This window comes from Carya illinoinensis, chromosome 15 (genome assembly GCF_018687715.1).
Source record: "Carya illinoinensis cultivar Pawnee chromosome 15, C.illinoinensisPawnee_v1, whole genome shotgun sequence".
NCBI lineage: Eukaryota > Viridiplantae > Streptophyta > Magnoliopsida > Fagales > Juglandaceae > Carya > Carya illinoinensis.
This window is the reverse complement of record NC_056766.1, coordinates 32553-176731: the sequence shown is the minus strand read 5'-3', so window position 1 is coordinate 176731 and position 144179 is coordinate 32553. Positions and strand designations below refer to the sequence as shown.

General features: G+C 38.2%; 5 protein-coding genes across 19 annotated transcripts; 4 read left to right on the top strand and 1 right to left on the bottom strand.

Moving 5' to 3' along the window:
- The first annotated feature begins 27792 nt into the window (after positions 1 to 27792).
- LOC122296186 (pyruvate kinase, cytosolic isozyme) lies at positions 27793 to 32722 on the top strand. 2 transcript variants are annotated; one of them, XM_043105663.1, is made up of 4 exons: positions 27793 to 27970; positions 28184 to 28463; positions 30697 to 31158; positions 31648 to 32722. In XM_043105663.1, the coding sequence occupies exons 2-4, from the start codon at positions 28206 to 28208 to the stop codon at positions 32458 to 32460; spliced, it is 1533 nt and encodes a 510-aa protein (XP_042961597.1). In that variant the 5' UTR covers positions 27793 to 27970; positions 28184 to 28205; the 3' UTR covers positions 32461 to 32722. The 2 variants fall into 2 exon arrangements, with proteins under 2 accessions (XP_042961597.1, XP_042961598.1); XM_043105664.1 differs by lacking the exon at positions 27793 to 27970 and having other exon boundaries at positions 27977 to 28463.
- Positions 32723 to 39834: 7112 nt separating this feature from the next.
- LOC122296470 (alpha-galactosidase 1) lies at positions 39835 to 67718 on the top strand. Of its 3 annotated transcripts, XM_043106217.1 has the most exons (15): positions 39839 to 40177; positions 40631 to 40689; positions 41176 to 41232; positions 41600 to 41634; positions 41744 to 41847; positions 41967 to 42042; positions 54124 to 54182; positions 54302 to 54367; positions 54475 to 54558; positions 65995 to 66059; positions 66175 to 66257; positions 66357 to 66447; positions 67056 to 67105; positions 67196 to 67336; positions 67415 to 67718. In XM_043106217.1, the coding sequence occupies exons 1-15, from the start codon at positions 39960 to 39962 to the stop codon at positions 67505 to 67507; spliced, it is 1281 nt and encodes a 426-aa protein (XP_042962151.1). In that variant the 5' UTR covers positions 39839 to 39959; the 3' UTR covers positions 67508 to 67718. The 3 variants fall into 3 exon arrangements, with proteins under 3 accessions (XP_042962153.1, XP_042962152.1, XP_042962151.1); XM_043106218.1 differs by lacking the exons at positions 41744 to 41847; positions 41967 to 42042 and having other exon boundaries at positions 39837 to 40177; XM_043106219.1 differs by lacking the exons at positions 41600 to 41634; positions 41744 to 41847; positions 54124 to 54182 and having other exon boundaries at positions 39835 to 40177.
- An 851-nt stretch (positions 67719 to 68569) lies between these two features.
- Positions 68570 to 73210, top strand: LOC122296469. 4 transcript variants are annotated; one of them, XM_043106212.1, is made up of 8 exons: positions 68573 to 69226; positions 69345 to 69432; positions 70172 to 70257; positions 71058 to 71136; positions 71319 to 71378; positions 72538 to 72665; positions 72766 to 72837; positions 72981 to 73210. In XM_043106212.1, exons 1-8 carry the CDS (start codon positions 68868 to 68870, stop codon positions 73081 to 73083), a joined length of 975 nt encoding a protein of 324 aa, XP_042962146.1. In that variant the 5' UTR covers positions 68573 to 68867; the 3' UTR covers positions 73084 to 73210. The 4 variants fall into 4 exon arrangements, with proteins under 4 accessions (XP_042962149.1, XP_042962146.1, XP_042962150.1 ...); XM_043106214.1 differs by having other exon boundaries at positions 68575 to 69226; positions 72538 to 72659; XM_043106215.1 differs by lacking the exon at positions 71319 to 71378 and having other exon boundaries at positions 68570 to 69226.
- A 2044-nt stretch (positions 73211 to 75254) lies between these two features.
- LOC122296377 (katanin p80 WD40 repeat-containing subunit B1 homolog KTN80.4-like) lies at positions 75255 to 92708 on the bottom strand. Of its 4 annotated transcripts, none has more exons than XM_043106003.1 (20): positions 92505 to 92708; positions 92272 to 92367; positions 91917 to 92122; positions 91492 to 91622; positions 89366 to 89483; positions 88987 to 89213; positions 88110 to 88212; positions 87210 to 87280; positions 87018 to 87092; positions 86786 to 86929; positions 86430 to 86661; positions 85725 to 86255; positions 85000 to 85059; positions 84795 to 84916; positions 83467 to 83601; positions 77866 to 77940; positions 77664 to 77776; positions 76103 to 76210; positions 75947 to 76015; positions 75255 to 75834 (listed from the first exon to the last, which is right to left on the bottom strand). In XM_043106003.1, exons 3-20 carry the CDS (start codon positions 91942 to 91944, stop codon positions 75762 to 75764), a joined length of 2415 nt encoding a protein of 804 aa, XP_042961937.1. In that variant the 5' UTR covers positions 91945 to 92122; positions 92272 to 92367; positions 92505 to 92708; the 3' UTR covers positions 75255 to 75761. The 4 variants fall into 4 exon arrangements, with proteins under 4 accessions (XP_042961937.1, XP_042961935.1, XP_042961934.1 ...); XM_043106001.1 differs by having other exon boundaries at positions 76103 to 76219; positions 91917 to 92132; positions 92505 to 92707; XM_043106000.1 differs by having other exon boundaries at positions 76103 to 76219; positions 92505 to 92707.
- A 31996-nt stretch (positions 92709 to 124704) lies between these two features.
- Positions 124705 to 131294, top strand: LOC122297178 (zinc finger CCCH domain-containing protein 16). 6 transcript variants are annotated; one of them, XR_006238677.1, is made up of 11 exons: positions 124707 to 124992; positions 126328 to 126568; positions 126774 to 126865; positions 126967 to 127062; positions 127761 to 127854; positions 129308 to 129525; positions 129692 to 129798; positions 129878 to 130091; positions 130197 to 130303; positions 130596 to 130668; positions 131002 to 131294. XR_006238677.1 is itself a non-coding variant. In XM_043107135.1 (10 exons), the coding sequence occupies exons 1-10, from the start codon at positions 124949 to 124951 to the stop codon at positions 131035 to 131037; spliced, it is 1158 nt and encodes a 385-aa protein (XP_042963069.1). In that variant the 5' UTR covers positions 124705 to 124948; the 3' UTR covers positions 131038 to 131294. The 6 variants fall into 6 exon arrangements, 4 of the variants coding, with proteins under 4 accessions (XP_042963069.1, XP_042963070.1, XP_042963072.1 ...); XR_006238678.1 differs by having other exon boundaries at positions 130190 to 130303; XM_043107135.1 differs by lacking the exon at positions 130197 to 130303 and having other exon boundaries at positions 124705 to 124992; positions 129749 to 129798.
- The last annotated feature ends 12885 nt before the right edge of the window (positions 131295 to 144179 follow it).

The window sequence follows — 144179 nt, the reverse complement described above, 5'->3', positions numbered from 1 at the left end:
CTGTCTAGCTTATCACCATTTGTATAACAAGTCAATAGGTAGGAAAGGTCAGGGACCACCTAACCTCCCAGTTATCCAAATAGGTAGGCAGGTACGCACTCTATGCAGTCGAGTCCACCTCCCGCCTAACTCAAGCAACCTGTTAGACTTCTCAGCTGCATGACAACTTGTCCCTCCCTTAGGGAGACCAATGAGGAAGGATTAGCCCAAGGCATCCCAGCCTTTCTCCCCACGGAATATGGGCCTAGTCTCTCCATGATGCGGCTTAACTCCTTAAAAGCTCCACCAGATCAAGATTACTCGACTATGTTAAATGGTCAATTTTGCTTACGAATTGTCCATAGTGCAAATGACGTCGTCCCTCACCCCATATACTCCCCCAAAGCACGCAAAAAATATAAATCCATAGTACAGACAAAGAAAGTGAAGGAGGCCAACTCAAAAAATGAGGAGAAAACCAAAGTATATCATTAATATTATAGAGTATAAGCAAAGGAGACGAACTCAAAAAAGAAGAAAAAAATGAATTATATCATTAATGTTTCAGACTACAAGCAAAGGAAAGCCAAAAATATACATAAGTACGAGGAGAATGTTTAGCTGGCGGGGTTGGAGCTGGCAGGGTTATTTGAGAGTGCGCTCGGGATCAGCTCTTTCCTTATCAAGGCACCTCGCTTCAATGCCACTGGGTCAAGAGGGAGATATTGTATTTTTAGTACCCTCAGATTACTCTAGGAGTTCGGGAGCACATAATCCCTCATCCTTTCCAAACCCTTCAGGTAGCTGTAATTCCAAGTGTCGTCAGACCAAACAAACGTGTGATAACTCCTAGTGCAACTGGGCTAGGCGGCTTCAGCACTATCGAGGCAAGAGCATAGATCCCGGATGGCCACCTCATGGGCAGCTATCACACAGTCGACCTCGATCTTCTCAAGCTCTAAGTCCTTTACTCTCTTAGATTGCTTCTCGAGAGAATCCTTCTTTTCCCAGAAAGACTTGGAGGCCCCCTCGAACTTCCCCTCGATCCACTTGTATGATCGACTATCGAAGTCGTGATACTTATTCAACCACAAGTTCTCAGCCTGTAACTTTTGTAGCTCCTTTTGCTAGCAATTGAAGGACTCCTAAAGGTTGTCTCTAGCCTCTGCGAAAAGTGCCACCTTAAGGCGATGTGAATCTACCTCTCTTGGAAACTCGCCAAATCAGCCTTGAGTAAGGCCTTGCGTCAGTGAAGGCAGAGTGTCCTCTTCTACCTCCACTTTCGACTAAATTGCACCCTGACGAGGGTTTCCTTCAGCTCCTCCTTTCTCTCCCTCTCTTCTTTGGTGCAACAAAGGGTCTACCGTGCCAAACACTAGACTGCTCGGTTCTTGCCTTCCAGGTCCTCTTGGCCATACATAATGAGTGCTGCCAACCACTCCATGCTCTGCCATTAAAAATCTAAGTTAGCAGAAGGAGAAAACATGCAAAGAAAGCTTGAAAGGAAATAGAAGATAATGGATAGCTGACCCCCGAGAAGAGCAGCCTTAGCTTTTGAGCCATCTCTTGGACTTGGTCTGGGCAGGTCTTGTCTATGGCCGGCCGTGGAGCGACACCGCTCCTCTCCTCAGAAATGCTCCTGGTCATAGCTCCATCGCCCCCCGAGACCTCGAAAACTGCCACAAACTCCACCAAGGATGGGCCTCCCTTGCCATTGCCTTCCACTGCATGTTCGGGAATCTCCCTAACCCTTAGGCCTACAAAAACTATTGGCGCTTGGACAACTGCCAAGGTGTCTGTAACAAGGCTGAGGGAGACTTCCTCAGATTCCCCTACAGCTCTTGTTCTCACCCCTGCTTCAGCACCAGCCCCATTCGCCAAGTGGTCAGAGCCTCACCGCCCTCACCAACTTCGACTCCAGCTCCATTCTCTACCGAAGCCAAGGCTGGGATGGTGTGAGTAGAGGGCAGTGGACCCCCAGCATTAGCTGCAGTAGCTAAAACTTCATTGACCTCCACCAACACCACTGTGACCTCAATCTTGGGTGCATCTGTTAGGACCTCCTCGATCCATGACATGGCCCATGCTATCTCCCTCCCGACCCCAACATCATCCCCCTCCAAACTTGGCTTAGTCGACACAACCTTAACTTGTGGTGAGTAAGGAATGGGAGAATCCAGGATGGACACCTGGTCAAGGAAGTCTTTGCCCTTAGCAGGACGCTTTTCTAGTGAAGAGGAAGGGACCCTTTCGAGGTCAATATATGGTGACGAGGGCACAACCTGTGACTCCCAAAAGGGGCAATCCAGAATAACTCCATAGAACTGCAAGAACAACAACTTCTCACCGGGGGAAAGTTCTAGGACCACGTTGTTGCTCGGGTAGGTTGGGAGGGAACCTCTAAAGCAATAAAGAGTGTTCCCCCAAGCTAATCTAGACCAACCATAGGAGGGTCGGCACGAACTTCTTGAAGGGGGGCTACATCACCCTAGTCAAAGGAAGGAATGGAAGAAGGCGCAGCTCGGGGAGGTAGTACAAACACCACCACCTTCTTTGGTGAGGACGGCTTAGGCCGCTAAATGAGCAACCCTACAGAAGTTTGCCTCAAATTGGGGATGGATGCTTCATCATAGTCGATCTTGCATGAGACTCCCTCATAGGTTTCTTCCCCTTACCATCCACATTTGGACTAGGGGAACTCTTGCAGACCTGAGGAGCAGCCAACCGCATCGAGATGCCCCAGTCTGTGAAATGTGAGTTGGCCAGGGAAGGTAGGTACCGCTGTAAGTTGTCGTCATCCAGCAAAGCCTTTGAGAGAACATCATCCGGATGGGCCTTCACTTAGGCCTGAACAACCTCGATACGATGGTTTCTTCAGGAGTCGATGTGGGCCTAACAGTTTATTGTCCTTCAAGACCCCCCAAATGGCTTGAACGGGGTATTCACTTTGATTGACCTGTCCGACTGGGAACTCCTACCCTCTGCCAATTACAAAAAAGAAGTGTCAGCTCCATCCTTTCACCCTGTTGTACTGCGACTCTAAATGAGCCAGCGCCTGGATGAAGCAGAAACTGAAGGTGTTCCCGCTTTGCCTCAGAAGGTTGTGGGTAAGGAGGAACTCGTGGGCAATGTGGTCGGGTTGATCGGAACCAACCTCCTTCAGAGCATACCGCAATATGACGCAACAGTACACCAGGATCCTCCATGCATTTGGGTGGAGTTGGGTAAAAGCCAAGCTCAAAAAGTCCATCACATCATGGACTGGACGGCAAAAAGGTAGCCTGAGGCCGACAGAGAACATGCTGGGGTACAGAGCCACCTTCGACATGTACCTTTCAGAATTCACGACGCATTCATCAGGGGAAGGCACCTCCAATTCAACGATACCCGGTACCTTAAACTTCGTCTTTAGCGACTCCAACTCATTGGAAGTCACCAGTGATAGCCACGAGAAGCCGTCAAACCTCTGTGCTTTGGTACAGACCTCATGAGGGTCCAAGTCCTCGATGAAGGTTAGACTTATTATATTATATTATTTTATTTGTTTATTTTATTGGAAATAGTTAAACTTATTTAGACTATGACACTTAATGTCATTAATTATTAAGCTTGAAGGTTAATAGAAACAAGCCCATTAGTGATTCTATTAAGGCCCTTAGAACTTTAGGACATTAATGGGCCTAGCCTTAGAAGCCTTAAACCAAGCCTTATTAGAATACAAGTCTAGGTAGGATAGCCTTGGTAAGGGTTGGCCCAAGTTTGAGGAAGACATAAGGTCTTTTGGGCCTAACTTGATGTAGACATGCCCCATGGCCCAATTATGTCAAGGTAAGTCTTTCAAGCTCTATCTTTGTGGATTTTGAGGCCTCTCTTAATCCCTCAAATCTAGAAACAAGGCTCCCATCCACTCACACCCAAAGCCCATAAACCCTTCACTCACACTCATAACCTTTTTAAGCCCAACAAGGCCCAAAACCTTGTTTTGCTTCTATTCATTCTTCAAATTGAAGCTCAATATACCATACCATGAGTTTCCTCAAACTCATATTATACCCTAAGTGATTCTTAGTACTCAAATTAGGTTTTGAAATTGGGTGAAGACCATTAATCAACTTATCCATGATTAGTGATATTTAAACCATGTTTTGGAGCTTAATTTTCTTTCTTAATCTTTTTAGCCTTTTTTATCTAAAATTTTTTTGTTTCTTATTCAATTACATCATTCTTAGATCATATTACAATCCTAGATAAACCTCCACACGTCATTAAGAGAAATGACATATCAAAACCTCAAAACTACACCAATTGACACTCATATGTGTCTTTGTGTGCAATGGACTAAACAACCCCTACCCAAAGAAGGCACTATGGTCTTTAAACACCTCATATGATTCCTTTAGAACTAGACAAAGCCTCGGATGAAATTGGTTTCAAGAACCAAACCAAAACTCCAAACCAATTGCACCCTAAGCACTAGTTGGCTGGAAACCGAGTTGGTTGAGTTTCAACCTCACTTATGCCCATGGCTGAGCCACCACCAGATGCCACCTCCATCACCATCCAATTCCCAAGAGGCCTTCATGGTCATCATGAGCATTTGACCAGTTTTTCCCACCCAAAGAAGGCACCAAGCTACCCTCAATTTGGAAACCCACTTCCCTTCACCCCTCTCTTTTGAGCTACCATTTCATGATCACTTAGTAGCCAACCAAGCACCAGTCCCTCACCTGAAAAGCCTTTTAAGAATGGCTTATGACATGCACAAAACATCCAAGAAGAGAGGACAAGAGGATGAGTCAAGGCCATGATCAAAAATGTAAAAAATAAAAATAAAATAATAATAATAATAATAAAGAAAATAAGAAGCCATCCTTGAACCCATCAGCTTCATGTTTAGTTTTTGTTTATTTTTCTCTTCTTCCTTCTGCACTACGACCTGACCAAAACCCTTAGGATCATTGTAGCACCTAACTTGAAGAAATCATGATAGTTTTAGGGCACTATTCACTCTGCACAATTGACACATAGTGATGCATGCAACCTGAAATTTTAACTCCTTACACCACTGCCCACTTCATCCAATCCCTTTGAGCTTGGGCCAACATCCCCTCCCCCATTGTTGCCTATAAAAAGCCCCCCCCCCCCCCCCCCCCCCAACTCCTCATTTCCTACACACCTTATCTCCAAGCTCCTCCTGAGCATTTGAGAGGCTTCTTCCTCTAAAGTTTTGAGAGAAATCGAAAGGGTGTAAGTGTTTGAGTGTTCTTGGTGTTCTTGTGTTGGAAGCTTGGGTGGGCCATGAAAATTATAAGTTTTTTGCCTTAGATATTAGTTTACATGTCAAGTCTTGTTTCCAAGTGTTGGAGTGAATTATGGTTGAATTTAGAAAAGGTTATCATGTTTGATTCAAAACCGAGTTCATTAAGAATCGTTTAAGTGTTTGGTTCGATTTAAGTGGAGATTATAGCTATGACATACTTTAGCATATTTTGATATGATTTATTAATGTCTTAGAATGATAATTGAAGGTTGATTTTGAGATTAGAAGCATGACATGATAAGTTTTAATTCTACCTAGTGTTGATCATCAAGCATGCATGATTTTTAATTAAGTTATGATTAAGACATAAAGTTTTGATTTATTTCGCCTATGGTTGATCGATGAGCATTTAAAAAGCCTTGTGGTTGGGATAAGAATGAGAATACATGTTTTGGATGAATTTTGAAAGCATGCCTTTATGATTTAGGCTAAGAGCATAATGCTTGATTGAAGAATGATTGATGAAGATTAAGGTTTTTAACCATGATTAAGTGTTGTGATGAACTTGCTCACCCAATAATTTGCTATTATCATGTCATCAGGGACTATAGTGATTATTTGTGACTTAAAAAAATTGCATAAGCATGCATTCGTAGGGATCAATAGTTGAAAATACACTTAAGCATCAACTAGGTTGCATGCCACATGTTGTGAATGTTTGAGCTAGTTCCACTTTGCATTTTTCAATTTTAAGTATATAGATGGTTTTAGAATATGAAAAATATGCGGTCCATAAAGTTTGGTTAAATTTGAGATTTATTTACAAATAGTAAAAAATTTAGGACCTTAGTGGCAATTTTTTAGAGTTCAGGGGTACTTTTGTAAATATTTATTTTAAAACCTTTTGATTATGAACATCTTCTCGTAGTAGTATAAACTCTAACTTGGTATGAATTTGATTTCAGCCGCTAAGACCTTTCAAACTCGGAAAGTTTGTGAATTGGTCTCTAACTTACACCTCTATAAGTTATTTATGATTTATTGATAAATGCCACATTTGTTATGATTATTGTTTTGAGTATAAAATGTCATGTTATATGATACATTGAGTACATACATATATGACATGTGATATTTTTACAATTTTTAGCATATTGTATATGAATGTCATTTTCACATGAAAGTTTGCTATGCATATGTCATGAATTACAATTTTCAAGTATAGAATGAAAATAATTTTTGTTACGACCCCAAAGGTTAGGATGGGGAATTATCCTAGTATAACTCCTCTGTCCATTCTGGTTTGTGTAAGAATGGAGTGGTAACCATTGAGTTGACGAAGAACACTCAACCGGCTTCGAATGGGTTCTTTTTAAAGAACACTGGAGCGAAATCAAATGTTATAATACCTAAGGCTGGTGGGTGTACATGTTATGATATTATGTTATGTTACCAATACATTGAGAATGAGTTTATAGGCAACGTAGTTTCAACGTGAGTTGTACTATGGTCTCCAATAGGTACTCATAGTGCATATGAGGAACTGTGACGATACCATATGTTATAATGTTACGATTAAGTATGAATTACTAATAATGATGAAATGTTATAATATTTTTTCCAGTAGAATTGAAAAATGTTCTCTGTAAGAAAATGTATATTAGTTTTTCTAAAAATGTTGAGGAATCTAGATGGGAGATATACACTGATTTTTCTGTATTATATACATTTCATATTTATCATTCATCATGCATAATTTATTTTTGTGCCTGCTGTTTGTTTAACTTATTAAGATTTCAATTAAATCTCAACCCTTGTGGATCTACTATTATTCCACTCGAAATGACAGAAGTTATGTCAGAACTTGTCGAAGATGGACTGGATGGATCGATGGATCCAACTAATTGAGGAGGAGCCAGACCTCAAGAAAAGATTGGATCTCATCTTAATGTTTATAGCACTAACCCCTCATGCTCTATAACGCATGAAGCAATTGATCTAACTTTAAAAACTTTTTATGATGATTAGCTGTACTAAAATTATGCTACTATTTGGGTTGAACTTATAATGGTTATTAATGAATTGAGATGTTTTAAATTATTATGGCATAAGTTTTATTTTGTCTCCCTTAATCCATTGCGAATATTACATTTTGCTGGTTGCACTTATAGGATGTATTTGCATGTTAACTGTCATGTACAAGGGTATGTAATCTTGTGTTACATGTTTCGACACTCTAAATATCCATTCCATCCCAAACAAAGGTTGGAGGCATCACAATGGATACCCTTTACTCACCCTGAGGTGTGACTACTTTTGCTCTGTTAGGTTCAAGAACTTTTTGCTCACCTTGGGAATAAGCACTTTTCGAGCTATAAGTAATTTTCCCTTACCCTGGAGTGTGAACATTCCTCTAGTGCTGTCACATCTGAGAAAAATGCTTGCCCCCACGTGATTCGGGGTCAAATCCAAGAAACTTGATCAGGGGTTATGTACATACTCGGAAGTTGATGTTTCTCGTGATTTGATTTAGTTCATCGGAGATTGGATCTTGTACTTGGGAGCTTGGCTCCCACATAATCCAATCACTTTGATTAGATTGGATACTTATGGAGATTGGGTATACTTTACATGATTTGGAGCTAAGCTCCCACATGATCCAATTAGGCCTGTAAGGATTTTAGTCTGTATGGGAAAAATTGATCGGATTGAATGGTTCCAATCGGTCTGGACTAGACCAATAGGAAGACCGGTTGGTTTCGATCTTCCCTTTACAAGATTTTTGGTTCTCAATCCAGTCTCAAGGTGGTTTTTCCACCCCAAGCCGGAAAGACCAAATAAAAATATACATATTTTAAAATATTTATATATATTATTTTATATAATAATTGTATAATTAATTATTTAATTTTCATATAACCTATAACCATTGACAATATATAATGTTAAATATGCAAGTACTAATATGCTATTAATTAACTGATATATTATATCAATTAACTAACCTATCACTATTAACTAATCAGTTCTTCTACATACAGTCGAGGCGTGCAATTGGTGGGGAGTCGGTTGATGTGACATTATGCCACGTCAGTTGTTATATTTCATAAAATAAAATAAAAAATCATTGAATCAAGACCCTCATCTTCTACAAGGTCATCGGAGGCTCTGTTTTTCATCTAGGTTTTATTATTTTTGGGCGCCAATCTCCAGTAGCTGGGTTCAAAGTCGCCAATCTCCAACAACTACATTGAGATCTACCTCTATTTTAAGATCTGTATTTGACAGACCCTCGTAAGAAGTTGGTTTCCAAGGCGACAATCTCCAGCAGCTGGCTTGGACCATATCAATGATCCCCAACAGCTTTACTTGGAGACTTGGGCTCGAACCAGATTGAGATTCCAAAACCAAAAATACAAAAATTAAGAAGAAAAAACGTAGGGAAGAAGAAAGAAAAGCATATGATAGGCCCCAGGTGAGTTCACGCTTGTAACCGAGCTACTGCAAGCGGACATCATTGGAAGCAATGGAGTCAAAGTCTGGAATAGGGTGAAAGCAAAAGCCTCCATCTTCATTAATTCCATTGCTACTTTCCATTTTTTCCTTTCAAGTTCCAATTAAAGAAAGATCGTATCTTTTCTGGGCACTCAAGTTGATTTTAATTTATATATAAGTGATTCTAAAGTAAAAGTTTGTTGGAGGCAACATAAGTCAAATCTAACGGTCAAAATTCATACTTCAAAAGAAAAAGAAATGAAAGATATAAAAATGAGTGCATGGACTCAGGGAGAGAGGTTTTGACAAGTTAATTTTGATGGTGAATGCCGAAAATTAAAGGTTGGCCTCCAACTTCTGTATTGAATGAGTGAGAGAGGTGAGATGTACGGGTTGTCGTGTGGGGAAGAAGAGGGGGAGGCAAAGCCGTACAGGTCATCGATTTCGTGGGGAAGACGAAGGGAGGGAGATTGGAGAGTTGGTTCGAAGAAGTGACTCAATTTCGTTGGGTCGTTGGGGAAGATGAAGGGAGGGAGGGCAAATGTGAAACACATCATTTTGTCTTTTCATTTTCCACGTTGGCAGCTGACTCCCCAGCGATTACGCTGGGCGACTGCATTAAGCATTTGTCTTAACTAATTACTAATATCTACATCTAATTAAAGTTATTAGATAGATTTTTCTTTTTAAATACCTAAGTTGTAAGTAATATAAAGCATGTATGGTCAATGAAAATTATTCATTAATCATATCCAAAATATTAAAATTTTAATATAGCCCATTATGCATTAACTATCATAATACATTTACATACTCTAAGTTAGTGACAAATTAGCAATTAACATCATAAATATAATTACAAGATTTTGTTTTTTAATGAGTTAATTACATAATTCACATTAAATAGTTTATTTAATTTTAATTTTACTAATTTAAATAATTAATTTTATTAATTTCTTTTTCTCTATTCTTTTTAATTTTATTAGTATGATTAATAACCTTTTTGGATGGATATGGATAATTTTTATTTTTATTTCTCCTTTTTTATATATTTTTCTTTTATTTAAAGTTTGGACCTTATTGGGATACTAAGTCTTTTTCATGTTTTTTTTTTAATTTTTTGTATGTGAATAATAATTTAGGTTGAAAATGGGATAAAAGTAAGGACTTGGGTAGAAATTTGACTAGCAATGTCAGGTGGGTTGAATGTCAAAAAACTAGCTTATCTAGTATAGGGTTGGACCGACCAGACCGAATGGTTCCAATCCTGTTAAGGGTGGAAAAATCCTAGACAAAAGGGTTTCGGTTTAGTCCCAAAAACCTCCTATGGACTAACTGGATAAGATCAAATTTACTCCTAGATCAAATCAGTTTGGTTGGTGGTTGGATCACATGCTTAGGAGTATAGCTCCAGTTTGATCCAACCAATTTGTGCTATGCTTTACATGCTTGGGTGCTCCCAAGTGATCCGACCTATTTGATTGCAGGTCAGATTATATGCTCAGGATCTGAGCTCCCATGTGATCTAACCAATTTGCACTATCAAAGTAGTTCACTAAACCCTCCTCGTACAAATTTAGTAATGATTGACATGGTGGACAAGCATTTACCTTTTAAAATATTTTCGAAACATCATTTTTTTTTTTCAAATTTGAAATAGTGTATAAGAAGAACCGAGTATGTGCCTTGCATGTGCCCCCTACTAGTATCTTGCAAATGTTGGCATCCTTGGCATAATACCTTAGTTTTCCTTCCCTTCCACTATTCCATCCTTTGCTTTTCTTTTCTTTTCTAATCAACCTTTTGCTTTATGTCATTTAAAGCATCTATTTTTTAGGGGTGGGCAGTAGGACCCCGGAACCTGCTACCCCACCCTCGCAATGGCGGGGAGTGGGGCCCCTGCCCGTATGGTGGCATCCCAGCAGAGGCGGGGGACGGAAACGGCCTCCCCCCAGTTCGTTTTTCCCCCGCCCCGCCCCGGTTATTATATATATAATATATAATATATATTATATTATATATATATATAGTATATATATTATATATAATATATAATATATATATTATATTATATATATATATAATATATAATATATATTATATTATATATATATATATAGATTAATAAGTCTTCTTATATGAAACGACGCTGTTTTGTACTTGACAAAACGGCGCCGTTTCATTTAGTGGGTTAATCCTAAGTGTAAACCCCCTCCCCCCCCCCTCTCGAGTCCCTTCGCACATCTGAAACCCAATCTTCTCGAAAGCTCTCTCTCCCTTTCGTCGCCCCCGTATTCCCTCCTCCCTCTTGCAACCAGTCAGTCCGCCGCACGCCGTGTTCCCTTCTCCCTCTCTCTCGCACGACGCACGATGCCGGACGAACGCCGCACGTCGCATAGTACACGGTAAGTTAGCTTGTTCTCTCCTCTCTCTCCTTTCTCCATTGATTTTTATTTTTTTATTTTTTTTTGAGTTTTGACCGGAGATTGGAGGAATGATGGGTTGAATCGAAGATGAAGGATGGGATTTGTGAATTGTGTGCTGTGGATTCGTGACTTGTGTGATTGTTTCGGATTTCAATTTTTTTGGATTCATTGGATTGATTTTTTTTTTTTTTTTTTAATTTCATTGAAACCTCTAAATCAATTTAGGGGTTAGGGTTTCGGATTGGGACCCTAAATTAAATTAGGGTCCCAATCCGAAACCCTAATTTTTTTAGGGGTTTCATTGATTGAAACCCCAATTTTAAATTGGGGTTCCAATCCGAAACCCTAATTTTTTCTTTGGGTTTCAATCCATGAAACTCCTAAATTGATTTAGGGTTTTGGATTGGAATCCCAATTATTTTTTTGATGTATGCAGTTTTGTATGCAGTTTTTGATGATTGTGTTGGATTGCACTTTGAATTTTTTTTTGAAGAATCAGGAATGTCTTTGGATTTCAGTGATAGTTCACCTTCCCCAGCCAACACCCCTACCCCAGAACCTAACCCTACTCCTACTCCTATAAAGAGTACACCTTGCCATGCCTCGAAGCCCACACAGGGCAAGAAACCTGTATCTATAGTTTGACAACACTTTACCAAACTAGAGGTTGGTGACCCTAACAACCCACAAGCTAAATGTAATTACTGTGAAAAAATGTATGGATGTGACTATAGAAAACATGGTACATCCCAGCTGAAGGTCCATCTAGAGGAACAATGCAAGAAGAGTCCAATTTTAAAATCCTTAGTAGAGAATGGTCAATCTAAACTAGATTTTAAAATGGCGGATGGGAGTAGTGGGGCCAGGGGACCAACATTAAAGGGGTATACGAAGTATAACCCTGATGAGTGTAGAAGGAAGTAAGCTCGTATGATTGTCATGGACGAGCTACCTTTTCAGTTTGTGGAGGGTAAAGGGTTCCAAGAATTTGTCCAAGAGTTGGAACTGAGATTTGTACTTCCTTTTCGTCACACTGTGGCAAAGGATATTAAGAAGATGTACATCCATGATAAAGATGTTTTGAGGGGCCAATTGACGGTTTTGGTAGTTTGCCTCACTACTGATACTTGGACTTCTATCCAAAATATGAATTACATGTCGTTGACTGTGCATTTTGTTTATGCTGATTGGGTTTTACACAAAAAAAATTATTAAATTTTGTCAAATAACTGAGCATAAGAGTGAGACGATTGGGAAGGCCTTAGAAACCGCAATAAAGGAGTGGGGGTTGGAAAAGGTTTTATCTGTGTCAGTTGATAATGCATCGTCTAATGATGTCGCCTTGGGATATCTAAAGAATTATCTTAAAGATGCAAATAAGACATTCTTGGGTGGTGAATACTTGCATGTTAGATGTGCTGCACATATTTTGAATTTAATTGTGACTGAGGGGTTGAAAGATGTTGATGACTCGGTTGCACGAGTTAGAATGGCTGTGAAATGAGTGAAGTCTTCTCCTTCTAGATTGGAGAAATTCAAAGTTGTTGCAAAGGCTGCAGGCATAACATCGAAGAATGGTCTTTGTATTGATGTTCCTACCAAATGGAACTCAACTTTCTTGATGTTGGAGGCGGCCCAAGAATATAAGGCAGCCTTTCAATTATTGAGTGATGAAGACATCCAATATCTCAAATACTTTGATGAGCACGGGGGATCACGAAAGCCTAATGATGATGATTGGGTGGTAGTTTTTACTTTCGTTGATTTTCTTGGATTATTTCATGATATCTTATTGAATATATCTGGTTCTTTGTACCCTACATCCCATGGGTTTTATCAACAAATATGTAGGGTAAAAGAAGAATTAGAAGATATGCGTAGGGGTTCTAATGAAATGATGAGGGAAATTGCAGTGACCATGATGCTAAAATATGATAACTATTGGGGAGATTTGACTAGAATGAATATTTTCTTATATGTGGCTGTTATTCTTGATCCCCGTCTGAAAGTTTCAGGCTTGTTATATGGGTTGGGACTTGTTCACGATTAGGTATGGACTGAACTTATTGGTGAATTGGCCTAAGATACCCTGAAAAAATTATATGATGAGTTTAATGCAATTAAGGGTGGTGAATTGGCCTAAGACCCTCGCACAAAATCCCACACTAGTCCATCAATCTACGGAGGTCATTTCTAAGTTAGACAACTATTTGTCAGCGGATATGGTCCAAGATGATGATGATCATTTCAATATATTAGGATGGTGGAAGGATGCCTCAAACAAATATCTCATCATTTTTTAGATTGCCTGTTGTATTTTGGCCATCCCTATTAGCACCGTTGCCTCAAAGTCAGCCTTTAGTACCGGAGGTCGTATATTGGATCTTTTCCGAAATTCATTAATATGCACATAGAGTTGGACGATAGGAAAGGATATTCATGTTCCGGATATTTTAAATTTTAAGGAGACTGATGAGGGTGGTGATCAGTCTGGATTTGAACCACCTGGTAATTGTTTTTTATTTTATTATTTTAATTTATTTATATTCATTTCCATTTCATCGTTATTAATTTTAATATTAATTTTTATAGTAACACATGAGACGTCTAGCACCTCTGGAATATAAAAATGTGCTCAACCCGGGCCGCCCCAACTGTCACACCCCCTGACTCAAAGACAAGTCACAGCTGACAAGCCTCTTTAAAATATTCAATTTTTAATTATTTGTTCAAATTTTGTATTCAATGATTTGTAATGTTGATGCAATGTCCCTTGGACATTTTTATGTTTATAATTTTGTAATTGTTTAGCCTTTGAATTTTGTAACAGCTTAGTTATTATTATTAGTTTATTACGTATTAGACTCTTAGACTAGTAACTTTTATTAGCCGTAAAATCAATTACCATTCATAACACTTTTTTTTTAATCTGGTTTTTAAATTTTTTTTTTCCTTTTTACTTATAATTTTATGGGCTGAAAAATGAAAATGACCTACAAGCTTTTTTTGGGCCAAAAATACAACATTGTGGGCCATTTTTAGCCCATTGCTGAGGTTTCTGGGCCAAATTGCCCAGAAATTGCTTATGAGCCATTTTCGGTCTAGAAAATGCTTTTGGGCCAGAAGGGGGTGCAGGGGGTCGGACGGATTGCCCCCCCACACCGTACCCTGTCATGCGGACGGGGAAACATTTCCCCATCCGCCCCATGTGGGGGTGGGGGGGGGGTCTACCCAGCACCATATGGTGCGGGTAGCACCCCTACTATTTTTGAGCTACAAAGAGTGAAGGACCTTAGTTTAACTACCTAAGAGCTCCAAGTGTGCATGTGATTGAAACTTAAGGCAATAATCTATGGTGACGATAATTCACATTTCATAGATAGAACAGATGTTCATAAGTCTCCATTCTCCTTCTAGAAAATAGAAAAATAGAGCCTCAAGTAAAAATACGAGCTAAAACACATTGGCAAAAAAAGAATATGCTAATTAAAAAGTACATAAGCAATAATAGCATCCTATCACACAACATAACAATAAAGAATCAGGACTATGTGGAAAACTTCATGGAATGAGAACGTTAGCTGAAAAAATAACGGGGTAGCAATTGGCAAACTAATACTCTACGCACAATTTTCAGCCAAGCACAAGAGAGATTCATCTGCAAATAGCCCACATGTTCAGGGCCCTTAGTACTTCACTCTTACCATCATGTCTCTAGTCTTCAATTATTTTACATGCAATGCATGCAAAATAGCTCCTCATGATCATAGGAATTATCCAGACCTTCTCATCTGGTTGATCTGTGTTTCAGTGAAGAACTTCACCTCTCTCATGTTACAAATGGTTGGAAATGAGAGTTAATAAAAAACATATTGTTTCCCGCAATAAGCATGCCTTACATCTAGTCATTATATAGAAAATATCCTATCTATGCTCGTACAAGGAGGTTATGGAATGGTACCATTTACAAGCCCAATCTTATTCTTGGCAAGCAGTGCTTGGAGGGGCAAATTCATCCCCAATGGGCTGGGACTAATCCACCTCACAAACACCCGAGAGGCCCAACAAGAACAATTTTGGGCCCACAATGCAGACGCATATGAGGTCTAGATCAGCATAAGAGGATGAGATCAATGTTTTGAATACCGTATCGAATGTCGTATCGGTCAAGGCACTGAAATGAAATATTTTGGTACCAGTACCGTTTCGGGATAATCGATATATAAATAAATTATATATAGAAAAATTATATTTCAAAATAATAGTCTATATATGAATAAATTATACATAAATACATATATATATATATATATATATATAAATTATAAATAGTATGATTTGAATTGTGGGTCAAAAAATGATATTACAATTTGAAAAAAATGAAAAAAAAATGGTAAAGGCTGAAATACCGGCCAGTATTTCAGCTGATATGAAACATGTACCATACTTGTACCGAACCAATGGCCGGTACCTACAGATACGATACGGTATTAAAAACAGTGGATAAGATAGCATAGCCACGCCAATTAAATTACCCAATATGAGGTCGTACATAGGATCTCAATGGAAGATTATGTCCCTGATAGGAGCAACTGAATTAAATGCAACGGAACACCTGAGAGAGAGGCTGCATGTCACCACCTACCAAGGGAGACATGACCTGAGGTATTGACAAGAGCAGCCAAATTAAATGCAATGACATGGCACCAAGAACAGGAGACAAACACTCTAGGCATAGTTGACATGAAGGCCCAACCGTGAGAAGGGAATATATAAAGACTAAATACAGGTAAAACTCATACTTAAGGTTTTACTCAATAATCTCCCTAAGAGATATTCTGAATTAATTATCAGAGGTGTTACCAACATATCAAAGGGCACAACATGGAAGTCCACGTGGATGACTTGCTCGTTAACAAAGAACTAAAACAACACAATAGTGACTTAAGGGAAGCCTTCACGGTCCTCTAGAAGTACAAAATGAAGCTCAACCCTGCACAATGTGCATTTTGAGTAGAGTTAGGGAAATTCCTCAGTTTTATGGTCTTAGAAAGAGGTGTTGAGTTCAATCCAGAAAAGATCCAAGCTATTATCAACATAAAATGTTTCACGACCCTCAATGAGGTATAGAGATTGGCGGGAAGGATTGCAGCACTCAATTGATTTGTTTCCAAGTCGATGGACAAGTGTCTACCATGTTTTCGAGTACTATGGAAAGTCCACGAGTGGAACGAAAAGTGTGTAAAAGCGTTCACTTGGCTCAAGGAATACTTGTCTAACCCTTACCTTCTCAGCAAACAGTGCGAGAAAAAGTCTTTTACCTGTACCTATCGATCATGACAGAAGTTGTGTAAGCAGCATTAGTGCAAGAAGAGGACAGGACACAAAGGCCAGTTTACTACACCAGTCGAGCATTAAGAGGAGCCAAAACTAGATATCTACTTATGGAACTACTTGCGTTCGCATTGGAAGTAGTAGCCCGTCGATTGAGACCCTATTTACATGCATACCCGATAAAAGTCCTGATAGAAGCCCCACTCAAGAAGGTTCTACTTTTGAACATATCTGAATGCCTAATGAATTATTCAATCAAACTTAGTGAGTTTGACATTGACTACATCCCTCCAATTTCCATCAAAGGACAAGCATTGATAGACTTCATTTTCAAGCTAACAAATTCGCTTGAGTCACTCACGAGTGTATGTCAACCTCTCATCCTACTGATCAAGTGGGGTGTATGGATACACATAATATCAAACTCTGGCAAAGAGAACTATTACTCAATAAGGCTCGAGTTCAAGACCATAAACAATAAAACAGAATATTAGGCCTTATTGGCAGGACTAACCATAGCGAAGGCACTAGGCATGACAGAAGTAAAAGTGAAGGTGGATTTTGAAGTGTTAGTGAATCAAGTCAAATGGCAGTATGTGGCAGAAAGTGAAAAACTCCTGCTCTATCTATGATGAGTATGGGAATAATGTAACTGTTTCTAGAATTCCACCATCAGGAAAATTCATCGAAAGGACAAATGGAAGGCAGCCAATTAGCACGAGCTGCATTTGGCATGGACGATGTGACACTACCATGGGCTATGGTCACCAAAACATTATAGACTCCCACCGTTTGGCTTAAAGTCTCAAAAGTGGCGAAGGGAGTACCCGAATAGGCACATGAGATAACCCGATTCTTAACCACTGTGGAGATACCAAGTGAAAAAGAAGAGGCAAGGAAGGTGAAGAATAAAGAGGCTCGATTCATCCTCCTAGATGGAAAATTGTACAAAGTAGGATTCTCTTCTCCCTCCTTGAGGTGTATCTCTCAAGAAGAAGCCTAGTATGTAATGACAGAGATACATAAAGGAATATGTGGGAATCACTTGGGTGGAAGGACCTTGGCGAGAAAAGTAATGAGGGTTGGTTATTATTGGCCCCAAGCCTTCAAAGATGCAGTATGATTCGTTAGGAAATATGCATAGTGCTAAATGCATGCACTGATTCCATATTGTCTGCCCAAGCAACTAACATCGATTACTTCTTCATGAACCTTTGCGCAATGGAGACTGGGCTTTGTAGGACCTATGCCCTAGAGAAAATGAGGTGTTAAGTTTATCATAGTAGCAGTGGACTACTTCATGAGGTGGGTGAAAGCAAAGCCTTTCATGACGATAATGGCTACCAACGTTACCAGATTTTTGTGGAAGGCCATAGTATGCCAGTTCGGCATACCTCAGATCATCATTGGGAATAATGGGCAACAGTTTCACTCCGACCACTACCGAGATTGGTGTGCAGAGTAGACCTTTTTCAAATGACCATGTTCCTAGGCAAACAAATTCATAGAAAACTACTTGTCTTCCAAGACGACCCCCCACATGGTCTGGATAGGAAACTATTGTCAGGCGGCCTTGCTGGAAATTTCCAATTGCAGCCTAACACAAAGAAGAATCTTTTGAACCAATCCTTAACATGGAAAAAACGAGTTTCTAGGTGGACTACCCGGTAGTTGGTGCAGCAATGGAAGCTACACAAATTGCCATCATGGCACTGTATCCCGCGCGTGAAGAAAAACTTCCTAGTAGTTAGGTCAGGGTAATCTTCATTCTCGGCTCCTAAGATCAGGCACCATTTGACATAACATGATAGAAGAACCCTCCATGCATTAGAATGAAATTGTGACGGAGCCAATGTGATGTAGTCCAAGACATCCTAAACTGGACGGCAGAAAGACCCTAGAGGCAAATTCATCCCCAAATTGGTTGGGCCTGAGCCACCTCACAAAGACCCTAGAGGCCCAATAGGAACAATTTTGGGCTGACAATGTGAAAGCATCTTAGGTTTAGATCAACATAGGAGGATGAGATAGCATACCTATGTAACAGAAGCCACGCTGCATAAAATGACCCCATATGGGATTGAAGGCAGGCTATCCCGGCCTAAGATTTTGTCCTTGATAGGAGTAGCTAAATTAAATGCGAAGAAACACCTTAGAGAGAGGTCGCACCTCACCACCTGCCATGGGAGACATGACCCTAGGTACTAAAAGGAGTAGCCAAATTAGATGTGATGGCATGACACCTAGAACAAGAGACAAACACCCTAGGCATAGATGAGACAAAGGCCCAAGATCTATAGGGGAATATATAAAGCCTAAATACAGGTAAAACTCAGACTCAAGGTTTTACTCTAAAATCTCCTAAAGAGACATGCTAACTTAATCATTAGAGATATTACCCACCTGCCGAGCCATCATATTTCTTATTCTGTAGGTTGATTGAGTTTGCTGGCAGAGTCGTGAAACACGTCTTTAACAAGGTTATTTGCATCGATCTATGTTATATGCAATAGAAGTCTCTAGTAAGAATTTGAGTAACAATGATTGTACCAAGTGAATCTCTACTCTGTAAGAATAATGGCTGGTAGAGTCTTCGAATCTTAACAATGGAGGAGGAGGATGCCATATGGAGATAAATCCATTAGGAGAAAAATACCCGTAATAAAGACTTTATTACATAAGAGCATGATTCCTTTGCGAACTTGTGTTGGTTGTTACACTCACTTACACGAGGAGGCATGTTCCAACGTACATCTTCAGATTCCGTTCATGCAATCGAAAAGTCTTGTACAAAAACTAGAGTTGGGGTGGTAAATTGAAGAGGAATAATATATATAACTTTTAAACACATTACAAAATAGATTTAAGGCTGACATCTGAAGTTTTTTTATTTAAAAATAAAAATTTTATGTGTAGTTATTTTTATATAATTTTTGTACATTTTATTAATGTGTTTGGTTACATATTAAAAAAATTGACGCAACCAATTACATTAATAAAATTCATAAAAAATATATAAAAGTGATTATATATAGCAAAATTTCTTTTATGTATTTTTTTATATATTTTATTAATGCGATTAGCTGCATATTAAAAAAATTAATACAATTAATCACATTAATAAAATATATAAAAATAACTATATGCATTAGTCAATTATTATTTTTATTTTTATTTTGAAGAAAAACTCTTATGCCATTCCATTATAACAGAGATAAGATACAAGGAATGGATTCCTCTATGATTACAATTGAATCTGAAATGGTAAGAGCATCTTTTGCAAGTAAGTGGGCTATAAAATTGCCATTTTTCCTAACATGAAAAACATCCACTCTGCAAAAAAATTAAGACATGACCTTGTTTCACTCATAAACTTACTTGAGCAATTTCCTTATCTTCACATAGGGCCTTTGTCACTTCCAGTGAGTCACCTTCTATAATAACTTGATGCATACCAAGTTCCAACCCAGTTTCACAGCCTATAGTGCTCCATGTGCTTTAGCTAACAAAGGATCAGGGAAACATTGTTTTCTTTGCCTCATTGTGGCAATAATCTAGCCATCACAATCCCTAATAACAACTCCTATTCCAATCTATCCTTTGGCTTTATCCACTGCCCCATCCCAATTGATTTTAAACTAGGGTGATGGAGGGGCCTTCCAAACGACCTCTGAAGAATAGCCTTGACAGGCTCTGCTGTTACTTTGAGGATTAGGTTCCCCCTCAGACATCATGTCTAAAAGAATTATGGCCTCTCTAACTATGGAGTTAGGATGAGTAAACTCCTTGTTAAAAACAAAGGTGTTCCTTCTCCATCACAATTTTCTTGCTACCACCACAAACTCATGCATATCTTCTGAGTTTAACACTTTAGATAATGACTCGAAAACCAGTAGCATAGGGGCCTGAGGTAGAGCACATTTTTGAAGCCTTTTGGAGCATTGGCTCCATAAATCCATGGTTGCCTCACAACTCCAAAGTGCATGAGTGACACTTTCAACTTCTCTGCAGCAAATGGGGCATAGTGGGTCATTCACCACCTTCTTTTTGAAAAGGTTGGATTGAGTAGGGAGGGCCTCTAGGCAGGCTCTCCAAATAAAAACTTTATCCCCAGGTGTGACACTAAGTTGCCATATTTTGTTCCAAACCTTTTTAAAATCATTGCTGGAAGAGGCTTGTCCTTGAGCTACCACCTCTCTCGATTTCTCCATGTGGTATGCACTCCTTACTGAGAAGGAGCCATTGGTGGTTCCATGCCATATGATTCTGTCCATAGTATTCATAGTGCTGATAGGAGTTTTGGGGATTAAATTTGCTTCCCCTTCCTCAAAAATATCTTGTACCAAGTTTGTCTTCCACATTTTAGTCTCAAGATTAATCAATTCTGCAAAGTTGCAGTGCCTTCTAGAGCTTTGATTGGTCTTGTGACTCTACTGGGATTTGAAGGGTTTAACCATTTGTCTTTCCAGATTAGAATGTTGGAGCCAATACCCACCATCTAGAAAGAATCAGCCTCTACTACATGTCTGGCTACAAGGAGGCTTCTCCAGACATATGAGGGTTTGGAACCCAATTTAGCTACCTGAAATGTTGAGTTAGGGAAATATTTGGCCTTTAAAATCTTAGTAGCAAGAGAGTTAGGGTCTTGAATTAATCTCCAACATTGCTTGGATAGCATTGCCTTGTTGAAGCATTCAAGGTCCCTAAAGCCCAAACTTCCAATTAACTTGGCTTGCCCCATTCTTTTCTAAGGTATCCAGTGGATCTTATGCTCATTTTCTTATTGACCCCGCCAAAAATTCTGGATGGCTCTGTTTATAGAATGTAATAGAGTGACAGGCAGCTTGAAGACACTCATTGTATAGGTTGGGATGGCTTGGATCACTGCTTTTAGGTAGATTTCTTTTCCTGCCTGAGATAGAGTTTTAACTCTATGATTATTGAGCCTCATCCTTATATTATCCAAAATGCCTTTGAAAGATTTGAACATGTCTCACCCCACCACAGAAGGCAATCCTAGGTACTTTTCATAGGGCATGGATGTCCTTATACCAGCAATAGACAGGATGTAATTGTGAGTGGGTCTCGCAGTGTTTTGCTGAAAATAATTGAGGTCTTTTCAAGATTAAGTCTCTGGCCTGATGCCAACTCATAGGTGCTTAAAAGACTTATCAATCTTCCTCACTCCACTGCTGTTGCCTTGCAAAACAAAAGGCTATCATCTACAAAAAAGAGATGAGAGACCCTTAATTGACCTCTTGCCACTGGAATGCCATGAAGTAGTCTACCTTCCTCAGCTTTGTATAGTAAGTTGCTTACAGCTTCTGAACACGACATGAAGAGGTAAGGTGACAAATGGTCACCTTATTTGATGCCTCGAGAAGGGATAAATTTTTTTTGAGGTTCAACATTCACAAGGAGAGCATATGAAACAGTTTCAATGCATTTCATCGCTAGTTCCACCCATTGACTACAAAATCCCAATTGTAAAGGACAGCTCTTAGGAAACTCCATTCCACTCTGTCATAGGCCTTACTTATTTCTAATTTTAAGGCCATGTAACCTTCTTTTCCTGCCAATTTACATTTCATAGTATGTAAAGCCTCAAAGGCAACAATTATATTATCAGAGACTAGTTTATTGGGGACAAAAGCTGATTGAGAGGATGAGATAATACAAGGGAGCACCCTCTTTAGTCTATTAGCTATCACTTTAGAAATAAGCTTATGAAGTACATTGCAAAGGGAAATGGGTCTGAAATTTGTCACCTTAGTAGGAGCTTTCTTCTTTGGGATGAGTGCAATGAAAGTGCTGTTTATGTCCCCCAAACTACCATTTGAGTTAAAAACATTCAGCACTGCCTCACACGCTTGGGTTCCCACAATTGTCCAGTGCTTTTGATAAAATGTTGCAGGAAAACCATCTGGTCCTGGTGCACTTAGGCCATTCATGTGAAAAAGAGCTTCTTCTACCTCTTGTTTTGAGTAAGGTTTAGTTAGCATTTCATTATCATTTCCAGTCACACATGCCTCCAAGGATGCTATACATTCTGAGGGGTTGGAGGGATTCGAGGTAGTGAACAAATCCTCAAAGTGAACCTGGAAAAGACTACTAATCCCCTCTCTCGAGCTTATTTCTTGTCCATGTCTATCAATTAATTTTTTTAATGGCATTGGTTTTCCTCCTTTGAGAGGGACACTGGTGAAAGTATTTTGTATTCCTGTCCCCCTCACTCAACCATCTCTGCTTAGCCCTTTGCTTCCACTTGGTATTCTCAGCTTCAAGAAGTCTATCAACCCCTCTCTGCACTTGCTTCATCTCCTCAGTTAAAAGGCCTGTATTTCTTTCCTACAAGTTAGATAGTTGGGCCATTTGTTTATTGATTTCTTTTTTTGAGCTACTGAAAGTCTTCTTGCTCTATTGTTGTAGCTTTTTTTTTTTTTTTTTTTGCAGTTTTTAAGCCCCTCATAAATGCACTGCATTTTATTTCCAACCAACCTGGGAATCCTCCAGGCTTGTTATATTGTTTTAAAGTATTCATCCCTTAGTGCCCAATTGGCCTCAAACTTGAAAGGCTTTGGGAGACTGTTTGCAACAGATTGCTACTATTCCATGGCAATCCATATTGGATTGTGGTCTAATGTAAGAGCAGGGAGAGCAAAAACTTTCAAGTCAATGTACTTGTCTAGCCAGACAGTGTTATAGAAGGCCTTGTCCAACCTTTCTTTAGTAAAAGCTCCCCCTTGCCTACCATTGGACTGGGTGAATTTGCTTCCATAGTAACCCATGTCATTAAGACCACATCTGTTTACAGCATCTCTAAAGACCTCCACTTGGTTATAGGGTCTCAAAGGTCCACCACACTTCTCTCCATAGTTTAATATTTCATTAAAATCACCTACACACAACCATCCCATTGATGCTACAGGTGTCAAAGCTTGTAGTAGCTTCCAACTTTCATACATTTTTGCTGTGTTTGGGTTGCCATAAAACCATGTTAAGTGCCAGGAGAGGTTCTCCCTCATATCTTTAACCAACAGGGAGATATGAGAATGAGTTAAAGACACAATCTCTGCCTCTATTTCTGCTTTCCACAAGAAAGCTAGGCCTCTACTAGAACCTTTCGAATCAACAACAAAATTGTGCTCAAAGTTCAATCTTCTTTTAATTGATTCCACTTTTAGTCTTTTGCACTTTGTTTCCATCAAAAAAACAAAGGTTGGGGACTTGTTTTGCACCATAAGGTGAAAATTATTCATTGTACAAGGGTTCCCAAGCCCTCGGCAGTTCCAGCTCAAGCAACTCATTGCTTAGGGTGGGGCTGTACACTAGCCACCACCACATTATTTCTGTTTGAAGTTTCCTCTATCACCCCTTTAATTTTTATTTTTTTAGTGATCTGTGTTTCTGCCTCATCTTTTGTCTGCTCAACAACTCTTTTAGTGCCCCTTAAATGGCTTACCTTACCTTCCCTTAAGGCAGCTGAGAGATTGGTACTGCCTCTTCCAACTAGCTTTCTTCTTGATTTACTCCAGGGCTTGGACCTGGTTTGACATAAAGTGGGCCAAGGATGGGGCTTTGGCCCTCAGGTCATGGCTGTTTCCAAGGCCTAGTGACTCTTGGTCATTACCTTTACAGGCTATGACAGGTACCAAATTGGGGCAATCTGACTTTGTGGCATTCTGCATGAGACATGCACCTACTGCAGTAAAGGGGGCCTCAAACTTACCCAAGAGGGGCTCACTCACACTTTCCTTAAAAGGACTCTGGGTTGCCTCTACAGGGTGCATGGGATAAGGCATGTTGTTTGATTTCCTCTTAGGTTATGCAATGTCAACTTCAGTTTGATTCATATCTTGACAATCCATCTTTGACTCAGGGCTTTGGTTTGGAACTTCATCCCTGTCCTCCTTTCCCTTCCTCCATGATTGTTCCTCTACATGGTTGTTACACAGTCATTCATCGTATTTCTTCCTTGTATTATCACTCTCCCTGGTTGTTGGTGCTCGCATCCACACCCCATATTGCATCTTGTTGTTGCCTGAAGGTCCAACAACACATCTTTGCTGAGCATGCTTAATCACTCCACATTTAAAACACATGTTAGGCAGCCTTTCATACTTGAGAGGAACCCAAGTTTTCTTGCCTTCAAGAGCTAAAAACACACCTCTGAGTAGAGCTTCTGAGATGTCCACTTCCACTCTTATCCTTAGGAACTTCTCTCATCCTATCCCCCTCTTGTCTGCTTGGACTGTGATTACTCTCTCTAGGCTTTCACCAATCTGAAACCCCACCTTTTGTGTCATACTTGCTAGGGGCATGTTATAAGCTTGCATCCAGAATTCTTTTTTATTGAAGAGAACTTCATTAATGGAACAGTTACCTTCAAAAACCTGTAGACACAGCAGCCATCTATCAAAAGACCATGGCATGCCACTAATGACATGCTGAAGGTCCTTTTCTTGGTTAAACTCGATGAGACATTTGTTGGTTCCAACTTTAGAGAATTGAAACCAACTCTCATATCTCCATACTTTGGACATAGTAGTTTTGAAAGCTTCTTGATTAACTGGTCTCTTAGCTATGAGCATGACCAATAAGCAGAACTTTCCATGCTGCCTAGCTTTAGTAGTTGAGTTGGATGGCAAGATCATTACTCATTTTTCCTTCCCAATGAGACTAAGGCCTTCCCATTGCTTTGCTAAATCTTCCTCCATTGAAACCACTTCAAACCAATTGAGCTAATCTAAGGGACCCAACTCTTCTAAGAGAGAAAACACCTCACCCAACAGGAGAGGACTTTGACAAAGGATATCATGAAAACTTAAATGCTTCGTGATTATTATTGTTATTATTATGATAAAAGCTGGAAGCAAAGGTAATTCCCAAACCTTCTTGCAATTTCATAAATAAATGAAAAAAATCTATTTGCAAGTTATATCAATTTAATGTGATTAGTTAAAAAATAATTTTTATTAAAAATAATATTAATTTAAATTTTAAATATAAAAAATTAATATTAATACATAAATTAGTATGCAACTTTATTTATACGTAATAAAACTCTAAATTAATAATTCGGTCGCTGCTTCTGCCTTTCAATTCCTACATTCTCAATAATAACCTTCCCCGTTCTCCTTCCCCGTTCTCTCTCAAAAAAAAAACCTAACCTTCAGAGCATTCGACGGGGGTGGGGAGCTTCGGCTCCCCCCCCCTTTCTCTTCCCCTTCCCTTTCCCCTTCCCCTTCCCCCCTCCTTTTCTCTTTATTCTCTGTTTTCTTGTTTTAGTTTTTCTTTCGTCAGGTTTTTTGTGTTCTCAGGCAAATAAAGGAGAGTTACTGACGGAGTCGTTTCCAGCCGCCGACCGCCAAAACGAGCCCCACCCAGACGTTGGCCAGCCGCCGATCTTCAAGACCATCGAACGCGGCGCCAAACGGAGGGGAGCGTAGCCTGCACACGCGAGATGGAGTCTCGGCCTGAACAGAGTGTGGGGGTCACGCGCCACCGACGAGCCACCTGCCGACTCAAAACCTGGATTTTCCGAGACCTTAGACTCTGGGAGATTATCGACTGGCCGTCGGTTCTCCCCTAAGAGTGATTTGCTCAGCGAGCACCACTTTTTGTGTTTTTTTTTTTTTTTTTTTTTTTTTTTTTTTTTTTTTTTTCTGTCGGTTTTCAGTGTTTTTTCAGTAGTTTTCACTATTTTTATTTCATTTTTCTAGTTTTTTGTTCTGTATTCCATGTTCAAACCGAGTGGGGTTACGAGCTTTTTGTTCGGACATAGCTTTGGGCTGGTGCCAGTGGAGTATGGCAGTCGACGTTATGGTCGGTAGACGTATGGCCGACCTTTGCAGTGGAGGTAGTGTGGTCCGTACGCTAGCTAGGTACTCGTGCTGTTTTGTGGCTCTTAGTGCTGACGCCTGGGGTGGGTGTGCCACCGGGGCTCACGCCGGTGCTTAGTTTACGTGATTTTGTTATTTTGTTCTTTGTTTTGCAGTATAGTTTATGTAGATTATTAGTATTTTTAAGTATACTGTTTTGAACTTAGTGTACAAAGCAGTAATGTCCCTTATTCCACCTCTCTAGGAAGATGGAGGGGCTGATCATTCTATTTTATACAAAGTGCTTTCTATTTTTAAAGAGATTAAAAATTAAGATAAAATCTGTCACTTTATATGTGAAAATGCTTCAATACTAACACATAGTTTAACTTATAGTTTGAATTTTCCTATATTTATAAGTCATATTTATAACTTTGTTACGATAAAGACTGAATTCACAGTTTCAAAAATTCCTGCATTCTCACTTTCGGGTCTACTTCTGCGTGCGCCTCGTTTTTTTGTGGTCCACAGATTAAATTCTGCTGTCTGCAACATACTTCATTAAAACAAAAAGAAAAAAAGTTCCAGCCTCGTTTTTATGCCTCGTGTGTCAGGCTCCTTCTTCCTCCCCACGTGCCAGAAGTTGGATTTACGGTATTACCAGTCTCTTATCAATTTTTCTTTTCATGTTTTTTCCCCTAAAAGAAGTAGTCTGATTTCTAAATCAATTATGTTTTATATAATTATTTTTATGTATTTTTTATATATTTTATTAATATGATTAATTACATCAATTTTTTTAATATGTAATTATATTAATAAAATATATAAAAATAACTACACAAAAAAATTTTATAATAATTTTTATCCACAATAGAGAAAAAAAAAAGTTGAAATAAAGAATATAATTGGTAAAATTTCGTAAGAAGCGGTCACCTTTTCGATTACACCACACTTGTTTAAAGCTTAATAATGTTATTTGGCCGTTTCAAATATATCCCTCAAATGATTTTATTTTTTATTTTTAATGTGAGACTATTCCGTGTTGCGCATAATTTATTAAAACATTAAAAATATAAATATAAAAAGAGTAAAAGAAATTTTAGAATTTAATTTTCTTTATTTTTAAAATAATTTTTAATTTAACTATTCTTTTATTTTTTATTTTTTATTTTAATAAATTACTTAGCACTATATCATTTAAATTGTAAATTTCAAGTGGCTCGTGCTCGTTCAGATTTAGATTCCGTTTGATTATACAAATGTAATAAAATAAAATAAGATATTTTAAATAATAATAAATAAAATATTATTATAATATAATTTTTAAATATTAATTTTATATTAAAATTTAAAAAAATTATAATGATAAATTAAAATAAAATTTTTAATTTTGGTTAACCTAGTTACTTTCGGCTATCCCTACAGGCTACGCCCGCAGTTTTTATTGAATCCCATCGACTCCGCACCATACGCGGCACATAAAAACAAAAGTCGAAAGTCGAAACTTCGAAAGACCCCAGAAGCCACACGCGAGAGCGATAGAGAGAGAGGTAGGTGGCGGCTGAGCCTGGGCGAGAAGAAGGATAGGCGTGGTCTTGCATTTGCTAGCTGATTACGCACGCACCCACCCACGAGTTCCGTTGGGGTTAACCGTAAGTCAGATTAATCCCTCCTCCCACAGCACAAACCCGCACCCACTCAACCCCAACTTCCATAAAACAACCACTTTTAACATCCACCCCACTCCTCTGGTTTCTGATCTGACTTTAAGATCGCTTTGTCTTCCTTTGATTTTTCTACTTCTACTCTTCCCTGATTCACCTCTTATTTATTTTCTTTTCTGTCTTGTTTTATCTGAAAAAAAGTGAATACTTTGATTAACAAAAAATGGCGAACATCGACATTGAGGGAATACTCAAGGAGCTCCCGAACGATGGTCGTGTCCCCAAGACCAAGATCGTGTGCACTCTCGGTCCCGCATCTCGGTCGGTGCCCATGCTGGAGAAGCTTCTCAGGGCCGGTATGAACGTCGCCCGCTTCAATTTCTCCCACGGAACTCACGAGTACCATCAGGAGACCCTCGACAATCTCAGGATTGCCATGCACAACACTCAGATTCTCTCAGCCGTCATGCTCGATACCAAGGTTCGCCCTTTTTCAACTTTCTTGATTGATCCTCTTCATTTATTTATTTATTATTATTTTGAGAATCGAGTTGCTAAATTTTCATCGATTCCTATCTGGTTTTCCTGATGGTACTATTGAGCTTCATGGGATCTCTGACAAGAATGCTCAAATTGCTGTTTTACGTTCATGTTGAAAGAAAGAAAAATACTCGAGGAAATATATACATTTGATCTGAACTTAATAAAATATTAGAAGACGATGAATTATTAATAAAAAGTAAATCCGAAACCATGGTTTTAAATCAGGATAATTATATCAAGATTTTACGAAGTGGTTTTTTTTTAATTTATAATTACTTTGAGAAAGATTTCTGCTTCGGATTTCTAATTTCCGGCCAGCAGATTCAAGGGAAATACATAAGACAAGTTAGACAATATATAAGCATACGGAGTAGAAGGAATAACTAAAGAATATGATGTGCGTTGAATTTCTTGATGCCAATAGACATTATGAGTCATTCCGGGGCAAAAAATGTATTTTCCTTTTCGATGAATACACATATATGTTGATTCCCTTGGTTATCAGATGTATTCGTTCAACATAATCTAAAGTTTTGTGTCACCTTACAACAAAGGGTTTGTGTAACCTCAAAATACATGAGCGCCAAATAGCTGACATAATTCTTCCTTTTCATTCTATAATGAATGTTACTTTGATATATACACACATAGATACACACACGCATACGTATATGTTGCATGGGCTCAGATATGTTTTAAGTCTTGGATTCTTTTGATTTCTTAATATTTCTTCCCATCTCCTCTTTTAGGACCCCGACTGGAGTGGTACCGAGTACCAGCTCTAGGCAATGGCATTCTATTATGTGCAATTTCTCTTGAAGTTTAACCTACTAGAAAGGTTGTGGATAAGCATTTAACTAGACATTTGGAATTGGAGTATTACATTCTGCCTGTAATAAAATCATAAGTTTTTCTAACAAGATGTGAAACTTGGGGGGGTTTTTTCATTTATTTATTTATTTTCTGTTGGTGGATCAATAATTTTAAACTATAAACGCCTAAATTCCAGATTTTTTTTTATTCCAGGCAAAACCCTCATTTCTAAAGTAAAAACTGGTTTTCCAAGAGGTAAAAGCAAAACCACCTTAATATGGTGCAGCTGTAGATTAGTAGAAACGAGAACTACTATAGTAGTAACCTTGTTCAACACCTTTCATGACTGTTTGAAAGAAATATTTTGATGCAAAGCGAAATTAATCGCCTTCTATACTCTCGATTCTTCACTGCTGCGTTATACACATCTCTAGTTGATATAGTTTCGTGACCTCACTCTCCACTCAGTTCTTATGTGGGAAGGAGGCTCCAATTGACCTACAACTCAGTGGCAACTCCACACTGCCTACTGTAACAACCGAATAACCCACTTAGTGTATAGTTTATAAAAGCAATCATGGGTGTTAAGTCCATATTTGCTACTTACTAGGTGATGTTGGACTTAATAATTTATTTGAGGGAAGTTTTAACTTGATTAGTAGCACATATGTGTCTAGCGCTTTCCTTGAGTTGTTTCAAATGGTATTAGAATCACCTAAATTCCTAATATGTTAGTCACGTAATACTAAAGTACGACATGACGTGATCCCGATGAGGACGTCAGAAATTTAAGAGATGCAGTTTGTATCACCCTCACATGAGAATGTGAATATAACTCACTGAGTGATAGACTATAAAGGTAGTAATGGATATTAAGTCCCGAACTGGCTACTTACTTGGTGAAACTGGGCTTTATAAGTGATTCTAAGGAAGTTTTTTCCCCCTGAATTTCCTTGGAGAGAACTCTGTATTTGTTCTAAAAATCATTGATGTCAAAGTATGTTTTGATCAGTCGAGTGGATCGCATGTTACATGGAAACAAAGGAAAGAGAGGATATTCAATTTAAATTTTGAAAATTTGTGTTGGTCCCTTTAGTCATTCTAAGTCAATCTATGCATTGAATGCTTGATACATCATGTTTTGCAATCCCCAGGCCAAAATTCTCATATTATTCCTTTTTCGGCACCGAGTTTAATTTTGGATCCAGTAAAAATTGCTTAAATTTGTCTACACTAACTTCTCAATTTGTTTGCTACCTCTAAATGTGTCTTACTTCTCCATTTACAAATTTAACTTGCTGAAAGTCCTGATCACTGGCTGATCTGCCTCGTATTTATGTTTCACTTTTTCCTTGCAGGGACCTGAGATTCGAACTGGTTTTCTTAAGGATTCAAAACCTATTCAACTTAAAGAAGGTCAGGAAATCACTGTCACAACCGATTACAGCATCAAGGGGGATGAGGGGATGATCTCCATGAGCTACAAAAAGCTGGCCGAGGACTTAAAGCCTGGGAATACCATCTTGTGTGCAGATGGTACCATCACCCTCACGGTCTTGTCTTGCAATCTAGATGCTGGGACTGTGCGTTGTCGTTGTGAGAATACTGCCATGCTGGGCGAGAGAAAAAATGTCAATCTTCCTGGTATTGTGGTGGATCTCCCCACTCTGACAGAGAAAGATAAGGAAGACATTCTGGAATGGGGTGTCCCCAATAAAATTGATATGATTGCTCTTTCATTTGTACGCAAGGGCTCAGATCTTGTTAATGTCCGTAAGGTTCTTGGGCCTCATGCCAAAAATATACAATTGATGTCGAAGGTGTGTTCTTTCCTTTCTATGTCAACTTTTCAAGTCGTTCATATGAAGATATTTAACCTGATTAAATTTAACCCCCGTTTCTTGTAGTTATTACCTTTATCTTATATATGATTAATCTACAAAACCTGATTTCTCACCTTCTGAGCATGAGTTACTTCTCTATCAGCAAAAATATAACGAGTGTGCGGGGGAAACTTCAAAATAAAATGCTTGCTTTGACTTTTGAAAGAAGCAAGCTATTGTATTATTATGTGGCATCTCATCTGGAAGCTTGTGTGCGCCAAAAACTATTCTCTCAATCTACATGTGTCTTTATGCAACCTTCTAATTTGCTTAGAAGTTAGACACATGGTGGGTTCAGTGCAATGCTTGTTTGTTCTCCATGGATTTTGCTTTTCTTTCTTATCAAATTGAGTTTTCACTTGTTGCTGTACCTTATTAGTTTATGTCAATCAAGCGGTGATTGTTGTGGCTGCTGTGTTTTCTCAGGTTGAGAACCAGGAGGGAGTGATAAATTTTGATGAGATATTGCGTGAGACTGACTCATTCATGGTTGCCCGTGGCGATCTTGGAATGGAGATTCCAGTTGAGAAAATTTTCTTGGCACAGAAAATGATGATATATAAGTGTAATCTTGTGGGCAAACCTGTTGTCACTGCTACTCAGATGCTTGAATCCATGATCAAGTCACCCCGGCCAACCCGTGCTGAAGCCACTGATGTGGCTAATGCTGTGCTTGATGGTACTGACTGTGTCATGCTTAGTGGTGAGAGTGCTGCTGGGGCCTACCCTGAAATAGCCGTGAAGATCATGGCTCGAATATGCATAGAAGCAGAATCATCCCTTGACTATGGGGTTATCTTTAAGGAGATGATTAGATCAACCCCACTTCCAATGAGCCCGTTGGAGAGCCTTGCTTCATCCGCTGTTAGGACTGCCAACAAGGCCAAAGCAAAACTCATTGTTGTGTTGACACGTGGAGGAACCACAGCCAAGTTGGTTGCCAAGTATAGGCCAGCTGTTCCTATCTTATCGGTAGTGGTTCCAGTTTTGACTACGGACTCGTTTGATTGGACGTGCAGTGACGAGACACCAGCAAGGCACAGCCTGATATACCGTGGATTGATTCCTCTACTAGCTGAAGGATCTGCCAAGGCCACTGATGCCGAGTCCACAGAGGTGATTTTGGAAGCTGCCCTGAAGTCTGCAACACAGAAGGGGTTGTGCAAGCCTGGTGATGCGGTGGTAGCACTTCATCGTATTGGAGCTGCCTCAGTTATTAAGATCTGTGTTGTAAAATAATATGGTATGCAGAATACAATGCTCGGCGTATGGTGGACTTATGTTTTGCTTTTCTCTCGTTTCTGCTTATGCTGTTTTTCCTCTTTTTCAAGCAATGTTGGAGGGTACCCTAAGTTGTCTTGGCTTGTTTTTCCTGTTAGTTAATGTAATGAAGTGCTCTACCAGTTGCTGGTAGAAATAAGAGACGGGGCTTCCTGTTTGATGTTTGGTGTTTGCACCGCGTCATTTGTTTTTATGTTATTATTAGTTTTTTTGTGTGTGAGGTCTTATTATTCCTTTTCTGGGTTTTCCTGTTCATTCTTGTTGATAGTGTCACTGCCTGGCTTCAAAAAGATGAGTCGGATGACCTTGAAATAAGCGCTAATAATCTAGGTGCAACATATCCATTTCTAATCTAATAGTGCATCTGAGGCTGATTTCTCCTTGATGCTGTTTCATTGCCGAATGATAACGTAGAGAACTTGGGAATTAGGACCTAATTTTGTTTGTATCTATATTTTTCCCGAAGCTTGATTTCCCTGTTCGATTATTATTTTCTTAAGGACAGCTTGCCTTTAGCATTCAATAATTGAAATGTAAGAAGCGACGATAAAGGGTACTCATTTTCCATCTTGATCTTGGTCATTGGCCAAATGGCTGAATTGGTAATTGGCACCTTGTAGGCACAAGTTTGTTCAACAACACTGTACACGACCATCTATATTGTGATTTCCTTGTGTCCTTAAATGCTCATAATTCTCTCGTTATTGCATTGTCCAAACTGCAATGACTTGAAGCCCTACCTAGGGTGATATGAGAGAAGCTCTGGAGTGTCCTCAAAGAATCGAATTTTATGGGAATTATCAGCCAAGGGGTGGATGGCATTTGCATGCAAAAGGGGAACAAATTTCTCTTTTAGCTGAAAAGATACATCTCTTTCGGCTACCAAGCTTAATTTTGTTTGAAGGACTAGAGCTATATTGTCTTAGTTGATTTATCGTGGCATTAAATTTCCATGGGAGCTTTAATGCTTTAGTACTGTTGATGTTGTGTTTCACAGTAGCCAAGCTCCAAAACCTGCAACAAAGAAAAAGACAGGGCACCGATGAGGTCCAGGGTTCTTCCGATGTCAAAGTTAGTTGAGCGTCTGTAAGTGATGGAGAAAACTAAGATAGTCAAGAGGAAGAAGAATAGTTCAAATAGAGTTCCCCCTAGGTGGGAATAGGGTATTTATACATGGATTGGACTCGGTTGCCATGGGGGATCGTGGGGTGTCAGGCCATACTTGGGTCAGACTTGGCACTAGCACCCCTGCCATGGAAACGTGTCAGATCGAGGTCATGCTATCCTTTGGCACCTCAAGCAACAAGCCGTTGCGTGTGCAAACCCTGACACGCATTGAATGTGGCATGGTCCTTGTCGATTGCATTTCCTTCTTCATGTTTCATTTAATGCAACGTGCCTCTGGCCAGGTTTGCCCATTATTGGACATGCCTAGCTACTTGGGCTTAGGGGCAGACATTTGTCTCGTACTTTCTTGCAGGGCTAGGTCAACCACTCAGGTCTCAAGTGATCCCTACTCGAGGTGGATTCTTCGGCCGAGTAGAGCCCAGTGTTTGGGTCTCTCCGGATGGGTAGCATATCATGGGCTCAACGCTTGGCCTTTTACTTCGAGCCTCTAGTGTGATTCAGTTCTTACCAAACGGGCCCAGGGCCTTCTCGTGTCCTGCGACCCAATCATGTTAGGCCTGGGCCCTTTCCTTGCCCCCCCCCCCCCCCCCCAAAAAAAAAACCAAGGTACAGTTTGAGGTTTTTTTCTAATCTTTTTCAATTAAACAACATCAATGCATCATCATAGCAGTTGAACACAGTACGAATTGTTGTCCATCTTCAGCTTTTACAGCTCTTTATAATGTTGGATTTTATCAACGACCCTTCCATATGTGGTTTATTAATGAATCCCTTCATTTCTTTTTATTAAGTCGAATCAAAAGCCAATTCGCAGTCACAATAATCTTTTTACTCTTTTCAGCCTTGGTTTTTTTTATTATTATTATTATTTTTTTTTATTTCATAATGATTGAATAGTGATCCAATGAAAAGTTGAAATGGATATTTTTTAGGTTTGAAAATTTAAAAATTTATTGGAACCAAAAATAATTTTTTTGTAAAATATGGGGCAATCCTAAATCAAATTTTTATTTTATTTCTTTTGTTAATTAGACACCGCAGCCTAAAAGAAGGAATAAAATGACTCAATTTGGTATTCATGAAGTAGAGACTAGAGAGTCATATATGTAGGAGGGTAAGACTAAAATTGTCCACTGGCACTATTTTAAATAAGAACAATGTTAGGGTGATTATCAAATATGCCTACCCAATGTGCACACTAGTACAAGAGATTTTTTTTTTAATCATTTTTTAAACACCCTTAACCATTACGAAAAAAATAAAAAAAATATAAAGTCACTAATCGTTACTTCCTTAACCATTAAAAAAATAAAAATATATGACTAGACACATTTGATGCAAATTTAATAGTCATCGCATCATTTCTCTTTAAAAAATGTTACAGTCATATTTTTATTTTATTTTCATTCTATTATATAAGATGTGATATATTTATCACAATGATATTTTAATTTTTTAAATAATAAATATAAAAATTGATGACAATACCACTTCATCATATTAAAATGATGGTTTAAGAATTCTAAAAAATTCAACTTTCAAGTTGATCGATCCCGTTATTTTTTCTCTCTCTCCAAGATGAGCTTTGTCCCTCTCCCTAGTGAGCTTAACCCACCCTAGTGGCATTAACCCAGGAGTCAATCTTCTAAAAGTCAAACACCCACCTTCTTAGTTAACCTCAACTAGCAAGCTGTTGAAACCATTCCTACTTCATCCCATTTCTTTCTTTGACAATAGCCAAAATTTATGTCTACTTCATCCCAAACCTCTCACGCAAAAAGCTCTTTTATTGTCCTCTTCAAAAAACTCCAACATACCTAGAAATAGCTACCTGTCTAAATATAGAAAATCTCATTCCAAATACAGAAGCCCTATAATGGGAAGATCTCAACTTGGAGTTAAAAATAAAAGTAGCGATGTATCTTTCAGACCACGCCCTAGTTGGGAAAACCATATCCTCGAAGCCCCTAAACAAACATACTCTACATGAAACCATTAGAGCCATTTGGAGCTTTGTTGCTGGCTTGACTATTGAGGATCTATACATTAATACCTTTCTATTCACGTTTCCATTGCAACAAGAGAAGAATCGAGTTCTGGCATAAAGGCCATGGAACATGAAGGGATTTCATATGCTAATCTGCGAATGGCCTCCAGGTTTGAGTATTCAAGAACTTAATTTTACAATGTCTATTTTTTGGGTGCAAATACATGGTCTTCCTCTTGAGTTGATGACTGTTAGTAATGCAAAAAAGATAGGAAATGTTTTGGAAAATTTAATTCAAGTAGAACAAATCTCAAGTTTTGGAATAGCCCTTAGGAGGTTTATGAGAATTAAGATGGAGATTAATGTAGAAAAACCTCTGCCTGAAGGCTTTCCTTTAACTCGTCCTAGAAGGCCAACAACATGGATATATTTTACATACGAAAGATTATCCGACTTTTGTTATTATTGTGGATGTTTAGGCCATATACAACAAGTTTGCCCTAATTTATAAGATACACAAGAAAAGTCTCTATTTGATCCTTAGATGAGAGCAGAAAACACTGACATTAGAAGACTTATTCCCTTTGAGGATTAACAAATAATGCAAGGTGGAAAACATTCTGAGATAGTGACCATTCCTAGTAACTTTTCTAACAATCTAGTACTGCAAAGTCACATTTTTCAGGAAAATAGAGGTCCATTTTCTTGTAAGCCAAACAAGGGTAAAGGAAAATTTTTTTTAGAGCTCCATGAACAACAACAGACACAAGATCAGTGGCAAAAAACAATCGCAAATAATGGCCAAAGGGATATCAATCAAGCCAAACCTAGTGCAATAATGTAGTTCTTTCGAGATAGCTAATTTTGAATGAGCATGGAGTATCCTGAATATTTGAGTGGGACACGTGGAGGCTACTCAAGCTCATAGACAAAGGAAAATGGGCTATTAAATGAAACACCATGTAAGTCATTGTCAATAGTCAACATGGGAAGACCCAATCTCGCCTCTAAAGGTAACATCTAGTTCCCCTTATCTTTGTTCAATGAAATCCAGAACCTTCAAAGGAAACAACCATATCTAATGGAAAAGCATCAACAATACCTCTTAAAAGGCCTGCTGTCATTTGAAAAAAAATAAAAACAGTATCTTTAATGCCCATTTCAAATGACACCCCGTTGAAAGACAAAAATAAGTATAAAAGTAAAGAAAGCCCTTATGACCCTAGCATTTACAAGAGTATCATAGCCCAGTTAATAGTATTTTGGGCCCATATAAACCAACTGAAAAGCCCTCTATTTTACTGCTGGTAAGCCCATATGGAAAAACCTGTTTGGTTATAAGGCCAAAAAATATAGATCTAATTCTTTCAGAAATCCATAGCCCATCTAGCCTTGGCCAAAACTTTGAAAACCAGAATCCTATCCATTGGGGGGAACCCTTCCTGTTAGAAGGGACACAACACCAAACTACGAGAATAAAGAAGATCCAAAGACAAAAAACACAATTGAGAGTGAAGAACAAGGACATTCGAGCCAACTTGGGGAATCCACTATTAAAGACTTAGCATGATGGGCAACACAACCAAAAGAAAAGGAGATAGTGAGCAGTACATTCGAAGAAGAAATACCCATTGCAAAACTGGTCCAAAAAACAAAGAACAAAATGGTAGAAGCACTAATCAGGCACAAAAAGTAGCCAAGATTCTCACCTTAGTAGAAAGGAGAGGCCAAGATTCTCAAAACTGGTACTTGACCTTAATCTCAGTTTTTACAACTGTTTTCAAATGATGATGAGGCCATAATGGCAGGGCCAATACTACCACCAAATCAGAAATGAGATTCATCTCATGGAATTGCAGGGGCATAGCTTGGCCTCGTGCAATCAGAAACTTGAGGGCAAACATTAGGACACACCAACCTAATGCAGTCTTCCTTTTGGAGACTCTTTTGATATATGTAAATACTGTTGGTGTCATTAATAGGCTTGATTTTTCTATGTATGTAGATATTCCACCAGTAGGTAAATGGGGTGACCTTTTGTGTATGTGGAAAAATGAACTGGATGTGGAACCTGTTTATATGGACTCTAATATATTAGCTATTTTTGTGTATTCGTGTCCTTCTCATAATCCATGGTTAGTGAATTTAGTTTATTGTGCAAAACAATATGAAAAAGAAATTCTGGGATAACACGCACAATATTGTCAATAACTTTCAAGGTCAATTATAGAGTTAGGAGATTTTAATGCCATTTTAGGAGTTTGAGAAATGTGGAGGTAGACCTTTTGCTAATACTTCCTATCATAGTGGGCTATCAAAATTTATGGAGGAAAATGCGATGGTAGATGTAGGTTACTTAGGTCTAAAATACATGTGGTCTAACAATAGGCAAGGCATGGGGAACATTAGAGAAAGACTAGACCATGGCATTACCAACTACCAATGGACTGCACTCTTTCCAAATGCAACTGTCCAACATCTCCCAATCTTTGCATCTGGTCATGCCCCTATCTTATTAGACACCTTGCATAGGGATAACAATTCCAGCTTTAAATTTGAGGAATTCTGGATAAGAGATCCAACAAGCCAACTTGTCATACAAAAAGCTTGGAATACTACCTTTCAAGGGACCCTTACTTTCATTCTGTCAAAGAAATTAAAGGAGGTGAAGAAAGTCCTAAAATCTTGGAATGGAGACTACTTTGGGCATATCCAAGCCTTTATCAAAAATTTGACCCATTATCTTACACTCATTTAGTCCAACAATCCCACTAATCAATTGAGTCTTTGGAAAGAGGAATTGAAAAACAATCTTAATGAGCAACTAAAAAGAGAAGAGATTCTATGGCGCCAAAAATCCAGACTTTAGTAGCTAACAACTACTAATTTGAATACTAAATACTTTCATATGTCGACTACCATGAGGAGAAGAAGGAATTCTATTGAAATGGAAGGCAATACCAAAAGACCATTATTTGCTAACATTTGATGTAGCTGTCACGAATACTGGTAGCACTATTGCTGCTATCTACAAATTAGAAGATGGCATTGTGATTTTTGTCATCACTAGCTTCATTACAAGCCAGAATCCTAACCAAGGAGAAGCCACAACATCATACACATGCATTAAGGAAGTGAAGACTCAACTTATCAGGAAGATTACATTTGGTGGAGATGCTCAAGTGGTTATAAGTGCAATAAAGGAACCATAAAAGTCTTTAGATTGGACAATTGAGTCTATAATTAGAGACACCATAATACTTCCTAGATCTTTTAATGGTTGGGACATTCGGAAAATATATTGAGACCACAATTAATGTGTGCATTCCATTGCGCAATGGGTGGCTTCCAATTGTTTATATGGAAGCATACCCTCATATATTTCATTTCTTGTCTTTAAGATTTCCATAGTAGAAAAGACCTATCTTAGATGTCTGTATATATTTAAGAACTGGTATTATCTTCTGCCAATGCAAGATCTTGCTTAAAATAAAATAAAATAAAATGATAATGTAGTACATAAAATTTTACTTATATATGTCATATTATGATGAGAAATGCTTCGGGTCTCAGATCTTGAGCATTTCTATTGATACTCCTTTTTATTTCTTTTACTTAGCGATTGAGTAAATATTTTTTTAATAATATTTGATTTTTTTAAAACATTTAAGAATACAAAAAATTGATAAAAAATAAAAAGAAACATTTAACTTTTTCGGTAGACAATATCGTAAGCCACTCTTATAAATATGAGTAATTTTATATACAATTGTGAAGCGTATAAATGCCGTATAATCGCTTTAAAAAATAGTAGGATTTAATATTAGTAAATTATTTTTTCATATGAATGTCATATTTTATTTATTTTTTTAAATAATTACGCGACAGTTACATAATTCACACCGACTCCTTATCCACAGTGAATAAACAAAGTCAAATGTCAATCGAGTCATCGACTTTGGTTCGGTTTGGTAATTGAAAGTTTTCAGTTTAAATTCAAAATTTTTATCTCATCATTATAATTTTTTTAAATTTTAACATAAAATATAATAAATAAATAAACTTTTTCCTCACTTTTTTAAAATTTAAAATAATAATAATATTCATTTTAAAATTCAAAATCTTCGTCCTTCGAACTTTATCCTCAGATAAAAGTAAAAGAGAAGAGTAGGTATCCTCGAAGTGCACGTGACCATAAAGTCACATCGACTCCTTATCCACAGAGAATAAACAGGGTCAATCGAGTCATCGATTTATCCTCTGAAATATTTCCATAATGCTCCGACACTGCCACTGTTTTTCCTTCGGTCAAGGATAGAGCTTTCGTTTATAGGCAGAGTGAATGTGGGGGAAGGGTGGAGAAGCAATGAAGATGGAGAGAAGGGGTGTGTGCATGGTTGTATTGATGGTGTGCTCATTGTCTTCAGCCATTGCGGGTGTTTCTGCAACATCAAGAACAGCCGGGTTGATGTTGCCTAAGAATGGCAAGTACGAGTGCTACAGAGAGAGACTCAGACGAAATCTGCTTGCCAATGGGCTTGGCTTGACTCCTCCCATGGGGTACTGCGTGCGTCACACCATATAACATATATACTGCCTCTCTCTTACTTTTGTCTTTCTTCCTTTCTCTTATTTTCGCCCCTCTTTTAATGAGCATTCTTTCTCTCAGTTTGATTGCTGTTGTTTCTTACTTTGCTTTTATTGGTTGGTCTGACTGAGGAATGACCAAGTGAAAAACTTGGTCAGATCTGATCAACATCTCCTCCTGCACAAAATAGCTTAATATCAACGTAGACCAATACGCACTTCCATCAGATTTTATCTTATTGGGGATTCTGTCGAGAGATTTGTTCAGCTTTTGTTTATTTACTTGTGATTATTATTGGATGAATTCTCTTAACGTCTCGCTAGAACTATTTTTCCGTTAGCTTAATGATGCGTTGGCCGAGCTAAAAGAAAAAGGCTTAGCAATAAAGAGAGGGACATGGGACTGAGCATTTTCTTCTTTTGCAGCTGGAATAGTTGGAATCACTTCGGCTGCAAAATAGATGAGAAAATGATCAAAGAAACCGGTCAGTTTACTACCCATGTTCTATTGAAATAATTAAATTTATCTTTTTACCTTAACCTTTGGAACAATTAAGGATTTAACAATAATATTAGAATAGAGATCTTGAATTCGAACCCTGACTCCACACTTTATTTCAAATTAATGAAATATTTCACATGTTGTGCCTACTTACTTAGAGAGTCTGGCCACACGTGAGGATGATTGTTAGAATATAGTTGGAATAATCAAATTTATGTCTTCCTATTATAAGTATTTGGAACAAGTGGTGATTTAGCATTTATGCCCCATTTTTCCCAATTTTTGAATTTTTATCCTCAAAAGAGGAACTTAGCTTTCGCTCACCTCTCTCTTACTTTAGGAAGTCCTGTCAAAGTTTAGATAGCCCAATGGTCCTTATAAAAACAAGTTTAGATGGCACAACGGCCAATTGCATCTATCAAGGTGGGTGATATCGACTCATAAGAGCTCTTGTTTCTTGGTTTTACAGCTGATGCTCTCATCTCCTCTGGTCTTGCTATGCTGGGATATACCTATGTTAATATTGGTATGTAGCAATCATATTCTGTTGTCTCTCTTTCATTATGAAACTTCAGTTTTCCTTTAGCACAATAGCAACAAGAGGCTGAAACCCTAGGGGTTGACTCAAGTGGTAAGAGCCTTGGTCTTGGTGGTATGCTTCCTCCAGGTCTAAGATTCGAACCCTTAGGTGCAAACAACTTCTAGGAGCTATTGGATTGGGAGAATTTCCCTTTGAATTATCTGAGGTGCCCTTGCGGCCTAAGGGAAACTCCTTGCTGAGGTCTTATGCACCCTTGGAATTAGTTGAAAATTTCTTCCAAACATCTGGTGCCAATCCAAAAAAAAAAAAAAAACCAAGAGGCTAAGCATATTGTTATTTATTACTTTTCCAGATGATTGCTGGGCAGAAATAGCTCGTGATGGAAAGGTATGATTTCCCTCATATTTTGGGTTATTGAAGTAATTAAGAGTGATAACATTTTGAAGTTTTTGTGGAGGAGTTATAGTGTAAATAAATCTTAGATTTTACTTTTCAGGGTAATCTAGTGCCTAAGAACTTAACATTTCCATCTGGCATAAAAGCCCTTGCGAACTATGTTCACAGCAAGGGCCTTAAGCTGGGGATCTACTCAGATGCAGGGTAACATGACTCTCCTACACCCTAATCCAAATTCATGCTGCCTGATTATTGTTCCGTATTGATATAAACTAATTCTTTCAAGAAGTGAGACAATGAATGCATTCACCTCCACTTTGCAGCTATTATACTTGCAGCAAAACTATGCCTGGTTCACTTGGTCATGAGGAGCAAGATGCCAAAACCTTTGCTTCATGGGTAGGAAATTTAGTTTTCATTTTCTTTACGTGGATCCAATGTTTACTTTGTGTCTTTGTCCGTAGTAGCTGCCAATGATATATTTTTTTTAAAGGTTAAAATAACTTTATTAATGAGAATGAAAGAGGCATTGTCCAAATACACAAGGAGTATACAAAAGAAAACACCTGCTACATGTTAGGAACCAGAAAAAGAAACAAGAAAATCATGAAGCACTAGTTCCATTGAGTACAATAGCAGAAAACCAAAGCAATAAAGTGTGCACAAAAAGCCTTCGAAGTTCCTACAAAGTGTCTTCAAAGCATCTATCATTCATTTCTAGCCAAATACACCACATAAGACATAAATGAACCACCCTCAGAGTCGGTTGTATAGAGAGGTTCTAGTGCAGCAGAAGGTCTCGAATCGAGGAGCCAGTGCAACAAATTGTGTCGACAGGGATGGAAAGGCTACACTTACCTCTGGGAAAGCAAGTGTACAGTGGAGAGGTGAAGATGGTTGGCCTGTTGTGGGACTGGCAGAGGAAGATGTGCATAGTACCTTGTTGGAAATGAAAATGCAGCTTTCGGATATACAGGAGAAGGTTGAAGCTCTAATACCGTGTGTTGAGGAGGGGTGTAATGGGCCTAATAAGATGGGCCTGGGTAATGGAAGGGGCATGAGAAATGAGATCTGAGTGTTTCTAAATGAGGATGGGCCAGGCTTCAAGCACATGAATCTAGGTCCAAACCAAGTTAACGAGGGTGGAGTGAGGCTAGGTCCAAACCAAAGGCATCATAAAGCTGGGCTAGACCCAAACTTAATTGGCCGTGCGGAGGGGGTGAAAAATAAAGCAAAGTTTAGAGCTGAAACCCAGCCCCTGTGGAGGGTCAGGGAGGGCGGAGAGGCGGTGACTTCTGTCGGCTGTAATTAGCCAACCTTGCCAGAGAAGGAACTGTGGTATCCATCGGAGCCGGGAGACAACCATCGGAGTTGTGAAAAGATGACGGTAGTACAAAGGAGCTCTTTGATAGTGATGGAGGACTTGCGAGACGGAGACAACGTAGTTGAGGTGCCGAGGACCAAGAGTCAGGAGCCACTTAACCCACTGGGACTGCGAATGAATAAGGAATAATCGACGGTGGCTTAAAGGGTGATCAAGGAGTTGTCGATAGTTGCTCCAGAAATGGATCTAACATTATCTCATCGGCAAATGTGGGATCTTGCACAATGCACACAGACAATGACAATGGGTAGTAGGGAGTCGGTTCACGTGCTCTCTTTTCCGGTGATGGCCTCAAGGTAGTCTCAACTAGTCCAAGTGAAGGTAGTGGGGGCAAAGGAGGAGGCTAAGGTGCTCTCTTCTCTGAGCCTCCTCCTCTAGCGAGGGCCTCTGGGCAGTCTCAACCAGTCCAATAGATGATAGTGGAGGCAGAGGACATGAATTACATGCTTTAGTTGGCACATACGGAGGTCGAGTTGGACCTAGAGCCACTATGCACCTCGTCTCCCCTACTTACACAGGGAGGCTCACCATCGGACTGAGTGGTTCAAAAAGTGAAGAATATTCAAGAGTGTGTGGGGATCTCTTGTGACTGGTTTGAGGAGCAATTTAGGGCATTACTTATCGCCATTGAGGAGGGTCGGATCCAATCCCCTAAATCTGCTTCTAGGAAAAACAAGGGGCTGAAACTTCTTACTTGTTCAATCAATTACTGTAGAATTATAGGGAGATTTAATTTGATGATCTGTCAGCAATGTTAGGGGCTAAGATTGAGGAAATCTACAGCTAACAGATCATGTTTCTTATCCCATGATTTTAGGAGATTTAATTTGATGATCTGTCAGCAATGTTAGGTGCTAAGATTGAGGAGATCTACAGCTAACAGATCATGCTTTCTTATCCCAAGATTTTAGGGGATTTGGTAGTCTGTTACCAAATCCGTAGATATGAGTTTCCTTTTTTTTTATAGCTTTCTGTTTTAGGTAGTTTTGATTCTTTCCTAAGTAAGTTGTAAATATCCCTAAAATAGATGAGTATTATCATCTATATATAGAGGGGAATGTAATCATTTTTTGATATTGGAATATTAAGTTTTTCCTTCCAATTCAATATGGTATCAGAGCATTCTCTGAACCCTAATTCCCTCATATGACCAAATACGGGAAACGTGATTCAACTACTACCGTTTCCCAAATCACCTCCAATCAGGAAGCAATGGCTTCCAACAACAGTAGTGCAGATAGTAACCTCATGCCCATTACAGGACACAAACTGAATGGGAACAACTATCTTCAATGGTCCCATTCCGTAATGATGTTCATATGTGGAAAGGGCAAAGACGATTATCTCAACGGAGTTGCTGCCAAACCGAACAAGATGGATGAAAAGTTCAAAGTCTGGAATGCTGAAAATAATATGGTCATGTCATGGCTCATTAATTCCATGACAAATGACATTGGAGAAAATTTTCTTCTCTATGGAACAGCAAAGGAGATTTGGGACGCTGCCAAGGAAACATATTCTAACAACGAGAATACGTCGGAATTGTTCGAGGTGGAGAGTGTTCTCCATGACTTCCGCCAAGGAGAGTTAACGGTGACTCAGTACTTCAACACACTCAATCGCTATTGGCAGCAGCTGGACTTGTTCGAAGAGCACAATTGGAGCTGTCCGGATGATGGAATCAGGTATAGACAGATTATTGAACGAAAAAGAATATACAAATTTCTGATTGGATTAAATAAGAATCTTGATGAAGTACGAGGAAGAATCTTAGGATCCAAACCACTACTAAATATCCGGGAAGCATTTTCAGAAGTTCGGAGAGAGGAAAGTCGAAAGAAGATCATGATGGGCTCTCAAGATTCTGTGACAAATCCTGAGAGCTCAGCCCTTATAGTTAGAGGAAATCCATCCAACAACAATGATCACAAACCAAAGAAAGGGCGACCATGGTGTGATCATTGCCGACGTCCTGGTCACACCAAGGACACCTGCTGGAAGATTCACGGCAAACCTGCAGACTGGAAGCCTTCTCGGTTTGCCTATGACAAAGAAGGACGGGGCAACCTCGTCTCCATGGATGAAAAACCATCACCCGAACCCACTCCCTTCAGCAAGGAACAGATAGAAGTCTTACAGAAATTGTTCAGCCAATCCTTGCTTGCACCTGCCCCCACTGTGGTTGGTATTGGTTCCTTGGCACAAAAAGGTAATTTTTTGAGTGCTCTAAATGTTAAAAAGGAGAAGCTAAGTCCATGGATTATAGACTCAGGAGCATCTGATCATATGACTGGAGATGAGAAGCTTTTTTCCACTTACAATCCATGCTATAAAAATTTAACTGTGAGAATAGCTGATGGTTCACTCTCAAAGGTGGCTGGTACAGGTTCTGTTAGAGTTTCTGAGAACATCACTCTTGATTCAGTTCTCCTTGTGCCAAAATTAAATTGCAATTTACTGTCCATTAGTAAACTCACTCGGGATCTCAATTGTGTTACTAAATTTGGCTCCAATCTGTGTGAATTTCAGGTCTTGGACTCGGGGAAGACGATTGGCAGTGCTAAGATGTGTTCGGGGCTCTATCTTCTAGAGGTTAATGATCCTCCTCAAGGAACAACTCACCAATCTGCTTGTTCAGTGTCCAGTAGTCCTATTTCTTTGTCTGTGAGTCGGTCTACTAATGATAGTGCAATTATGTTGTGGCACTATAGGTTAGGTCATCCAAATTTCTTGTATCTTGAGAAGTTGTTTCCTTCATTATTCCATAATAAAAATCCAAATGAGTTTCAATGTGAGGTTTGTCAATTTTCTAAACATATTCGTAATTCTTATCCTAACCGATCCTACAAAGCATCTCAACCTTTTTCCATGATTCATAGTGATGTATGGGGTCCTTCTAGGATCAAAAATGTTACTGGTTCTCGCTGGTTCATTTCATTTATTGATGATCACACTAGACTCACATGGGTATTCCTCATGAAAGAAAAATCAGAGACAAACCAGATTTTCAAAACCTTCAACACCATGATCCAAACACAATTCCAAGCAAAAATCAAAATTCTGAAAACTGACAATGCCAAAGAGTATTTCAACTCCATTCTTAATGATTATCTCTTGAGTCATGGTATAGTTCACCAAAGTTCCTGTGTCAACACTCCCCAGCAAAATGGTATTGCTGAAAGGAAAAACCGGCATCTTCTTGATGTTGCTCGCTCCTTAATGTTCTCTACCCATGTACCAAAATTTTTCTGGGGTGAAGCCATCCTCACTGCCGCATATCTCATAAATAGGATGCCATCTCGTATTCTGAACTTCCAGACTCCCTGTCAAATTCTTCTCGAGTCCTTTCCCAATACTCGTCTCATCTCCACCATCCCATTCAAAGTTTTCGGGTGCTCAGCTTTTGTCCATGTCCATCAACAACACAGGGACAAACTTGATCCTAGAGCTCTTAAATGTATTTTCCTTGGGTACTCTCCAACTCAAAAAGGATATAAGTGCTACTCACCAGTCACTAAACAGTTCTATCACTCCATGGATGTCACATTCTTTGAGCAACAACCTTATTTCCCCAAATCTGATATTCAGGGGGAGACTAATTTTATCCAAGAATACCAGCTTTGGGATATTGAAGAATCACCTCATTTCTCTCCTAATTCTGACCAACCCTGCCCATCACTAAATCATGAATCCATTCCTCCTCAAAATCTCTTCCTTGAATCTCCTTACTTCCTAGAATCTCCTCCTCAAGATCAAACCAATAATCCACCTCAAAATCTGGACACTATTCAATCAACAAAGAATGATGAGTTGATTACCTACTCAAGGAGGAGAAAGAACCAAAAGGAGATGGAACAAGAAGCATCTCTTGAGCAAACCCAAGAGTCCGACCCAAGTCCTAGATCAAGTGAAGATCCATCAGGTAACTATAATCCCGAAACTAATGATGATAGTGACTTTCCTATTGCTGTGAGAAAAGGTGTAAGATCATGCACAAAACACCCTATATACACATTTGTGTCATATGAAGGACTGTCACCGAAGTTCAAAGCATTCGTTGCCAACCTTGACAGCATCCAGGTTCCTAATAATATACAAGAAGCTCTCAGCTCACCTGAGTGGAAATCAGCAGTGTATGAAGAAATTCATGCACTTGAAAAAAATGGAACTTGGGAAATCTTAGAATTACCAGCTGGAAAACGCCCAGTAGGCTGCAAATGGATCTTCACAGTCAAATATAATGAAGATGGGAGTGTTAATCGATTCAAGGCACGGCTGGTTGCAAAGGGATTCACCCAATCATATGGAATCGACTATGAGGAGACATTTGCCCCTGTAGCCAAGTTAAACACAGTTCGGGTTCTACTATCTTTGGCTGCAAACCTTGATTGGCCTCTCCACCAACTAGATGTCAAGAATGCCTTCCTAAATGGAGACCTAGCTGAAGAAGTTTACATGGAAATTCCTCCAGGATTTGAGACACAAACTACACGCAACAAAGTTTGTAAACTTAGGAGATCTCTATATGGGCTCAAGCAATCTCCAAGAGCCTGGTTTGAAAGATTCACAAAGGTAGTTAAGAAATATGGCTACTCTCAATGTCAGACTGACCACACTCTATTTGTTAAACACTCTCCTGCAGGAAAGCTTGCTGTCCTCATTGTATATGTGGACGACATAATTCTAACAGGAGATTATGAAGAGGAAATCAGCACCGTCAAAAGTTTTCTAGCTGCAGAATTTGAGATCAAGGACCTTGGGAATCTCAAATACTTCCTAGGCATGGAGATTGCAAGGTCAAGAAAGGGAATCTCTGTCTCACAAAGAAAATATGTCCTAGATCTCTTAAAAGAGACTGGAATGCTCGGGTGTAAGCCAGCAGATACTCCTATGGATCCAACAACCAAACTAGGCGCTAAGGAAAATTGTGCACCCGTGGATAAAGGGAGATACCAAAGATTAGTGGGTAAACTAATATACCTATCTCACACACGACCAGATATTGGTTTTTCTGTTAGCATGGTAAGTCAATTCATGAATAATCCAAATGAAGAACACATGGAGGCTGTGTATAGAATCCTGAGATACCTGAAACTAACACCAGGTAAAGGATTATTTTTTGAGAAGAACCAAAGAAGAGATATTGAAGTGTTTAGCGATGCAGATTGGGCAGGATCAGTACAAGACCGAAGATCAACTTCAGGGTACTGCACATATGTGTGGGGTAATTTGGTCACATGGAGAAGTAAGAAGCAATCGGTGGTGTCAAGGAGCAGTGCAGAAGCTGAATTCCGGGCAATGGCACATGGCATTTGTGAGGGAATATGGTTAAGAAGGGTACTAAAGGAATTAAAGATTTCAGATGAAGAACCTATGAAAATGTTCTGTGATAATCAGTCAGCAATCAGCATTGCCAAAAATCCAGTACATCATGATAGAACAAAACATGTGGAAATTGATCGACATTTCATAAAGGAGAAGATAGAGGAAGGAATAATCAAGATGTTGTACGTGCCTACATGCCTTCAAACAGCTGACATTCTTACCAAGGCTCTACCAAGAAAGGTGTTTGATGATCTGAGTTCCAAGCTGGGGTTAATAAATATTTACCGCCCAGCTTGAGGGGGAGTGTAGAATTATAGGGAGATTTAATTTGATGATCTGTCAGCAATGTTAGGGGCTAAGATTGAGGAAATCTACAGCTAACAGATCATGTTTCTTATCCCATGATTTTAGGAGATTTAATTTGATGATCTGTCAGCAATGTTAGGTGCTAAGATTGAGGAGATCTACAGCTAACAGATCATGCTTTCTTATCCCAAGATTTTAGGGGATTTGGTAGTCTGTTACCAAATCCGTAGATATGAGTTTCCTTTTTTTTTATAGCTTTCTGTTTTAGGTAGTTTTGATTCTTTCCTAAGTAAGTTGTAAATATCCCTAAAATAGATGAGTATTATCATCTATATATAGAGGGGAATGTAATCATTTTTTGATTTTGGAATATTAAGTTTTTCCTTCCAATTCAATAATTACAACGGAAGGGAGGGGAGTACTAGCAATGGAAGATCCAAGGGAAAGGATAGTTCCTCCTATGAAGCCTAGAATTCTCTCTTGGAAAATTCGGGGGTCTTAATGATCCCAATAGGCATACACGGGTGAAGAATCTCTTATGTCAATGGAAGTTGGATATTGTTTGTTTGCAGGAAACGAAGATGGAATTCATGGATCGTCGCTTCATCACTAGCATTTGGGCTGTCCATTTGTGAGATGGGTGTATCTTGCCTTAGTGGGAGCATCTGGGGTCATCCTTATTATGTGGAATTCAAGGGTGGTTGAGTCTATTGAGGAGTGTGTTGGAAATTATATGGTAGTGTGTTCATTTAGAAATGTGGAGGACGGATTTTGTTGTGCTTTCGTTGGTGTGTATGGGTCAAACATGGATACACATAGGAAGGTCTTATGGGAGGAGTTAGCGGGTTTGGGCAGCTGGTGGAACTTACCAGGGTGCATTGGTGGTGACTTTAATGTCACTAGATTTCCTAGTGAAAGATCGGGAGAAGTCTAGCATAGCCAGGCAATGAATGAGTTTTTTGAATTTATTTTTTATATGGATTTGGTGAAGTTACCACTTGTTGATGGTGTGCACACTTGGGCAAATAATCGAGCATGGTCTTGTTTGGACAGATTTTTGGTGCCTCCTTTATGGGAGGCACATTACTCTACCATGTTACAGAAGAGACTGGATAGAGTTTGCTCGGACCATTTCCCCATTGCATTGGATTGTGGAGGCATTCACAAGGGTAAACGATACTTTTAAGTTTGAAAATATGTGGCTGAAAGTTGAGGGTTTTGTGGAGAAAGTGAGGTTGTGGTGGACCTTGTACTCTTTTGAGGGTTGACCTAGCTTTATCTTGGCTGGGAAATTGAAGGCATTGAAGAGGGATTTGAAGAGGTGGAATGCTGAAGTCTTTAGACACATTAGTAGTCAAAAAAGGTATCTTATGGAGGATTTAAAGGACTTGGAGGAAAGGGAGGTGAGTGCTCCTCTTTCCGAAGATGACTCTTGCAAGAAACTAGCTATCACTTCGGAGTTGGAGAAGGTGTTACTAATGGAGGAAATTTCGTGGAGACAAAAGTCGAGAGCCCTTTGGTTGGAGGAATTTTTCCACCGGTTGGCTAATTCTCACCATAGGAATAATGCTATCGAGGTGCTTAAGGTTGAGGCACAATTATACTTTGATTGTGATGCTATTAAGAACCATATCCCCATGGAGACCCAAATTGGATGGTATGCCTTTTGAGAATATTGATCAAGTAAGATCTATGTGGTTGGAGAGACCTTTTGAAGCAAAGAAGGTTCTTTTGGTGCTTTGTGGGATGGCCAAGGATAAAGCCTTGGGGCCGGATGGGTTTTCGATGGCCTTTTATCATGATTGTTGGGACGTGGTGGGGGAGGATATTATGTAGGTTTTTCAGGAGTTATACACTTTTGGTAAATTTGAAAAAAGCGTTAATGTGTCTTTTATTGCTCTTATCCCTAAGAAAGTTGGGACAGTGGAGGTGAAAGATTTTCGGCCTGTTAGTCTCATTAATGGGGTGTATAAGTTTATTTCAAAGGTGCTTGCCAATCGCATGAATAAGGTTTTGAGTAGTATTATATCGAAACCCCAAAACACGTTTGTGAAGGGGAAACAATTCTTGGATTCGGTGTTGATTGCCAACGAATGCCTAGATTGTAGACTCAAGGAGAGTACACTCAAACTCTTGTGTAAGCTGGACATGAGAAGGCCTATGATCATGTTAATTGGGATTTTCTGTTATTTAATTGGAAGATGCGGCTTCAGGGAGAGATGGATTCATGGATTAGGCATTGTATAACTATGGTTCACTACTTGGTTTTGGTGAATGGAGCACTGGAAGGATTCTTTAACAGCTCTAGGGGATAAAGACAAGGGGATCCCCTCTCCCATTTGCTGTTTGTCATTGTTATGGATGCATTGAGTCGTATGGTGAGTGTAGCTGTTAATAGAGGCTTTATTTCTGGATTCTTGGTGGGAGGTGTTACTATATCTCACTTATTATTTGCCGATGACACGTCACTTTTTTGTGAGCTAGACAGTGATCATATGCAGCACTTGAGGGCTGTATTCTTTGTATTCTTTATTTTGAAGTAGTTTCAGGCCTGAAGGTAAATCTCTCGAAGTCTGAAATGGTTCCTGTGGGTGGTGTGAACAATATTTAGGGCTTTGCAACTATCTTGGGTTGTAAGATTTCTTCGCTGCCCTTGAACTATCTCGGTCTTCCATTGGGGGCTGTGTTCAAGACAAAATCTATTTGGGATGGTGTGTTAGAAAAAATTGAAAGAAGATTGTCTGGGTGGAAACATATATCTGTCCAAGGGTGGTAGATTGACTCTCATTAAGAGCACTTCATCTAATCTCCCTACTTTTTTTCTATCCTTATTTCTGATACTTGCAAGTGTGACTTCTTGTATTGAGAAAACTTTCCATAATTTTCTTTGGAGAGGAATGGGGGATGAAACTAAGTTCCATCTTGTGGGTTGGGATAAAGTTTACTCACCAATAATATGTGGTGGGCTGGGGGTGCGTAATGTAAGGGTCTTCAACAAAGCACTTTTGGGGAAATGGTTGTGGAGGTATCATAGGGAAGGAGAGGGCTTATGGATAGAAGTGATAGAGTCTAAGTATGGAATCATTTGGGGGGTTGGTCCTCTAATGAAGTTAGGGGGGCACATGGCGTGGGATTGTGGAGAAACATAAGAGCTGATTCTCTCACTTTTTCAGATTCGCAATTGGAAGAGGCAACAATGTTTACTTTTGGCACGACATGTGGTGCGGTGACACGGCTCTTAAGAAGGTGTTTCCTATGCTTGACCAAATTGCTTGTGATAAAGAGGCTGTTGTGGCTGATTTATTGGTATTCTCCAATGGGGTGCTGTCTATTGGAATGTGAGATTTTCGGGAGTGGCTCAAGATTGGGAGTTGGACATGTTTACTGGTTTCTTTGATTTGTTATATGCTATGTCGATTGGCAATGAGATGAGGGATCGGTTGTTGTGGAATCTGAGTGGAAATAAAAAATTCTTAGTGTGCTCTTTTTACAAGGCTCTCTTGAGATTTTCTAATGATCATAGCTATCATTGGAAGGTTATGTGGAAGTGCAAGGTACCTTCCAAGATTTCTTTCTTCGTTTGGACTGCATCTCTTGGGCGGATTCTCACCTCGGATAATTTGAGAAAACGTGGTCTCATTATTTCAGATTGGTGCTTTATGTGCAAGAGTGGGGAATCAGTTGATCATCTTTTATTACATTGTGAAGTGGCCTGGTGTTTATGGAATGAGATCTTTAATAGGATAGGAGTGGCATGGGTCATGCCTAGAAGAGTTAGGATGTTATGTGCTGTTGGAGAGGTATCAGGGGAAATGCCCACATCGCCGCTGTGTGGAGAATGATCCCTCACTGCATCATGGGGTGCTTGTGGCTGGAGCAAAACAAGAGGGTGCTTTGAAGCCATGGAGCATTCTGTGGATGAGCTGAAACGAGTTTTTTACAATACTTTACATTCTTGGGCTTCGGGCATTATTTGTAATACGGACAGCCTTCATGATTTGCTTGTAACTCTCACTAGTGCTTAGATGTAATTAGGCATGTTCATTGTATACTACTAGTGTACCTAGGCAATGGCTCTATGTTCATTGTATACTACTAGTGTACCTAGGCAATGGCTCTTATATCAATAAAATTTACTTTTACCTATAAAAAATACAAAGACGCAAAGGAAACATTCTCCAAACTGCAGCTTCCTAGGGATCACCACCCTCCCTAGCATTACCCATGCAATATTTGATCTACTGAAAATCTCATCCCAAAGCACTCTAGCCACCGCACAATGCAATAATATATGATCCAGAGATTCACCATTCTTTGTACACATGTATCACCGATTCATGACAATAAGACCACGCTTTCTTAAATTGGCCGTAGTCAAGATTTTACCAAGAAAGTCAATCCAAATAAAGAATGCAACTTTGGAAGGCACCTTACTCTTCCAAATACACTTCCAAGGAAAAGAAGGATGACTTTGGGATGTCTAGACCTTATTAAAAAAACCGAACAGTGAACTTCTTGCTCCCATTAGGCCTCCAAAGGTCCAACACTGTGACCTCCTGATCAAAAGCTAAATGAGAAAGGGAAGGGAACACGGTCTTGAGAGCTAGGTCACTACACCAAGTATCATGCCAAAACCTGATTTTGGATCCCTCTCCAACTGCAAAACTATAAGAATTGTAAACTCTTCCAGCCCTTCCTAACGTTTTTCCATAAACCCACTCCATACGTGCCCCTCACCTTCTTAGAGCACTAGCAATTGTTTATTCATCTTCATTTTTATTCTCAAATTTGAATAAACTTGCCTTAAAATCACCTACATTGGCTTATCTATCTTTATAATTTTAAATAACTATGAACAGTGATTATTCATCTTTGAAGATGTTTTTTTCCTTCTTCAAATATTATTTTATTATTTTTTCTCTCTCCTCCCAACTCTCTCTTTTCTCTCTTTTTCTCTCTTTTCTTTTTTCTCTTCTCTTTCTTTATTATTTTATTATTATTTGATCCAAAAATACATAATTCAATGTAGGAATTTTTCTTCATATTCAAAATCAATATTCAAAATATGTAATTTTACATATGAAGATAAAGAATCCATTGCCAATGCTCTTAGAGCTCCAACCCCCTCAACCACATTCCATATTTGAAGTCAATAACGTCCCTCCAAAAAGTCTTGTTCTAGGTACATCCACAATCATTTCCCAAGAAGAGCTTTGTTAAAAATCCTCAAATTACGAACCCCAAATCCTCCATTCTAAATTGGGGAGCAAACTTTGTTCCAACTGACCAAATGGAACTTGGCCTCCTCCCTAATTCCACACCACCAAAAAGCTTGAAATAACTTCCCAATTCGCTTGGTCACACGTACAAGCAAAGGAAACAAGGATAGAAAATAAGTGGGGAGTTTCTGTTCTCAATTTGCTTTCATTATTAACAAATCTTGCAATAATGAAGTTTGTTTGCAGGGTATTGATTATTTGAAGTATGATAACTGTAACAATGATGGATCAAAGCCAACGGTTAGGTAATATAATTAGAATGACACCAAAGCAGGCCACCCTATCTTTTCCTTACTTTCTGAATTGTTGCATGTACACTCTGACATTGAGATATTAGAGTATAAGATATTTTTTCTTCATTCAGATACCCCATGATGACCCGGGCACTAATGAAAGCAGGCCGCCCTATCTTTTTCTCACTATGTGAATGGTAATTCCTATCTCTAAGTATGGGTTATTCTCCATCGTATTCTCCTACTTTTAAAATTAGATGGAAAAGCCACTCCCTAACTGATTATTCTGGATTTTAATTAATAGGGGAGACTTGCACCCTGCTCTATGGGGTTATAAGGTAGGAAATAGCTGGAGAACCACTAACGACATTGCTGATAACTGGGAAAGGTACAATAACTTCATGCTTCTCTCTCTTTATCTCTCTGAACAGAAACTATCATTGCATCAGTCCCATTTGGCGGAAGTAAACACCAGAGTGCAAATCTCAACGAAAAAGCAATTGAGACAGCTGTAGAAACCACAAACTACACCAATAAAAAAGACTGATTTACACCCCAAGCATGGTAAGTGAGACTGATCAACCACCAGCACCCTTTCTTCTCTCTTGGAGGCGGCTGCAACTTCTTCTCAATCTTACCAAAACAATCCTTATCCTAGCCCTTTAGACATTTTTTCAACCTTTTCAGCTTGGATACCAGTTTAACCAGCCCTTGCCATCAAAAGGTGGACACTAACTTTCTTCAACCAATTTCTTAAATTCATTATGACTACATCACATTCTTTGAAATCAAAATGGAATAGGGCCAGAAGGAGCAAAATCTGGGGCAGCTGAGTGACCATAGGACAATAGTCAGAACAGACCTTCATAGGCAAGGGCTGTGAGCTGTCCACTAGCTAACACTAAATGTGTAGCCATAATTCTATCAAGTCTCACCCAAATTCTATGAACCCCTTGCTTTGCATACACCATGAATATTTTGAACTTTCAAAAGGTATATCCAACAATCCATAATCTACTTGTATGGTGGTGTTGATCCCACCTTAATGAGAGCCATTTAATTCAATAGTAATCTGCTTTTTTGTGTAAAATCACAACCCATAATCTTGAATAAAACTATTAGTCATCAATAATGACTCCTGGTATAGAAATCTCACAATCTTCCCCGAATTTGAATGAATAATGTTAAAATCCAACCCCTCTCCCCCCAAACAATCCAAGGAGGACTCTGCCCTTCAAGTCCTGTGAGTCTCTTCGAAGGCACTTCCTCTCTGTATAACCACAACTTGCACAAACAGTACAAACTTGAAACTTTGAATGGAAAAGACCCGACATGGAATGATGATCAGTGGTTTGAATTGGCTTGAAGGATACATCAGCATCCCATACAAGCCTAACTTTTCCTTGTGGATTTTCATGTTTCTGGTTAAGTTCTTTTTTTTTTTTTTTTTTCTAAGTAAAAATTTTATTCATTAAATGCAATAGGCGAAGCCCATGTACACAGGATGTATACAAAAGAAAAACCTAAATACATTCTAATACTAGGAAAATGAGGACAAAAATTCATGGACAGCCCCTCCATTAAGTACAATAGCTGAAAACCATCTAAACAAAGAACATATGAAAAATTTCCAGAGTTCTTCTACATTGCGTTCCCTATTATTAAAACACCTCTCATTCTTTTCCAACCAAATGCACCACATATTGCACAAAGGAATTATCTTCCACGCATCTACCACTTGAGAGCAAGTATGAAGTCTATAGTCCAACATGCGAGTAAATCTACCACTGATTTTTGCATAACCCAGGTCAGTCCGGATCTTCTAAACACATCATCCCATAACACTTTAGCCACATCACAATGTGGGAGTAAATGATCCATTGATTCCTCGGCTTTCTTGCACATGAAGCACCACTCCATAGCAATCATTCCACGCTTTCTCAAATGATCAATTGTTTGAATATTCCCAATTGCTGCTGTCCATACAAAAAATTCAACCTTTGACGGAACATGATCCTTGCAAATACTCTTCCAGGAAAAAAAATAAAAATGTAATGTTGATCGGACAACATCTTATAATATGATCTAACAGAACTTTTTAGACGCTGTATATCTCCAGTACATTTGATCCCTCTCATGTCATCTAATATCCACTGAATACAACAATCTGAAAAAATCAGTAACCTCCTCAATTTCCCAATCCTGGATAGGTCTGAAAAATCTAACATCCCAATGCACCTCTCCATTAGAGTAACTCATCAAATCTGAGATTGAGGCCTGCTGATTAACAGCCAACCTGAAAACAACTGGAAAGGCTCTAAACAGTGCATTCTCACTACACCAAACATCAAACCAGAATTGAACTCTTGAACCATCACCTACCTCAAATTTGACTTGTTTCACAAAATTATCCGATCCTTTTCTAAATAATTTCCGTAAACTTACACCATAAGTTCCAATACTCTCCTTAGTGCACCAGCCCCCTCAATCACTCCCATACTTTCGAACAATCTGTCAAGTTTGCTTGAATACCCTCAAATGAGAGTTTCCGTATATTATATAAACTGCCAAACCTTAATTACAGTCTACAAATCATCTATAAAATAGGAAAGAATAAAGCAATAAAGGAAAGGAAATAAAACTAAGGTGGTGCCTATACACATATATACAACTACTGCTATTTACAACCATGTATAGATATCATTGACATACCCCCTTAAATTGATGTTGGTCGATTAAGAAGCATCAATTTGTCAATCATGAATTGATGACGGTGACAAGACATAGCCTTGGTAAAGACGTCAGCAGTTTGGTGTTTAGTGGAAATGTGAGGAAGTGTAATCACATGATGATCAAATGCCTCACGAATGGAATGTCAGTCTACTTCAATGTGCTTGGTGTGCTCATGGAACACAGGATTGGCCGCAATCTGAATAGCACTAGTGTTATCCGCATGAATAAGAGTAGGAGTAAGTTGCGGAACGCCAAGTTCACTCATTAAACCCCGAAGCCACACACAGAGATTCGGTAGAAGATTTGGATACTCGATCCTACTTCTTACTTTTCCAAAGAGCATTACCAAGAAACATACACCAACCAGTAATTGAACGACGAGTATCCACACAACCACCCCAATTAGTATCATTGTAACCTGTTAATTGTAAGGAATTCTCAGTAGAAAAGAATAAACCTCTACCAGATGTACCTTTGAGATAACGAATGATCCGTCGTACTGCTACAAGATGAGATTGATGAGGAGCTTGCATAAACTTACTTGCTGGACAACAAAGGAAATATCAGGTTGGGTAATAGTCAAGTAATTTAAACTCCCTACTAACTGTTGATACAGAGATGAATCAGATAATAGGTCGCCCTCGTCCTGACAAAGCTTCAAATTGACCTCCAGAGGTGTAAGTAGTGGGTGGCAAATCGTGTTAACAGGTCATATCAATGCATGTACATTATACTTAATGGGTCAACACGATACGACCCTTTAGTGAATCCTACTAAATAGATTTATACGACACGACCCATTTCTACCTGTTTATGTTAACACGACTCGACTTGTTTAGACATGAATACGACCTTTTAACCTATTTGACTTGATTAATTTTATATAAATATTAAAATTACAATATCTATAAAAAATATAAAACCAATTACAAGTTCAAAATTACATTCCAAACAATAAATATACCAAAATTAAAATTCCAACAGCACCAAATATGATAAATACACAATGTTTTTTTTTTTTTGATAAGTAAAAGATAAATATTATTAATCAGAATATAAAAGGCATGGCCTGTGTATACAGGAAGTATACATAAGGCATCTAAGAACATTCTATGAGCGAGGAATTAAAGACAAAAAATCATGGACATTGTCCCCATTTAGTACAATAGCGGAAAACCAAAGCATTAAAGTTTGGAAAAAAAAAAAAGTTCTTTAGCTCCTCCATAGTGCGTTCCTTGTCTTCAAAGCAACGCGCATTTCTTTCCGACCAGACACACCACATGATACATGGTGGGATCATCTTCCATACTGCTGCCACTTGCTGGCAACCTTGTATCTTCCTCCAACACCCCAGCAGGTCCACCACCCTCAAAGGCATAACCCAAGCAACATTGACCCTTTGGAAAATCTCATCCCATATCTCCCTTGTACTCTCACAATGTAATAGCAGGTGATCCACATATTCTCTATTCTTTTGCACATATAGCACCAATCCATCACTACACACCCCCTCTTCCTCAAGTTATCCGTGGTCAAGATCTTCCCAAGTGCCGCGTTCCAAACAAAGAAGGCTACTTTGGAGGGCACACGAGATTGCCAAATATTCTTCCAAGGGAATAGAGGATGGTTTTGTGTGGTCAAAATTTTGTAATACGCCTTTACAGTAAATTTCTTATGATTATTAAACCTCCACTTCACACGATCACACTGTGCCATAGGAGTCCCCATGGAGTATAGAAGGTTGAAAAGATCTGATATAGAAGGTAATTTCCAATCATGAAAGTCCTTGTTGAAAAGAACATCCCACTGGATAGTGCCCTGATAGAGAGACCGCATATCCGCCACTGAAGCCTCCTTATTAGCAGCAATACGATAAAGATTCGGAAAAGCTCTTTCCAATGCATGATCTCCACACCACACGTCCAGCCAAAAACTGATTCTATTACCTTCTCCTGCAACGAATTGAATATGTTTCTCGAAACAAGACCACCCAAATATAAACTTCCACAAGCCCACACCATACCCTCCTTATAAACTTCCATAAACCCACACCATACCCTCCTCTCCCTTCGTTGGAACACCATACCCCCCTCTCCCAAATATGATGATACACACACAAATCTAAACAAATTTAGAATTTAAAGGAAGTGTAACGTCCTCCTTCTCTTGTTGTTCTCCAACTTCATTATATCATCAGTTAACTCTTAATTATCATTAATATTAAGGGTTGCACTAAAAAGGCATGATAATCTGTATACAATATATCAAACAAAGAGTATTGAAAAGCTCCACTTGCTGCTGCAAGAATCTGTCTCCGCTTTTCTTCTGTCTCCTGTTCTAATGTTTGAGGGGGACCGACCATAAGTATATTTGGCACCTGATCCCGAAGAACGAAAAAGAAAATGTGAAAATGAATATTACCAAAAAATCAAAACACAAAAAATGGAAATTGAAGAGGGGAAGTCTGCGATAGTTCATGCACCTTCATTTTCTAGAGTTAGTTATAGGGAAGCTGTGTATATGAGAGGGAGCTGGGCTGAGGGTATGGCTCTTTGTAGTTTTTCATCAAACACCTTCACTGCATTACATTCCTTTCATCACAAAGACTTCCATTCACATTTCATTGGTTCCTTGTTACAATACTACAATTCCATCATGTTACCTTGAGTGCTTGAAATGTTAATATCCATGTCTACTAGAGTTTGAAGCAATTCAACCAAATAATCCTCAGACTGACACAGAGAAATAAAAAAACCAAAGAGAAAAATCATACCCAGAAAGATAAAACTGGAATATAAATTAACAATATGTAAAAGAAATGATCATTAACCAAACAGCTGCTGCATGACTAACATTTAAATTTTCTAAAATGACCAGATGGGTGACCTTTACAGCTCTGTAGCATATAAAAAACATTGGGATGAGGAAACCAGAAGTTACACCTACAATTTTTAAATGCAACAAATTCTACCTTTGCTAGGGAGATACTCATTTTTTTTTGAAGTGAAGAGAGTAGAAAGGTCTAGAGAAAGAAGAAGTTATTATTTCCTAGAATTTACGTACTATGAAAACCCAAATACAAAGAAGAAAACTGATACTGACTATTTGACATATTCAACGTACCTTAAAGAAGCTATATATGTGAACAAAAAAAAAGTCAAAAAAATGTGTATCAAACACAAAATACCATGAGTTGCTAATTGGTATCAGATTTGGAGAGATTAAACACAAAATAAATTTTCAACCGTGTCAAAAAATACGTGTATCAAAGACAAAATAACTCAATCTTAACTAACTGGTCCTGACTAATTACTTACTGATCTGAATACCAATTTGAAAAAAATATGGCATATCAAGGATGTTAATTGTTACCGTGTTGCTCGTGATAACAAATTTGGAGAGAAGTGAAGTCGGATGCCATGACCTTTTGTAACGATCTGGCCATGGTCAAGAGAAGACACAAGAGAAGGGGGCTGGTTGTGTGAAGTGAAAAGGAGATGAGCGGCTGGCGGCAAGATTTGTTACAGAGGTTGCGACTTTGAGGGTGAGAAACCGAAAAGTTGACTACGAGACTGAGTTTGTGACTCTGTGAGGGTGAGTCTGTGAGGGAGTAAAGGCGAGACTCACAGACCAGAGACCCGAGTGTGCGGCAGGAGTAGGTCAGTGACTTAGGGTTTTTTAGTTTTTATATTAAGGTTAAAAATGTAATTTTAAATTTCTTAATGGGTCATAGCGGGTTATAATGGATTGACCCGTTAGTGACCTATTAAGCAATCTTGTCTTAATGGGCCAACCTGTTTTAATCCGAATCCGTAAAGATTAAACCCAAACCCTAGTAAGTACTAATTTTCCAAATTGAAGCCCAGCCAAGGTGAGAATCTCTTGGGTATACTTGTGCCGATGCAAAAGCATACCATTGGAACAAGAATGTACCTCGAGACCAAGAAAATACTGAAGTGGGCCAAGGTTTTTCATATGAAAGGTAGTTTTGAGATGTTGTAGTCGCTCAATCAGGTGAGAATCAGAATCTGTGATAACTATATCATTGACATATATTAAAAGAACAACAAGTCCAATGGTAGTTCTCTGAAGAAAAAGAGAAGAATCAAACCGACTGAGTAAAATGAAAATCAAGAAGAGTGGTGTGGAACTTCTCAAACCATGCACGCGGTGCCTGCTTTAAGCCATACAAAGACCGCTTCAATTGACAAACCTCAATGGAGGATGAACTGAACATACCAGGAGAAGGAGACATATAGATTTCTTCCTTCAAATCCCCATGTAAGAATGCATTTTTCACATCCATCTGCCTAAGAGACCAGCCTTTGGAAGCAGCAATGGCGAGAAGAGTACGTACAATAGTCATCTTGGCAACGGGTGCAAAGGTTCTCCACATAATCAAGGCCATACTCCTAACAATTTCCAAAGACCACTAAATGGGCCTTATATCCTTCAATAGTACCATCAAGCCAGAGTTTAATAGTGTACACCCATTTGCAATCAATGAGTTTTATGCCATCAAGACATGGGAGGATGTCCCAAGTGTGGTTATCCTGAAGAGCCTGAAGTTCATCTTGTATAGCTTGCCTCCAACAAGCTTGAGTAGCAACCTGAGAATAAGACTTGGCACAGAAGTAGTATTAAGAGTAGCTTGATGGGCAGTATGTACGAACCCATACCTCTCTAGGGGAGGATGTGAAACTCAAGATGATCGTTGAGGTTTAGTTGGGATGGGATCAGGTGTTGTTTTTGTGACAGGAAGGGGCAGTGGAGATTGTGGACGATGTCTTTGATACACAAGCTCTGGCTTAAAACGTTCAAGAGTACAAGACACGTCATAAAAAATAAGCAACTAAGCAGAAGTAGAACCATGTGAAATGCAAGACTGGAAGAAATATTGGTTTTCAAAGAAAACCACATTTCGAGAGACACAGAGTTTGTGAGCATCCACATCATAACACACAAACCCTTTATGAACATTACTATACCCAAGAAAAGCACACCGAGCAACCTGAGCAGAAAGCTTGTGACATTCAGTGGATGACAAGTGAACAAAAAAAACATAGCCAAATATATGAAGAGAATTATACGTAGGAACAACACCAAACAGACGAGAATATGGAGAGTCAAATTGTAAATTTGGAGAGGGTAAACGATTAATCAAATATACAGCTGTAGATAAAGCTTCTACCAAAAAACGAGGAGGCACAGAAGATTTAATCAACAAAGTATGAACAATATCCAAAAGATGATGATTCTTACGCTCAACGACTCCATTCAAAGAAAACCACATTTCGAGAGACATGTAGTGTTTTAATACAAGCAGAAAATAGAGTCTCAATAAACACAACAAAAGCTTGAAAAGTGGAAAACACATCAGCCTTTGATCGAAGAAAATATATCCAAGTGAAAAAGCTATAGTCATCAATGAAGGTCACAAAATACTTGTATTGAGCATATGAAAGAACGGGACTCACTCCCCAGACATCAGTATGAATTATCTCAAAACATGTAGAAGCACGACTGCCATGTAAAGGAAAAGGTAAAGATTTGCTTTTACCAAGTTTAAAAGAGCTACAATTAGAAGACACAATAGAAATGGAATTTTCATTCCCCAAATAACCTTGTTTCATAAGATGAGTCAAAACAGAAGAATTGGGATGTCCCAATTTTTTATGCCAAACATCACTATTATTAGTAGCAGCAGTACAAGCAAAGGAATTAAAACTAGAAATGGAAAACTGAAGAGGAAATAGACGTCCCACTTTAGGCCCCTTCGCTATCACATTCCCCGACATTTGATCCCGCACACAACCATTATGATCAAAATGAGTCTCACAATTATTATCTACAAGCTGTCCAACAGAAATTAAATTCGTAGATAATTCTGGTGACACAAATACATTGTTGAAAGAGGACCCCAGAGTTCCAATTGCAATGATAGGAAGAGTATTACCATTGGCTATTTGAATGTGCTGGTCACCCTTATATTTACGAACATCATGTAAGGCATTGGCATTTCCAGTCATCTGATGGAAGCCGTAGAGTCGACCAACCAAGGAGAGGTGAGGAAATTTCCCTTACCTTGAAGACCAAGTGCAGAGAAAGCAGAAACAATTATATGTTGGATCATCTTAGGTGTAAGAGTAGATGAAGAACCAGCTGTAGGTGGCTGCCCCAGAGCAGAAACAAAGGGGACAGCAGCTAAATTAGGCTGGGCAGCAGTGTGAAATCCTTGGCCATGTCGATTCTGAGGTCACACGTGACAGTCTTTAATGATTTGGCCCTCCTTTGCAATAATTGCATAATTTTCTGCTGCAATGCTTTGCAATATGCCCAAATTCCTTGCAACTGCACTGTATTTGTGTCTTGGATCTTCCTTGAGCAGCATATGCCACATTAACCATCTCAGTTGTCACGGTTTCTTGAGTGAGTCCATGTTAAGTAGCAAGATGCTGCTCTTCTCTCAATAATTCCCCCAAGCACACATCCAGGGAAGGAAAAGGATTACGGTTTATCAAACCAGCTTGTGCAGTCTCAAACTCATGTCTTAGTTTCATCAATAATTGATCTCTTTGACTCTCAGCATGAACAACTTGGAATGCTTCTAGGGCTGCCTTAGGAACTTTAGAATATACTATCCCAGAATACTCACTCCATTAATTCAGGAAATCAGCATAGAACTGTTCAATAGAGAGATTACATTGTCTGTAGTTGGAAATCTCTAACTCAACTTGAAATTTGCATGTAGTATTGTCTTGATAATATACACGCCTAAAATAGTCCCACATCTCCTTAGCAATAGTAAATGATCGAAGATTGTTGACCATATGTGGTTCAACGGAACTTAATAGCCAAGAAACAATCTTGGCATCCTTGCCGGACCAAAAACTAAATTCTTTGAGATCAGTAGGGGCCACAGAAGACCCATCCGAGTGACCCCATAATTCCTTTCCTTTCACAAACATTTGAAACTGAAATTCCCAGCTTCCATAATTCTTTCCATTAAATTGAATGGTTGAATTTTCACCCGACATAATGACCACAAACTCAAAATGAGTGACCTGAATACTGACCTGCAAATGCCAAAATACCTGAAAATACCGCTGCCAGAAAATACTACCAGAAAATGCATCGAAAACCTCTCTGCAAAAGCCTACACAGAGAGCCCTAGAAGAGTGCACTGAAAGAGGCCAAAAAACACCTCTAATGAAACAGAAACTACCGTAATTTCCAGTAGCCACTGACCCACTAACTGAAAGCTCCAAAAAAGGCCAAAAAACACTGCTATGAAAAACAGAGAGTGCCGACAACCGTGTAGAAAGAGTTGCCCAGAAAAAATTAACCCAGAAAGTGAAGGCAGAGAGTGCCGAAACAAGCCAAAGAAAGTAATCTGCTGAAAAAAATTGCCCAGAAAATTCTAGGGCTCTGGTACCATGTCAAGTTTACTTGAATACCCTCAAATGAGAGTTTCTGTATATTATATAAACTGACAAGCCTTAATTACAGTCTACAAATCATCTGTAAAATAGGAAAGAATAAAGCAATACGGGAAAGGAAATAAAACTAAGGTGGCACCTATACACATATATACAACTACTGCTATTTGCAGCAATATATTTACTGCCATATATAGATATAATTGACACAATCACCCCCCTCCACAACGCTTCCTCTTCCCTTTGATATCTCTACAACCACTTCCCTAACAATGCCTTATTAAAACTACACAAATTACGAACCCGGCTTCAGCAATCGGACAACAAACTTTTTTCCAGCTTACTAAAGGAATCTTATCCTCATCTCCCAAACCACCCCACAAAAATGCTCTAAATTACTTTTCAATACGATTAGCCACTCCAATTGGTAAAGGAAATAATGAAAGAAAATAAGTTGGGATATTAGAAAAAGTACTCTTTATAAGGGTGATTCTACCCCCTTTTGATAAATACAACCTTTTCCACCCCGCCAACCTTTTCTCAATCTTCTCAACCACCCCATCCCAAATATACTTTGCCTTGAATGACGCCCCAGCTGGAGACCCAAATATTTCATGGGCAAATAAGCAACTCTAACTCCAAAAATTCTGCCAAATTGTTAATATTATGCAAATCTCCCACAGGACCAGCTCCGATTTACCCAAGTTCACCTTTAGGCTGGATACGGCTTGAAAACATAACAAGACAACCCTCAAAGCTTGAATTTGTTTACCAACAGCATCACAAAAAATAAGAGTATCATCAGCAAAAAGCAAATGTGATATAGAAATGAAGCCATTATTAGTAGTTCCCACTGAGAAGCCTGATAGAAAACCTCCTCCTACCAAGGCCTCCACCATACGGCTCAAAGCCTTCATAACAAGAACAAATAAAAGTGGAGATAACGGATCCCCTTGTCTCAATCCTTTGAAATTCTAAAAATAACCACATGGCAGCCCATTAACTAAAACCGAAAACCAAGCAGTCAAAATACAATGTTTGACCCAACCACACCACTTGTCACCAAAACCACATCTTCTGAGCATATAGAAGAGAAAATCCCAGTTCATGTGATCGTACGCCTTTTCCATGTCTAGCTTACAAAGAACTCCCGGAACGCCTTCCCCTCATCCAGCTATCTAAACACTCATTCACAATCAGCACAGAATCAATGATTTGTCAGCCTCTAACAAATGCATTTTGGGGCTTAGAAATAATTTTATCCATCACCTTGCTCATTCGATTTGCCAAAACCTTTAAAATTATCCTATAAATCCCACTTACCAAACTAATGGGACGGAAATCCTTCAACTCCGAAGCACCCACTCTCTTAGGGATTAGAGCGATAAATGTGGCATTCATCGACTTCTCGAACTTTTGAAAATCATAAAATTCTTGTAGGACCTGCATCACCTCCTATCTCACAATCTCCCAACAATCTTGGAAAAAAAGCCATGGAAAACCCATGTGGGCCAGGAGCTTTGTCTCTTCTCATCCCACATACCACCTGATGCACCTCAAGCTCTTCAAACAGCCTCTCTAACCAGCTTGCTGTAAAAGAATCCACGGCCTCAATGATCAGAAATCATTTATTTTGTGTTGTTCTTCCACAGTATGGTCTCCAGAGCAGACATGAATGAAGTATATGCAGAACTTGCTAGGCCTGGTGGTTGGAATGGTAAGTATTCTCCTATACATCAATCATCAACATCAATTCATAAAAAAATGAATTTTGGCATATAGTGCATGTTTTTTCTGAAATTTATTGTATTTATCTCCTTGAGTTTGAATAGATCCTGACATGCTTGAAGTGGGAAATGGAGGGATGACAAGGGATGAATATATAGTTCACTTTAGTATATGGGCTATTTCCAAGGTGTTGGCAGTTTTTTTTTTTTTTTTTTTTGTACAATGCTCTGTTTAATATGAATGTGGATTTTGCCTACTGTTTGCTTGTATGCATGTGGTATTACAGGCTCCCCTTCTCCTTGGTTGTGATGTGAGGAATATGACAAAAGAGACAATGGAGATCGTTGCCAATAAAGAGGTCATTGCAGTTAATCAAGGTAATTGCTGTGAAATCATCACTTGTCCCAAAAGTTTAAATTGATAATTAGAAATAGATTTTATTATTTATATTTATGTCTTAACACTCTACCTCACTTGTGGGCCAGATTTCCTCTTAATAAGTGGCCCAACAGTGGGAAATTTAATTAATTGGGTGAAGTATAAAGTCAAGATTTGAACCAAGGACCTTTGTTCTGATACCATATGAAATCACTAATTGTCCAAAAAGCTTAAACTGATGGGAAGAAATAAATTTTATTATTTGTATTTATGTCTTAACACTCCCCCTCAATGAGTGGTGATTTCACATGGTATTAGAGTAGAGGTCATGAGTTCGAATTCTGACTATACATTTCACCCAATTAATTAAATATTCCACGTGTTGGGCCACTTATTAAGGGTGATTATGTTCTAGCCCACATGTGAGAGGGGAGCGTTTAAATATAAATAATAAAGTCTACCTCTTCTCACCAGCTTAAGATTTTGGGACAAATGGTGATATTTTACAATTGCATCAATTTATAACTCATATGACATTTTCTTCCTATGGGATGAATTATTCAGTGTCAGTTGTTCTAATAATTAACTTAATCATCATGTATAACAGATTCAGCTGGCATACAAGGTAAAAAGGTTAGGTCTGAAGGTGATCTTGAGGTAAGGATGCCCTAATATATTTTCTGATGCATAATATGATTGTCTCCCTTGAGAAGAGCAAAAAATGACTTTGCAAGTAATTTGTAACAGGTTTGGGCAGGGCCTCTTAAAGGCTATCGAGTAGCTCTACTTCTAGTCAACCGAGGCCCTAGGCGTATTTCAATTACTGCCCACTGGGATGACATCGGAATTCCTCCAAACAGTGTTGCTGAAGCAAGAGATATTTGGGAGGTACTTGATCGAGATCAATTGAGTTTTACATTTGTATGGTGAATGTATACCTTGTAATATATTTGTGTTTGTTGGCAGCACAAGACATTGAAGAAAACGCTAACCGGAAACTTGACAGCCACCATGGGTTCTCATGCATGCAAAATGTATGTGTTGAAGCCAATTTCTTGAGGTTATCCACAAAGACATCTCCGTTGAGAAGTACATGATGTCATTGGTCTTTTCAAGTTGCCCAATGGTATGGTGGGAGTTTACAAATGTCTTATTTGGCAGGGTGACTGAAAATTTTCTTCAATAAGAGAATAGAGGAAATGAAATGTATGTACACATGCACGAATGAAATGTGGATTACGTTTGCAAATAAAACACAAAGTTCACCTGCTGAGCAATTAGTCAGGGATATATATATATATATTGAAATATTAGATAGGGACGTATATTTTTCGAAATATTAGTTAGGAATATATAGTCTACAGACTAGAGCGTTAAATTGTTGATGCACACAAGGCTTTTCCCCTGTTCCGTATTATGTAGATTTGAACGGTAATCACCTCGTTGGTCCAGCTCGATATTGCGACAAGTATCCCAGACACGTCCAGATATTTCGAGCAAGTTTTTGGTTTAATCTATTGTGTTACGCAGACAAATTTCCTAATAATTAAATTATCAATAAAAAGGAATTGAACGGCACGTGCTATGACGCTGGTATTTAAATATGTATGAGCCAACGGTTAATAAAACAAGAAATGAAAATAAAACTGCTGCTTAGATACCAATTTAAATTAAGTCTGGTTTGGTTAACTAAAACTAAAAATCTCATTTCATCTCATCTCATCTCATCTCAATTCATCATTATAATTTTTACAAATTTTTATATAAAATATAATAAATAATTTAACTTTTTAAAATTTTAATACAAAATTAATATCAAAAAATTATATTATAATAATTTTTTATTCATTATTATTCAAAATATTTCTTCTGAACAAACGGACCTAAAGTCGTGAAGCTAAATTGTAAACTAGAATGATGTGTCTCCTCATTTCATTGATACTTTCACACAGAACAGGACCTCAAAAAACCCGGTGCTTTGCAGCTAAGCTGAAAGCCCATAAACCCAAACTGAATAGGAGATGGACACGATCTATCACGGGTAATCAATTTTAATAGAAAAGCGTATATTCAATAATATACCATAATATCTCTAAAAAAAATAATAAATAATGTACCATTATAGATAACCCAATTCAGGCACTTCCATTCCCAGAAACTGATTTTTGTAAATGACGAAAAAATTGAGCGAATGAGGAGCTTGGAGTTGGAATGGTAGTGCCGGTTGGTGGAAAGTTTGGGTTTTTGGGGTTGGGTCTGAGAAGAATATTGGAAGCTAAAGTCGGGCTTAGGAGGACCGAGGTTGTTTGCCCAAAGGCCACAACGGCAGTCCATAAAGTAGCAGTTTTTTCTTTTTATTTTTTGTTCGGGACTGAGAGGGAGTATTGAGGAGGAGGGATTTGATTAAGGAAGCCGGGAAATGTATGGCAGAATGACGGCAAATAGCGAAAACTGTGTTGTTTTGTGCTCTTCCTTTTATCCCTTGTCGAAACTAAGACTACCTCCAAATTCATTCTCTCCCACTCTTGATATTAATAATGGTAAGGAGAATGGGAAGAAGAAGCAAATACCTCGGTTAGTTTGTGCTGCTTCGCTTTCCGATAATGAGTCCGACAAATTCCTCCTAAGAGAAGGAACAGGCAGCAGAAATGGCATGACCAGTGGCGATGAAAGAGTAATGACTGGAACCACCGCTAGAGGCCGCAGATTGCTCAAGATTCGGGAAGAGAAGAGAAAGCGCCAATACGAACGCCTTCACAACTATCCATCCTGGGCCAAGTGATCAACCTCTCTCTCTCTCTCTCTCTCTCTCTCTCTCTCTCTCTCTCTCTCTCTCTCTCTCTCTCTCTCTCTCGATTAAATTCAATTAACAAACAATATTTTGACTGAATGCCAGAGTCCTAGAAGACGCCTGCAAAGAAGATGCTGAGCTCCGTGCCGTTCTCGGCGATAGCATTGGCAACCCTGACCTCATGCGCAAACGGGTTTTTCTGTCTTTCCTTCTCTCTTTACTTTCGTAGACTAAACCTTCTTCTTCTTTTTGTATCCATCAATTCTTTTCCATTCTTTGTTCATATTATCGAAATTGATTTTTGTTTTTCTTAATACTATTATCCTATGGGCTATCTCATAGCTCCTATGGTTTAAAACCAAGCTCATCCATTACCATCCTTAACTCCCTTTTTAAATTTATAGAGATGGCTTTGGCTTTTTATGTCATATATATGTGGTGAAACTGTAAGCCCCTCCTTATTGGCTGCACTGGTTGAATTTCACCACCCACCAAATGATGCTTATCATTCTCTGAATTAAGTTAATTGGAGCTAATCTTGTTTGATAGCACTTTCTAGAAGATTTTCTCGGGACTGTTCACTTTCACTTGATATCCTGGTGTCTTTGAAACTTCTTTGATTGCGGGAGCAGGAGTGGAAACGTCTAGATTTGATTTATATGCACCTTTTTTACAATATAGATTTACATTGTATGGCCAGCGTGTTATTTTGCTTCGTTGTTTATTTTATGATGGGATGTTAGGTATTTTATGTTAGGTATTGTTGGCCTAGTGTCCACCTTCATCTTCCTACTTATTTTAATGTTGAATAAATAAATGTTTCCTTTTTCTAAGGATATTGTTTCCTCCTTTCATTTGAGCTTATGCACACCCAGGTCTTGAATTAAGCTCTGAGGATAGAATATTTTATTTATGTTGCTGATATGGTACAGGTTGAAGAAAGAGTTCGAAAGAAGGGTCGAGACTTTCACAAATCAAAAACGGGTTCCATCCTTGCCTTCAAAGTCAGCTTTAGAGAGTAATCTACTTAAATTGAACAATACTCGTTCACCTTTATGTATCTAATTAAGTATGTTAAAAGCAAATATCAATAAAACTTTACTTTTACCTATAAAAAAAAATGTTAAAAACAAATTTGGATAATGAAAGAGTGAAGGTTTTTTTCCCCCCTACAATCCCAGTAATTAGTGGGTCACTGGGATTGTAGGGAAAAAACGATGATAACAACTTGACATCTTCCATAGTTTTTTGGCCTTGTTCTTTTTGGTTGCCCCCTTTTTCTTCCATTCCTCTATGAGAGCTGATGTTCATCACAAAAATTTTAGTCATATGATTGGAGCTCTCGAGCATCTGAAGGAAGGAAATAATAGGAGATGTCTTCGGTTGGAACACATCTTGAGATTGTTTTTAAAAGAGGATGGTAACCCGTAATTTTATTAGGGACCCTCACTTATGGCAGAGAAAAACTGTGGTTACAGTCACATTTTTTAGATTCCTTCAAGGTGTTCAATACATTCTCCCGATTAACCTAACTGCCATTTAATACATGTGCTGGGGTTGTCGTTCTTGCTTACGTCTGCCACTCAGCATTTCTTGATCCTAGTTATACACTTATCAAGATGAACATGATCCCACAGAAATTTCATTCGGTAAAATGATAAGCATAGATGATGTTTACAGTTCAGTTAATTTTATTTTTCCTGGTTCTTTGTTGGCTATATAAAACAAATTTTGTTCATGTGATACCTGATATAATTTATGCTTCGCTTTTATTTATTTATTTATTTATTTTCTAACTTTGTTTTCGGTGGTTGACAGCTTCAATCCTCTTGATTCTTTCATATGGTTTGAATTGTATGGACCACCTTCTGATCGAGATGTTGACCTTATTGGTAGTGTAAGTATATCATGTGAAACATTCTCACCAGGTTCCTTCTATTCTGACTGAATTTGATAGAAATTATGATCATTTAGATGTTGAAAAGATTTAATATTCTGCTTGTTCTTCTCGTTATTTCTTCAGCATAAATGCTTTGACAAAGCCTGCATGCACTTATCTATTTAAGTAAAAATATGCAGGTCATTCAATCATGGTATGTTATGGGTCGCTTGGGTGCTTTCAATTCTGCTAATCTGCAGGTGCAACCATAGTTCTGGGCATTTCCTTTCCTTTCAACTCGCTATTTTCTAACTTTGTGGTTGTCTATATGCTTGTGTGGTCTGATAGTCTGTATATTGCCAAGATATATGGTTCATTTTTTTCATTGATGTTTGTATAATATGTATACAGGTGCCCGTGAAATTTTATTTTCTTGTTCATCATAAATGGGATCACCTAGCTCACACCCTTGGCCAGAAACTTTAATTTTATGACCTAGTTGCTGATTTTCCATTTGTGGAAAAGTTGGGAAAGTGTCGTGAATATTTATTGTGTACTGAAACAGTAGAATTTTGGACATGTTTGCTGAAAAATCCTGCACTCAAGAACGAGTAGTGAACAGAAATTCAATTAAAAATTAAATCAATGAAGAACCACTTGGAATGTTTTACAATATATGGATAAATTACTTATCATTTTTTTTAAAAGCTCCCCACTGGAATTTGCTCGCACTCTCCCAAAGGGCGGGCAGGTAGGCAGAGAATTTTGTTCAAGCCAAAATTTGAAATGGGGAGAAATTTTTTTAAAACATTTAGCAATTTTTTTCCCAACAAAAATTGAGGATTTGAAACCCAAATCCATCATACACCCAAACAGCCAAATCACGGGGAGAAAGAGAAAGAGAAAACAACCAGACTCCAACCAAATCGAAGATTTGAAACCCAAAAATCCAAATCCAAATCCAAATCAACCCTAAAGCCAGCGAAAGAAAGAAGGGAGGCATACCTGTGTAATGTGGCATGTCGAGCTGTCAACGATGGAGTGGTGGCCTGGTGGTATTGATGAGGCGACGATAGAGAGATTGGGAAAGAAACTAGTGCCTCCTCAACGATGGGTAATTGGAAAGCATTTAAACTTATATATATATAAACATAGAACATAGGTAATAGGATAATAAACTCGTTAATATTCATGCTGTTAATATAACCTTATCACTTTTACTGGTCTCCTAAATGAAAGTAGTTAAACTGATTCAGACTGATTGGGGCTTATTTATGCTGTTATCCTTGTGTTGTCTCCTAATAAAGTAATTCAACTGCTGTGCTTCATATCATCGTTAACTCAAGATTAGCTAATGCTTTAAATTTTAGCCATTGCTGTTTATAGAATGATTGAAACGTTCAGTCCAATTGATGGCAGCTGGCAAATTCATCAATGGAGTATAATCCCCTCTATGATTCAAAGAAAGGGTTCGATGTGATGCCATCTTCATTTCACGATATCAGTGATGTCGAGTTTCAGGATAACTGGGGTCGTGTTTGGTACAAGTCCGAGGACTCTGTTCCTTTTCTATTTAGTATCATATAGCATATTTTCCCTTTTACCCTTGTCCATGGAAGTGATCTATTAACTCAGATATATTAACAGGGTAGACCTTGGTACTTCTGACTATTTTGCCATTGATGTACTCCTCAACTGCTTGACGGTCTTGAGTTCAGAGTAAGTCAGAATGACCAAATGAAACACCAAAGGAAAGACGGACAATATTTGCAGTGGATAGATGCTTGGACTACCTCTGTATCATCCGTGTTCACTTGTTAAGTCCTGACTAATTATTCGCTTTTGTTCTTGTCTTTATGCAGTTATTTAGGCATTCAACAGATGGTTTTCGGCAGTCGCTGCATGGGTGACTGGGAAGAGGGGATGACAAACCCTGAGTTTGGATACAAGTACTTTAAGATCTGAAATTTGTTTGAATTGGAATATTTTTATTTATGCTTCATGTAATTTGGCACTCTGTATATACAGTAATCATTTCCCCACTAGCCCTTGTGAACTTTTGGATCTTAATACACATGCAGTTGATCTGAAATGGGAGGTGAAAGCAGGAAGCGATGACATTTCATGGTAGTTAAAAGAAACTAACGAAACGCTATTCATGGAATCATGCGGTAATTCTAGCATTTATGTTATCAACCATATTTTATTAATGGGTTAAAATTTTTACATTGTTATTGAAAATTAAAACAAGAAAAATATGATGTGTTGCAAAAATTTGTCTTGGTTCTGACATGACAGGAAAATAAACTAGATTATGAAGCAATAAATTAGTTGTGATGTTGGACATTGAGAGAACTCGACTGCTACAGCTGATGCATTTTTGTTCATGAACGAGTCACTAGAATTTGCCATAAAAGAGGAGACCCAGCGCTCCTCAAGCAAACGCGAAATCTGAAAAAAGGAAAAGTAAAATAAAAGTAGTTGCTGAGAGCACAAAACACAAAATCAATGGACGAATGCATGTTATATGGGCCATCTTATCTTCACTTACGTATGTTACTCGCATCCTGGCCAAGGTTCAAGTTTGGTCTAACAGCGACTTAAGATGTACAAAGGCTCACATTATTACGCACTTAAACCAGGAATGTGCAGCACTGTCCATATTTCTTTCCCCAAGAGCTCATGCATTGAAACTTATCATCTTCCTCCCTTGGTATGATGCTTGGCAGACTTAATTACCAACAAAACAGAGTATTAGCTTGAAGAGATGAAATACTTTCAATTACCATAGATATTCTTAGAATCATCGAGCTCAGAGAGATGCACTATATATTTTAGTAAATAGTGATGTTAGGTATACCACAAGTTTTGATACCATCATTTTAAAAACTAATAGTGATGTCAGTTATTTCAAATGAAATGTATGACTGTCAATTTGCCACACACTTACTCCATACGTGCAAATTCATGAGATACTCAATAAATCTAATTTGTTTGTACAAAATATACCGTCAAGCAACAGATTTAGGGCGATCGTGGAGTCACTAATGAAATCTTCCATTTCTAACTTTTGATCTCATTTGATCATGAAAGTGAATTGAATCGTAACATATGCAGCTTGAAGCATTCTAACTTCTTTCTATAAAAAACCAAAACTTTTTACCTATGTGTTAAACATTTGACCATATCAGAGAAGGAAGAAGTCAAAAAATATAGTATGAAAATAATTTAAAAGAGAGTTTATATTGTGGACCGGGCTACGAATGAGCTCGCCTTGCTCCCCGAAAAGCTTGACTTAAAGTTAACTGATGAATTCAAATATAAGCCTCATTTTGGATTTTTCTTAAACGAGCTCAGCTAAGCTTTACTTCTCAATCAATTTTTATTTGAAAGTCAATCTTGTTTGTAACGTGCTTCCAAAGGAAGATGAAGCTTTCGCTATATAGCCTGCTAACCAAGCAGCTACTTAGGTTTCAAGAAATGTATTGTGATGCTCCATTCTTAAAATAGATAAAGGTACCTAGTATATGGGATCCCATATTTAAAATAGAAGTTTTGATTCTTTATAATGTTTAAATGATACTCCAATTGTATCATTGACTACTTTTTATTCTTAACAAACCATGTAACTTGGGCCATGTGTTTCAGAATTAGTGGGTTAAGAATTACTGCGTGCCATGTGTTTCAGAATTAGTGGGTTAAGAATTACTGCACTAGTTGCTTAGCTTCATGCGAATGAAAACATTATGACTACTCAGCTTAAAGGTTTCTGCGTGTTTGGACGGATATTGGCTCCTCGAATTGCAAAATTGCAAATACTGCTACTTTGCGATTTTCATCCGTACAACTTCCATCATAATCATTCTGGTACCCTACATATTCGTGGGTCAAAACCATACGTCATTCTATTTTTGATCGACCTTCTGGCTTCCACAGTTTTGCCTAATCTAAAAGAGTACGCGGATCTAGGAAGGTGGAGAGTCTGAGACACAAACGGAAGAAACTTCACTGGCATTGTCACCCTTCCACATTCGCAAACCGGAATCGGATTCGCAATCAATTTACCTTGTCCGACCTCTGCCTTCCAAGGAAGGTGGTGATGGGATGCCACCCTCGTCTAAGCAAGAATGAAAATCTAGTTTAACAAGTGATATATTTTTTTAAAACTAAAAAATACATCAAGCCAATTCACTATTGAAGGGCACAACTCACTGCAGAGTAATAGCACCGCCCTTACAGCATCGCCAATCTTTTTATACAAGGAGCATAATTCAAAAACTAAATCAGAATAACGTAGCCCAAAGTTACAATTCGATGAGATATTGGGTTAGGGTGTGAAAAGTAGTGGCTATCTTCACCAAACATATTCGCCTCCACCATTGCCAATGGTGCAACAAGCAACAGGTAGGTTTGCATATGCAATAGCCTTCAGGGACAACTGATGTAGCAGAATTAACAATTTGTTAATGCCTCCCCTTAACATGAATGTACACATAGAGCGGAGCAAATCAGGGCTAGACATGACAGTCTCAAACTATTAGGGGTTGCAACGAGAGGCACTCAAGTCTTCAAGAAGAACTCACTCCCTCAAAGCAACAAGAAAAAATTCAAGTGAAGCCAGAAATAAATGCACTTCCACACTATTACTTCGTTTGCGAAACTTCCTGGAGAGCTAGATTTAACTCCTGTGCAGACTTTGCAACTGATCCACCCCTTCTATGGGTAAAAGACAAAAAGAAAAAGGAAAATAGCATATTGGGTATAAGTATATAATGATGAAAAGCAGAGTAAAGGACTCAAGCCAGCCAAATAAAATTAGAATGCGCACCTAGCAAGGGCAGGTAGGCACCGTTTGACTTTTTCAAGCTCTATAAAGCATATGTTGCAACGCTCCAGCCTATGATACCAATCCAATAACAATAATGGATAATATATTCATGTTGAATAATTGAAAAAAAGAAAAAGGATATGAAGCCGAACACACCTTTGCTCTGCCTCAATATCCACACCAACTGATGACGATGCTGACAACGTGGAATAAATGACTGAACCAAATATTCTGACGAGCTTAAGCAACATGTCCAAAGAGATGCTGAGATGCCTAATTATGTTCAGAACGTCAAATACAGGAAACTCAACTGCTAAATCATTAATGTAACTAAACTAAACATCATTATATCACGTTTAAAGGTTGAGAATAAAAGCATGAAATTTGGTAAAAATGCAGAGGCTTGAAGGCAACAACAGTAAAGCCTTGAGAACTTCGTTTTTATTTTTTTTTTTATTTTTTATTTTTGGCACCGGGTGTCCAAGAACAAAATCCCGACTAATCCTGGGGGAACTAATTTAAGTGCACCTCAAATAATTTATGGACAAATTCTCTTAGTTCGATAGCCCATAGAAATTATATGCACCTAAGGGTTTGAACGTTAGACCTGAAAGGAGCATCCCAACAAGACCAAAGGCTCTTAACACTTTGGAAAATTTTATTAGCATGCCTAGAAAATTTTATGTTAGAGCCCTTCTACTCATTATCCCTACACCACACACCACACTTGATTTTTTATTTTTTATTGTTTTATTCTAGCTAAACTAAAGGAATTCTTCTTACTCATCATCCATACGCCACACATTTGGTAAGGGAAAAATAAAAAATAAAAAAATAAATCATGTGTAGTGTGTGCTGTAAGGACGATAAGTAGAATTTTTTTAAGCCATTCTACTCATCAACCCCCCTACACCACACACCGCACTTGATTTTTTATTTATTTATTTTTGTTTTATCCTTGCTAAACTAAAAGAATTCTTCATACTCATTATCCATACACCACACATTTGGTAAGGTAAAAGATAAAAAAAAAATGCCATAGAATTTTTCTAAATATAAATATGAACACAAGCAAAAGATGCCATAGGTACTATCACACCAAGGTCCCTTTCCATCTTTGGAAATACATTAATAGGAATCACCAGATTTTATGGCTTGGGGACACATTAAAAGGTCTCGAACACATTTACATTAGTCCCTATAAAGTGCAATTATCGAATTCTTGCATTAGCATGCCAGGTTTATAGGAAGAGTGTAGGGAAACTTCCAAGGGTGCGGTACAAGGGACTGGAGTTTACTCTACAGGAGTGGGTCCAAAGGGCCCTGCCTTGGAGAGGTTTCCCGACATAATTAACAAAAAAAAAAAAAAAAAAAAAAAAAAAGGAAAAAGAAAAAGAAAAAGAAGGGTTTACAGGAAGAGTGGTTATATATCTTTCTAAACGAGGACCAAAAAGAATCGTTTCCTACAACCAATAAATTTTTTTGTGTAAAACTTTATAAAATGATCAAAAGAGGTGTCTCCTGATTACACATGGTGTATACTCCAGCCAAATGGCGACAAGGAAAAAAATCAACTATAAATTGGACACCTCACTGTGTCCTGAAGACAACTGGGCCTTCTATAGATAAATAAAATTATTTCCAGCATTAGTGGGACAAAAACCCAGCAGTGGTATTGACTAACCAGAGAAACAAACCGGAACTAAAAAACTCTTACCTATCCATGTCACTGTCAAGAAGTCCTGTGAGAAGTGGCAGAAGACAAGTGCAAATATCCAATGTAACAATGTCAATTTTCTCAGTCATGATGCTCATTACATCAGCAACAACCTACAATCAACAGCATATAGTCATAAAACAAGAGCTTTTCAGATACATAACAAATGGGAAAAAAAAAATCCAAGGCATTATATACTTACAGCATGATCAGCCATTTTCGCCATTGCACCAACAACACCCTTGACATCACTCCTTTCCCAATATCTATAAACAACCTGCAAATAATTAGGCAATTTCAGTAAATTATTTATGTTAGTAAACTAGATGACCATAATCAAAATCTATAACATATCCAATAATTGAATTGGGTAATAACTTTAGTAAAAGAAAACACATTAACAGACGAAGAGAAGCAAAGAATATGCTGTTCACTCCTACACTAAGACTTCTAATTCCTACCAATGTCGTTCAAGTGTTTAGAAGAGTTATTTTATGCGCTTTGCAACAAAAAGCAAAAGATGCAGACATTTATATGAGAAACTATCTGAATATTGGAAGAAACGTTTTTTTGGATAAGTAGAAGATTATATTAATAAGAATAGGCATGGCCCAAGTACACAGAGAGTATACAAGCGGTAACACCTAGTTAAGAGGAAGAAATAGAAACTAGAAAATCACGAGAATCTAACTCATTGAACTCAACAGCTGTAGCCCCATAGGAATAAAGTATTAACAAAGAACAATCTAATCTCCTCCAGTGAGCGTTCCCTTATCTTAAAAATTTTGATCATTTCGTTCCTTCCATATGCATTATAAAATAAAGATAGGAACCATTGTCCACAAAGCTGTCATTTGTGGAATACCACCAATATTCTTCCAGCTGGCCAGAAGCTCAACCATGGTAGCAGTCATATCCCAGGCTAGCTCCAATCTTCTAAAGACATTGTCCTATAACACCCTGGTAATCTCACAGTGAGTAGCAGATGATCCACAGCTTCACCATTCTTTCTGCACATATAAAAACAGTCAACAACAATCACCCGAAGTTTCTGTAGGTTGTCCATAGTCAAGATCTTGCCCAAAGAAGGTGTCCAAGCACAAAATACCGCCTTTAGAGGCTCCTTATTTCTCCAAATGCTTTTCCAAGGAAAATGATTATTCTGCAGGTTTGTAAGGTTTTATAGTAGGAACAAACACAAAATGTGCCTTTTCTAGCAGGTACCCACCACATCTTATCAGTCCCTTGAGTCCTTAACCTCATGGAGTACAAAAGGCTAAAAAAATCAGAGAAACTGACAACTTCCCAATCATGGGTCACCCTGATAAAGTTCACATTCCATTGAATTGAGCCACTCGACATCTCCATTTGGTCCGCCATCAATGCCTCCTGTTCTCGGACAATCCTGAATATTGGGAAGAATTGAAAGCCTAAACCACAATCAATTCATAATTACAAATTGTATGAGGCATGCTTTTCTCCTCACTCTCTCCCCCTCAAATGAGTCTCCTTCCCTTCAAAATTTTCTCTCCTTTGTTTGATATCTGAGATCACCTTTTTAGCTTCCACTACGCTTTTAATTAATAACATAAAGGATAATTATATACTGAACCCTTTGGCATAACCTTCATTTCAAATTAAATCCAGAAGTTTTAAGTCATTCTGTGCCCAAGTAGGTACCAAATGCAGTTTACATGATTTTGTGTCATTCTTAGTTAACAGAACCACAGCAAGAGTCAGAATACAAAAATTTTGAAATTATAGGGTTGATACTGATGTTATTGTCAACGGACAGCTTTGCTGTCCACATTTCTTTCCTTATTTCTCCATTTATTAAAGTGGGGCGCTTGTTTCCACTAATTTTGCCTGTTCCCATTTTTTCTCCAGTTTCTTCTATTAAGTCTTTTGCTTGTAATAATGTTTCAGATCTTAGTATGGCATGGCATCGTCGTTTAGGCCATCCCAATACTCAGATCTTATCTCATGTATTGAACTCTGGTTTACTTGGTGATAAAGACCGTTCTTTATCTCTTGAATGTGCTTCTTGCTGACTTGGTAAAAGCAAAACTCTTCCCTTCCCTTTGCATGCTAGTAAAGCATCTCACTGCTTTGATCTTATCTATAGTGATGTTTGGGGACCTTCTCCGGTTACTTCACATGAAAATTTTAAATAATCTGTGACTTTTATTGATGATCATAGTAGATTTACTTGGGTTTACTTTCTTCGCTCTAAATCTGAGGTCTTTCGTACTTTTACTTAATTTTTAGCGTATGTTGACAATCAATTTTCTGCTTCTATTAAGACATTACGTACAGATTCCAGTGGTGAATATTTGTCTACTGAGTTTCAGACATTCTTGGCTTCTAAGGGTATTATTCATCAACGTTCTTGTCCCTCTACTCCTCAACAAAATGGAGTAGCCGAACGCAAAAATCTCCATCTCCTCGATGTGGTACGTACTCTCTTGTTAGAATCTTCTGTTCCATCCATGTTTTGGATCGAGGCTCTGAAAACAGCTACTCATTTGATTAATCGTTTGCCTTCTCAAGTCTTAAATATGGAGTCTCCCTATTTCCATTTATTTGCTATGCAACCTAGTTATGATAACCTTCGTACCTTTGGTTGTGTATGTTTTGTTTATTTATCTCCTCACGAGCAACATAAATTATCTGCTCAATCTGTCCGCTGTGCTTTCTTGGGATATAATGAGGGTCAAAAGGGATTTGTGTATTATGATCCTACTTTACATCATATACGCATTTTTAGAAATGTTATTTTCTTTGAAAATCAACATTTTTTTCCTATGTCTTCTGTGTCATCCTCTTCTACTGTGGTTCTCCCCTCCTTTGAGCAACCGTTCTCAGATCGTCATCCAGTCAATTCTCGCTTTAAACCAAGTTTTGTGTATACAAGACGCTCCCACCCACAATCTCTTCGGTGGCTCAACCAATATCTGATTCTACCAGGCTCCAGATTCAGTCAGTTGCAGCACCACCAGTGCCTTCGGTAAGTCGCTCTCCTCGAGTGTCTGTACCCCCTGATAGGTATGGATTTCCTTCTTCCAATTTTGGCAATTCTATTTCAGCTCTTACTGCTGCATCGTCCAATTTTGATATTCCCACCTGCTACTCACACGCTGCCAAGCATGATTGTTGACGACAAGCTATGCATGAAGAAATTGCCGCTCTAGAGGCCAATCACACCTGGGACATTGAACCTTGTCCTCCCACTATTGTTCCTCTAGGTTGCAAATGGGTTTACTCTGTCAAAATCCGATCTGATGGTAGTTTGGATCGTTACAAAGCTCGGCTTGTTGCACTTGCGAATAATTAGGAATATGGTGTCAATTATGAGGAGACATTTGCTCCTGTGGCTAATATGACTACTATTCATATGATTCTAGCTCTTACTGCTTCCAGCGATTGGCCACATCATAAGATGGATGTCAAAAATGTTTTTCTCCATGGGGATCTTAAAGAGCGTATTTATATGAAGCCACCTCCGGGATTGTTTCCCTCTCCGACTACACGTGTGTAAGCTTCGTCGCTCTCTTTATGGTCTCAAACAGGCTCCGAGGGCCTGGTTTGATAAATTTTGCACCACTTTATTACAATTTTCATTCAAGCAGAGCAAGTATGATACTTCCTTGGTTCTTCGGAAATCAGACATAGGTATTGTTGTTCTTTTGATTTATGTTGATGATATTATGATCACTGGTTCCGACTCTGCTTTATTTGGTCGACTCAAAACTCATCTCTCAGAGTCTTTTCATATGAAAGATCTTGGGTCTCTCACATATTTTCTTGGTCTTGAGGTGCATTGTGGTCCCTCCGGTATTTCCCTCAATCAACATAAGTATGCTAGTGACTTGGTGGCTATAGCTGGCCTACAAGAGGCTACTTCTGTTGATACTCCCATGGAATTAAATGTCAAGCTTCGCAAAGAGGAGGGTGGCTTGCGGATTCCAGTTTATACCGGAAGTTGGTGGGTAGCCTTGTTTACCTCACCATTACTAGACCGGACATTTCTTTTGTTGTACAGCAAGTTAGCTAGTTTCTTCAGACTCCTCATCATCTTCATTTGACTGTTGTCTGTAGGATCATCCGCTATGTTCAAGGCACTTTTGCCTGTGGGCTATTCTTCCTTGCAAGCAATTCTACTCACATTACCGCTCATAGTGATGCTGATTGGGCTGGTTATGCGGATACTCGTCACTCCATCATTGGTTGGTGTGTTTTCTTAGGTGATGCATTGATCTCCTGGAAAAGTAAGAAGCAAGACAGAGTCTCTAAGTCATTTATGGAATCTGAGTACCGGGCGATGTCTCTTGCTTGTTCTAAAATTATTTGGTTTCGAGGTTTGCTGGCTGAGTTAGATTTTTCTGAAACTGATCCTACACCTCTACATGCCGATAATACGAGTGTCATTCAGATCATGGCCAATCCTATATATCTTGAGCACACAAAGCATATTGAAGTGGACTGTCACTCTATTTGTGAAGCCTTCGAGGCTCGTGTTATCACTTTTCCACATATTTCCACTGAATTATAAATTGCTGATATCTTCACCAAGGCTCTCACTCGTTATTGACATTGCTTCCTAAGTAGCAAATTGATGCTTGTTGATCAACCTGCATCAATTGAGGAGGGCTGTCAACGGACAGCTTTGCTGTCCCTTATTTCCACACTTCTTTCCTGATTTCTCCATTTATTATTCTGTACAGTTAGTATACAGATTATAGTTTACACGTATAGGGCTAGAATCATGCGGGAACTTATTTGCTTTCCATGTATAGCAACCTTGTAAAGTCTATATATCTAATAATATACAGAACTCAAGGCCAGATTGATTTGGCTATTCTCACAAACTTGACAGTTATTATCATAACTCATAAGTGATTTTTGCTAGGTTTTTTTTACAAAATGACATCAAGCAATCATAATATCTTTTTGGACAACCCTGGGCTTCCGTCTTGAACTAATGCGATTTTCACTGGCTTATCTTCATCTTGAACTAACTAGATTTTCACCCACGCAATCTCACTATAGATTATTAACTATACGAAAATCTAAGAAGAATAAAAAATACCCAGCCCAACTTGCCAACCTACTTCTTTTCACTATTTCAACTAGATTTCCGATGTGCACCGCCCTTCCCAAAGAAGAGAAGAGGGGGGGGGGGGGGGGGGGGGGGGGGGGGGGGGGAGGTACAGCTTCCTTGGGAAAGATCCTCACACTAGAAAACTTAAGGAAACAGTCATTGTCATAGATTGGTGTTATATGTACAAAAAGAACGGGGAGTTTGTTGATCATCTATTACTTCATTGAGAGATTGCCATGACTATGTGAAATGAATTCTTTGCTCAAGTGGGACTAGCTTGAGTGATGCCGAGAAGGGTGATTGATCTCTAAGCTTCTTGGAGAGGCCTTCAGGGTAATTCTCAGATTGCAGCAATAAGGGAGATGATCCCAATATATTTATGGTGATGTATTTGGAGGGAGAGAAATGAAAGAAGCTTCAAAATCGAGAGCGGTCCATCGATCAGCTTAGATATTTCTTTTCCAATACTTTACTCCATTGGTCGATTGTAATTGGTTTTAATGTGAACTTTCATGAATTTCTTGCATCACAAAACTAGCATGCATAGGCGATGCTCTTGTATACATCCGGTATACTTGGGTTCTTGCCTATTCTCATGATCAATAAAATTTTGTTTACTGATGAAAAAAATTAAAAATAAAAAGATAAAAACAAATAATGATGACATCGAACAAGACATGAGCATAACTAAAGGTAAATCACCTGTAACTTGGCTGAACGAGACTGCATAGAGCTGACAAACTGATCATGTTGTTCCAATACATCTGCAATACCATCGTCATCACTAGCAGACACCATTTCTTTCTCAGAAGATGGAAGATATCCTCTCTGTTTATACTGAACCAAAAATAAGATTGCATTTTAGCAAAATGATACACCAAATACAACCGTAACACAAAACTCTTTAATCTACAAGGTCGGGTGAAGTAACATGCTACAAATCCCTTATTGACTTTAAGCAATATGAACAGATTGGTGATAATAAAGGACGACTTTTACAGGTACAAGTTCTTCTACCTGTCTCTTAACTTATATGCCATTAGATTTCTATTTGGCTCTACCTCAGAATAGCAACTCTTTCCTTGGAAGAGTATTAATGAAATCAAACACCTCTAAGAGTAGCCTTTTTCTCATGTAATGCTTGCTTAGAAAAGTCTTCGCCATGGATAACCGAAGGAAAAGTGATACCATTGTGGCAGATTAATGTTGTATGTGTGGTAAGAGCAAGAAATCTGTAGACCACCTTTTACTCCATTGTCAAGTTGTCAGGGCCTTGAGGAACACCTTCCTTGGTAGATTTAGATTGGCTTGAGTTATGCCTAGAAGGATAGTAGACCTCTTTGTAAAATGGAGAGGGTCATATTGCAGCCCTCGAATTGCATCAGTGTGAAGGATGGCTCGTATCTGTCTAGGGTGGTATATTTGTAGGGAAATGAATGATAGAAATTTTGAATTCCGATTATTTCCTTTAATCCTTTTATGTTCCTAAATAATATTTATCATAAAATATAAAACACCATACACAATCATGATCGTCGTAAAGAAAGAAATATATTCAGGCCTTTGATGGTGACATGCAGTACACTGATCTTCAAACTGGAACACAACGTCAATGTTTGAGATCCAACAAAAATATGAATTGAAAAATGCTGACACAATTAAATTCTAGTGATTACGTGAGAAGTTGAAATTCCAAATCCAGCCATAAGAAGAATTTAAAGATGATGACTCCCTTAAATTCTATACTGAGCTTAAAGGATTGGCATATTTTTTATGTAAGAGCACATCTCCAAGTAGTTATAGTCTCCCTGATATTAACAGAACGATAAATTCTAATAGCAAAGAAAATGAAAACCAAGACTTGTCTTCCACCATATTAAAATGGCATTCATAAAAAATTCCCACTAATGTAGTATGTACTCAGTAAAACTATCATATGAGAATTGTCACGCTATTCAAACATAGAAGGATAATGTACAAGATGGATAGATCAAATGAAAAGGTATAAAACAATTGAAACACGCTCGTACTGCATTAAAAGGGAGCATTTTTGCTGCAGAGACAGTGCCAGTAGGAATACAGGAAGTAGGTCCCTCATAAGTCGGAGATCTTTCTCTTTTCTCCCAATTCACAACAAGTGATCGCGTTCTACCTGGATATTTTGCAGAAAATACAATGAGTGATACTTCATACAACCATTCACTCATGAACATCAACTGCAAGTAAAATGTTTACCTCCCCTTTCACTTTCAATTGAACATGCATCTTTCTTCACCTTATGCCCACATGCATCATCTGAGGCAAAAAACAAAAATGGAGTTTAAGCAAAAAAAGTACAATTCAAAGCACAATTGACAGATGTAAATGTTAAGACAAGATCCAAAACCCATGCTCTAAGAGGGTCACCCCTCATTCCAACAAAACAAAGACCTAGGCAGCAGAAAAGCAACACCGAAACTACCAAATGGCCTGCGACCAGGACTGCAATTAATGGTCAAACAATCAAATGCCCTTAATCTACCATTCGTGAATGCAGACATGCAATTTCATCTCTGACGTTAAGTTTTCCTTCATCATTCTAGCTGGAACTTAACAATTACTGGACTTTAGTCCAAGCAGTTTCTAAATCAATTCCTCTAAATATGCTCAAAACTCCATCTGCTTTGCTTTTACATAAGCCTGATAAAGGCCCATTAATTAAGGGACAACTGACAAGGGATTGTCAGCTACATTTACAATCAGGTTTTTGTAGTTTCATGCCTCTGTCCTCTAGATGCACATATCTCACCAGAAATGAGATGTTACTATGAGGACTAAAAAACCTCGTGGTAACTATCAGGTCTTGTCACATAAAAAGCATTTTGATAGAAATGATACAAAATTGATTATTCTTAATAAGCAAGCAGCAAGAAATGACATAAAAATTAAACAAGTTGAATTATAGAGATTTAAATACACACAATTTTCATGCTGATAGCTAGCAACTGTCTCCGTCATTGAATTTACTTCCTGCTTTCCAGATCCAACAAATCTGTCATCCTTCATGCTCTTTTCAGCAGCAGATAATCCTTGATTCAAACTTTTAACTGCATGAAATATATTCCTATCTGCACCATTTCCCAATTCAACAGCTTTAGAACCTGTGAATTCAGGCACACCAGAGACAATTGGTTTATCCACTTCATCTCTGATGTTAGGGAACTTTCGGAAGTCAGAAGCCTTTGACTGGAAAGTGAATGGCATTGCTCTTCCAGCTACAGAAACTTCCCTTCTGGACTCAGCTGCTTGCTCTGACCTCATATTGGTTCTGGGGACGATTACAGGTATTACATCCAATTTGTTAATAACTGGAACACTGGCTGTTGAGAGCACCTTTGTGGAATTCCTCTTCGGAGCTGTTCCACAAGGAACTGCCACAGAACTAGCAGGAATTGTTTTAGGACTAGCATTCAAACCAATCCTCTGGGGAGTAGCAGGTACACTTCCTGGGGCTTCAACCACATCAAAGAATCAGGAATGAGAAAACTGGAGATAATTAGAATTTTTATACCGAGTATACAATTTACAAATTAATAATTACAGAGTAAAGCACAAGGAGTATTCAACCAAAATAACAACAGGCAAGCATTAAGAAGGCAAAAACCCAAAAAAAAATTGTTACATACGTGCCAAAACTTTGGGCTCCTTAATAGGGTCTGCATTTTGAGAAACTGATAACCTTCCTAGAGATTTTATTTCCTTCACTGAAGGATCTGCATTTTGTGAAATGGATAGCCGGCCCCCACTACCTTTAGCAGTGTTCTCATTTGGTACTGACAGATTCCCACTTGAAGAAGATTTAGATTCTGAATGGCCATTTAATCTGGAAACATTACTAACTGCATACGGTTCTATGCGCTGCTCAAAAGGTAAGAAGTTGCAAGCAATTCATCAGTTTCAAAATTCAGATCTAACACATCCAGCACAAAAAGACAAGAAAAGACCCATTAATAGGAAGAAAAGAAAGTAATCGAAGTAATACCGAGATGTCTACAACCCATACTCCAACACAACTCTGGTTGTATGAGCAGCCAAGAAGCTTTCCGTCATGAACATTGAGATCTGACAGTCTGGACCATCCCACATCTACGGCATCATGACATCTTATTGGTTCCCATGTGAAAACCTATGAAGCAGCAATAAAACAAATAACTCGAGAATCATTAGCTTTATATTTCACCTTTGAAAGCATCCGAACCATTACAAGAACTCACCTTCAAACTTTCATGCAACCCACATAGTAGGGTCCTACCATCGGGATTAAAAGTCAAACAGCGGACTCCTGTTGTCTGCAATAGCATTGAACAAATCATACAGATAAATTACCTCATATGGAGAATAACAAAAAGGTTAACACTGGCAATTTGGGCCTTCAATGGTAAACGTAACACAAAACACAAAAATACCTCAGGTCCAGCCGAACCAATTAGCTCAAAGGTTTCAAGGTCCCAAAATTTAACACTCCTATCTGCTGAACCTGGGCAAGGGAAAAAATAGATATAAGAAAAGCAAGCTGTAAAAGTGTATTTTGATTCAAGAGGGTCATGCACCCAAATGCAAAAAAGTAGAATTTTGCTTTATAAATGACTGGGTAATTCCTTGATCATTATGAGCTAAGGATGTGCCTTTAGGAGCACAAAGTACCTAAAAATGAAGAAACCAAAGTACCACCCAAATACAATAAAATCATTTAATAGCACCAGATATCGGCTAGAAACAAGGCTGGGACATCCAGTTGAAATTCCCCTAAACATGGAAAATATAAACATACAAGCAATTCAACAATTCCAAATTTTAAGCATGGGACAAATAACTCAAGCTTGGTAATGATTATATGAAAAAGTCGAAATTTTGAATTTTTTTTTTTTTTTTTTTTTGATAAGTAAAAATTTATTCATCAAATGCAATAGGCGAAGAAGTTTGAAATTGTGAGAATTTGAAATTTGAAATGAGAATTTTATTCATCAAATGAAAATTTGAAATCGTAAAGTGTTTTATGTTTGAGTGATGTTTGGGAATGAAATTATGAGAAGTTTTGAGAATTCTCATCTTCGCCAAACATCCCCTAACACTCCAAGCAAAGTTTAATATACCAACCCATGCTTTTGACGATATTTTCTTTTTGTTTGATTTATATATTTTGTTGCTATTATTACAAGAAACTTGTATGCAGGAAATCAAGGTTTTGGAGATCTTATTGTTGAGATCATGATTGTAAATTATTCTTGTATGTTTATTGTCAAAGGAAGAAGCAAGTATCTTGGATGGGTTCCATAGAATTATAGTCCATTCGGTTCATTTCTAACCTGTTGCCAGCAAAAACTCATGCGGATGAAAGTCTATGCACTGAATCTGGCCCTCATGAAACTTGAAATCATGCAACAGCTTCCCAGCAGTCAGATCCCACAACTATTATGAAAAGTGCACAACATAAAGTCCATTGAGAAAATAATAATTATAAATTCACAGTTATTTACAAAAGTATATATGTTTTTTTAAGTATTTTTCTTCATCTATGCAGCAAACACAATGACATCATACAGCTCAATGCACTAAATTTAGCCAGGTCAGATCCCAATGTATGCCTAGGTATATTAGATTTGCATATCTATAACTACCCAGTCAACCCAATGACTGGCAAAGAACCACTGCTTGAAATTAATAAAAAGTTGGCTATAACAAGGAGGCCAATATTGACAAGAACCATAAAAACATGAGTTCCTGCATAAAACAACCTCAGCTGAAGTGGCAACATGTGCAAGACTCCAAAAGAGGTCCTCTCACAGATCACCAAATCAGGGTGCATTAAAATATTTATAATCATTTTAAAAGCATGAGGGCTGCAACCCTGGTATACAGAATGTATACAAAATGATAATCCAACTAGCATGAAAAACCAAAAGAGCAAAAATCTGTGAAGACTACCATTTGAAGAAAATCATAAGGCCTCAACCATTGTCTCGTCCCATATCCCCCAGTTGCATAACACATGCTAGCATAAACAATGTGCACCCAGTTGAAGAAAGCATTCAAATAAGTTTCTTTACATGTGTCTCTATAGATCATACTAGGGGGAGGGGAGGGGACTTTTCTTTCCATTCTCAAAGACATAAATAATTTGGATTTCTCTGTGCTAGTTAAATTCCTCAAAAATCCTTGAACTAAGAGCAAAGCAGTTCTAACCTTCACAGTGTTGTCTTCTCCACCAGATACAACCCAACGGCCATCTGGAGTAAATCTGATTGCATTCACCCCTCGAGTGTGGCCCTTGTACGTGTGGATACACCCCTTCTTTCTGATATCCCATATCTTAAGATTCGTATCCAAAGAGCCAGACGCAAAGAACTCCCCAAAGGGATGGAAGTCGACAGATATGCAATTAGATCTGTGACCAGTCAGTGTGCGAACAACTGCATATAAAATCAAATTTCAATGATAATATAACATTGATATAATGAAGGCATTCAAGAGGATTAATAAGGATACTCTTAATCACAACTGATTTCATAGAAAATTCTTGTATAGGGCTAAAGAAAATCAGATATAGATATAAGAAGCATACTCTTTGCCTCCTCTAAATCCCAAAGTTTAATTGTACCACTTGCAGCTCCTGCAGCAACTAGCACCTCTGAAGAATCAAAGCTTACCGAATCAATTCCACTTGTATGTCCAGACAAACTCTGGTAAAGGCAAAATATTAGATTGTAAACACAGTGATCTAAGTCCAAAATGGTAAACTGATCAAAAGGTCTTTTATTCAATGCACCTTACTGTAAGTAAAATCAAAACTATAGCTTTGTTAACATTTTTTTATAGGTAAACATTACTTTATTAAAGAGAATGGAAAGGGCATTGCCCAAGTACACAAGGAGTATACAAAAGAAAACACCTACTACATTCTATGAAACAGAAAAAGAAAGAAGAAAGTCATAAGCATTAGTTCCATTGAATACAACAGCAGAAAACCAAAGTAATAAAGTGTGCACTAAAAGCCTCCGAAGTTCCTCCAAAGTGCGCTACCCATTTTCAAAGCATCTATCATTCCTTTCCAGCCAAATACACCACATGAGACACAAAGCAATCATTCTCCAAACCGCAGCCACCAGGGGACAAACCATTCTAACATGCTAGGAGATCCAACACCCTCCCTGGATACCCAATCTACTGAGAATCTCATCCCAAAGTGCCCTATTTACCTCACAATGCAATAATAAATGATCCACGGATTCACCATTCTTCTTACACATGTAGCACCAATCCATGATAATAAGACCACACTTTCTCAGATTTTCCACAGTCAAGATTTTACCTAGAGAGGCAGTTCAAATAAAGAGCAACTTTGGAAGGCACCTTACTCTTCCAAATACATTTCCCTGGAAAAGAAGGATGCCTTTGAGAACTCAAGACCTTATAAATAGATTGAACAGTGAACTTCTTGCTCCCGTTAGGCTTCCAAAGGTCCTATCCATCTCAAAACAGCAAATACTCACAGCATACAAGGAACTGAAAAGCTCCAAAAAAGCACCAATTTCCCAATCATGGGCATCTCTAGTAAAGAGAACGTTCAACTAATAACAACCATTGGTGTTGACCAAAAGGTCCAACACCGAGGCCTCCGAATCAGAAGCCATACGATAAAGGGAAGGGAACACCGTCTTGAGAGTGAGGTCACCACACCATCTATCATGCCAAAATGATTCTGGATCCCTCTCCCACCACAAAACATATATGCCTAGCAAAACTGCCCAGCCCTTCCAAACATTTTTCCATAAACCCACTCCTTGCGCTCCTCTCAACTCCTTAGAGAACCAACCCACACCCACACCCAGCCCCAAGCACTTTTGTATTTGAAGTCAATAACCTCCCTCCAAAAGAAGTCCCTTTCTAGGTGGTACCTCCACAAACAATCAATTCCCAGTAAGAGCTTTGTTAAACATCCTCAAATTACAAACCCCTAATCCTCCATTAGAAATTGGAGAGCAAACATTGTTCCAACTGACTAAATGGAACTTGGCCTCCTCCCCAATCCCACCCCACAAAAAGCTCGAAATAACTTCTTAATTCCAAGGGCCACCCCTGCTGGCAAAGGAAACAAGGATAGAGAATAAGTGGGAAGATTAGAGAGAGTACTCTTGATTAAAGTGATTATACCCCCTTTGGATAAATGCATCATTTTCCACACTGCCAACCTACTCTCAATCTTCTCAATGACCCCATCCCATATGGCTTCAGACTAAACTTATAAACTTTGACAATGAGGTCACACGGGGTAGCCATCAAAAGACATAACTATGGATGGTTGGGGTGTTATAAGTCACTATTCAGTCATTGATATGGAAATTGAGGCAGATCAGCAGAAACTAACAATTCTAAATTGTTGGGCATAAAATTAACGTAAAAAGGAACAAGTAAAAGCATCTGAGTGATGAATGCACACAGAAACATGTTCAAATACAATGTGAAATAAAAAATAGAAGGCTTTTTTGAATAAGTTAATAGGAAAATCAGACTATACATGAAAACTAGAAATTAAAGATGCCTCAACATTCCAGCCAAACATATTTAAGTAAAAGGTAGAAACTCAGAAGTACTAACTGCTGGAAATGATAGTTTGAAAATAAAGAAAAAAAGAGTGGATAAAGTGAATAAGGGTAAGGGGTAAGGAAAGAAAAAGGAGAGAGAACGAACCAGGATGGCGTTAGGCTTGCCAATAGCCCAAAGATTGACCTTGTGATCCTCTCCTCCTGTGACTAGAACCCTGGACGACTTCCTGCCAATCTTGAGGCAATTCACACTGGAAGAATGCGCTACAAATTCCTCTGTTTCAGAAGAGCTGTTAAGGCTGACCAAACTTGAGAAAGCAACTAAGCATAGGCATTACAACGTGATTAGAAAAGTAAAAACAAAGAAATAAGAGATCTGCACCCCAATTGACACCAAATCAACGAAATGTAAGGGCATTTTTCATGACCATAGCGAAACCCTATATATATATATATGATCGTTTAACAACATTTTAACAACAAGTACACGGGACATAGCGAAACCCTCTATAACAACGATAACGATTAGAAACCCAAAATGCAGTTGGAGTTGGAGGAAGTAAAGGATACGTAGCTTGTAGGCGCGTTTGGTAGTCATTTTGGCATTAGATAGAGAGAAGCCCTAGCGATCGAAATCGCAAAATGAATAGAGGCAATATGAGCTCTCCGAAGCTGACATTCAAATGAAGAAATCCGATGGTGATGCGGAATGACTCAGCGTAAAAAGATCTCATTGAACATCCCCAGATCTCGAATACCGGGGCCAAATCTCCAGCCTTTCAACGGCTCCATTTGCATAATTAATTTCACGGATCACTAAAAAAGGAAACTAAACGAAAAAAGACAAAAACCCAAAAAAGAATGCGACTGAATGGAAGAAGTTGGTGGATGAACTCGATAAGATCTTTTGAGAGATTGAAGTCACCTTATATTTTAAAACGACCAGCTGAGGTTTCTTCGAGCTCCCAACAATGCAAGCCCTTTAAACTGCCCGCCTTCTTCTTGATCCGCTTTCTTCACCCTAAAAGGGAAAAGACGGGGGCCAGGAGGAGGTATGTGAGAGAGTGAACATCGTAAATGTTTTCACAAAGATAAGTTCGGTAGTCATGCATACTGCTGCTACACTAGTTAGAGAGAAGCTGTTTAGATAGGACATACAAAAGTAGTAATTACGGTATGAGCTTTGTTTGCTGCCAACAACGCCAACACCCACACCGCATTGACAGAACCAACCAGAAGGCCACCCCACCAGCAAGAAAGGAAGGGAAGAATGAACGAGAAGAGGCGCTTTCACGAATTGTTTTATTTTGGGTCGTTGTTGTGTCCCTCCCCTCACCCAGTAATTGTTCATCTGTCTCCAAACATTACTAACTTGTGTTCAAATTAATCCTAAAAAATAATAATAATAATAATCTTAATATATATATATATGTGTATATATATAAATATATATGCGCGCACATAAAATGTTTAAAAAGAAACGCTCCCTTTAAAAAAAAAAAAAAAAACGCCCCACGGTCTGCCACGGTCTGTCCGTCTTGCTCGTGAAATGTCCACCCCCACGGTCCACCTCCCGAACCGAGCCAAATGGATGTATTGTAAAAATGGACGATCGATTTCTCCCTCCTTGACCTAATCGAGAGTATGGATATAAAGCGGTGAACATGAATTTAAAGGTTACACGAACGTAACTAGGAATATTAAGAGATTACGTGAATGAGTAAGAATTTCAAGACGTCAAACTAAACCTTTGGTACGTGGTAGATTTATACGTTTTACAGCCAACAGCAACAAATTTGTAACGCCATGCTTTTAGAGGTTTAGAGAATTAGCTCTTAAACTTAAAATTATCTTTAATAACACAGCTATAAATAATCCAAAGGCTCCACAAAATATAAATTTATTTATTCAAACTAAATATATATGTTCCTTCACCAAGACACTATAAAAATACTTCAATAAAATAAATTAAAATCTCTACAGATTCGGACATATCCATAATTCAAAATACTAAAATAACATAAAATAATAATTCTACTAACTAGGACTCTCCAAGAGATAATTGTACCCTTTGGTACTTATTCATCTACAATCATCAGCGTTACTACTATTTCCTATGCTTAACTTCCAGTTGAAGCATCAATATTATCTAAAAAATATTGTGCAGATAATGAGTGAATTATCAATAATTTAGTGTGTAGAGAACATATACTAGTATGTAAAATTGAGTATTTGCAGAGTTCAGCATGCAGAACAAAACATTTATTTTCAAAATGCATAATAAAAAAATCAGAATATTTGCTTTCAGAATGCATAATCAAACATGTATCAAAATATTAAAACGAAACTTTCAGAAACAATCTTATTAAAAAATAATCATTTGGCATATAAAAAATCTGAGACATTATCTTCATATTATATCAAAGAATCATATAATAATAAAGGTTATGTTTAATTCTCGTGTTAGGGTTGTGCATCTGGGATAACCAAGCATAATATAAATAACTATTTCACCAAGGTGTGCACTCAAAGAAACCATTACTATAACCCGTGGTAGGACTGTATCTACTATTATAACCTATGGTTGGGCCGTATTCACTATTATCACTTGTAGTTGGGCCGTATGCCATTATTATCACCCATGATAGGGCCGTAACTGAACAAAGCGAAAACAAAATCAAATTTAGAATTAGAAAGTCATGCAAAGTATTTTTCAGAAGTCACATCTTATCAAAACAGAGTATTAAACAGAATTATATCATTTTTAGAATTAAAACAGATTTATAGCATATTCACATAATCATTCACAAATTTTATATTCGCTCTTTTTGCATAATTTAGAAATAAAATGTAAAAAATAAGCTCATGTCTACACCAGTCATGATAAAAATACTTTATCTTTCATCAGAGTTCAAGAATAATGTTGAACAAATAACTGAGATTATTTTCACATTTCTTTTCAAAAATAAACATGCATATTTTCAAAATTGATTTCGTTTCATTTTCTTTTTATGCAAAGTCTAGTATATGAACCCTGCTTACTTGGACTTTTTATCTTCTCTGAATTTTCTCACAATAGAGTCGAATGAATATCAATTGTCTCCTATAAAAATAGACATGCAACTTACTTAAATCTCCAATTAAACACTTATTCTATTATTTAAGTTTGAAATACTAAATATCCTATTTTTCTAAAAAAAAATTAAAATTCTTGTAACCCTAAAATATCATTACTTTCCAATTTTATCAATATCCTCTTAATATTCACTTAACAAAACTTTAACCCAATCACTGATCTCTTTAACATCCGGCTCAACTTAAAAATACATGTCAAAATTTAAAGTCAAACCTAGCTCCAGTCAAATAAATATTCTGGCGCTACTTATTAGGGAAAGTAATGTAAAATTATTTCAAAGAATTTTTCAGGTAATTTATGATTTATGGAAAAACCACCTGACAAAAAGGCTTGATGGCAATCTTTGTAAATAAATCAAGGGATCATGTCCCATTGTACATCAGGGCTTAAAGCCTAAAAACTATTTTACAAAGACACATATATCAGTTTCTGGAGGATGGAGAGAAACAAAAGAAAAACAAAAAAAAAAAGAAAAAAAAAAAAGAAGAGAAAACTAAGGGAGGAAGAGGCTTGATGTCGGAAGGAAGATCTTACTGAGAGGCAAATGCAACGGAGACTCCAGTGGAGTTGGGTTGATGAGCACGAGAGAGAGAGAGAGAGAGAGAGAGAGAGAGAGAGAGAGAGAGAGAGAGAGAGAGAGAGAGAGGGAGGGAGAATGTAGAGAGAGAGAGAGAACGAAAAGAGCTAGAAAGCAGGAGGGACTTACCGTACGGTGGTCCAAGGCATGACCGAGCTGTGGTCTTGTCTTGTGGCCATTTCTAGCGAAAAACTATGGCTAACAAGGGAGGGACGTGGGTCTACTACGATGGTGTCCAAAGTATACAAAGTTTGCTCTATTTCTCTTGCTTAAAATAGGGACTTACATGTTATGGGTGCAGGACTGCCGTGGGTGTGGGGACATGCAGTGGTTAAGGTTTCTTCTGATGGTTTTCTAGTTTTCTGCTTGACGTTGGTGAGGCTCTCACTCTGTGCTTTGGTGGTTGTCTTTCATGGCTCTCGGTCTATGGCTTGGAGTGACGTTATTAATGAAGAGGTTGTCTTGCAAGACAACTACTTGTCCCTTGCGAGGCTGCTGTTCCATTCAATTATAGGAAGGAGATCCAAAGCTGTGACAAACCTTAGATTGAGGAAGAAGATCTAGATGTATGGGATTGTACATGTTATAATATATAGTGTTGCCGTGAAACCTAGTGGGAAGAAGACGTCTATGGCGTGGAAACTGATTCCAAAATTGATAGTTGGTTCACACAGGCTTGGGTCTTGGTTTTTTTTCCCTGTGTTTTGGGCCTTGGTTCAATCTCTAAAATAATCTAATTTGTCTCACAAATTTTCTTGGCCTATTAAAATATTTCACCTAATCAAAAATATTTAATGATTTTAACCTAATTGGCAAGCCCAATAAAAAAAATATTCGATATCCACCAAAATAAAATTTGGGCCCACAATCCATTCCAAGAAAGAAAAATACTCATTAATCTCAACTGGGCTTTTCATTTGTATAAACCCAAAGCTTTTTAGAATGTGGGCTTGGTGCTGGGCCCCGGTGTTACAGGATTAGTTTCAAATATGAAAGACTCTTGAGTTTCTTTTTCAACCGTGGAACTTTGAAGCATATGCTAGTAATCCTGTAACGGTTGGCTCTTGTGATAGTCATGACTTTCCAAGATGAGAACCAAAATATTCTATTGAAGGAGGCTACAACTGATCAAGACATGGTAACATATTTTGGGACAGCTAATGACCCCACTGGACAAGAATTGCAATTAGGATCCAAGGGGACCCCCTTGATAATTCTCATTCAGTTTCGGTTACTAAATGGAGAAGAAGGGCTAGGGCACAAAAGCCAACTTCCTCTTGTGAAACTCAGCAGTTGAATTGGGCCTCATTTACTGGGCTTGCAAAGAAAAGACTTCAGTTAGTTGATGAAATTGAACTGGAAGGAGTAGTCAATTGAGGAAAAAGAAGTTAAGGATCACCCCTACCAAGAGCTCAAGGCAGATTGATATGGTGGAGGTTGTGCCTGACAAGCACTAATGATTTGCCTTAGCTGGAACCGTCGAAAACTTGAGAACCCTCGAACAGTTCATGAGTTTCATCATTTGATGAACACTAAGCACCCACAAGTTCCTTTTCTCATTGAAACAAAGTGTGGTATGGAGAAAATTGAGCTTATTAGAAATAAGATTCATTATAACAAAAGTTTTGTAGTTGTCAGTAGAGAGTGGAGTGGTGGTTTGGCCCTCTTATGGAAATCTTAGCTGGATATTGAACTTATTTCTTATACTCAGTGGCACATTTCTGTTGAAGTCACTATGCCCCTTGATGGAAAGAAGTGGACATTCATGAATTTCTATCTGCACCCAATGATAGCTAACAGGGAGGAAAGATGGAGTCTGCTTAGTGCTCTCAAACCTTCTCAGCCTACAAATTGGTTATGCATGGGAGACTTTAATGAAATTATATTCCAAAATGAAAAATATGGAGATGCAAGAAGGTCTTATGGTTAGATGGAAGCTTTTAGGCTGGCTATTGCGGAATGTGGTCTGAAAGACTTGGGTCATGATGGTGATAAGTATACTTGGTGTAACAGAAGGGAAGGTGCAACTTTCACCAAGAAAGGTTGGATCGAGCTTTTGGCAATTTGGAATGGCTCAATACTTTTGAACATTATTCTATTTCCACTTTGGCTACAAATTTTTCTTATCACAAGCCAAACATGATTTCTCTATTTGCAATTAATTTCTCTATTAATATATGCAAACCTTTCAGACATAAGGCTTGTTGGGCACAACAAACAGGTTGTATTACAGCTGTTAAAGAATCATGGCAGTCTATGAAGTGTTCAAGTAATTTATTATCTGGTGTAACCACAAGCCTGGAAAAGTGTCAAGTGAAACTGAAGCAATGGAGTAAGATCTCTAAGCAAGGGCAGACTAAGCTTATCTCTTCTAATTTTGAGAAGCTAAAACAATTACAAGAAGCTAATGGTGGGAACCTCAATAGAAAGAGATTAATGCTTTATTAGAGGAGGAGCACATTAAGTGGAAACAAAGGGCAAAACAAGCTTGGCTCAAGGATGGTGACAGGAATGCTAAGTATTTTCACAAGTATGCTACTCAATGAAAGAAGACAAATACCATCTCCAAGATTGCTGATAGGTATGTCAACACTTCTTTAGATTTTGATTTCATCAGCAATACATTCCAAGAGTTCTTTTAGAATTTATTTACCACCTCTAATCTTTAAGGCATTGATACAAGCATTAGCCCTTTGCATAATTTAGTAACTAAGGAAATGAATGTAAGCCTTACTAGAGACTTCTCTGAACTGGAAGTCAAAGAGGCAAATTTTTGGCAAATTTTTCTATGAATCCTCTTGGTTCTCCTAGACCAGATGGTTTTCCTGCTGCATTTTACCAACAACACCGGGACACTGCGGGACCTGGAGTGAGTGTTGTTGTCTTGGAAGTTTTGAACCATGGAAGCTGGATACATGGACTAAATGAGACTTTTATTACACTTATACCAAAAAAGAAAAACCCCTCCATTGTTTTTATTTTAGACCAATAAGTCTCTACAATGTTCTTTACAAAATTATTACAAAAGTGTTGGCAAACAGGTTGAAACATTTTTTATTAGATCTAATTTCCCCAACTCAGAGTGCTTTTGTCCCAGGCAGGCTCATTATTGACAATGTAATTATCGCTTTTGAAGCCTTACATATTGTGAAATGCAGAATGAAGGGCAAGGAAGGCTTTATAGATTTAAAGCTAGACATGTAAAGCCTATGATAGGATTGAATAGAATTTCTTAGAGACAGTCATGAAGAAAATGGGGTTTGCAAAAAGGTGGACTGATTTGATCATGCAATGTGTCGCTATAGTTTCCTATTCAATTCTTTTAAATTGAACGCCACAACATAGCTTCATAGCTTCTCACCTTCATGAGGCATCAGGCAGGGTGATCCTTTTTCACCCTATCTTTTTATCATTTGCTCTGAGGTCCTCAGTTACTTATTTAATAAGACTGGAAGGGATGACATGCTCACTGGATTGCCTTTAGGAAGACACCAAATTTCCATTAATCATCATTTTTTTTTTTTTTTTGCAGATGATAGCCTTTTGTTCTATAAATCAAACTCTCTTGAATGAAGGAGATTGGTCAGTCTTCTAAATATCTATGAAAATGCCTCGGGTCAAAGCCTAAACAATAACAAGACTTCAATTTTCTTCAGCATCAATACAAGAAGTGAGCCTAAAGGTTTGATCATTTGAGCTGCAAGTATAAATGTCATTAGTCCCTATGAAAAATATCTAGGGTTGCCAGCCATTATGGGCAGATCAAGATCTATCTCTTTTAGAAACATTCTCGACAAAGTTAAGGCTAGACTGAGCAATTGGAAAACTCATTTTCTGTCTCAAGTAGGTAAGGTGCTGCAGAAATCTATTATCTAGGCTATATTAGCTTATTGTATGGGGCTTTTCAAATTACCATAGTAGTTGATTCATGAGCTTAAAAAAGTACTGAGGAACTTTTGGTGGGGACAACATGCTAATGAGAACAAAATTCATTGGATTAAATGGGATCATATTAGGAAATCTAAGAAGATAGGTGGTCTTGGCTTTAGAGATTTTGAAGATTTTAACATAGCCATGTTGGCAAAACAATGCTGGAGGATTCTTAAAAACCCTGATTCATTGGCAACTTAGGTCCTTAAAGCTACATACTTCCCACATGTTAGTTTCCTTAAGGCAAAATTGGGAAGCAATCTTTCTTATGTATGGCAAAGTTTCTTGGCTGCAAGACCATTGTTGGAAGATGGGTTTTTCTGGAGAATTGGTAATGGGAAACAAGTCTGTATTTGGAATGAAAAGTGGATTCCTCGACCAGCTACTTTCAAGATTCAAAGTTCTATAAGATTCCTTCAGGTAAACACAAAGTTGTCAAAACTCATTGATGCTACCACCCAACAATGGGACCCTTGATTAGTGCATTCCATATTCTCGAAGGAAGAAGCTAATATTATTAAGACCATTCCACTCAGTTCATGCCAGAGCCCAATAAAATCATCTGGAGATATACTTCAAATAGATTGTTTTTAATAAAAAGTGCCTATCACTTAAGAGTTGCCAGTAAAGAGCAGCAGCAGGGTCAATCTTATGGTTTATAGAATAGAACAGATACTTGGCCAAAGCTTTGGCAATTAAATGTTCCTCAAGCATGCAAGACCTTTCTGTGGATGGCTTACTTAGAGGCCTTCCCAACAAAGCTTAATCTTTTTAGAAGGAAAGTGGTGGATGGTTCAAATTGTCCTATTTGTGAGCATGACCCAGAGATAGCTATGCATGCCTATGGGAGTGTATTTCAGCAAATAATGTGTGGGGACAGTGCTCAGTTTGAATTCAAAAGTTTAAGTCTCAAAATAATAATCTCAAGGCTTTTCTAGAGGAGATCTATGGTTTGTTTGAAAAAAAAAAGTAGTTGAAGAATTTGCTTTTACCTTATGGCAGATCTGGGATAGAAAAAATGAATTTATATTCAAAGGCTTGTTTTCTCATCCCAATCAGATAGTGCAAAAGTCAATAATCTTACTGCAAGAATTCCAGTAGGCCAATTGTAGACTCGACACCTCACTAGCAAACCAAACTCAAGCAATCTCTTCTTGGTAGGCTCCTCCTCTTAATGTATACAAGCTAAGTTAGGATGCAACAGTGGACAAAGTTAAATGTAAGGCTGGCTTTGGAGCTATCATCCATGATTGGGAGGGATCTGTGGTAGGCACTTTGAGAAGGAACTACGATTTATATCCAGATCTATTACTAGCTGAGACTCTTGTTGCACTACATGCAAGTTAAATTCAGTAAGGATTTGGGTTTAAAGCAGGTCATATTGGAAGTTAATTCTCTATGAGCTGTTGAAAGGATTCAAATGCAACAATTTGATGACACTTGTTATGGCATGTTTATAGCAGAAATCATTGAGAATTTGGTAGTTTTTTTATCAATGGTTCGTGAACCATATTGGAAAGAATTGTAACAAGATTGCTCATGCCTTAGCAAAGATGCTTTGGGGGTCTTAGGAGTAAAGTTTGGTCTTCATGAGATTCCTTGATGTATTATTCCTTTCTGTTGATTATTATAAATAAAGTTATGTTTTTCTCTAAAAAGAAAAGGTACATAAACATAGAGGCCCCAACCAGCCAAGTAGAGGCTCCAAAAGGGGCTAACCGACATAAATATAAAAACAAGTTAAGTTCATGTAATCTCTCTATAATAAATACATGCATTATTAAAGATCTATTTAAAAATTTGAAATAAAAAATAATATTGTAATCGCTCAAAATCGATTTATTGAACCCAAGGTTTCAAGTTTTGTATATCTACACATGAATTTTGATGATAACAAATGAATTCAAAGAATAAAGAAATCTCAAGCTCAAATTGTCTACACAATGGAGTCAAGCACATCAAGGAAACAAGCATGAGCAAGAAGGGAACAAGTTCACATTAAAGTTATAGAGTAATGTTGTAAATCTCTTCAAAATTCGAAATTAGGATTAATGCTCAAAATTAATATTTTATCATAAAGCATTAAAATACATTTTCCACATGTGCATGAATATTTTTGAAAATTAAATTTGAAAATTTTGAAAGATGATTGATTGTCATCTTTTACATGTGTATACTTTGATTAAAGGGTTGAACTTTGAAAATATTAAAGATGATTGATTGACATCTTTCACATGTGCATGTTTTATTTGAATATTTTCAAAAGTGATTGATGCTTTTTTAGACTTATACAAAAGGTAGATGATTTTATTTGAATTTTTTGAAAGTAAATTGTGCTCCTTTTGTCATATACAAAAAGTAAAAGATTAGGTTTGAATTTTTTGAAAAAGAAAGTGTGCTCCTTTTGTCATATGCAAAAAGTAAAAGATTATGTTTGAATTTTTTGAAAAGGAAAGTGTGCTTCTTTTGTCATATGCTAAAAGTAAAAGATTAGGTTTGATTTTTTTGAAAAAGTGAATGATGTTGTTTTTGACATGTGAATCTTTTTAAATTTGAATATGAAGTCTCATATGCCTATAAATAGATCATTTGAGAGTTTTATATTCACAACACTAAGAGCATACAACATTCATTCAAAGCTTTCATTCTCTCTTCTCTAAGCATTGAGCCTTAATCCTTCTTCATTTTGAGAGATATAGTTTGCGTTGTATTGTTCTTATTTCACTCATTGAGAAGTGTTTTTTGATAACCTACCTACTTTTAGCTCTTGTATCAGAAAAAGGGTGTGTATAACCATTGTGCATGTAGAAAGTATTCTATACGGGGAATAGTTGAATCACCACGTGTAAGGTGATTGCAAGTATAGAGGGTGTTCTACACGGATCCTTTGTAGCGGTGTTGTTCAAAGGTGTAATAGGTTTCTATCTCCACCTGAAGGAGGTTGAATAGTGAATTTGAGAATCCTCAAGAGGTAGCTTGAGGCGAGGACGTAGGCAGTGGAGCCGAATCTCGTTAACATACTAAGTTTGCTGCTCTCTTACCCTTACTCTTTATATTTATTGTTATTTCATATTTTGTTTATATTTTATATTATATATTTGATTTATAATTGTTATTTTTTTAATACAACTCAATTCACCCCCCCTTTTGTGTTAGTCATCTGGGCAACACGATTAAATAATAGAAAAGTCAATATTGTTCTATAAATCCATCATAAAAGGCATAAATAAAGGATAAAAATTAAGAAAATAAAAAATAAAATTTATTGTTGAATTTAAGATTGAATATTGTAAAACCTCTAGTATATAGATCGGAATAGCCATGTGATATATGTTGCCTTCATTTCTAATTATTAACTCGATGGTATCATAGATGTTAACAAAATCTGATCAAAATAAACTAGCTAGTAGAAAACTTGAATGGAAAAGTGTCAACAAATAGAAAAATAAGGTTTTAAATATGCCAAATAGCATATAAAAAAAGACTGAGAAATTTCCTTGCCTATTATGAGATGTGAAAAAAATAAAAAAATAGTATGAGCATGTGAGATTTTATTAATGACCAAAAGATAAGTGAAAGTATGAAAACATTATTGAAAAAATAAAAAGAAATTGGAAAACTAAGTGTTAAGTTAGATTTTTGAAAATTTTTTAGGAGTCAAATTGTCTTTATATTGAGAACATATTAAAAAACTATGTATTAAAGAAGGATTTTGAAAAATTTTTGGGACCCAAAAGAGTAACAAATTTCTATGGCAGGTCGTTGCTCCATCGTTGTTAGTACTTATGCATAGACCAGTTTGCAATCTCATGCCCATTAAAGGTATGTTTGGCAAATCACAAAGTTTATAAAATTTTCTATAATTACGTTCTTATACACCATTCAAATACAAAAAAATTTCTATTTCAAATTTAAAATTTTCCATCTAATCATCACTCAAATACAAAAATCAATACAATTTTTAAAAAATTAAAAAAAAATCAAATTTTATATTAATTCCAACAATTTTTTAACTTTATCTATTCACTTTCATATATTTCACTATAATATTTATTTTTAAATATCTTTCTATTCAACTTTTTCTTTTTACTTTTTTAAATCTCAATAAAAAATTTTTACTTAAATTATTTCACCACTATTCATAAACTTTTGAGATACTTTATACAAACATTTCTTAAAGTCTTAATTGAAAGAAAGAAATACATATAAAATGAGTCAGTTCAATCATTTATTTGATATTTAAATTTCTAGAGAAATTCATGAAAACATTAATAATTGTAACTGTGTCTATCTTTTGTTTTTTGGAATTATAATTCAGATAAGATTTATATGAAATTCTAATCCAAGAAAAAGAAAACTGGTCAAAATGTGGTGTTGAAACATTTTTTCGACTTGGCAAGAGCCCAACAATACTGTTGAATGTCCCAAAATGATAGCTTGGGCATTGATATAGTGCTAAGATGCTTATCCATAAAATAAATAAGAAATAAAATATACAAAATATAAATAAAGAGAGACACTAATGTTTACGTAGTTATGCATAAAATCCTACATCTACTGATCACTTGGGTTGAAATCTACTATATTTGGTGATTTGACAATCTCTTATAGCCCCCCAAAGCTCTCAATACAATGGAGAAAATAAGGTTGAAGAAGACACTTCTCTCTGTGTGTGTGCGCGCGCGCGTGTGTGTGTGTGTGTGAGAGAGAGAGAGAGAGAGAGAGAGAGAGAGAGAGAGAGAGAGTCTTTCCTTGTAAAGTTGCTATATGCCCCATGTTTGTGGTGGTTCCCTCATTTTATAGAGATTTCTTTCATTCTTTAGAGTAGTTGAGTTCTACTTGTCTTATGTTACTTTTACCCTTTTTGTATATAATAGATGCTTGCGATTCTTAAACTCTACTTGTCCAATAAGGTCTTAATAATCTTCAAGAAAAGTCCATCATGATAGAGAAAGTCTACGAGAACTATAGAAAAATAAATCTTGAGATTTATCCCTGATTGTCGTGTGATGTAATGAAGATCTTTGAGGATGGACCTCGCGGAGACTTATAAATCTATTGTAATGGCTTTGGACAATGTGCCTCTAAGAAGTTTGTTTGAGTGAGCATATAACTGCTCATTGTTAGCGAAGAGCATGAAAAGCACGCTTTCCATATTTGTTGATCATTTTTATTTTCGCTAGTGGATTTATTTCCCTCTTGGGATTAGGGGTGTCAAATCGTGTTAACGGGTCGTGTTCGTGTCGTGTCAAATCGTGTTAACGGGTCATATAGGTCAACCCTAACCCGACCCGTTAAGCTTATCGTGTCAAAATCTCAAACCCTAACACGACCCATTAACATAACGGGTCATGTCGTGTCAACCCATTTTGACCCATTAATAAATATTACGAAATATGGTTTTTTTATAAGTAAACAAATAAATTAAGAAAATATTACGAAATAGGTTAATACGACACAATATAACTCATTTTAAACTATTTATATAAATGGGTTGAATAGGGTTGAAATTAACCTTTTTAACCTGATTAAATTTAGCATAATTTTATATAAATGTTAAAATTACAATATATATGAAAATTATAAAACTAATTATAAGTCCAAAACTACAATCCAAATAATAAAAATATCGAAATTGAAATTCTAACAATTTTATTTTTAGATATAAGGGTATAATTGTAACTTTAACTTTCTTAACGTGTCATAACGGGTTATAACGGGTTAAAACGGGTTAACCCGTTATCAACCCGTTAAGCAATCGTGTCTTAACGGGTCAACCCGTTTTGACCCAAACCCATTAAGGCTAAACCCTAACCCGCTATTATCGTGTCGTGTTCGTGTTGGGTTAACGGGTCGTATGACATATTGCCACCCCTACTTGGGATGATCTCATTTTGGTGTTGTTGTTTTGGTATTAAAGTCTAAATGTGCTTGTTGTAACCTACGTTAAGTGGTCAGGAAGCTCATTGATTCCTCGAGTCCATCTCAGCCAATTGCTAGGTCCATCGACTCTTTCCCAAAGATAACCCACACATGGCAATTATGGAGCTTGGAGGCTCGTTTTTTAAAGTGACCCATTGGGAGCGATTATGGCAAGCGAGGTAGCTCTAGTAGGATACACATGCATAGACAATTCTTTTCTGAGGTAGTTGGAGGCTCACTTGACAGCTGTTGTGGTAGAAGGTTTGCTTGACCACACTATTGTGGCAGAGGCATATATGTGCTGCATTTGCCATGGTGAGAGGCGTGCTTGACTGCTAGGGACGCCAAGGTCGTGTTAGCCTTGGTCGTCGAAACATGGTCGCAAAGGTTGTGTTTGCCTTGGTCGTTGGAACAATGTCAAATGTCCTGATAGCCTTGGTCATCGGAATATGGTTGCCAAGGTCATGTTAGCCTTCTTTTGCAGAGGGTCTAAGTGCTTGACTCTAGGGGAACCTGGCTATTTTGAGAATTTTCACTAAAGACCAAATTGATTAGTGTAATAATCCAAATCACGAGTTTGAGATTTATAAACCTAAGCCAAGTGTTGTGGCGTTCAATTTTCGTAGTGCTCAAGTATGGCTCGACCTTGCTGTTGGGATTCTTTCCTCTCTTTTTTTTTTGCTAGAGTGTAGTGAGGGCTTGAGGCACCCAAGTGAGCTTAAGGATGGCCCTACTTGCCTTGGTGATAATGAAGATCCAGCACACATGCGTGAGTGCTCTAAGGTGGTCCATCTGTTTTGGTGAAGATAAGGAGTTGAGTTGCCCAAGCGACACTTGCGGGTGACTCAGCAACTGGTGCTTCAAGTCCGGTTGCTAGGTTTCTTAGATTTTTGTCTAACTGAGGTAGATCACCATTGTGTGTCCTCTTTATTCTGTTTATTCGCCTTAGGGCTCTTGTTTGGAATTTGGATTGCCTAAAATTGTCTTGAAGGATGCATCTCGTAGAAGAAATATATCGGATAAAATTTGCACAACGTTTGTTCTTATATGCAAAAGAATTCCTTTAAAGGGAATACATGTTGGATAAAAATGAAAGTTATATGTAAAAGAATTCCTTTTAATCATTATTTTTTTTTTATTATGGTTCAGGTGATATCAAGTTATTTTAAAATTATAGAAAATGACTAAAATAATGATGAATATGATTTTATTATTTTACTATTTAATTTAAGAGATTTTTTGCCACATCAAAGGTAGTTAATACCTTAAGAAAACATGCTTTGTGCTTAAAAATTTCATATCTCCTCCAAACAAAAAATAAATGTATAAACCGTGTATTGAATAATAAAAAAATATAAAATAAAAAATTAAATATTACAAATCATGTCTTGTAGGATGACCCATGTTGGTGGTTACCCATTTTAAGGAGGCCAGAAGAGGGAGGAGATTGTCCCCCTCCCACTACGCCTCCCACTCCTCATTGTGCATAAAGACTTTTGTTTTTTCTTTTTATTATATATTTTTATTTGAAGCATGATGTGCTTTTATTCCTAAATATATATATATATATATATATATTTACATCAAACCATAATATTCATTAATCATAAAACATGGCCTTCAACCATTACAATTGTCTTAATAGAGTCAGCTACACAGTCAACATTGATTAGTTCATGTTCCATATTCATAGTCTGTTGTGCTAATTGGTGAGCAGCACCATTAAATTCCCTCGACATGTCGAATTTTCCATGTAGTGATAGCCAGTAGTTGTTGCATATCAGAAAGAAAACATTGAAATTTCCCTACAGTGTGTTCCCTTAAGCCGGTCATTGCCTGCACTACTTGACTTGAGTCATCTTCAAAAAGAAAATAATTCAAACCCAGATCTTTACAAAAATGAGTAGCAGAAATTAATCCCTTAACTTCTACAATAGCTGGATCAACACAATAGAACTTGGGTTGCATTAAACTAGCATAAACAGAACCCATATCATCTCTAATAATGACTCAAATACCAATCTTATCACATTCACTTCTAATTTCCAAATTCCAATTAATTTTAATCCAATGTGGTGGAGGGGTTTCCCAAAGACATGTAGTCTATTGATGAGGAATTCTAATCATTGTTTGATGCTGCATTACAGTTTGAAAATTCTCAAAGTTTGTAATAGCTTGCTTGTAAACCATAGCTGGTGCTTGAAAAGAACCATCATGTATGAGAGTATTTCTTCTAAACCAAATAAACCTGGCCAGGATAGCAAAAAATACCAAATTTTTTCTTGATAATTGATCTAATAGCTACTCATACTGAAAAAATCAATTAATGTTATGGAGGCCTTTTGGATTGCTCTTGAACCTAACAACCATACATCCCTTGTTGAAGGGCATGTCCATAAGATGTGGCCTAGTGTCAAATCCTCAAGTAAACAAACAGGGCATAAAGATTCATAAATCACTAGTCATTTTTGTAAATTTACTCTAGTAGGCAAAGCATCAATACAAGCACACCACATGAACATCTTTACACCATTTGATGTTTGTAGTGACCACAATCTTTTCCATATCTTTTCATGTACCCCTTGAGTAGAAGATGCACCATTTGACCATGTTAAGAGTTGCCTATGCAGATGGTAAGCACTCTTAATAGAAAAAAAAAACCATTTGTAGTTCTCCTCCACATCAGTTTGTCAGTAACATGCATGATGCCAATAGGAATCTTCACTATTTCCTTGAAATCACTCTCATTGAAAACATTATGAACTAAGTCCAAGTTCCACCACCCTATGTTATAATTAATTAATTCAGCAACCATAGCATCCTCATCAAGTACAAAAATAAGAGACTGAACTTTGCAAGAAAAGTCCCTATTAATCCATCCGTCTTTCCAAATTCTAATTTGTGAGGCATCCCCTACTTTCCACATTAGACTTCACTCAACAAATGAATAGACTGGAAGATAGTTCTCCGTATGTATGAGGGTTTGGGCCAAAGTCAGCTTGAAACAAAAACTAATGTGAGAAATATTTGGCTTTAAAAATTCTGCTGGATAAGGAATCGGGATACATGATGAATCTCCATGCTTGCTTGGACAGAAGAGCAAGATTAAAACTGTGTAAATCATGAAAGCCCAGCCCACCATTCTTTTTATGACACTCATTGACTTCCAATTCCTCCAATGTATTCTTGATTGATTATCTTGATGGCCCCACCAGAATTTGGCAAGAAGGGATTGTAGTTGTTTACAAAGGGACTTTGGCAGCATAAAGACACTCATACTGTATGTTGACATTGCTTGCAAAGTAGCTTTAATAAGAATCTCTTTTTTAGCTTGAGAGAGTAACTTATTTTTCCAATCGCCAATCCTTTTACCCACTCTTTCCTTGATCCCTCTAAAAGCATTTATTCTAGACTTGCCAATAAATGATGGAAGACCTAGGCATTTATCCAGATTAGATGAAACTTGTAAACTTGCCACCTTCATAAGACACTTCGTAGTTGCTGTTCTTGTATTTTGATTGATAACTAAAGAAGTCTTGTCTCTATTAAGTTGTTGTCCTGAAGCATAAGTTCCAAGGATCTGATTCAAAGTAGCCCATTCTTGCATTTTTGCTTTACAAAAAAGGAGACTATTATCAGCAAAGAAAAGATGGTTCATTGTGATTCTTCCTCTAGCAATTGGTACCCTAGTGAGGATCTTCCTTTGTTATGTTGCAAGTAATTGGGAACTTAAAGATTCAACACAAATAATAAAGAGATATGGTGACAAAGGACAACCTTGCCTCAAACCCCTCTGTGGTTTATACTTTTGTTGAGGAGATCCATTAACCAAAACAGAAAAGGAACTGGTAGTGATAAGGTCATAATCAGCTCAACCCAATGTGATGCAAACCCCATTTTGAACATCACAACCCTTATAAATGCCCATTCCAGCTTGTCATAGGTTTTGATCATATCCAACTTCAGAGCCATATATCCCCTACTACCATGGAGTTGGGTATTCATAGTGTAAAGAGTTTCATAAGTAGTCAAAATATTATCTGTAATGTGTCTACCAGGGACAAATGCACACTAATTTTGTGAGATAAGTGTAGCCAAGATGGGTTTCAATCTGTTAGTGCTCATCTTTGTAATGATTTTGTATAAAACATTACAAAGACTAATTGGTCTATATTAAGAAATATTTTTGGGTTGTTGGTATTTGGAATCAGAACTAGATAAGTGAAATTGATATATTCAATATTAGCATTGGAATATAAGAAGGATAAAATAGCTTGACAAACCTCATTGCCAACTATTGACCAATGATCTTGATAAAAATAGGCTCTATATCCATATGGACCACGAGCTTTGTAAGGTCCAAGCTGGAAAATAGCAACTCTAACTTCCTCCTCAATAAACTATTGTAGCAAGATGCATTCATTTATGGAGTCACTATTGGGTTCAGGTCTTGTAAACAAACACCAATCTGAGAAGGTTGTGTTGAATGGAAAAGGGACTAATAAAACTGTGTAAAAGCATTCCCTATCCCAGCTGAGGTAGTATGCAATAATCTATGTTCATCTTCCACTTGTAGAATCTTGTTTCTCTTTTTTCTTTGACTTACACATAGATGGAAAAACTATGTTTCAATCTCCATTTTGTAACCAATGGACTTTAGCCCTCTGTTTCCACTTCAGACGTAGGCTCTCCTGAATGCTGCTTATGTCCCTTTGTAGTTGTACTTCCTCAACAGATGATGCTTTCAAATTATTCTATAGAATCTCTAACCTTTAAAACTTCTCTTGCAATGCTTGATCAGAAACTGGACCTTTGCCTTGTGCCCATCTTTTTAAAGATCTCATGCAGGAACCAAGCTTATGTGAAAGAGAATCAAGACAACCATAAGAGTCACTAGCCCGCCTCTAAGAATTTTTAATAACCTCACCATAGTCCTCATAAGAAGACCAACTAGCTTCAAATCTACTCAACCTTTTGGTAGGGGTTGAGTGACTATGTTGTTGTACTATAGATAATAAAATAGGATGGTGATCATAAGTGATAGAAGGCAGTACTCTTATATCCCCCTCTCCAAAATTATCACACCAGTTGGTAGAGGCTACTGCTCTGTCAGGCATTTCTCTAGTAAAATAATTGTATGTCCTATTATTAGACCAAGTGAAGTTCCCATAAGACAAAACCAAATCAAGAAGTCCACAATCATACAAAACATCATTGAATAAATTAATCTATCTATCACTCCTTCAAGCACTACCCTCCTTTTCACTATGGAATAAGATTTCATTAAAATCACCAATGCAAAGCCACTTGCTAGGATTTAATGAATAAAGATGTCTTAAGATACTATAACCTTCCATTCTTTTTTTAGTAGTAGGATGGTCGTAAAAACAAGTGAGCATCCAAGGAGGGGGGTTATTTGCAATCTAGCAGTTGATGTGTCTATGTGAGAAGCTATGAATTTCTAACTCTATGTCATCTTTCCATAAAATAGCAAGACCACCCCCACAGCAAAGCCATCAATAGTAAATAAGTTTTGAAGATCCAAACCATACTTCAACTTACCCAACTTTGATTCATGTATTTTAGTTTCGATGAGAAATAGAATACTAGGCTTTTTATCCTTAACCATAAGGTTAAGATCATGAACTGTTCAAGGGTTGTCAAGCCCTCTACAACTCCAACTTAAAAGCCTCATTTTTCCCAGTGAAATTTAGAAGGGTGTTTATCATTAAGATCAACGGACACTCTGAACTTATTCTTTAATTTCTGTAGGGAAGAAGATCCAACATGTTAGGCTTTATCCATTGAGTTCTTGAACAAATCACCTACCATCTCACCATCAGTAATGGGATCAGAATCGATGGAAGGATTATCTACTAGAATATAGGGGGGGTCCACAGTAGGATCAGGTATATCAGTTGCTTCTTTTGCAGTTAAGGTAGTTGTGATTTTTGATGAACAACCAATCCCAGTCACTGGTCGAGAAATGAACTGCTGCCACATCACTTTCTCCTAGTCAACTGCCACATAACTGTTAGCACAGTTCCCTGAAAAACTAGAAGAAGATAACTGTATTACATCTTGCATGCTGAGAGACTAGCCTGACCTTCCAGGAATTAATTTCCCCACTTCACCACAAGAATTATGAGTCCTCCACCATGATCCATACTATTTATTAGTGGTGGAAGAAGATGAGGAAGAAGCAGATGGTGCTATACACCCAGAAGCCCCATGCATAAAGATTCCACATGAGAAGTAGAAACGTGGTAATCTTTCATATTGGAAGGATACAAAAACTTGATGCACTTTCATGAAAACCATGGTCCCACGTGCTAGTGGTTTGGATAAGTCAATCTCAAGAATCTGTAGATACTTCCCCCAACCATGTCCACTATCATCCACATCCACATAAATAACTTTGTCAATTGTGTTTCCAACTTGAGCACTAACAGTATAGTTCATACAGCCAAGAGGCATATTATGTAATTGCACCCATAAGAATGCATGATTGAATACCAGTTGAGTAGGAGTAATGACACCATCAAAGTATTGCAAGTAGATTAATTTTTGATAAAAAAGCCAAGGCTGACCCTCCCACACACGTTGCATATCATGTTCAGAACATAACTCAAAACATAACTCAAAGAGGAATAAATTTGCCCCAATTTCAAAGATCTTAATCTCATGCGCAAATTTCTAGACTTTAAGCATATTAACTTTGAAAGCCTCTTTATTAATCCTTTTATCCAACTTAATCCTCCCTACGAGACATAATTTTCCTTTAGAAAGTGTAGGTTCAACATCATCTTCAACCACTATTACACCACCCTTCTCAACTTCAGTAAGACATAGTCCCTTCCACATCTTAGTGATTTCATCTGCCATTATGTAAACCAATCAACAAAAACTAGAAAATAGAGAGTTGAAAAAGCAATCCACTGCAAAACCTTCCACCTGAAAGTGAAGGTACTTGTTGATGAGGTATTTCGCAAGCTTAAAGACTGGGCTCTCAGCGGTCCGGATTTTCAGTCTTTTACGCCTACAGTCACAAAGAGATAGGGTTGGTAAAGGGTGGCCTGGGGAGCCTCCGATGCCTAAGTTAGGGATAATTCTTGGATGATATGAGAAAGCAGGAGTTTTAGCAAGTAAACTCTTAGCTCGGAATTCAATCTCTTTACTTGATGGCCAGGGGTCTTTTTATACCCAATCCCTAGGTCAGACGACCATACCCTACGGCCTGGGTGGAAATATTTCCCCATGGAGTCCCCTCTACCATGCTTTCTTTAATGCGGCATGGCCCTTTGGATCAAGTAATTAATGCTGCATGATTTTTAGGTGAGTTCATTTAATGCAACGTGATCTCTTGTTGTTGCTCTACGGTCAAATTCCTACCCTCTGGCATGCTTTCCTTCCTTTTCACTGGTTTGGCTTTCTGAGCTCTACGTAATGTCCCATCCTGACCCAGATTTGTATGCCTACCTTACGTAGGTCGCAAGTCTTGGTTGGGTCGCTGAGGGAATCTATGGGCTTGGACCCAGCTTTTTGGGCCCCATAGGGGTGTGGGGGATCTTTCTAATGTCTGATCTGGGGCTAGCCCTCATGGGCTTGGGGCCTTGGGAAAAATGTGCCCCACAATACTAATCTTCCTCCTTAAAGAACCCGTAGAGTGAATTGAAAGGAAACCCAGATGGTTTTGTTTCCTTAATCGCCGGACAACATTTTAGGGTGTCTTTATATATATATATACATATACATATATGTTATTTCTAAAAATATTAAGGCAAGAGAATGATCAATTTATAATTATTTTATAATGATTTTACAATTATAAACTATAGATGATAGTCTTGTAAAATTGGAACTCATTTTTTTTAATGAAATTGTGTGCTTGCGTTAGATGATTTGAATGAAACCCATGTTTTAGTTACCTTAAAACTATAACAAATCTAAGATAAAAATATTAGGACTCATACTTCCTGAACCTTAACTTACGATACATCCTACTTCTATAACAAGGAAACCATAGTCATTAAACCATTAGCCATACTCCTTTTTTTTTTTCCTGAGAAATGACTATCATTAATAGAACTAAATTACAAGATCATGACTATGGGTGATCAAAGACTTCCTCCCATCTTACAAGAGAGCCAGGGATACAATTTCCTTTAAACAAGCCTATGGAATTAGTATCAACAACCCACTTGGCAATTATATGTGCTTGTGGATTAGTAGTTTTGGGAATCCACATAAACTTCAATCCTTTTTTTATAGACAATCACCCCTTTACATCATGAACCCAAGCTCTCAATCTCCATGAATTTGGCTTTTCAGTTTGATTGATAGCTTTAAGGACTTCTAGTGAGTCACCTTCAATTTGTATTTGGTCAATGCATGTTTTTTCTGTAAGGAGGCATGCTTGAATCCCTGCCCTACCTTCTGCTTCATAGGGCGATATGGTAGGAATCTTTTCTGTCTGTGCATGGTGGATAATCCCAGATGAGCTCCTTGATGTAATAGCAATGATTGAGTATTTTGTTCTCATAGCAACATCGTAGTTGATTTTCCATTTGTCCACACTTGGGGGTAGGGGTGTAATCGGTCTGGTTTTGGACAAAATTTAAGATCGAACTGGTATGCACTGGTTTTGTATTTTTTAAAACTGATTAGACACCGATTACCCTCCTAAACTGGTACTCCGATTTTACCAGTTTCGGGTCCTGTTCGGTCCAGTTTTATCGATGTCAATGTACTATATTATATATTATATAATATATATAAATAATATAGTATATTAAATTATATAATACTATAGTGATAATATATTATATTATGTTATAATTGTATTATAGACTATAGTGATATATTATAATATATAGTGATATAGTATTGGTATAACTATTAATACAATAAACAAAATGATATAAGATTTTAAAATTTAATATTATATTAATTAGTAATTTATTATATAATACAAAACTATTTTATATATAGTTATCTATTATATATAAATATTATATAGAATGTAAAAAATTAAAAAATATATACCGGTCCGGTTTTAGAAAAAGAAAAATCGAAACCGAACTGATTTTAACTGGTTTTAAGAAAAATAAAATTGGTACTGGACCGAACCAAACTCAGGACCTGACCAATCCCACTGGTTTGGTCTGGTCCGGTCCGGTTTATCGGTTTATCAATTTTTTTTTCACCCTTACTTAGGGGATCCAGCTAGTTCATTTTTCCATATCTTCAGCTTTTTGTGTTCCATGCAATTCTTCTATTATGTGTTTTACTCTAGTGATCATCTGCATAACATCAGGATTTATGTCTTGATGGAGTTTTTGGTTTTGGCTAAAGCATATAGTATCCATGATTATTGTTGCACAGAGAGTAAAATCTTTCTCTTTATCCATATCTACATTCAATTCTTGCTTGGGATGTATGATGTAATTGATCCAATTTATAATTGGTATTTGCTGAAAATTTGAAGTGTTTATAAGCCATGGAGATTCCCTCCACAATACTTTAGTGAATTGGAATGTAATGAATAAGTGCTTTGCAGTTTCTACCTTGCACATACATAGAGGGCATAGTGCTTCCTCTTGGCTTATAGTATGGATCGCTTTGGCCAAGTTACCTCTGGTTGGTATTGCATTCCAGGCTATCTAGCAGAGTAGTATTTTAAGTCTATCTTGTATTTTCGATTTCCAAAGTTTCTTCCACATGTTCTGGTGTTGATTGTTCAGATTATCAGACCTCTCTTTTTGGTCCCTCCAATATGCAAACTCCATAGTAAACTTTTCATTATTACTCGGTATCCAGATGAGTTGATAAGACCTTTCTAGGTTCTATAGCCTTGTTTTCAAGATAGCTTCAATTGAGTTGGTGTCAAAGATCTCATAGATACACTCTCTTTTCTAGTTCTTGTTGTCGTGGTAAATCAGATTAGCAACCTTGATGTTAGCTATTTTACAAAACTTCATTAGAGTGAGGTTTGTAGCATGTGATGTTTGGGAGCCAAGGATCTTCCCAAATATTAATAGGCATGCCATTGTTGACATGTAGCATCTTCCCTTTTTGATCAAGTTTCGGTTGGAGGATACTTTGCCAAATCCATGATTGAGCTTTCTTTGGGATTGTATGCTTGAGATCCTCATTTCTCTTGTATTTTGCTTTTAAAATTTGGACCCAAAGTTTGTTTTCATCAGTTAGCATGTTCCACCCTAGTTTGGCAATTAAGAGCTAGTTTGGATTCAGAGATGAGATGAGATTGTTTTAAATGAAAGATGAAAATTGAATAAAATATTATTATTATTATTTTGAGATTTGAAAAAATTGAATTATTTATTATATTTTGTATGAGAATTTAGAAAAGTTATAATAATGAAATGAGATGGGATGTTTTCTAAATCCAAACGAGGCTTAAGGCTTTGTTGAAGTCCAAAAATCTTCTTAAGCCCAATCCTCCATTTAGTCTTCATTTGCAAATGGATTCCCAAGATTTAGGGGTGTAGTGTCTCTTATCAGGTTTGAAACCCCACCAGAAATCTTTCATTTTCGCATCCATCTCCTTATAGAATTCCTTGGTTAGAAGATAAGAGGACATCCAGTACATGGGCATGGTTGAGGCTACTGCTATAATTAGGATGGTCCTTCTAGCTTGAGAGAGAACTTTCGCTTTCTATCCATCCACTTTAGCAAGAACTTTCTCCTTCATGTCTTGACAATTTTTCTTTTTTGATCTTTGATTGAATAGAGGGAGGGCTAGGTATTTGCTTTCAAGTTTAGCTTTCTTAAGGCCAGTAATCTCCATTAATTTGGTAGCTTGCCTGGGTTGCAGATTTTTACTAAAGAAAATGGAGGACTTATTTGAGTTCACCTTTTGTCTTGATCACTGTATGTAATTTGCAATACATCCAGTCGAGTCTTTGCTTTAGCTTCCTTTGCCTTGCAAAACTAAATAAGGTCATCAGCAAACATGAGATGTGTAATTGCAGGAGCAGCTCTAGCTACCTTGATACCATGGACAACACCAATTTCAGTTCCCATGATGAATAGGAAGAGGGATAGAGGATCCCCTTGTCTTAGGCCTCTTTGTGGCTTGAAAAAACCAAAATGAGTTTCATTAAACACAAGGGAATCCTATTCCCTAGTGATACATTGGGAAATCCATTGAATTTTGGGGCACAACCAAGGTACTTGAACATATTTAGAAGGAAGTTCCATTCAATAAAGTCGAATGCTTTCTCAATATCCAATTTCATTGCCATCAAACCCCCTCTTCCTTTCTTGCCTTTCATAGTGTGTATCAACTCATGGGCAATAATTGAGTTCTCTTAGATGGTTTTGGTAGGTACAAAGGTAGTTTGTGTAGGAGAAATTATTCTACTCATAACCCATCTTAGTCTAGAGGCCATGATTTTGACTATGATCTTATAGGCCACTTTACACAAGCTTATGGGTCTAAAATGGTGGACCATGGATGGATTGTCACATTTTGGAATCAGATCTAGGTTTGTGTGATTCAACTCTTTTAGCATATAGCCTGTGTTGAAAAACTTACCACCATTCTACACACATCATCTTTGCATTTAGGCCATCAGGACCAGGTGCTTTCATAGAACCAATATGGTTTACGTTATCCATAATTTCCTTCTCATCAAGTATAGCACAAAGCCATTGATTATCCTTATCATTTATAGTGGGATTAAGGAGATTGGACAGGATGCAAGGCTTATCAGGATTGGAAGAAGTGAAGATATGTTGAAAGTGCTCGATAAAATTATTGCCAATATCCTCTCTTTCAAAGCACCATTTTCCATTAGCCATCTTGATAGTATTAATGAAGTTCCTTCTTCTTTTGATGATGGTTGATAAATGGAAGAATTTTGTGTTGAGATCCATAATGGTGGGCTAGATATTTCTAGATTTTTGCTTCCACATGATCTCTTCTCTTTTCATTTCTTCCATTAACATTAGTCTCAAATTCTTTTCCTCTATCATCCTCTGATCCATGTTGTCATCCTATTGAATTTGATCCAATGCTTCTATCAAGGTTTTGATTTTCTGTTGGACTCAACCAAACTTATTCTTGCTCCATTCCTTAAGGGCTCTTTTGGTTTCTTTGATTTTCCAGACAAGTTTTTATGCTGGAGAATCAAAGCATTCGGTTTCTCAAGCATGAGCTACCACTTTTTTGCTTTCTTGGTCTCTAGTCCACATGGCCTCAAATCTGAAGGGTTTTGGTAAAGATTTTTCCTTTCCAAAGATGTCTAGAATGATGGGGGAATGGCCAAAAGCAATTCTAGGCAGATGAGTAATGGTTGCATTCAAATAATTGAGTCTCCAATCCAAATTGGCAACAACTCTATTTGGTTATTCTTGAATGAGTGCACATGCATGTCTCCCATTTGTTCAAGTATATTTACTACCTTGGAATCTAGGTCCACCATCCCATTATCTTCCATGAACCTTCTAAGACCCCCTTTAGTAAAGGAAGATTTGGTAAAGCCCTCTCTTTTCTCATCCATAGACAGAAGAACATTAAAATCTCCAAAGCAAATCCTAGGGCCAACAAAAATGCTAGGATTTTATTTAAAACATCCCAAAAGTCTCCATTTTCTTTCCATTGTGCAGGGGAAAAAATGAAGGTAGACATCCAAGGTGTAGATTTGGCCTCAGAGTAATTAACAATGTTAATCATATTACTATTAGCAAAAGTTACATAAAAATCCACTCCTAACTTCCAAGCTAAATCAAGACCTCATTTTTTGCCATTAGGAGGAACTTCAAAAAAGTTATCAAAACCAACTTGCCTTAGAGTTATACTATTATCAGCAACCATGGTTTCAGCTAAAAACAAAATATCAGGTTTGACATTGTTAACCACTGTCTTAAGGTGGTTTATTGCCACAGCTCGGGCCAGGCCACGACAATTCCAATTTACTACAATCATGACTCCTTTGGGGCCATGATTAGACTCGCCTCCTCAACCTTGGTTGATAACTCTTCTGGTATATTCATATAAGCTTGCTCCAGGTCACTAAGTTTTGAAATATTTGATTTTGGTGTGGGAGTCTTAGATTGCAGCTCCCTGATGACAATGTCATTTCTCTCTCGGTGAGAGCTAGTTCCTTTCTTGGGGCTTTGTTTCCTAGCTTTCCATGCCATTTTCCTTTCCCTGATAGTGGTAGCTATCATTAGTTCCTCTCTCTGGGACATAGAGGAAGTTGTTCTTCTTTTTTTTTTTCTTCCCATCAGCTTCTTCATTGACCATATTATCCCTAGTCCTTTTACTACTTAGGTGCTTGGTCGTATTTGAGTAGCCTAAGTGAGTTTGTTGTTCCTCAAATTCTATCTCTTCAGGTATCAGGGGCCCGTTAGAGTAGATTTCTAGTTTGATGTATTTTAGGCCATCTCAGAATTCATTTCCTCTTGACCCATGTATGGTGGCCCCTAGTTAACCTGTGTTCTATACTCCTGCTTGACAATTTTGATCTCATTTTTGAAGGGCCTGGTTGGTGGGTCTTTCCAAATCTCCTTGTATATCCCATAAGTTAGTAGTGACATTATGCTGCTCAGGTTCCTAGTGTGGGGGTTTACTATTCCCCATGCTTGCTAGATCTCTCTATTCGAGGTGTTGTACATGTCAAAGCCACTCTTCATTAATGAAATAAAGTTCATCTCCGAGTCCTTTTGAGTTTGGGATTTCCTGGTTAACTCATATAGTGATTTAGATTCTTCCTTTTCTGTGTGACTCACCTGGTTGATATTCTCTCGGTTGTTTATTGTGTTCTTGTTACCTTACTTCTTATCTTGTGTAGCTTCCTTATCCAGTTGTTCCTTTAGATATTATCATCGAATTCATCTTTTTTTATTGCATTTGAGCCATCTTTTATGAACTTCTTTGGTGATATGCTCGTGGCTCTCATAATTGGTCCCAATAGAGGATTGTGTTGAGTTGTTTCAAACCTCTCAAGGCGGAATTTTTCGTTGTGGCCTCCACATAAGTAGCAGAAGTCAGATATTCTTTTGTATTTGAAAGACACCCATGCTGGATTTTTCCCAGGCCGCTCCATACTAAACCCAAGAATGAGAGGTTCACTAGTATCAAGCAGAATTTGGAGTTTTCCCAGGCCACTCATAATCTATCTTTAGCACAAGCCCAACAACACTTCCAATATTCTTTATGGTCTTCTCATTCATCCTTTCCACGGGTAACGCATGAATTTGTATCCAGATTGGGGTTTTCTTGAAATCAATTTCCCTTATGGTAGCTCTAATAGGCCAAGATTTTAGAATAAGAAGATGGTTCATGATATTCAAGGGACCTAAATCTAGAGCCTTGTTCTTTTGATATAGTTCTCAAATTTGAAAATGAGGACATTGTCTTCATCTTCCTCAATCTCTAGGTGCTTTGTCAAACTCCAGAATTTGCATATAGTGTCCCTCATTGCTTTCTTGTTTAATGATTTCTAAGACACTATCTTTCCCGCAAGGATCAAGTTTGAAGCTTCCTCTGCCTCCTCCATATCTACTTCTGTTGTGGAACCAGGATCTTACAATGATGAAAAGTAATAAATTGTGATCCACTTAGGCCTAGAACAAACCACAAGTTTTATATTCTTTCTCATTGATCAAAATAAACTACAAACCCTTGTACTTATAGCCATGCAGTCCTAACCATATACATAAACCTATTCCTATTCTAATAAAAATAACAATCCTACTCCTATTCTAATTAGAATAACGATAATAATCCTAACTGACATGTACTAGTTTAAAGTAATAAAACAATTGACAGCCATAATAAGGCTTCCTACTCTAATTAAATAGAATAAAACACAACTTTAACCCACTTCATGTTCTACTCCATGACGGCTTCTCCACTTCATAGTAGACTTTCATACTCTAATAACCCAAGAAGACAAATGAAAACTAAAAATAGAGCAAATCTCAAAAGCAGTTCTGAGTTACAACCGCTCATCAACAAACACAAAACCCATAATTTTCACCCACTGTCACATTCTGATGTAGTAAAGAGGAGTCCTTTGGTCAAAATAACATTGCCAAATAGTTGGAATTATCCATCATATGAAATCAAAGAATCATTTTCAAATCCACTTATAAAAACAGGAATCATTTTCAAACCCAAAGCTTAAGATTCAAATAAATGAATGAAACCACACCGTTTGAATATCAAATCATTATTATTGAACAAAAGTGCAATTAAAGAAATTGTCAAGATAACTCAATAGAAAAATATGGCTATAAGTCCTCTTAATGGTTCTGTAAGGGGATTTTTCCCCTTGGGCTAGAAGCCCAGAGCGTAGGCTCAAGTACAAGGGAAGCCCATCTTAATTGAGCAGCCCATTAGCCCATCAAAGGACCTCAGCCTTGGTGTAGAAGTCAGCCTACGACATCAAATGCGTTGGAAACCCACCATAACACAAAGGAAGGGAGAACATGCCACCTCGATAGAGCTTTATCCCATGTAGTTTTGAGCAGACAAGTGGTCACAGATCGTAGGGAGTTCTTGATCCTTTGGCGGATGGGAAAGAAAGAGCCTAACGGCATCCATCCACAGGATGAATGGGGCAAAGACCCATGCTGCATTAAAGGAGCCTAATTGAAGGAACTATTGAGAGGACACATCCTCCTAACTTAGGGCATGGGTATTTGACCCCAAAGATCGGGTGTAAAAGGTAATCCCTATGTACTAGAAACTCTCTCTGAACTCTATATTTTCTTACACTCAATACTAAAACGATACTGACTTTGGCATCGGAGGCTCCCTGACCACCACCATGACCACCATCTCGCGGTTTTTTTTTTTTTTATATGTTCGCAAGCCTAAAACTGAAGACCTAAGTTGCTGAGAGGCCAGCCCAAAGGTATTTGAAACACGATGTTAACAATGGTGCCATCCATGGGATCTTCATAGACTTCACATGTCTTTCATATGGCTGTGAGAACCCATTCTTAGACAACTTGGAGATAAGAAAAAGCAACGTCAATGGACATGGAAGCTAGGTTAGCGACTATAGAATAGCCGATGGAAAAGCTGACTATTGAGGTGGATACCTTCCGAAAGAAGAATGAGTCACTCAAGGGAACCCATTCCGAAAGAAGAACCAATGGTGGTTTCCAGCAATAACAAGCATGTTGGGTCCAGAAATGCCAAAGGGGACAGTGACGTAGAGACTCGATATGAAACAAAAAGGGCGCGTAGGTCAAAGGACACTGTGACCCACCCTCCAAACATCAAAGACAGGTCGAGAGACTCGTGGTGATGAAAAGGGCGCACAGGTTAGACAACCCCACTACTCTCCAAACACCAAAGACGAGTCCAAAGACTCGAGGGTGAAACAAAATGGGCAAACTAGTCAAAAGATAGTGTGATCCCCTAAACGCCCTAGATGAATCCGAAGACTTGGGTTCAACCAAACGGCCGCACAGGTTATTATTTCAATCGAGTCCAAAGACTCATGATGGACAAAGCGGTCAACCTTAGCATCTCATCTCGTTAAAAGAATGAAGCATATCTCTAGTTGTAAAGACCCACTAGAAATGCAAAGCAAGCATCAAGCATCCAAAAAGAGGCAAAAGTGAACATAACAACATATCACAACAAATGTCCATACATTGTTCAACAAAAGAACATACATGATACAAAATGGTAAAATATGTTAAGAGGGGGGAGCAACAGAATCCACGACCATGGTCATTATAGCTGAGAAGGCATCGGGCATGGTGTTGCACCCTATCGCATCTATGAACTGGCTAGAAACTGGATCGAGCTTGAATGCCTCAAGGCTCAATTTCTTCAGGTCAAAATGAGGGTTCTCCAGTAGGAAGGACGTAAGCCAGGCCACACTAGCTCCATAGCCATAGCCAAAAGCACGGTCACAGATAGACGTGGCCGCCTTGAGTTAAGGGGACAAATGAACAAATCCTTCCTTCGAGAAGGCCTACTCTGATTCTAATTCCAGTTGTGGCGTCCCTGACTTCCAGGTATAAAAAAGGCTGGAATTCGTGATACCGAAATGATGACAACATGAGTCACGCACCCCAATCGACTAGTACTTGGTGTGTAAACATGCAATAAGTGTATAGTAATAATCGCAACGGATAAAATATAGTCAACTAAGTATCATAATTTTAAAAAAAGAACTACGAAAGTAAAAGATCCATAAATTGGTATTATAGTTATCCAACAAAATATAATACAAAGCCAAAATACATAGACAAAAAGGGATATAAATCCCATAGCCAACAAGCGATCATAGACAAAAAGGGATATAAATCCCATAGCCAACAAGCGATCACAAGTCACTTCTCCGGTGGAGCCGATCCCTTAGGCTCAACGTCATCCTTTGCATCAAAATCTATGATTCCATAAAATAGAACCTCATGGTATGAATACCACGTGAGATTATGAGTCTCAGTAAGTAACCAACCAAACAACCCAAGAGATAGAAACATATTTAAACAACTAACATGTATGCATGTACATGTTGAAATATACATGAGATCAAACAAGTCTGTTAAAAGAAAAAGCCACAATTTTTCCATAAAACAGCCTAAGTATAAATCCACAATTTTTCTAAAAAATGGTCTACATATATTTATTTATCAAAATTTGCCATTTTTTTTTAAGAAAATAACTCACATATCCAATTATGCCGTATGCACCATAATTTTCCTTAGAGATCATCCGTACATCCTGGCTCCCTTCATCACATCATGGGCAATGACCATGCGTGTGACTTCGTAATAATCGATGCCTAGCTCAGCGCTTAGTGCATTCGTGACCAAGCATCCTCTAGCCCTCGTTAACAGAGAGGCCATGATATGAGAGCATTACCATCTTGTCCGATTCTATTGTCGCCTGGCGACCACCCATGGGACTTCACTCAGTTTTATCTACTCCCAAGTGACCAAAAGAGCTCCATTGAGATAATGTCCCATCTCGGCTTGAGGTTGTAATATGCACGCACCCAAAAATCCTTTCTCAACATGAAAACCACATTTTCATGAAAATGTATATAACAGTGTAATGAATGTCATGACCCAATATTCAACAAATAAAATGCCCAATCATAGTCCAACTCCACAAATATACACATCCTCCAATTCGACCTAAAACCCACATTCGACACACAACCACAGTAAATCTCCCAACACTTCTTGGACCAAAAGCCTGTCATAACCAATCAGACTGTAGAAAATATGTTAGTGTAAATATATATTTAAATCTCATTAAATCCTTTGAAAAATTACTTACAATGACAGAGAGGAATACTCTAGAAGATCCAAGCACGCAAGCACCCCGTAAACGCCAAAAGTGGCATAGCAATGGCAAAGTTGTGTTTCTAAAGGGTGGCTGTGGGTCACAAAACTGGGAAAATTGAGGGGGAGCTACGGGGAGGCTTGGGTTGGGCATGGAGGAGCTAAGGGGGTTATGGGTGGTCTAGTGTGGCGGCAGGCTAGCTTACGGCGACGCTTCGGGTTGTGCGTGATCGAGGGGGAGGGGACTGTCGTGAGGGAGGGAGAAGGTGCTGGGGGTTCGTGGAGCTCAATAGTGGCTTGAGGAGACAGTGGGTGGCGCCGTGGTAGCGGATTTGGCCTTGTGGGAGAGAGGGAGCTCGTGAGGGAGTGAGAGGGCGTGCGGAAGGTGAAGGAGCTAGGGATGGCTGGGGTCTAAGGTAGTGGTCGCCCAAGGGAGGGAGAGTTGCTAGTGGTAGCGATGAGGTGGAACAGAGGTGCAAGGTGACGCATGGAGGAGAAACCTGCATGGGTTTCCAGCGTATGGTGGAGAGAGAGAGAGAGAGAGAGAGAGAGAGAGAGAGAGAGAGAGAGAGAGAGAGAGAGAGAGAGAGAGGGTGGAGACTGGCGTGAGCTGCGCTGATGGGTGGCAGTGATCTGGCTGGGGCACGGCAGAGATGGGTCGAGCAAGGATGAGGGGCTATGGGGAGGGGGAAAATTGGGGAGAGAGAAAAAGAGAGGGGCAGCTGATTGGGGAGGGAAAAGAAAGAGAGAAAGAAAAATAGGAAGAAAGGAAAAGGAAAAATAGAAAAAGGAAAAAAAAAAGAAATTAAATCCAGATCATTCATCTTGGAGTCTTCAAACTGATCCAATAGAGAGGCGATTGGCTAATGAAGCAGCTCACAACTTGATAAGATTTGCCTTACATCTAGATGATTTAGTTGTTTGGTGGGATTCATTTCTAAAATATATTTCATAGTTTAGTCTGAATCTTTGATGTAATTTGTAGTTGTTTATGAATGAAGTACTATTTTTCTATCAAAAAAAAAAAATAGTATATATGAAAAATATATAGATAAATACATATTTTTATAAAAAAATTTTATGTGCAGTTATTTTTATGTATTCATTTACACACTTTACTAATATGATTAGTGACATTAGTCGTGTATTAAAAGAATTAATGCAGTCAGTAAAGTACATATGAGTATGTAAAAATAAATATATATTATATTATTCATTTTTATAATATATATACAATATCAGAATCAGAAAGTAAAATATTATTTTTTAATATGTTTGGGGAGAAGGATTTCGAACTCCATACCTCCCTTTTCGAGATGGAATATTATGCTACATACAGTCGTGGGATTGTAAACACCGCGCAATTACTTTGAAAAAGAGTGAGGTCTACGATTAAAAGGTTAATTTTTTTCATGTAAGTTTTATATTAATTCATTTTTTTCAAAGCGACTGTACGCCGGTTCCACAATAAATATCATTTCTTATTAGATTAATCAGGCTACCGGAGGATAAACTAGAACAGGACTTTTGGTCAACCCTCATTTTACTTCTCTACTTTCTTCGTTAGGAGAGATCATCAATTCTATCATTGGGCGACCCGAGGGTTTTAGCTTTAAACTCGTTGGTCTAAGATTCAGGCGGTGAGACTAGCTCTGAACTTGCGCATCCCCAGCCCTAGCAGCTTGCGTATACTTTCAACTTTTGATTGCATTCCCTCTCTCCAGAGAAGAGAAGAGGAGGGAGAAGAGGATGTCGTTTAAGAAAGAACCCTGCAGAAACTTTCAGCGTGGTCAGTAAGTACTCTTCTTTTTTGGATAGAGGCTCGCGAAGTAGACAGCAAGCAACAGCTTCTCAGCCCCCTAACCTTTCTATTATATTATTAAAGCGCTAGCGCGCTATCGCCGCCTTCTTTCTACTTAGTGCTTCATTCTCTATATTTGTTATGATTGTTGCTTATGTTGGGGTATTGGGTTAGAGTTCTCCTCCTCCTCCTCTTTATAGTTACCTGGATTGTCAAGTCGATAGCAATTCTGCTCATGGATTGCTGTTGTTGTCTTTTGCTTTTTATTTTAAACTCTAAGTTATATACCAGCGCACAAATTAAAGGGCTCTTTTATCCATTTACTTTGCTGACCAAGATACTGATTTTGATTTTTGAGTAATTTGAATCCATGTTGAAATCTATAGGAGAGATTTCTCTTGCTCAACAATCTTTTTGTTTGGCAGGCAAATCTTAACTCATAATAAGACCAAAATTTTAAATATAACTGTGCCTGCTCGCCGTAGACATATACCACCATGGAAGACTCATTTTTTTTTTTTTTGATAATTCACTCCCATTATATAATGAATAATTTCTTCACCCCATGCGTCTTTGGAAGTATTTTTGTTTTTTAGAGGTTTTTCGAGGCGTAAGAGATCCTTTTCCCAATGAAATTGAGCAAAATGTTAATTCTGTTGACGAAACCAAACACTGAGTCAAGATTTGAATGCGTTTTAAACTCCCATGCTGGTCAAATGGGACATCTTAGAGTTGTGTTGATATGACGGGATTTTCAGGAAGTTTAGATTGGTGAAAAAATATGAGTTTAAGTGGCATCAAAGCTATTGTTGTAGAAGCAAATAAGGTCTCTAGAAGACTAGATCCATGAATTTTGATGCAGATACGGGGTAAAAGAGAACAATGGAGAGCTAAGTTGACACTGGAAGTTTATTACCTAGGTTCATTCTTGTGGGGAGGACATCTTTGGTTTTTGATTTTACTTAATTTTGGATTACTTTTAAACTTTTTGGATTACCTTTCTTTTTCAAGTTAAAAGTTGGTTTAAATTGTGTGAGGGAGGTTGATTAAATTATATGACCAATTCGAATAAGAATGTTTCTTTAGTAACATCTTGCCCATGGGCCTGCTATTGTGCTTGTTTCTTTGTTCTTTTATAGCCTAGAGATTTATGGTGTGATCAATTGGCGTTTATTATCATGGGGCATTTCCATTAATATCATCTCATTAGCGGCCACAAAATTAAATTATGCATTAGATGCTGGTTTCATTGTAGATTGATATTTTTCTTTGTATACTGGCTAAATTTTATTTTTAGATTTTCTAATTTCTTCCTTATCACTTTCAGTTGTCAATTCGGCGAAGCGTGTAGATATCTTCATGTGACTCAGCAACAGCCGAAATCTAATGTCTTTGGATTTGGGACCCAAACTGGTTTAAATGAACAGAAAAAGTTAAATCCTTTTGGATTTGGGACTCAAACAGGCTCTCACCAACAGCAGAAGTCCAATCCTTTTGGCTTTGGTGTTCAGAGCAGTTCTCACCCAAAAGTGGGCACAGATTTTGTATCCAAACAGAATCAATCCAAGGTTCTTTCCCTTCTTAAATAGTAGTCTACATGTCAAAAGAAAGGTCTCTAATGTTACTAGGGCATCTTTGTCATTATCACTAACGTATGGATGATTGTTTTCAAAAGTTTCTTGTGTTAACTTGCTTTGGATGATTTAAATATATCGTTCCTTATAATAAATTTATGATATTATGCTTGTTGATGATAAATTACTTGTGGATTAGCTTTTTCAAAATACATGGACTCGTTCCACCTCCACACCTACTGGTGTTGCCCCACGGAAATCTGATAATGAGACTCAAGCTGCAAATCATAAGTATGTACTTGTCTATAGGTTTTGCTTTTTTCTGTCTACAGATCTATAGCCCCTCACTAATTTTTTTAACCTCATCCAATTTGAACTAATGGTTTTTGAAGGTGCACTGACCCTGAGGCTTGCAGACGCCAAATTGTAGAAGATTTTGAGTCTGAAAGACCACTTTGGAAGCTAACCTGCTATGGTCATTCGAAAAAGTATGTCTCAATAACAAGATCCAGAATAGTCACTGCCATCAAAGATTTTCCATTTAAATTTAAAATCGCACTGTAAATTAGTTTTCAAAAAATGATATCCTGGATGGCTTTTTTAGGGGTAATCTCAGGAATTTTGAAGAACTGATAATGGTTTTCTTTACAACTTTGGTTATGGGCACTAACCTGAACCTACAGCCTCTCTTTAATGTCACGGTGAGTGGTTTGATGGTTCAGTAAGTGTGCTGCCTTTGAAGCCATTAAGTTATTGACCGGTCTTTTGTGACCCTAACTTTCCAAAATGGAGGAAATCAGCTGGCAGATGAGTTTGCCTGCATGGTTTGGGCATTCTTGAAGCCACATGTTGTAGCCTCCATTGTAGATAGGAATTGGGAAAAGGCAGTGCATTTTAGAGAAGTGGAGCATAAGTTGTCAACGTGGTTCATCTCATACTCTTCAGGGGTAGAACAGGTTATTCAAGAATTGCTCACTACTTAAATTATTTTACTATCTGCAACATCTCAAGAAAAGAAGAACAGAAAAGGAATTGATACTCAGAAAAATTTCATTGGATGGAATAAATATTTTGTTTCCTATTTACATATTTTTTTGAACTACTACCACCCTGCTATATTCTGATCCTTTCTCGATGAGAATAACAATCCAACTGTGGCCTAAGTTTGGAATTATTCTGTTTGCAGTGCACCATGTGACATTGTTGGTGATATTAGCTATGAAGAATTGCGGGCGGCAGCATATGATGATGCTAAGCATGGGTTGAATTTTCAGTCAATAGTGAGAAAACCTGACATACCACATTTCACTTTTCTCATGATGCTGTCAACTTTTATAATTTCTTAAATTGATGATATTTTTAATTCATGTTGTGATGGTTTTTTGGACTCTTGAGCTTTTATTTACCATTACCTAAATGGGGGATATGCTGAGTTTTTGGTAAGTTACCAAAAATCTAAAAGTGGGGAATATAATATTTTAATTGTTGCTTTGGATTATAAAGTGTCAAATTTATGATTATAGTTGTGCTGTGTTATGTATTTTTAAGCGTGTTAAAGTTTAAAAAGGAATGACTTAGTTTTTTTTTTTACTTATGTCTTATAGAGGGTGCCCATTCAACCCAACAAATCATTTACTAATAGATCCGACGTGCTTATACGCTTTTCTGAGACTAGTGAATAATTTGGAAGCAAACAAGATAGGCACATTCATTTTACTCGTTTCAAGGTTGGCTGCAAGTCTATTGAGATGTAAACCATATTATTTAATGTTAGCATAGATACAGACTTTAAAATGTTTAGACTAGCTCTGAGAAAATTGAAAAGCAAGGTAAAAGTGCATCTTATATCCTTATTGTGAAGTTTGTATTCTCGATGAAAGTTCAAAACTCTAGAAATAAAAGGGCAATTTTGGGAAAATGTACAAAGAGGCATAATTGTCGATGAACTATTATGACTAGCCTCCTGTTTGTGTTTTGCACATGCAAGATGCTTTCACATCGTTAAAAAAAGTATAGAACATGTCAAATACAATAGATACATAGGAAAATGGCTGATCTCATCATTGAAACTTAACCCTAAAAAAAGAGAATGAAATTATGATAGCATCCCTTTGTAATCATAACAGTATAACAATAATAGGTAAAAACAATAAAATGACAATGAATAATAGGTAGGCATATTAAAGTGATTTATTCATTCTATGCCAATTCCCAACAACTTGCCCTCCGTGTTTGTGCCCTTAGCTGGCCTAATATTTTCTGCAATTGCAATGGCTTCTTTATCTCTTTACCTTCAACAAAACAAGACTTTTCAGACATAGAATAGGTACAAATTCACGGGCGCCCCCCCCCCCCCCTCTTCCTTCTTTCTTCCCTCCCTCCCTCTTTCTTTCTTTCACAACTTAGAATTTGGATAGATATCTATTTATTAGACAACAAATAACATGTGGCCTGGCTTTTGCTGAGCCTCAGCTATATTTCTGCACTCCATTTCATGAAGTTATTCTGTGGCGATCTAAATGTTAACTATCTAATACTTTGTAGATCTTTTCATACATTTATACGTTTTTGCACCTGTCTTACTGTCATTTTTTTTTTTGGAAATATGTGTAGCAATGTTTTTCAGCAGCTGCTCAAACGAAGATTTCAGCAGCTGCTCAAAAGAAGAATACTTTTGGAATTAGTTTTGAAAGCATTGCTTCTTTGCTCAGAAAATGATTATGCTCTCTACAGGTTGAGAGAGAGAGGAACTTACTCAGTTCCAAGTTAGTTGAGTTTGATAACCTCCTCCGTAAGCCATATGCAGTTCTACCGAGCCGTTCTTCTAGCCAAACCCCATTTTCTGGGGCCAGACCCAATTCATTTCCACCGACTGCTCAAAATAGTGCCCCTCCTTTGGTCTCAAGCTTTAATCAACTAGGTGCATCACAAAATTTGGGTCTCGGAATTAGGTAAGAATCACTTATTGAATTTAGTTGCCTAATTAATAATGTTTTTGTTTGATTTGTAGAACAATATTGGTTAGGGTTTTTACTGATGGGCCATCCTGACTTCTGGAAATCTCATTTCTTTCATTACCTTTTGGCTCTTAAAAACCCATTGAACGAATTTTCTCAGGCCCTTCACACCATCTAACAATGCTTTTGTGCAACTAAATGCAAACCCATATTCTAGCCAGGCATCGAATGCATTTGGAACAAACAATTTGCCACATAGAAGCGAAGGTACAATCATTGAAGGTTTCCTCCTTTCGTGTACTCCTGTCAGTGCTTTTGAGCTGTTTCTGATGATATCATATGGTAGGTGCATTTAATGGCCAAATTCCTGCCCAGACACCTGGAAGCTCCTTTACATCCAATATAGCAGGCTTCAACAACGGTGATAACATGAATGCTGGAAGTACATCTCGAGCAGCAGCTGCTCAAATTTCAAATTCAAGTAGTAACCATTCACCTGTCGTTCGAAATGGGCCCAACTTTAGTGCAGGTGAACCAGCAAACACAAATGTTCAGTTCATGTAAGTTTGTCAAGAAACTACTTATTTGTGGTTCGAGTAGCTAGAATTAGTAATAAGCTGCTTGTTTTACTTTTGTGAATTAGTATTATCTCAATTAGCTGTCAGGTTTGAAAGTATCTAATGATGCATCTGGAATTAACTTTACGCAACTTGGGTTTGAATCAAACAACATACTTGGATTGGCTTGAAACTTCTTGGCTCAATAGCTTCATGTAAGGCGCATTTACCATCACATTTAATTTACAAATTGGGTCATCGTGTCTTTACATACTGCTTGACCCACCTTTATTACATTTGCCATGCTATTTTAGCCCCTCTTTTTTGGTCTATTTGAGCCTCTCTAGCTTGAATAAAATTTGTCTTATTGTATATCATTAGAATTTGAAATTCAAATTGATAACGTCATAATAAATTTTAGAAGAATTTTTTTTAAAGGATTAACCGATAATATATATATATATATTTTTAAAAGAACTGTCATATGCGCTCTAATGAATTCTGCAGGAATAACTTGCAAACAGAAGATGTGTCTGGGAACTCGAGTGTTTGGTTAAAAGAGAAATGGAATCCTGGAGAGGTAAAAGGCTTATATTTGTGCTATATATGCCGTAAGCATGACTTGCAACTTACATAATGGTTTTGTGAGTTTTAAGAATTTTCGCCTTATTTTAAGTGTGTAGGCATTTGAAGAACTGGTATTGGCCATTTTAATGACATAATTCTATTTCTTCTCATTTATTATCTATAATTTTGGAAGCATTAAGCTTTGCTTCTATAAAACCACGTCATCCTTTATCCCCTCACAAATTTTGGAAACTTAAAAGTCAACATATTTATCTAAGTACTTGTCTTGAATAAAGGCTCTTGGGTCGTGTAACTGATTTCTCTTTTACTCTTTGTTTTTACCCAGATTCCAGAAGAGGCTCCTCCAGATGCATTTATCTAGCTAGGATACTTTTGGGTTTATATGGAAAAGGTTTTTAGCAGTTTTCTAGAATCCAACAAATCAAATATATTGTCATCACTTGCAAAATAAGCATCCTTATAAACGTAGCTGCAGAAAGACTGGATCAGTCTCTCAGCTTGTCAAGACGAGAGAGTTGCACATTTGTAGCAAAGCATAGCGATGTTATGGCCCTTAGCACTGAAATTTGTTAATTAAGCCTATCATCCATCTATTTGAATTCTGACAAGATTTGATCACCCAATGTTTTAAATGAACTTACAAAGATAATAATCACTTCGTTATAATAAAGATAAGGAAAATGCTAAGAAACTCGTTGGGTTTGTGTTTAGCGTTCTTGCTTGATGTGTAAAGGGCATCTGACTTTCAATTTTTTGTTTTTTCCTTTCACTTGCTTAAACTAGGTCACCCCTAATGCAGCATTCCCCTTCCCTCCATCTACCCTGCCCTGCGTGACTACCCATCTCTGACAACCAGCTCCTTACATTGTTGCTTCATCTGTGCCAGTTTCGAGCTTAGAATCTCGTTCTTCCGGGACCTTGTCTCCATCTATGACCTTCTCTGCTCTCCTCCCCTCACTCAGTTTGGCTCTCTTTTGTTTTCTTTGTCGACAAATTTTCAACAACCGTCAACTAATCCTCACTTGAGTCACCCTCTCTCTTTCTCTTTGTGTAACATTGTAATTCACTTATCAAACTTTCACATGGGCCTCTGACTTTCTCTCTTTCTGTCTTGTTCTCTTCTTCCCTTGTGCAGATCAGCAGCATATCCCACACCCAGTACGCATAAAACCTATCTCGCCAAACTTTCAAACAAACCACCACATCATTGCTTTGCACCACCATGACCCATCTTTGCAAACTACATCCACACTTTGACCCCCATTGCCTTCACCACTGAAAGCTAGCCGAAGAAAATTCACCACTGCCACCATGCTCAACTCGTTGCAACCATGCTCAACTAATCTTTATTTTTGTTGATAAAAAAAGAGCACCTACTCCTATTGCTTGTGAACCACCGAGCGTTGCTAGCCTTACATGCCACCTCCAGTTGCACAAAAAATGCCAACCCAGTCGCTGGAACATAGTTGCTCACCTCTGCCCCTTGACACCGTAGCCAACTTCCAACAGTCATAAGTTCCTCTTGGTTTCTCTCTCTCTGTTCTCCCTATTGCTCATCTCTTGGTACTCTCTCTCTCTCTCTCTCTCTCTCTCTCTCTCTATTGGTCAACCCAAGTTCACCAAGCACGGCCTTTTTGCATCACTGTTTCGACCACCATCATGCTGCCTACCCTTCCACCGTTCCTTTTCTGCCGTTCTGCTCTAGCAGACCGATGTTTGTTGCGTGCCATCTTCTTCCTCTTGGTGTTGCTTTGTTCTAGTCTTGTAATTTTGAGTAAGTTTTTGCCACTGCCTCAAGCTTTTCTTCCCATTTGATGTGGGGAGAAAAAAAATAAATTAAAAAGGCCAATGTGGAGGACCCACATCAAATGGGAAGAGAAAATGAGATCCCACAATGGGGTCCCTAGCATTTTCCTGAAGATAATGTTCTCTTTGTTGCAATTTTCTCTATTACTTCGGTTGGGGCCATCTGTGTGGGCAGCGTGTAGTTAATTGGTCTTCACAACATGCTTATCTTCTTACCCAACATGTCAACTTTCTGTTTCACGAGCAACTTTTGAATGCCTTTCTCTTTTTGTCATTCTTTCGAATTTTCATAGTAGTCACAAAATACCATCATTTAGGGCTATAAATGAACTGGTCAGTTCAATAGTCCACTCGATACTCGCTTGGTTAAATTTGAATTGAATTTGAGTTGTGAAAAAAAAGCTCTCCTGTGACAGCAAACACTTACTCATTTGAATTACAGCCATTAATTGCACCAACTCAAGCATCTACTGTATGTGAATAATTGTGTGAGGCGAGGGCTCATGTACTAAGGAAATTTCTTTTCGACCTAACATAAGAAATTCATTACAGTTATTTCTGTAATCTCGAACATGATTATCCCAATGAGGAAAGCTATTGCATAATATATGAGAACTCAAATAGTACTCTTTTTATTTATTTATTTTTTAAAGAAGAGCCGGTAGCCACATGTCCAATAGTGGTCCTGTCCCAAGTTTATTAAAAAAACACTCACTTGTGGTGGAGGAATACCATAGAACAAGAAAATATACAGGAGATTACATAAAGAAAAGGAAAAAACACTCCCAAACACAAACCAGCCAAAAACCAAAGTAGAAACAACCTCTAAACATGCCTAGAAAAACCTCTAAACATGCTTGTAAAAGAAACAATAAACCAAACCTGGAATACGCGAACGAGCCATAGCAACAAAACTAAATACGAATGTAGGCTAAACCAAATTTGTCAAGTCTAGCAAGGCCTATAATATCACGAGGAAGACTCTGAATATCGGAGTAAAACATATCCACACCCTGTGTGCCCTTCTTTGCTAAGGAGTCCGCCACAGAGTTCCCTTCCCTGAAGCAATGGTTACACTCAGCATCCATCACCCCAAGATGATCAATAATTTGGTCCAAAAAATCCCACAAATACCAAAGGGAGCAAGTTCTGGAAAAAACCCAGGAAACAACCACCTGAGAGTCACAATCAATATCATCCTCCCTCCAACCAGCAATTATGCAAAGATGCAGCCCTTCAAGCAAGGCACGAAGTTCAGCCTTAGTATTGGTACATGGCCAAAAAGGTTTAGAGAAAGCAAAAATAAGTTTACCATCCCTGTCACCCACCACCTCCACTCCTCGAATTTTCAAGACTACTCTCATCCATAGTCAATTTGACACAACTGTGGGCTAGTTTGGACCACCAAATCACTCTTTCACTTTTATGTTTAGGCAGGATAAGGGGGATTTCAAGCCACACGAGCCTAGAATCCCCATTACTTAGCTTAGCAACTTTGGAAATATTGTCCATCACTACATGCACCCATAATTTAATCGATTGCCAAACTTCATTCACAGAATCCCTCCTATTTTCCATCTGAGCCTTACATCTACGTTACCACAATCTCTACACAACAATGGATGGAAGTAAGCCGATAAGGATCCCTACTTGGAACTGATGTGTAGCACATCGAAACCAAGCTGAAGTACGTTCTCTCCAACTTTGAATAGCCACAAACGGAAACCCCATCTCGGCAGACAATTTCCTCCAAAGGTCACTAGCAAAATCTCCACTACCTAGGACATGATTAAGATCTTCACATTGGCGGATCTCATAACAATTACTACAAGAGACGACTAGAATACCAAGCTTTCATATTTGATCATCCACACTTAGGCAATTAAGATAAGTTTTCCACATACAAATAGATCTTACTAGGCAACCATTTATTTCAGATCCAAGATGCACCATCAATTTTTGGGAATTTGACACGAATAATCTCCCAAGCTGACTCGGTAGAAAATTCTCTGTGTTTATCAAGGGTCCAAACCAACACGTCCTCTTTATTTTTCATCCCATTGACCGAAGCCATAACCTTACCTGCCAGATGAGGACAGACAAGATCATTGAGTTTATCCACGTCCCAACAATTCTAAACCACTAAATCTTGCATGCGAAGATGAGACTCCGAGATATGATTCACCCTCGTACATAAGGGTCCAACCTCTATAAACTTTTCATACCAAAGAGAGACCTTTCCTTCCCCCACTTTCCATTGAGAATTCTATAACAGCAATGGGATGCCTTCAAGAACATTATTCCAAAACTGAGAGCCAAGCCGCCCCTCTTGAAGCAAAGAAATATGATTATTTTTCACATATTTAGCATGGAAAAAATTAGCCCAAAGAGAGTCCTGCGTCAAAAGTTGCCAGTTGAACTTTAGAAACATAGCCTGTTGAACCTCACCGAGGTCGCTTACATCCACACCCCCCTCTTCACACGGTACACATATTTTTTTTCCAAGCCCTCCAGTTCCTTTTCTTTTTCCAATCCTCATCACCCCATAAGAAAGTGGCAAACATGCTAGTTAATTTCCTCTTCATTGTATTAGGCATGTGAACCACTGAAAGCAAATGAATAGGCATGCTAGTGAGAACGTGCCTCAAGAGGATCAAATGACCACCTTGCGATAACAATCTATTTTTCCAACCCGCTAGTTTTTTCGTGACTCTCTCCACAAGAGGATCAAAATGGGTGACTTCGAGCCTGCCATCCACTATAGGAGCTCTCAGATAGGTGAAAGGGAATTGACGCTGAAAGAAACCAGTAATAGCCAAGATTGCTCTGGTACAACTAGGCGGTAACCACTTAGACCAGAAAATGGAAAACTTGTTATAATTAATCTTTTGGCCCAACCAAGCCTCAAACATACGGAAAATCTCCATCAAAGACCTAACCGTGCACTTAGAAGCATTAGTAAAAATCACAATATCATTCGCATACAGAAGGTGAGACATCATAGGGGCACCATAAGGCAGAGAAAACAATTTAATTCTCCCCTCCCTCACCCTCTTGGTGATAAGCCAAGATAGAACTTCCTGGACCAGGATAAAGAGGTAGGGGGATAAAGGGTCGTCTTGATGAAGACCCCTCTCTGATTTAAAGAAACCTTTATATGTACCATTTATCATGACAGAAAATCAAGGAGCGGATACAATATTCCAAACAAGCTTGCAAAAGTGTTTAGGAATCCCAAAAGAGCGAAGGACAAACATCAGAAAATGCCAATCCACTCTATTATACGCCTTGCTTATATCTATTTTCATTAGCAAATTAACTCCTCTCACCTTCTTATGCAACAGTTTAATAACTTCTTGAGTTAACAAAATATTCTGAAAAATACTGCACCCCTTTACAAAGGCATCCTGTTTAGGAGAAATAATTTTCCCAAGGACTGGAGATAGTCGATTAACCATTAATTTAGTAAAAACTTTGTAGATCACATTACAAAGGCTTATCGATCAAAGCTTATCAAAGCTTGTGGGATTAGGCACCTTTGAAATCAGCACAATAAAAGAGGAAGAATAGAAGCGGGGCAAACTTGTACCTTGGAAAAAATCCTTCATCGCAGCCATGATGTCATGCTTAATGAAGTCCCAACAAGCAATGTAAAAAGTAGACCCTAACCTGTTAGGACTAGGGCTAGAGTCCAAAGCAATTGAAGCAAACACCTCTCTGACCTCAACTTTGGACGGCTCTGTTAGAAAAGCATCCCAATCACTATCCACAAAGCATGGCTGAATAAGAGATGACAAATCTAGAGTGTTGCCACTCCCAAACTGACCCATAAATTCCTCAAAGTATTTCACTGCCCCCTTGTGAACATGTTCCGGAGAAGAAAGATTTACGTCTTCTAAAATTTGCATGAACTGGATGCTTAGTTCCTATGCCTTTGAGCAATAATAGCATGAAAAAATTTAGAATTATGATCCTCCTCTTGAATCCATTTTTTCTTAGCCTGTTGAGTGAGTCGTGCATTTTCCTTCTGCATCTAAGAGTCCAACTCAATCTTGGACTTCAACAATTCAGTATCTAACTAGTTAGAAAAGCCATTTTGAAGACTTTCCTCAAGAACTTCAATTCGCTCTTCAAGTTTGAGAATGCAGATATCCACCTTGCCATAGGTATTTTTATTCCAAGCACGGAGTATAACTTTCATCTTCTTTAACTTCCCAGCTAGCTTAATCAGATCGTTAGCTCCCGGGGTCTTCACACACCAAGCCTCACGAGCTACCCTAAGAAATTCTTCATGCAATAACCACATTTTTTGAAAATGAAAGGGAGCGGGACCATAGCGTTGGAAGGAAGGTGTGAACTAAAGAAAAAGGGGTGAGTGATCTGAAGTACTGTGATTGAGAAGCCTGGCCTTAGCACCACCACACTTGACCATAAAAACATTATTAACCAAGATTCGATCAAGCTTAACCCAGCTACGAGGTAGACCCTGTTGTCCATTATACCAAGAAAATTGTTTACCAGAGAGATTCCACTCTAACAACCCACAGTTGTCAATGCAATTATTAAATTCACTCATAGCAAAACGGGATCTTAGGTTCCTGCCCCTTCTTTCAGAGTTAGCACGAATAATGTTAAAATCTCCCATAATAGCCCAAGGAATATCCGTGCAATTTATACTGTTAAAATGATCCCATAACTCACGACGCTCAATCAACAAACATTTTGCATAAATGAAAAAAGCCAGGAATGTCTCCCCATTAAGAGAGAACAAACCTGTGAAGGATTGACTAGACACAACTACCAAGTCCATGTATATATCCTTTGTCTAGCAAAGCCAAATTTTGCCTCCCACTTCCAAATTTGAAGCAGACTTGTGAAACCCAACCCGACGTGCCCACTTTTGAATTTTCTTAACTGCCTGAAATGGCTCTTGGAAGTGCCCAAAATCGAAATTTTAATCTTATGGATCAAACCATGTAACCTTCTCTTGGAAGTGCCCAATCCACGGACATTCCATACTAAAATATTATGAAGCATTAAAAAGTTTGAGGGGAGAGCCTTAGCTCTCTTAGATCTCCTTGGTTCAATAGTTCTTTCTTCATTGGATACTCCTGCCCCTATCCGCGAGTCACCAGGGTCTGAGGTGTAATCCTTGTTAGCATCAATCATCGGAATTGTTTCCTCTTTTGATAAAGTTTCAAATTTATTTTGACAAATCAACTCTTCCACCCTGCCCGACATCTCTTCCACTTCTTCTTCATGTATAATATCTTGAACAATCACCTCTTCCGCAACACGGCAATGAACACGATAAGGTTCTATGGCAATATGCAGGACGAGACTAGCTTCAATGACATGGCTGTTCCCAATTGGAGATCCTGTCATTGATTCTGTAAAAATTGAAGGTACAGAACCCCCTCCCCTTCGCAAGTTCTCACCTCTTCTGCAACACTGTTATGAACACGGCAAGGTTCTATGGCAACATGCGGGACGAGACCAACTTCAATGACTTGACTGTTTCCAATTTGAGATCCTGGCATTGATTCTGTAATAACTGGAGGTACAGAACCCCCCTCCCCTTTGCAAGTTCTCTCCTCATCCATTCCTTCCATCTGGGCTATCTGACTCACTATCACAATTGCTTTACTTTTCTCCGTTGTATCCCCCTCCTTGCTAGATTCAGCGTTATCCTAAGACTCAACAGCCTTGTGACCTTCCTCATTTGTTATCTCAACAACCGGAGGCTTCTGTCCCACTTCCTTCTAGGTCATGTATTCCTCTTTCTTGCCACCCATTTCCCCTTGCTTATTCATAGCATTGCTGCGTATAGGACGTTGATCGCTCCTACAAACTATTTCAGTATGACCTTGTCTGAAGCACCTGTTACAGTAAAAGCCTGGCTTCTTCTATCTAACCGGTCGGTTGCCATATTTGGTTTTTCCCAACTATCACACAAAAACCTACAATAGGCTTTTCCCTAAGATCCACTTTAATGCACAACCTTGCCCCTGTGGCCCAAGTTCTGTAAATAGTTACGTTATCTGTGCCCAAGAATCTTCCAAACTTGGTAGTAAAACTTTGGAGAGAATCCAACTGATACAGATGCAAAGGAAGGCCTGGCAAGAAGATCCATTGGGGAGCAATGGATGGTTCTTTTTTAACATCAAACCCCACTGTCCAACTAAAGAGCCTGAATTGCACTCCTGCCACTACTCGACCTTCACGTGTCCATGCATGGAGGTAGTCTTTTTCATTTTCTAAGTGCAAAAGGACGTGATAATCTTCCATAAAGCTGATCATAGGCACCTCACTAAAGCCCCAAGACTTGATAATATGTTTCCTCAAAACATCAATGGATGGTTTAGTGTTTAGAAACTTTAGGACCAAAGCAAACTTTAAATCCTCAGCAGCCCTCTCCATCTTAGCTCCAAAAAACAAATTCAAGTTCACCATTAATTACCTTAGGATGCTGTATAGGAATTTTGAATTTTGGTGGAGAGATAGGCTGCTGCAGTGCCTTCATAAAAGTCCTACGATCACTCGCCTCATTGAAATTTCAGGTAGAACACTCCAACCCCACTAGAGGGGGCCTTGCTAGATTATTTTGCTCCAACCTACCGGTACCAGAGTGCGGCACAAGTCCTTCAACACCACCCATGAAGGAGCTGTGCTGCATGAAGGTAAACCTAGCAGAGCATGCATAGCTATGTATGGAAAGATTTTTTCAAAAGGATTAGTCTACTCATATTTCCATCTTCCGAATGGAAACCACTGGCTGAGAGTTCTAGGAGGAAAAAATCAATAAAAGTGTAGTGGTGAGCAATTTTCTTAGCAGCTTCATCCAAAACGGATCACAATGCATGATATATCATATTTCTTTATTCTGCCAGTGCTTCAGCAGTTAAAAATTTAGCTGCAGCTTGAGGATCTTTGATGCGTTTCACTAAATCAACTGCCTCTTGATTCTTCATTACCACCAGAGTAAACCAACTATCAATCAATGATATTGAACTACATATGAGTAGCAAATTGATAGAAAATAAAATATAATATAAAAGAAGATGGAGAAGAGAGAAAGAGACTTTGAGGGCTACATCTTTGTTTTCTCAATTGTTATTGAATACAAGGGGCCAAGGGGCATACACCCCTATTTATAGAGAAATTATATTAAGATAAGATAAGGTAAATATCTTAAATATTATGAAAATCAAATTAAGATAATATCAAATCAAAGGGATTTGATAATTATGAAAATCAAATCAATAAAATTTCAAATCAAATTATCTTCAACATCCCCTCTTAGACTCAAGGTGGGGAATTTTTAGAATCTTTAGTTTGAAATTTGAAAGTAGCCTTCATATTCATTAATTGATTGCCGATGAGATGACAATATTGTTGATAAAGTGGCTGGCAACTAGAACTTCAAATTTGGAGTTGTGGCCAACAATAGGCTATATATGTCCATGGTTAACTATTGAACCAAAATCAAAAGGCCAAAATTAGACATTAGGCTTTGAACAATGCTCACAACAGATAAAAACCCAATAAAAATGTCTCATAGCTAATAGAGATACTCTGAATGCATTAATTTGAGATGATACATAACTAAATGGCGATGAAAATTTTGTGAGAGGTAAAGTTAGCAGAAGATGAAATATTCCACAGGATTGAGCCTAGCATTAGCCAAGGGCTCTAATACCATGAGAGAAAATAAAATATAATATTATAAAAGAAGATGGAGAAGAGAGAAAATAAAATATAACATAAAAATGACTCCTAGGTATCGAGATAGGGTTTAGACTCTCTAGGATCAGGCGCCCATGCTCTGCCATAGGGTCCTCCTCGTAGCTTCTCCAGCCATGCTTATTTAATGCAGCATGGCTTTCTGAGGGGTCCATTTAATGCAACCTGGTCCTCTATCTTGTCTGCCAGAGGTAGGTGTGATACGTCGGGTCCCACCTTTCTTCTTTGTTTGTTGTCAGAGGGTTATGGGTCTTTTGTCCAAATGGTCTATCTGCCCATTTGAACCTTCCGGGGCTAGGTGGCACAATAGATGGGTTTGAGTGCTCCTTATTCTAGGGCCTAGAGGCCCCTGTGGGCCAAATGGGTTATTTGTTCTGTCTGGGCCCCCATGCCTAGGAATGCATTTTGGGCCTTAGGATAGGGGGAAAAAAAATCCCCTTATAGGTCCTTTGGGAATTCCTCTTTGTTTTGGCCCCTTGGTCTTAACCCGTAGTTGGTTGTCAATGGCTTTCTTCTGCAGAATTGGGGTTTCGCTTGTTCCTTAGCTTTCTAGACCCTTCGCCTCCCATCTTACAGCACAACAGTTCCAATTCCCACCTTATTGGCACGTTTCAGTGCTTATCTTCAGGCATTTGATGACGTATGTTATGTGTTTTTTGCATTGATGGCATCAGATGGCTCCTGCCACATTCCCTCCCAGGGATCACGTCACATGATTCATGCCAAGTTTACAATCTTCATGTAGCGTGTAGGTTCCCATGATCCTGGGACATGAACCTTCCCCTTAGGCTTATATAAGCTTCCTCCCTGGGTGGTAGGCTGCCCTTTACTTTCTTCTTGTGCTAACTAAGTGCCTTTGCCCATTTCCTTTCTGAGACTTTTGCATGCTTGTTTCTCCTTTCTTTCTTACCCACTCATGGCTCCCAAGAACCCTACTCATGCTGTCCCGAAAAGCTCTAAGAACTCCAAACTTGCCAAGCCCTCAAATCCCTTTTAGGACTTTGGGACGTCTAACTTGTAGAGACTCCTATGATGGCCTAGAGATACGAAAGCTCCTCATGGCGGTTGGTAGTGACTCCCAGCGGGTTGGAGTTGTTGATGAGGGTGCTGTGGACCCTGTGGGATACGAGTTCAAAGTCACGTTGTATCCTACCATGTTCTCTAGCGGCTTGCAACTGCTGTTTTGCTGTCCTGTTTGTGAGCTGTTGGACCTTGCAGGTGTGGCTCCAACCCAACTTCATTCTAACCAATGGAGGATTCCTGTGAGCTGTTACGTCATTTAGCTGCTCACCTTGAAGGAGTAAGGGGCTGACTGGTCTAATCTTATTGACTGAGAATTTTTCCTCACCCACAATCTCTTGAAGAATGGCAGGAACACTTGCAGCTTTCGTTCCATTTGGGCCTTGGCTCACCTAAAGCCGTAGTATGATAAGCTATCTCCGTGGCCTAACCGCTTCTTCTTTGCGTTGGGCGACAGGTGGGAATACCTTGTTCAGGCCAATTTGGGGGTCATGAGAGAAGATAAGCTCGTGAAGACCCCAGTGACCCTGCAAGAGGTTCAACGCCTTGAGGTCGTACAAGCTTGGTTGGCCGCCCATTAGGCTAAAGTTTTTACGGATGCCTTGCTATCCAATTGCAGCTTGCGATGATAAGTACCTCCTCATGCTTGGCTGAGCTATGCGAAACGCTCCATTCCTATGGAGTAGGACGGTCATCAAGGATGTAAGCTTTCCCCTAGCTCTCCAATCGATGGGAAGAAACCCAGAAGGAGGTCGGGGTAGATTTTGATGACAACATCATTCACCTTCCAAGGCAATCCTCAGGTGGGGTGTTCATCTAGCGACTCGGGCCACCTTCTTCTAGAAGGGAGGCAGTTTTCATAGCATTTGGCCAAGCCATGCCGCCCCCCGTCCTCAGAGGTCGGGGAGGGGGGGGGGGGAGAGGGAGGGGGCTAGCCCCCCCTCCTTCAGCGGGTCCTTAACACTCTCCTTACAACTAGCCTGAATCAATTAGTGGTGACCTCAAACATTTCTTCTCCAAGCCCGTTGGGTGTTGAGACCATCCTTCCCACGAATCACAGGGCATGCCTCCTTTTGAGCCTGATGTAAGTCCCTCGCAGGTCATACTGGCTTTCTTGCTCAAGGAACGTCCCTCTGGGCTAAGGACCTTCTCGGCCGGGTGTCCATCCTAGATTCTCCTCTCACTTGCCTTCTTGAGCCTGCTTTGGTTGTGGACACTGAGATCGGGGAGGAGATTTTGTGAGCCATATCATGGGCTGAGAAGGTTGTGGTCAATGCAACTGGTACCGATCCCACAATAGTGGGGGTCGACATAGGGGTTAGCATGGATGGGGAAGCCTTGGCATTTGGGGGGTTTTGTTGATACGTCCCCGGTTCCTCTTGCTTGGTTAGTACGACCTTGGTGCTAACAAACATTGGGGTTGGAGTAACTTCTGTCGGACCAGGAGTGGGCCCAAGGGTTGCAATGGGCTAGGGTCCTTGATGGAGTCCAAGTTAGAGTTTGGGCATGAGAAGGAGTCTTAGGAGTTAGTAGTTGTTAGTAAGTCTATTTTCCATAGTTAAGAATAAAGGGATAAAATCCCCATGTCGTTGCTTATCTAAGTTATTGTTTTGAGTACAAGTCTTTATTATCATAGTGCAATTGGATTTGTTTGTCAACAAAGTAGTTAGGATTGTAGTCTATTTAAAGAGTCAAGTGCTACAATAAGGATTTGTTTATTTTTCAATCTGAATCTAATGCATCCCTCCTTAGTTACTTAGAAGGTCTGAAGAGACTGAAAGACTACATGCTGTCGGACCCTGGGAGCGATTTATGGCTACTAGACTTGAAGTCCCTTGAGCTTGACCCAGGGGTGTTGGAGAAGGGAGCCCACATAGGGGAGGACCTAATCCCGAGCGTTCTTTTGGAAGACCCCACCAGGCATGCGGCATAGTTGGATGCTCTAGAAGGGGGGGGGGGGGGGGGCTTTGTTGAGTCCAAGGAGGACCCTGACACCTCCCTGGCCTGATTTTGTATTTTTTCTTTACTATCGGCTTAATGTAAAGTTTCTTGTTTTATAATTTCCTTTTGTACTGACCTTGATTATTAATGAATCCATATGCTTTTTCATTTCTTTTGTCTTGTTCTATGTTCCCACGTGCTTTGCTTTGAGGTTATTTCTTCATTCTCCTATTACTCTTTCTTTTTCCTGCCGATCGATTTGTCAGGATTCCTGCTTGCCTTGGCCACTACCGTTTAAGACGCCCCCTTCTTGAAAAAAGGAAGGGAACTTGCACTTTGCGATGCCATCCAGGATCCCCTATTTGTTTGGTAGTTGATGCAATATGCATGGGTTCTCGCGCGCTTTGGGCAGTTAGATATTAACGCTCACTTGTTATGCCCTTCTCGCATTAATAGTGCTAGATGGCCTTTGCAGCATGTGTTGCGAGATTCGTGTAATGCCTGCCATGAAATTTGGGCCGTATTTGATATGGCTATTGGATACGCATGTTTCAAAGACCTTGGAGAATGAACCATTGTGAATGCCTATATATGTCCTCCCTTCTCAGTTGGTACTCTTCGCATCTCCATTCTTGCCCTTCAAGCATTCAGGGCTCTTTTGTTTTTCTTGTGTGTGTTCTGTCCTAGAGAACTCTGGGTCTGATAAGCTTTTGGCTTTGTGTGAGGCTTCATGGATGAAAGCTCTCCACAGGTTTGCATTGAATTCACGGTGTCCAACAATGGCTTTGGACGGGTTGGGAGTGCTGAAGATTGAGCCCAAGTTGTTGGGCTTGCTCTTCCCTTTTAGCTTGGCTAGTGCCAGGGGCTTCTCTGGTGATGGAATCATTTAGGTTTAGGCGAATGCCCTCCAGCCCAGGAGGGGGAAGAGAAGCCGAGTAGGAGGGCCCTTTTCAAGACCTGCTAGGTGCCCGCTCATTGCTAACATCCTTGATA

What these genes read in the sequence shown, in the direction of transcription:
- LOC122296186 (XM_043105663.1), top strand. Translation starts at nt 28,206, where the DNA reads ATGGCGAACATCGACATTGAGGGAATACTCAAGGAGCTCCCGAACGAT. An exon ending in CCGTCATGCTCGATACCAAG is followed by an intron (nt 28,464 to 30,696) that starts GTTCGCCCTTTT and finishes TTTTCCTTGCAG; the next exon opens with GGACCTGAGATTCGAACTGG. An exon ending in ATATACAATTGATGTCGAAG is followed by an intron (nt 31,159 to 31,647) that starts GTGTGTTCTTTC and finishes GTGTTTTCTCAG; the next exon opens with GTTGAGAACCAGGAGGGAGT.
- LOC122296470 (XM_043106217.1), top strand. Translation starts at nt 39,960, where the DNA reads ATGTGGGGGAAGGGTGGAGAAGCAATGAAGATGGAGAGAAGGGGTGTG. An exon ending in GGCTTGACTCCTCCCATGGG is followed by an intron (nt 40,178 to 40,630) that starts GTACTGCGTGCG and finishes CTTCTTTTGCAG; the next exon opens with CTGGAATAGTTGGAATCACT. An exon ending in ATTGCTGATAACTGGGAAAG is followed by an intron (nt 54,559 to 65,994) that starts GTACAATAACTT and finishes GTTCTTCCACAG; the next exon opens with TATGGTCTCCAGAGCAGACA.
- LOC122296469 (XM_043106212.1), top strand. Translation starts at nt 68,868, where the DNA reads ATGTATGGCAGAATGACGGCAAATAGCGAAAACTGTGTTGTTTTGTGC. An exon ending in AACTATCCATCCTGGGCCAA is followed by an intron (nt 69,227 to 69,344) that starts GTGATCAACCTC and finishes ACTGAATGCCAG; the next exon opens with AGTCCTAGAAGACGCCTGCA. An exon ending in TCAATTCTGCTAATCTGCAG is followed by an intron (nt 71,379 to 72,537) that starts GTGCAACCATAG and finishes AATTGATGGCAG; the next exon opens with CTGGCAAATTCATCAATGGA.
- LOC122296377 (XM_043106001.1), bottom strand. Translation starts at nt 91,944, where the DNA reads ATGACTACCAAACGCGCCTACAAGCTAC. An exon ending in CAAACGCGCCTACAAGCTAC is followed by an intron (nt 91,623 to 91,916) that starts GTATCCTTTACT and finishes CTTCTGAAACAG; the next exon opens with AGGAATTTGTAGCGCATTCT. An exon ending in AATTGAAAGTGAAAGGGGAG is followed by an intron (nt 84,917 to 84,999) that starts GTAAACATTTTA and finishes CAAAATATCCAG; the next exon opens with GTAGAACGCGATCACTTGTT.
- LOC122297178 (XM_043107134.1), top strand. Translation starts at nt 124,949, where the DNA reads ATGTCGTTTAAGAAAGAACCCTGCAGAAACTTTCAGCGTGGTCA. An exon ending in AATTTGGGTCTCGGAATTAG is followed by an intron (nt 129,526 to 129,691) that starts GTAAGAATCACT and finishes GAATTTTCTCAG; the next exon opens with GCCCTTCACACCATCTAACA. An exon ending in TTTGCCACATAGAAGCGAAG is followed by an intron (nt 129,799 to 129,877) that starts GTACAATCATTG and finishes ATCATATGGTAG; the next exon opens with GTGCATTTAATGGCCAAATT.